The sequence below is a fragment of the Salmo trutta genome, chromosome 2 (assembly GCF_901001165.1).
Source record: "Salmo trutta chromosome 2, fSalTru1.1, whole genome shotgun sequence".
NCBI lineage: Eukaryota > Metazoa > Chordata > Actinopteri > Salmoniformes > Salmonidae > Salmo > Salmo trutta.
This window is the reverse complement of record NC_042958.1, coordinates 14,681,564-14,799,063: the sequence shown is the minus strand read 5'-3', so window position 1 is coordinate 14,799,063 and position 117,500 is coordinate 14,681,564. Positions and strand designations below refer to the sequence as shown.

The window sequence follows — 117,500 nt, the reverse complement described above, 5'->3', positions numbered from 1 at the left end:
TGAACTCTGTGAAGCATTTATTCGGGCTGCAATTTCTGAGGTGCAGTTAACTATAATGAACTTATCCTCTGCAGCAGAAGTAACTCTGGGTCTTCCATTCCTGTGGAGGTCTTCATGAGAGCCAGTTTTATCATAGTTCTTGATGGTTTTTGCGACTGCTCTTGAAGAAACTTTAAAAGTTCTTGAAATGTTCCCCATTGACTGACTTTCATGTCTTAAAGTAATTATGGACTGTCGTTTCTCTTTGCTTATTTGAGCTGTTCTTGCCCTTTTACCAAATAGGGCTATCTTCTGAATACCACCCCTACCTTGTCACGACACAACTGGTTGTCTCAAACGTATTAAGAAGGAAAGAAATTCCACAAATTAACTTTTAACAAGGCACACCTGTTAATTGAAATGCATTCCATGTGACTACCTCACGAAGCTGGTTGAGAGAATGCCAAGAGTATGCAAAGCTGTCATCAAGGCAAAGGGTGGCTACTTTGAAGAACACTTTTTTTGTTTACCACTTGATTCCATATGTGTTATTTCATGGTTTTGATGTCTTCACTATTATTCTACAATGTAGAAAATAGTAAAAAATTATGGAAAACCCTGGAATAATAATGTGACCTAGGGACAATAATAATGTGACCTAGGGACAATAATAATGTGACCTAGGGACAATAATAATGTGACCTAGGGACAATAATAATGTGACCTAGGGACAATAATAATGTGACCTAGGGACAATAATAATGTGACCTAGGGACAATGTATTTAATTAAGGCTGTAAGTCATAGGTAGGTCTAAGTTATTATAGTGATGACCAATCAATGGTTTGCATACTTTGTCATTTCACTGAGTTAGGATTTCTAGTGATAGAAGTCGACCACCGTTCACCGTTTAACTGCTTTATTTCACCACCACACTGCGGAGGTAGGTTTTTTTTTAAGTCTGTGGGTTAGGCTAGTGAAATACTGCACTAGAACCTAATATAATGTAGAACCTAATATAATGATGAAATCACACTCACTTTCAAAGCGATGAGGAGAGATAGGGAAAGAAAATCTTTTCCTCCTTTCATTCTCTCCTCTCATTCTCTCCTCTTCCCTTCTCTCCTCTCCTTTCTTCTCTTCTCATATCCTCTTCTCTCTTCTGTAAGAAGCTGTACAGACTTCTCTTCTTCTCTCCGGGAGAAAAACATTCAAATATAATTGTACAACATATTGCTTCAAGTGATATTATTATTAAATGTTTAACACTGTATCAAATCCTTATATTTTAAAACAGTGCTTCTGTATGAGGCATGGAAACAGGGTCAGCGAACCCATCAATAATCCTTATATTAACAAAATGCACTGAGTATGCAGACTCTTTAGGCAACAAAATATCATTAAAAACCGAATCAAATAATATGTTCTCTGCCAAAAAAACACTGTGTCTCTCTGATATGTTCCTGCATAGCTGAAAGACACAATTAATTTATGAAGCTAATAGCAAATAAAAACACAAGCTTGTGCTGTTTCTGTTGCTTGGTGTAATTACGTTGCTGTGGCATAGCTAATGTGTTTATGAATTAAATCTTATCTTGCATTTTTCTGCTTGTAAGGGGCTAGTGTGCTGATTCCCTATCGCTGACCTGCTAGCAGGCTAATTATTAGTTCAACCACAAAGCAAATGTTATTTGTCTCATTGCTAGCATGCTACTTCTATATTCAAATCTAATACAAACAGGCTAATGCTTGTCTCTTTGCTATCATGCTAATTCTCCATTCAACCCCTACACGAACAGGCTAATACTTCGCTACCATTCAAACACAATACCAACAGGATAATTCTTGTCTCATTGGTGGCATGCTAATTCTCCATTCCAACCCAATAAGAAATCCAGACCTACAGCAGCAACAGTTACTAGGATCTGGAATTAATGACGGATTCTCTTGGTAATTAAAAAAAGAAAGAAAGAAATATGGGGAGGATCCTCTTCAGACAGATAACTCTCCCAATAAATCACGAAGCAAACGCCCAAACGTCGCGATTCAAAACCAAAGTTTGCAGGCAAAACCTTTGCAGTGGTTTTAGGGAAGTGATGCCATTCCAATGCCCTGTGGACATTGTAAATTGGAATATTGGAACATTGTGGAAGGCAACCCGTCTGTCTGAGAGACTGCTTTGATGTTGCTCATAGCCACAGATCTAGTATCAGCTTATGCACAGTTCAGATGCAGAATTTATGGCGAGTTGAACTGAATAGAAATGAAGAGCGGGCTAGTACAGTTGAGAGCTTTGCTTGACGTACGGGTTGGTTTCATACAACCGCTCTCAACGCTGCAGACTTCCTGGTTGGTTTTGGGTCGAATTCAGGCATAACAGCGACATGTTTCATATATATATCGTTCATTTATTCAGACGAGACAAAAATAAATAAATAAGATACACAGCCTAACATCAACATATTATTTAGGCACATAAACACTAACACAACAGGAAACAACTAGGAAGGTGAATTGAGCCAAGAACGATTAAAAGTCATTCTTCTTTTCTAGATTTATATGAAGCATCATAATGCCACCTCGTGTTAAATAAACCGCTTGTTAAATAAACCACAACGTTAAAGAAACCACAATGTTTATTGCACCAAAAAGACAAAGATAGACGATTCACACACCTGTACATCACGGAAGATAATGTTTGAAACAGTGAATATGATCTGTTTAATGTGTCTTCGTTAAAGTAACGTCTCTGAAGATGTAGTAGGCCTAACTCCATTTTACTAAGGAATCGCAAAGTCTTGTTAAGTAGATATTCTGTAATATCTGAAAGGATTGGATAGCCTATGCTGTGATGAATACTGTGTAGCCTTATTGGGAACTGTGTTTCAGATATCTCTATAAACTACTGGAGCTGCTCCCTTCCAGAAATCATCCACCTGCAAATCCGAGGCCATGATTGTTCTTCGGTTGTGGGTGTGGTAGCGAAGCAACCTTTACCTGCATGCAATTAACATATATTAATACACTACCATTTCTCCCGACAGTGGAAGAACTGCTCCAGGAGTGGAAGAACTGGTCCGGCAGTGGAAGAACTGCTCCGGCAGTGGAAGAACCGGTCCGGCAGTGGAAGAACTGCTCCGGCAGTGGAAGAACTGGTCCGGCAGTGGAAGAACTGCTCCGGCAGTGGAAGAACTGGTCCGGCAGTGGAAGAACTGCTCCGGCAGTGGAAGAACTGGTCCGACAGTGGAAGAACCGCTCCGACAGTGGAAGAACTACTCCAGGAGTGGAAGAACTGCTCCGACAGTGGAAGAACTGCTCCGACAGTGGAAGAACTGGTCCGGCAGTGGAAGAACTGGCCTGGCGATTTGCATGAAACAGAGGCACGTGCTTCACCTGCACTGCGCTGAAAGAGCTGCAGAGGCTGAAGAGGACACTCTATGGTTTCAGACGGCACTCTGTTCCTGCTCTTCCAAACAGAAAGTGACGTATTTTTTCATTAGGTGCAGCGATAGAGCGGTGTATGAACTAGGGTTTAGCATCCCCAATGCAACGATCAGCTTACCCAGCAACAATGTTCCTGACCTGAACATCATTGATTGAATCAACAATGAATTTACACGTTTTTCCACTGGTTAATGTGTGTGTGTGTGTGTGTGTGTGTGTGTGTGTGTGTGTGTGTGTGTGTGTGTGTGTGTGTGTGTGTGTGTGTGTGTGTGTGTGTGTGTGTCTCATCCTTAGGTGATAGCACACTCCTCTATGTGAGTGCTTTATCTCTTTGGGATTAGCAGAGCAATGGGATGTGTAAGTGCATGAGGTTGCTTACTGTGTTTGAACCTAGGTTGTCTGTCCATCACAAGACTGTGCTAACTCGCTGAGCTAAAGTATATTAGCTCTGGGAGCTAACACAAGTCTTCCAAATAACAAGTCACTCTGCGTGCATGCGTTAGTGTGTGTGGGTGTGTGGAACGAATTGGCCAGCCCAATAGCATTTATCCCCCAGTGCCCTGACAGTAAATTACATTGGCTGATTTAACCCAATCAGAATCATCGCTGAACCTACTGATTTGCTATCGCTCCGAAATTGTTCTGTTCTACATTTTCTCTCCTATAATAACTAGAGGAACTCGTCAAGTCCTGTCACAAATCACTAATCGAAGATGCCAGGCTGAGTTTCAGAGAAACAAAAATCGGACTTTGATACCAGCCTGTCCCTGCTGACTGGACTGTCCCTGCTGACTGGACTGTCCCTGTTGACTGGACTGTCTCTGTTGACTGGACTGTCCCTGCTGACTGGACTGTCCCTGCTGACTGGACTGTCCCTGTTGACTGGACTGTTGACTGGACTGTCCCTGCTGACTGGACTGTCCCTGCTGACTGGGCTGTCCCTGCTGACTGGACTGTCCCTGCTGACTGGACTGTCCCTGCTGGCTAGACTGTCTCTGTTGACTGGACTGTCCCTGCTGACTGGACTGTCCCTGTTGACTGGACTGTCCCTGCTGACTGGACTGTCTCTGTTGACTGGACTGTCTCTGCTGACTGGACTGTCCCTGCTGACTGGACTGTCCCTGCTGACTGGACTGTCTCTGTTGACTGGACTGTCCCTGCTGACTGGACTGTCCCTGCTGACTGGACTGTCTCTGTTGACTGGACTGTCCCTGCTGACTGGACTGTCCCTGCTGACTGGACTGTCCCTGCTGACTGGACTGTCTCTGTTGACTGGACTGTCCCTGCTGACTGGACTGTCCCTGCTGACTGGACTGTCTCTGTTGACTGGACTGTCCCTGCTGACTGGACTATCCCTGTTGACTGGACTGTCCCTGCTGGCTAGACTGTCCCTGCTGGCTAGACTGTCCCTGCTGGCTAGACTTGTCCTTGCTGTCTAGACACTGTCCCTGCTGTCTAGACACTGTCCCTGCTGTCTAGACTGTCCCTGCTGGCTAGACTGTCCCTGCTGGCTAGACTGTCCCTGCTGTCTAGACTGTCCCTGCTGGCTAGACTGTCCTACTGACAAGGAACAGTAAGTACAAAGAGGAAGTGAGAAATTGAGAGATGAGAGGGAGGTATAGTGAAAGTGAGAGAGAAAGAGAGACAGAGACTGAAGGAGAGAGAAAGACAAAGACAGAGGGAGAGAGCAGGTGTTTGATGAGGACAGAAGAGTTCAGTCGTTATTCTCACTGCTGAATTACTATGCTGCCTGTTACTCATCACTCACTTTGTGTTCCTCAGCCCTGAGTTGCATTTCATGTGTACGTCTGTGTGTCTGTCAGCCCCATTAACTTTTCCTCCCTCTCTCCTTCTTCCCTCTTCCACTCCTCACATCTACCCCTCCTCTTCCCTCCCCCACTCATCACTTCTTCTACTCCCCTACCCCCTCTCTCCTCTCCCCTTCCCCATCTCTTCTCTCTCCTCTCCCCTTCCCCATCTCTTCTCTCCCCTCTCACCTCTCCCCATCTCTTCTCTCACCTCTCCCCTTCCCCCTCTCTTCTCCCCTCTCTTGTCTCACCTCTCCCCTCTCTTCTCTCACCTCTCCCCTCCCTCCCTCCCTCCCTCCCTCCCTCCCTCCCTCCCTCTTCTCTCCCTTTCCCCATCTCTTCTCTAACCACCTGATCCCATTGATTTCTGTCCAGTTCAAGGATGAGTAACAGTCTCATCTTTCTTTTAATCTAGCTCTTTTCTTCTACTGTGTCGCTTCTCATTGTCTCTTTCTCTCTCTCCCTCTTTACCCTCTCTATCTCTCTCCCTCATGATTGTCTCTCTCTCTCTCTTCATCCTCTCTCTTTTTCTCTCTCTCCCTCATTATCTTGCATCTCTTTCTCTCTCCCTCATTATCCTGCCTCTCTTTTTCTCTCCCTCTTTATCCTCTCTCTCTCTCTCCCTCATTATTCTGCCTCTCTTTTTCTCTCTCCCTCATTATCCTGCCTCTCTTTTTCTCTCTCCCTCTTTATCCTCTCTCTCTCTCTCTCCCTCATTATCCTGCCTCTCTTTTTCTCTCTCCCTCTCTCTCCCTCATTATCCTGCCTCTCTTTTTCTCTCTCCCTCTTTATCCTCTCTCTCTCTCCCTCATTATCCTGCCTCTTTTTCTCTCTCCCTCTTTATCCCCTCTCTCTCTCCCTCATTATTCTGCCTCTCTTTTTCTCTCTCCCTCTCTCTCCCTCATTATCCTGCCTCTCTTTTTCTCTCTCCCTCTTTATCCTCTCTCTCTCTCTCTCCCTCATTATCCTGCCTCTCTTTTTCTCTCTCCCTCTTTATCCTCTCTCTCGCTCTCCCTCATTAACCTGCCTCTCTTTTTCTCTCTCCCTCTATCCTCTCTCTCTGTCTATTACGTCTTGTTTCTTTGTTCTGTTACGTGTGTACATGTTCCAAGACAAGAGGGAAACCAGAATAGAATACCGAGTTGATCCAAAAACCTGTTTATTATAAAATATCAGACATGTTGGGTTACAGATCTGTTCTCCTGTAGTCAACATTACCCTACAACCACTTGACTGTCAGTTTATAGCACTACCACGAAGCAAGAGCCAACACACACATGAATTAACACTATCTCTCACTCAATAACTCACACTCAAACACACACACACACACTCCTTGTAGTGTCTGAACCTCTGTGTAGATAGGTAGGTCTGTAATATGGTGTGTGGCTGCTCCAGAATGTTTCATGATTAAAGTCATTATTATCATTATTCACACACACACACACACACACACACACACACACACACACACACACACGGTTATCATCATGTTAAATCTTCTGTATGTCCCACACCATAAAACACTATACTGTATACACAACATTTTACTAAACTTTACACTTAAATACTAAATACGTATTATACCATTTTTACTTTACTTTGTATCTAATATACAACATTATTATCATACTTTACAATGACACATATCTGTGCAGAACACTTCATCTGGACTCATTGTCTGTAGTGTTGTAGTAGTCATGAAATAAAACAGAAAGTATCATTTTATATCCCTGATATACATATCATTAACAGTGACAGCACGAGCATCTACAGTAGCTATCAACACACACACACACACACACACACACACACACACACACACACACACACACGAGCTGAAGTAATTAAAGCAACATAAATAATCCTTAAATATCCAAACAATAAATATTCATACTTCACATTTAATCCTGTGAGCAAATATAACTAACAATGATTAACAGTGCCGTCAGAAAGTGTTCATACCCCTTGATTTATCCCACATGCTGTTACAGCCTGAATTCAACATTTAATAATAAATAAAAAAATCTCACCCATCTACACCATCATGACAAAATTAAAAGATGTTTTGACCATTTTTAGCAAATTTATAGAAAATTAAATATGGAAATATTTAATTTACATAAGTATTCACACCCCTAAGTCAATACATTAGAATCACATTTGGCAGTGATTACAGCTGTGAGTCTTTCTGGGTAATTGTCTAAGAGCTTAGCACACCTGGATTGCACATTATTCCTTAAAAAATTCTTCAAGCTCTGTCAAGTTGGTTGTTGAGAGTGAAAAACACAGCAGCGTTGCAGTTCTTGACACGAACCGGTGCACCTGGCACCTACTACCATAGCCGTACAAAGACACTTAAATCATTTGTCTTGCCCATTGACCCTCTGAATGACACACATACACAATACATGTCTCAATTGTCTCAAGCCTTAAAAATCCTTCTTTATCCTGTCTTCTCCCCTTCATCTACACTGATTGAAGTGGATTTATCAAGTGACATCAATAAGGGATCATAGATTTCACCTGGATTCACCAGGTCAGTGCATGTCATGGAAAGAGCAGGTGCTAATAATGTTTTGTACACTCAGTGTATATTTGGCCTTGTGTTTTAGGTTATTGTCCTGCTGAAAGGTTAATTTGTCTCCCAGTGTCTTTTGGAAAGTAGGCTGAACCAGGTTTTCCTCTAGGATTTTGCCTGTGCTTAGCTTTACTCAAATCAAATCAAATTTGATCTTTTTATCCTAAAAAAACTCTCTAGTCCTTGCCGATGACAAGCATACCCATAACATGATGCAGCCACCACCATGCTTGAAAATATGAAGAGTGGTACTCAGTGATGTGTTGTGTTGGATATGCCCCAAACATAACACTTTGTATTCAGGAAATAAAGTTAATTTCTTTGCCACAGTTTTTCAGTTTTCCTTTAGTGCCTTATTGCAAACAGGATGGATGTTTTGGAATATTTTTATTCTGTACAGGCTTCCTTATTTTCACTCTGTCAATTAGGTTAGTATTGTGGAGTAACTACAATGTTTTTGATCCATCCTCAGTTTTCTCCTATCACAGCCATTCAACTCTGCAACTGTTTTAAAGTCACCATTGGCCTCATGGTGAAATCCCTGAGAGGTTTCCTTCCTCTCCGGCAACTGAGTTAGGGAGGACACCTGTATCTTTGTAGTGACTGGGTGTATTGATACACCATCCAAAGTGTCATTAATAACTTCACCATGCTGCAACGGATATTCAATGTCTGCTTTTTTTTCTCCATCTACCAATAGCTGCCTTTCTTTGCAAGGCATTGGAGAACCTCCCTGGTCTTTGTGGTTGATTCTGTGTTTGAAATTCACTGTTCGACTGAGGGACTTTACAGATAATTGTCTGTGTGGGGTAGAGAGATGATCATGTTAACCACTATTATTGAACACAGAGTGAGTCTATGCAACTTATTATGCGACTTGTTAAGCAAATACATTTTTACTCCTGAACTTATTTAGGCATTCCATAACAAAGGGGTTGAATACTTATTGACTCGACACCTTTCAGCTTTTCATTTTTAATTCATTTGTAAAACGTTCTGAAAACATAATTCCACTTTGACATTATGGGGTATTGTGTGTAGGCCAGTGACACAAAATCTCAGTTTACTCCATGTTAAATTCAGGCTGTAACACAAACAAAACGGGAAAAGGTCAAGGGGTGTGAATAGTTTCTGAAGGCACTGTATCTATACAATATAATAACTTAACTACTGAACATGCAGTATTGTGTTCGTCCAGTGTTTCCCTCCGTAGGACTCAACCAGGTCCTATAGTCTCCAGCAAGGGAACGTCTGTTCTGTGACCCCCCCCCCCCCCCCCCCCTCCTCTCTCAGTGAGCTACTAGTCTCCAGCCTTAAATCTGTTGGCTTCACCTCATTGTCAGAGTTCTCTAGTATATAGGTGGCTGGTCTGTAGATAAAGGTCTGTAGTAATAGGTAAAGGTTTGTTGTTTCAGGTCTGTAGATAAAGGTCTGTAGTAATAGGTAAAGGTTTGTTGTTTCAGGTCTGTAGTTAAAGGTCTGTAGTAATAGGTAAAGGTTTGTTGTTTCAGGTCTGTAGTTAAAGGTCTGTAGTAATAGGTAAAGGTTTGTTGTTTCAGGTCTGTAGTTAAAGGTCTGTAGTAATAGGTAAAGGTTTGTTGTTTCAGGTCTGTAGATAAAGGTCTGTAGTAATAGGTAAAGGTTTGTTGTTTCAGGTCTGTAGTTAAAGGTCTGTAGTAATAGGTAAAGGTTTGTTGTTTCAGGTCTGTAGATAAAGGTCTGTAGTAATAGGTAAAGGTTTGTTGTTTCAGGTCTGTAGTAATAGGTAAAGGTTTGTTGTTTCAGGTCTGTAGATAAAGCTCTGTAGTAATAGGTAAAGGTTTGTTGTTTCAGGTCTGTAGTTTTTAGAACAGTAGGTCTGTAGGGTTAAAGATCAGTAGTTTTAAGTCTGTAGGTCAGTAGTCCTGGAGTCTGTCTCTGCCTACTTTTCCACAAGAGTCCAGTAGCATGGTGCTTGCCTGTTCTAGGTTCCACTGGCAACGCTCTAGAACCTCCTGGCACTCTGTTCTAGAACGCAGACCCAGCTGGAACAACTGTTCTACCTACAACAGAGAGATACAGATGTTAGAGAGAATACAGATGTTAGAGAGAGAGGGAAAGACAGATGTTAGAGAGAATACAGATGTTAGAGAGAGAGAGGGAAAGACAGATGTTAGAGAGAATACAGATGTTAGAGAGAGAGGGAAAGACAGATGTTAGAGAGAATACAGATGTTAGAGAGAGAGGGAAAGACAGATGTTAGAGAGAATACAGATGTTAGAGAGAGAGAGGGAAAGACAGATGTTAGAGAGAATACAGATGTTAGAGAGAGAGGGAAAGACAGATGTTAGAGAGAATACAGATGTTAGAGAGAGAGAGAGGGAAAGACAGATGTTAGAGAGAATACAGATGTTAGAGAGAGGGAACGACAGATGTTAGAGAGAATACAGATGTTAGAGAGAGAGAGGGAACGACAGATGTTAGAGAGAATACAGATGTTAGAGAGAGAGGGAAAGACAGATGTTAGAGAGAATACAGATGTTAGAGAGAGAGAGGGAAAGACAGATGTTAGAGAGAATACAGATGTTAGAGAGAGAGGGAAAGACAGATGTTAGAGAGAATACAGATGTTAGAGAGAGAGGGAAAGACAGAGGTTAGAGAGAATACAGATGTTATAGAGAGAGAGAGAGGGAGGGAAAGACAGCTATTAGAGAGAATACAGATGTTATAGAGAGAGAGGGAGGGAAAGACAGATGTTAGAGAGAATACAGATGTTATAGAGAGAAATAGAGGGAGGGAAAGACAGATGTTAGAGAGAGTATGTGTGTGTTTGTGTGCGTGTAAACACACACACACACACACACACACACACACACACACACACACACACACACACACACACACACACACACACACACACACACACACACGTTTAAGCATCTCATAGGTTCAGAAGTCTTGCACTTGAATGCATTTCTGACACAATAAACAAGTAAACACAAAGAGCACTTGAATGCAGCCTCATTGTTCTGAACATCTCTAACCTGAATGAGGCCGTTCTCCCGTTGCCTGCTGGGAGCTGTAGTTAAATGTTGAGTCCTGTGGTTGTTGTTGTTGTGGGAGGAGTTAGGCCTGGCCCCACTCCCACCTGGCTGCTGCTGCACCATGGGTCGGACGGTGGCCATTTTGGTGGCTCCATACCTCTCTAAGTAGGCGGGGCGTTCAGAACTCTGAGAGTTGTCAATAAGGATTGACAGGCCACGCCCCTCAGAGAGGGGATCCAACGAGGAACTGGGGGGAGGGGCAGCCATAAGCATGGAGGAATAGAGGGAGGAGGAGGGAGGAGAGGAAGAGGGGGAGGAGATTAGAGAGCCGAGAGGACCAACAACCCCGTATAGTCCAGTCCTCTGACGAGGAGAGAAGGAGAGGGGAGGAGGGGGGAGACAAAGGGAGGAGGAGAGAGGGGAGACAGAGAGGGGAAGCACTAAAGGAAGAGGGGAGGAGGAGCGTGAGGAGGGCTGAGAGAAGGCGTGGTCTCTGGGAGGGATCTGAGGGGGCGTGTTTTCCCTCTCACATAGGGAAACGCGTTTGGAGGAGCGGAGCGGTGGGATGGGGGAGCGTGGAGGTAGCATGGGTCTGTCCTCATAGGAGGAAGAGGAGGAGGGGGGAGGAAGGTAGATCTGTCTGTGAGGGGCCAGGGAGAGGGGGAGGGGGGAGGAGGGGAGGGAACGGCCGGCTGTCATGGGAACACGCAGCTTCACCATCACCTGCAGGTCAGCAGGAAGAGAGAAAAACAACGTTAAAACTCCAGTCTCAAATGACTAACATGTGGTGTTTGTGTGTGTGTGTGTGTGTGTGTGTGTGTGTGTGTGTGTGTGTGTGTGTGTGTGTGTGTGTGTGTGTCGTACCTCTCTCTGCAGCTCCTGGAACAGATCAGCTGACTGAGTTAAGCCCCTTCTCTCTGCATCAGTGTTGGGCGGAGCCAACATCCCCTCTGGCAATCCAGTGATAGATCGAACCTCCTGGTCTGCCAATTGACCCTCGGCCTCTGTGGCAACCTCGTCGTAGGCAGGAAGAGGGAGGGGCCAGTCCAGGATGGAAGGAAGGTCCTGGAGGGAGAGAAGAGAGAAGAAGGTTATTTTGCCGTCTGAGTGTGTGTGTGTGTGTGTGTGTGTGTGTGTGTGTGTGTGTGTGTGTACCTGGAGTGTGTCCTGGTCAGGTATGCGTGTCTCAGTGAGAGGGGAGGGCGTGGCCGAGCTGAAGCTGTCATCGGTGAAGTCGATGAGCGAGACTTCGCTTTTGGCCGACCTCACACCTGACCCCTCCCCCGGGCGGAGTTTAAGGCCTATAGCCGCGCCCAGCCTCTTCAGCCCCGACGAAGCACCTTCATATTCATCATCATCATCTAACACAGAGTCATAGAACGGCTCTACACACACACACACACACACACACACACACACACACACACACACACACACACACACACACACACACACACACACACACACACACACACACAAGCGCGCACACACCGTTATCATCAATCAGAGAGTCATAGACAGCTCAACATATACAGGTAAATACACACTCAGCATGGGAGCCGTACTCTTGATCAGGACAGCAGGCTGAGGAGGACGAGGAGGAGGCTTCTCTGAGAGACAAAAACAGAAAGAGGGAGAGACTATGAATGAATAAAAAGGTAGGAAGATATTTGTAAGGAGAGAATAAATGTGTGTTAGTTTGTGTAGCCTACTCACTCCTGGTGCGGCTGGGTAGTTTGGTGGGCCGGGCAGTGGAAGGATCCATTCCCATAACATCAGGGGGGTCCATGGGGTTTCCCAAGTACAGGCTGGGGAGGGGTAAAGAGGAGTTATAGTGGAGTTTAAACACAGTGTTAACACAGTACTTCAGGTGTATTTGGGGACTTTTCCATTGGTTTTATTGTGCCTGACAAGCTAAAGAGCAATAGCACTGCTAACAGGTCTATGCTTTACTCCAGTTGTCAGACACTGTACCTGCAGGTAACAGCCAGGTCTCTGTGTGTGTGTGTGTGTGTGTGTGTGTACCTGTCTATGCGGTCAGCGTGCCCCCAGCTCCTGTGTGGGTCAGTGTCTCCGTGTCCAGTGTGTGTGTGTGTGTGTGTGTGTGTGTGTGTACCTGTCTATGCGGTCAGCGTGACCCCAGCTCCTGTGTGGGTCAGTGTCTCCGTGTCCAGTGTGTGTGTGTGTGTGTGTACCTGTCTATGCGGTCAGCGTGCCCCCAGCTCCTGTGTGGGTCAGTGTGTGTGTGTGTGTGTGTGTGTGTGTGTGTGTGTGTGTGTGTGTGTGTGTGTGTGTGTACCTGTCTATGCGGTCAGCGTGCCCCCAGCTCCTGTGTGGGTCAGTGTCTCCGTGTCCAGTGTGAATGAAGGAGTGTGTGAGTGGTCTGCTGATGTCTTGGGCCGACAGGCCGCTGACCGACGTGACCACGTGGCGAGGAAACTGTCCCACGCGCAGCGTCCTTCTGTTCTGACCTCTCCACCAATAGAGCTCTGCTCTGGAGACACAGAGACACACATGAACACACACGGATATGATTCCCTATTGCACATTACAAATAAGGATATATGTTCTTCATATTAGATATCTATCTGCCTTTCTGAATGATGAATCATTCTTCTTACACACACCCACCCACTCACACACATACCTACAGTGAGGGAAAAAAGTATTTGATCCCCTGCTGATTTTGTACGATTGCCCACTGACAAAGAAATGATCAGTCTATATAAATCTATAATGCATGTCAAAAATGTTATAAATTGATTTGCATTTTAATGAGGGAAATAAGTATTTGACCCCCTCTCAATCAGAAAGATTTCTGGCTCCCAGGTGTCTTTTATACAGGTAATGAGCTGAGATTAGGAGCACACTCTTAAAGGGAGTGCTCCTAATCTCAGCTTGTTACCTGTATAAAAGACACCTGTCCACAGAAGCAATCAATCAATCAGATTCCAAACTCTCCACCATGGCCAAGACCAAAGAGCTCTACAAGGATGTCAGGGACAAGATTGTAGACCTACACAAGGCTGGAATGGGCAACAAGACCATCGCCAAGCAGCTTGGTGACAAGGTGACAACAGTTGGTGCGATTATTCTCAAATGGAAGAAACACAAAAGAACTGTCAATCTCCCTCGGCCTGGGGCTGCATGCAAGATCTCACCTCGTGGAGTTGCAAAGATCATGAGAACGGTGAGGAATCAGCCCAGAACTACACGGGAGGATCGTGTCAATGATCTCAAGGCAGCTGGGACCATAGTCACCAAGAAAACAATTGGAAACACACTACGCCGTGAAGGACTGAAATCCTGCAGCGCCCGCAAGGTCCCCCTGCTCAAGAAAGCACATATACATGCCCGTCTGAAGTTTGCCAATGAACATCTGAATGATTCAGAGGACAACTGGGTGAAAGTGTTGTGGTCAGATGAGACCAAAATGGAGCTCTTTGGCATCAACTCAACTCGCCGTGTTTGGAGGAGGAGGAATGCTGCCTATGACCCCAAGAACACCATCCCCACCGTCAAACGCGGAGGTCGAAACATTATGCTTTGGGGGTGTTTTTCTGCTAAGGGGACAGGACAACTTCACCGCATCAAAGGGACGATGGACGGGGCCATGTACCGTCAAATCTTGGGTGAGAACCTCCTTCCCTCAGCCAGGACATTGAAAATGGGTCGTGGATGGGCATTCCAGCATGACAATGACCCAAAACACACGGCCAAGGCAACAAAGGGGTGGCTCAAGAAGAAGCACATTAAGGTCCTGGAGTGGCCTAGCCAGTCTCCAGACCTTAATCCCATAGAAAATCTGTGGAGGGAGCTGAAGGTTCGAGTTGCCAAACGTCAGCCTCGAAACCTTAATGACTTGGAGAAGATCTGCAAAGAGGAGTGGGACAAAATCCCTCCTGAGATGTGTGCAAACCTGGTGGCCAACTAGAAGAAACGTCTGACCTCTGTGATTGCCAACAAGGGTTTTGCCACCAAGTACTAAGTCATGTTTTGCAGAGGGGTCAAATACTTATTTCCCTCATTAATATAACATTTTTGACATGCGTTTTTCTGGATTTTTTTGTTGTTATTCTGTCTCTCACTGTTCAAATAAACCTTCCATTAAAATTATAGACTGATAATTTCTTTGTCAGTGGGCAAACGTACAAAATCAGCAGGGGATCAAATACTTTTTCCCCCTCACTTGTACACACACACACACACCCACTGACCTGCCCTCGATGACGGTGATGATGTCATTCATGTTGATCTGAAGTTTGTCTGGTTCTTCAAAGTCCTGCAGTGATCTCATGTCTGTAGGCATGGTCTACACACACACACACACACACACACACACACACACACACACACACACACACACACACACACACACACACACACACACACAAAATCATGATTATGACTACTAGGTGGAGAATGTCATGCGCAGTTTTCCCAGACAGAGATTGATCCGAATCCTGGACTAAAAAGCATCATTCTACATGGAAGGATTCTACAGGACTAGGCTTAATCTGTGTCTGGGAAATCTGCCCCAAGATTTATAAAACCAACATACATTTTTCCTTTGCACCTGCAGTCTTGCAATCACTCGTGTACCTACAGCGCTCTCTGCTGGACACTTGGTGAACCATGCATGAATGTGTATTCTAGTGATGCACGGTTCACCTGTTTCTTCACCCGCACCCACAATTGCCCGACTATATGTGATAGTGAAAATCTGAGGCCAGCACCCGACCCGCTAAAATAGAAAATGCTCTGTACAGTCAGAGATGGTGGAGTAATATTTTGACAGGCCTGTCTATAGATAGACCTATGTTTCTGCTTATAATTTCAGACATTTTGGTAGACTGTTTGTTAGTCAACTTGTCTACAATTAGATACATGCGGCTTCACTACTTGTTAGACATAGGAGGTGGTGAGTTTCAAGTTTGGGGAAGCAAATTACCATAAAAATGCACCCTTACATCAACACATTCCATGCATCATCATATTCCATGCATCATCACATTCCATGCATCATCACATTCCATGCATCATCACATTCCATGCATCATCACATTCCATGCATCATCACATTCCATGCATCATCACATTCTATGCATCAACACATTCCATGCATCATCACATTCCATGCATCATCACTTTTGCAGACTTATGCAAGCCTACTATTCCTAATGTGATAAGTAGATTGGATTGTCCTAATTTAGGCTAATAATATAACTCAATCATTGTTTGCCAAAAATGCATGTCTGAGCACGTAGTGGTGAAGAGTGACCTAAGCTATAGGTAATATCAGAGACGTTTCTTCTCCTTTCTTTGCACAGGAGAAATGTGGCCTTTTGTAAACACATTTCATGCAACTCTACTACACTTTATATGACTGGACACATTGTGACTGGACACAATCTTTTTTAATATGACAAAAATTACAGGGTAGTCTTCTCTGCGAACACGGACAAACAAATTAATAAAAGCGATGTTTTCTGATCTATTAAATCGGCTAACGAGAAGGGGAGACACAATTACAATATGATGTCCCTCTAACCTTGTCCAAACAAAAACCGTTTAAGAGGCATTGACCCAACAATGACAAAGAGTGAATATGCGCACCAGGGATACGGCCAGTGCTCTCTGCTGGTGCCAATAAGATAGGCTATACCATTCGCTCAATTAATTTGAGAACTTTGATAGGCCTAACTAAAAGACAGATGAGGGTTTTTTGTCTTCTCTTTACAGCAGTAGCCATTTGCTTTCCAAACTATGTTTCTGTATTTTGAAATAATGCCAGATGCCTGGCTGTGCCTCTCTACTTTTCACTGACAGTCGCAACTCAACAAACATCTATTTGGTATTTGCTGCGCAGCCTACCCAAATTGCAGGCCCTTCCGATCCTTTTTGGCCAAATCATGCTTTTTGGTGTAGTAGCCTATTTTGAATGATTTTATTTATTTTTGTAAGCTATAGACAGGAGTAGGATAATTAGGTTATAGAATGTCTTAAATCGATAGAATGAATACTTCAATCTAGTTTTCTCTCGCACAACAAGGTTTAAGGACCGGGGCAATGTTGCAATAATACTGATTATTGCAACATTTTCACAACATCAGTTTGACCGGTTTAAGGAAATTAAAAGCGGCGAAAACTACCTAACATGTTTCTGATAAGATTTCAGTTTGGTTTGGATGCCTATTTTATGTGGCTGAAATACTATCAGATTTTATGATGCTGATAAAGATAACACCTTTACACACAGTCCCTAACCACGCATTCATTCTCTCAAGATTTCTCCACTCCTGTTTTACATTTGATGTATCATTTTAGTGCAAGAAATGCTTAATTCTACAGGAGTTAATATTATATTAGACTATGTGAGAGGTTATAGACCTACAGTCAGTCCAGATTTCAGGCTACTGTTCCATTTAACCCATCTGAACAGTAATTTCGAAGTCTCCGTCTATGACTGTTGAATTTGTATAGCTCCTCACAATCATCACACGTAACATAGTTAGCACTGCTATCATCCTCTTTTACCACTTCACCAACTCTTTCCCAAACATTAGACTACTGTTCTGGCCCTCCTATTTATTTTCAACTCTCTATTTCGGAGCTTTTCTCTTGAATTAAACTCCAACATTGTCATTTTCACCTCAGTGGATCAATGTTAACCTTTTCTGGCCAAGTTCCCAAAAGCATTTGGCGATTGGCGTGTATTTGGCGCGCTACAGTTAGGCCCTAAAGCTTAGGCTGCACACTTACTCGGGATGAAAATAATGTAGCCTATAGATATGAATTGCACAAGAGTGAAACATTTGTTTTTTTAACGCATTGTTTTCTCTTTATTCAACCCGCCCGCCAACAACCCGCCCTTCATCCACACAATATTTCATGACACTAAACTAGGGTGACCACATTTAAAATACCTAAATGCGGGACAACAGGATGATTTGTGGGACATTCTCAGGACAGTGTAGCCTCCATAAAATTAAATCATTTGTCAGAACCCTCTATTAAAACCTCTCTGGGGTATGTGGGACGCTAGCGTCCCACTCGCCAACAGCCAGTGAAATAGCAGAGCGCCAAATTCAAAACAACAAAAATCTCATAATTCAAATTTCTCACACATACAAGTATTATACACCATTTTAAAGATTAACTTCTCGTTAATCCAACCACAGTGTCCGATTTCAAAAAGGCTTTACGGCGAAAGCATACCATTAAATTATGTTAGGACAGCACATAGACAAGAAAAACCACACAGCCATTTTCCAATCAAGGAGAGGTGTCACAAAAACCAGAAATACAGCTAAAATTAATCACTAACCTTTGATGATCTTCATCAGATGGCACTCATAGGACTTCATGTTACACAATACATGTATGTTTTGCTCGATAATGTTCATATTTATATAAAAAAAAAACATTTTACATTGGCGTGTAATGTTCAGAAATGTTTTGCCTCCAAAACTACCGGTGAATGAGCACATCAATTTACAGAAATACTCATCATAAACGTTGATAAAATATACAACTGTTATGCATTGAATTAAGGATACACTTCTCCTTAATGCAACCGCTTTGTCAGATTTCAAAAAAGCTTTACAGCGAAAGCACACTTTGCAATAATCTGAGTACAGCGCTCAGTCACCAAAACAAGCCATACAGATACCCGCCATGTTGTGGAGTCAACAAAAGTCAGAAATAGCATTTTAAATATTCACTTACCTTTGATGATCTTCATCGGAATGCACTCCCAGGCATCCCAGTTCCACAATAAATGTTTGTTTTGTTTCGATAAAGTCCATATTTATGTCCAAATACCTCCTTTTTGTTCACGCGTTCAGTTCACTATTCCAAATGCAGAAGGCGCATGCACAAGGCCAGACAAAAAGTCAAAAAAGTTGCATTACAGTTTGTAGAAACATGTCAAACGATGTATAGAATCAATCTTTAGGATGTTTTTATCATAAATCTTCAATAATATTCCAACCGGAAAAGGAACTCAGCTCGCTCCCACGGCCGTGCGCATGACTGAGCTCATGCCAATTTTCCAGACACCTGATTCCAATAGCTCTTATTCTCTCCCCATTCACAGTAGAAGCCTGAAACAATGTTCTAAAGACTGTTGACATCTAGTGGAAGCCTTAGGAAGTGCAATATGACCCCACAGACACTGTATATTGGATAGGCAATCACTTGAAAAACTACAAACCTCAGATTTCCCACTTTAGGTTTTCGCCTGCCATATGAGTTCTGTTATACTCACAGACATCATTCAAACAGTTTTAGAAACTTCAGAGTGTTTTCTATCCAAATCTACTAATAATATGCATATCCTAGCTTCTGGGCCTGAGTAGCAGGCAGTTTACTCTGGGCACGCTTTTCATCCAGACATGAAAATACTGCCCCCTACCCCAAACAAGTTAATCCCCTTCAACAACAAGTTAGTAGAGCCCTGCACGGGCATGAATTTTGAGTCCGAGCCCCAGTGGTGTGTATTCATGGATGCCAAGGGAAGACAGGCTTCCCCAAAACATTTACCAATAAAATAAAAACATAAAATAATGTATATTTCATCTCTCTGTTTCATCAGTTTCCTTCAATTCGCAAGAGGCTGAATGTATCTCACCGGAGAAAGCATCCAAGCGAGCGAAACAGCATGTCTCTGTATGTGTCGCCCATCTATCTGATGCTGTCTGGTCAAAAAAAGTATGACATTGTTGCCGTCTGTAGCATTGAATGCAAGGGAACCCAGCGAGCATTTGGCCTCTCTTGATAAAAAAAGTATAAATTAATAGCAAATCAGCGTTGAGCTAAACTGTGAATGGTCCTGGCGCAACAACAGAAAGTGTCAAGGGAAACCTGTTTGGATTTGTCTTCACACCAATCACATTGAGAGCAAAACATAATTTACAGAAAAAACTTGAATTGTTGCATCTTGTTGTGTTGTTGTCCTCCGGTGGCTAGCTAGCTAGCTAAAATGGTCCCTTTCCTAAATGAGCCATGGATGGACATAGGGATTTGAACTTGTGGTTTTACCTAATTCTCCGTACTGGCCAATGATTATAATGGTGATTCTGACTCAACCATAAATTCATACATTGTGCCCCTGACCTGAGAGGATGGAAGCTGGCTAGCTGGCTCATCATTGCCCATGAAAGGAAGTTAGGCTAGTGAACAAGCATTTTAGCCAGGTAGCCTATGACCACAAAAACTAAAAACGTGCTGTATGACTGAGTCATAGACCATTTCCTCAACATGAAAAAGAAGATGATGGAATTGGCTTTTCTCTACAAGTAGGGTGTCAACATCTTTTTTCTACTTGAACACACACACACACACACACACACACACAAATCAGAACCATGGACAGCCAAATCATATTTAGCTTACGTTGATTGGACCAAATTATTTTTAGTATCTTTTAGTTGTCACTGTATTAGACTCAGCAGAGGTGATTTGATGATGTTGAAATTGAAATGGTGCTGGAATAGTGGAGGCAGCTCCTGTTTTCTTTGCGACTTGCGGTAACTCTCCGTAGTTCTAAATCAATAGTTGTTTAGTAGTCCGAAAATGCCAGAAACATTAACTTATTCGACTGTTTGTTACATGCAATGTGGTTTGTGGACTTCACTGGACAGCGCTTACTCTCTGGTTTTGTGATGAAAGAAAGGTATGGTTGAATTTATTCTGCCACTGCGTCTTCTTGTTGTCTCGGCCTTAGGCCTATATATCACGGTCGCACGGCATTTGAACTAACGGGTTACAGAGTAAACATTGCAATTAGGTTGTAATATGGCCATTTTTTTCTGGCTTGGCTTCCCCAGTGATTTCACCCACACACCGCTACTGCCGAGCCCTACCCATGCCCACGATGTTCAGGACCTACCCTACCCAGGCCCGACACTGCTCGAAACTCGAAATAACTTCCTACGCGTTCCCTACTTGCAGCTCGCTCTGCATGCACTCTGCTCGTGGCGTCTGAGAACATTTTGCTACACCAACAATAACATCTGTTAAACTCCTGTATGTGACCAATAACATTTGATTTGAGACTGAGTATCCAACGGCTCCGCTTGGCCTGCTCTGCTCAATGACGAGACATGACAGAGCAGTGAACTTTTAGCTACTTTCGTCACTCTAAACTCAGACAAAACTCAAGGAACATTATTATTTTCTGTGAAATAATCTCTCCTGTTTATATTTGATGAGGTTGAAGGACTTCTGACCATGTTATGATCTTAGTCAGATATAACTGTGCTTCACATCAGAGCACGAACAAATGGCTCAGCTTCAAAATGTCAGTGATCAATTTAGTGAAACCTGAGCCCTGCCTGGACCCTAGTTATTGATCGAGCCCTGTCCATACCCTTTTTATTTTACTTGGCAAGTCAGTTAAGAACAAATTCTTATTTACAATGACGGCCTAGCAACAGTGGGTTAACTCGGGAACTCGATCTAACAACCTTTCGGTTACTGGCCCAACGCTCTAACCGCTAGGCTACCTGCCGCCCTGAGTTACCCTAGTTATTGATGAAAAACAGGCCCTTCCTGCCCTAGCCCAATGTAAAATGTCAGGGTTCGTCGGGCTCGGGTCGGGTAGCAGAGGTCTATAAATTAGGCATACTTACTTAATTTCAAAATAGGCCATCATCACTGTCCATCGTGAATGATAATTACTCACATTTTACCGGTGAAATGTCCAAAATCCATCTGCATGCCAATCATTTAACCACAATCAGTTTCATGTGAATATGCATTTATATTGTCTTCAATGACTTTTCTTGTGAGCAGATTAGAGCAGATGGTGTTAATATACTACCCTGAAGTAAAATATAAAACGCAACATGTAAAGTGTTGGTCCCATGTTTCATGAGTTGAAATAAAAATCACAGATATTTACCATACGCACAAAAAGCTTATTTCTCTCAATTTTTGTGCACAAATTTGTTTACATCTCTGTTGGTGAGCATTTCTCCTTTTCCAAAATAATCCATCCAAACTGATTAAACAGCATGACCATTACACAGGTGCACCTTGTGCTCGGGACAATAAAATACCACTTTAAAATGTGCAGTTTAGTCACACAACACAATGACACAGATTTCTCAAGTTTTGAGGGAGCGTGGAATGCCCACCACAGCTGTTGCCAGAGAACTGAATGTTAATTTATCCACCATAAGCTGCTGCCAACATTGTTTTAAAGAATTCGGCAGTATGTCCAACCGGCCTCACAACCACAAACCACGTGTAACCACGCCAGCCCCGGACCTTCACATCCGGCTTCTTCACCTACGGGATCATCGGAGGGGGGTTGGGGGGTGCTGAGGAGTATTTCTGTCTGTAATAAAGCCACTTCTGATTGGCTGGGCCTGGCTCCCCAGTGGTTCGGCCTGTCTGCCAAGTGGGTGGCCTATGCCCTCCAAGGCCCACCATAGCTGTCCAATCATGTGAAAGCTATAGATTAGGGACTAATGAATGTATTTCAATTGACTGATTTCCTTTTATGAACTGTAACTCAGTTTATATTTTTGTTCAATATACAGTAAATAGCCTTCCTGTATTTTGTTTCATTCCAAGCATATTTCTGCCTAGTGGCGTACGCTGTTGAGTTTCGCCGGCATGATCATTTCTGTTTTACTATAAGCTAACCATTCCTAAAATCTCATAAGAAAAGAAATGACTAATGTGGTGTTCTTGGTATAACAGTAATGGTATAGGCTACTATGCTATTATATTTGGGTCTGTAATGTAATATACTAATTAATCATTATGTGATCTTGCAAGACATTGATTCAGGTTTGATCTAACTTTACTAAATGAGCACCATAGTGTGAACTGGCAGAGCAATGCTCTGGTGCGTTCCGGCAGCATTACACCGCTGCAGTCCACTGCACCCAACAGGAAAATTGAAGCGCACCTAGTCTACTCTTTGGCCTCACGCAAAATGTGGTGATTCAGAAACTAGAGACCACATGTGTGGCTGTTTTATGAAAATTTTGGAATATTTGGCCAAGAAAACATTTCTGGTTGGTCTCAGGGAACGTAAAAGAGTGGTCTGCTACTGCTAAAGGGAGCCTTTTGTTAAAACGGAATTGAGTGAAGTAGCAGAAAGTATGTTGAATGAGCAACTAATAAGCATGGAGAGCCTCACAAGTTTGACGAAATTACCTGATATCTTTTAGTTTAATACTACCTTGTAGCTCCTCGTCTGAAGCAGGATTTTGGTTAGTAGTTAGGCCTAACTGTTCTCTCCAAGTTTAGCTGGAATTTAGCCCAAAAGGATTTGAGAAACGTGACTGGTTGACGATAAGCCAATGATATTGGTCAATGTCTCGTCTTGCGCTGCGCAGAATATCAGATCTCAACAAAGATTTGAGAAGTGTTTAAAATCACCGGTACCACATCCTTATGACATATGCAGTATATGGACATATATAGTACCAGTCAAAACGTTTGGACGCACCTACTCATTCAAGTATTTTTTTGTTGTTGTTGTTTTTACTATTTTCTACATTGTCGAAAATAACACATATGGAATCATGTAGTAACCAAACGTGTTAAACAAATCAAAATATAGTTTATATTTTAGATTCTTCAAACAGCCACCCTTTGCCTTGATGACAGCTTTGCACACTCTTGGCATTCAGTCTTGAAGGAGTTCCCACATATGCTGAGCACTTGTTGGCTGCTTTTCCTTCACTCTGCGGTCCAACTCATCCCAAACCATGTCAGTTGGGTTGAGGTCGGGTGATTGTGGAGGCTAGATCATCTGATGCAGCACTCCATCACTCTCCTTCTTGGTCAAATAGCCCTTACACAGCCTGGAGGTGTGTTGAGTCATTGTCCTGTTCAAAAACAAATTATAGTCCCACTAAGCACAAACCAGATGGGATGTCAAATCGCTGCAGAATGCTGTGGTAGCGATGCTGGTTAAGTGTGCCTTGAATTCTAAATAAATCACTGACAGTTTCACCAGCAAAGCACCCCCACACCAGCACACCTCCTCCTCCATGCTTCACGGTGGGAATCACACATCCAGAGAAAATCCGTTCACCTACTCCCTCGTCTCACAAAGACACAGCAGTTGGAACCAAAAATCTCAAATTTGGACTCATCAGATCAAAAGAACAGATTTCCTCCGGTCTAATACCCATTGCTCGTGTTTTTTGGCCCAAGCAAGTCTCTTCTTCTTATTGGTGTCCTTTAGTAGTGGTTGCTTTGCAGCAATTTGACCATGAAGGTCGGATTGGAGGAGGCGTTGGACTAGTAATCAAAAGGTTGCAAGATCGAATCCCCGAGCTGACCAGGTGAAAATCTGTCGTTCTGCCCCTGAACAAGGCAGTTAACCCACTCTTACTAGGCTGTCATTGAAAATAAGAATTTGTTCTTAACTGATTTGCCTAGTTAAATAAAGTTAAAATAAATTACAATTAAAATTTACGCAGTCTCCTCTGAACAGTTGATGTTGAGATGTGTCTGTTACTTGAACTCTGTGAAGCATTTACTTTCTGAGGCTGGTAACTCTAATGAACTTCTCCTCTGCAGCAGACGTAACTCAGGGGTCTTCCTTTCCTGTGGCGGTCCTCATGAAAAATCTAATACAATTTTATTTGTCACATGCACCTAATACAACAGGTGTAGACCTTACAGTGAAATCCTTACTTACAAGCCCTTAACCGATAATGCTTTAAGAATTAAGAAAACAGATAAAAATATGTGTTAAGTAAAAATAGAAAATAGAAAATAAAAGTAACAAATAATTAAACAGCAACAGTAAAAAAATATATATATATATATTTATTTATTTCACCTTTATTTAACCATGTAGGCCAGTTGAGAACAAGTTGTCATTTACAACTGTGACCTGGCCAAGATAAAGCAAAGCATTGCGACAAAAACAACAACAAAGAGTTACACATAAACAAACGTACAGTCAATAACACAATAGAAAAATCTATGTACAGTGTGTGCAAATGTAGAAGAGTAGGGAGGTAGGCAATAAATAGGCCATAGAGGCGAAAATAATTACAATTTAGCATTATTACTGGAGTGATAGATGTGCAGATGATGATGTGCAAGTAGAGATACTGGGGTGCAAAAGAGCAAGAGGATAAGTAATAATATGGGGATGAGGTAGTTGAGTGTGCTATTTACAGATTGGCTGTGTACAGGTACAGCGATCGGTAAGCCTATGCCGTTCGGCCATCGTTCATTCATATATTTTTATGTACATATTCTTATTCATTCCTTTACACTTGTGTGTATAAGGTAGTTGTTGTGAAATTGTTAGGTTAGATTATTTGTTAGATATTACTGCATGGTCGGAACTAGAAGCACAAGCATTTCGCTACACTCGCATTAACATCTGCTAACCATGTGTATGTGACAAATTTGATTTGATCTGACAGCTGATGCTTAAAGTTAGAGAGGAAGATATGACTCCAGCTTCAGAGATTTTAGCAATTCGTTCCAGTCATTGGCAGCAGAGAACTGGAAGGAAAGGCGGCCAAAGGAAGTGTTGGCTTTGGGGATGACCAGTGCAATATACCTGCTGGAGTGCGTGCTATGGGTGGGTGTTGCTATGGTGACCAGTGAGCTGAGATAAGGCGGAGCTTTACCTAGCAAAGACTTATAGATGACCTGGAGCCAGTGGGTTTGGCGACGGATATGTTGTGAGGGCCAGCCAATGAGAGCATACAGGTCGCAGTGATGGGTAGTATATGGGGTTTGGTGATAAGACGGATGGCACTGTGATAGACTACATCCAGTTTGCTAAGTAGAGTGTTGGGGGTTATTTTGTAAATGACATCGCCGGAGTCAAGGATCGGTAGGATAGTCAGTTTTACAAGGGTATGTTTGTCGGCATGAGTGAAGGATGCTTTGTTGCGAAATAGAAAAGCGATTCTAGATTTAATTTTGGATTGGAGATGCTTAATGTGAGTCTGGAAGGAGAGTTTACAGTCTAACCAGACACCTAGGTATTTGTAGTTGTCCACATATTCTAAGTCAGAACCGTCCAGAGTAGTGATGCTAGTCGGGCGGGAGGGTGGAATTGGTTGAAGAGCATGTACTTAGTTTTACTACATTTAAAAGCAGTTGGAGGCCACGGAAGGAGTGTTGTATGGCGTTGAAGCTCATTTGGATAACAAACGAGACTATATATAACAAGCGAGGCTATATACAGGTGGTACCGGTACAGAGTCAATGTGCAGGTGCACCGGTTAGTCGAGGTAATTGAGGTAATATGTACATGTAGGTAGAGTTAAAGTGACTATGCATAGATAATAAACAGAGAGTAGCAGCAGTGTAAAAGAGGGGTGTGGGTAGCCCTTTGATTAGATATTCAGGAGTCTTATGGCTTGGGGGTAGAAGCTGTTTAGGAGCCTCTTGGACCTAGACTTGGCGCTCCGGTACCGCTTGCCATGCGGTAGCAGAGAGAACAGCCTATGATGAGGATGACTGGAGTTTGACAATTTTTAGGGCCTCCCTCTGACACTGCCCGATATAGAGGTTCAGGATGGCAGGAAGCTTGGCCCCAGTGATGTACTGGGCCATACGCACTACCCTCTGTAGTTGCCAGTCCAGGCAGTGATGCAACCAGTCAGTAGGTTCTCGATGGTGCAGCTGTAGAACCTTTTGAGGATCTGAAGACCCATGCCAAATATTTTCAGTCTCCTGAGGGGGAATAGGCTTTGTCCTGCCCTCTTCACGACTGTCTTAGTGTGTTTGGACCATGATAGTTTGTTGGTGATGTGGACACCAAGGAACTTGAAGCTCTCAACCTGTTCCACTACAGCCCCGTCGATGAGAGTGGGGGCATGCTCGGTCCCCATTTTCCTGTTGTCCACAATCATCTCCTTTGTTTTTATCACGTTGAAAAAACATACACAATAGCACAATTGGTTACGTGATCATAAAACGGCAGCCATCTCCTTCGGCACCATCATTATTGATTATTATTCATGAGAGCTAGTTTCATCATAGCGCTTGATGGTTTTTGCGACTGCACGTTTAAAGTTCTTGAAATGTTCTGCATTGACTGACCTTCATGACTTAAAGTAATGATGGACTGTTGTTTCTCTTTGCTTATTTGAACTGTTCTTGACATAATATGGACTTGGTATTTTACCAGATAGAGCTATCTTCTGTATACCACCCCTACCATGTTACAGCAAAAGTGATTGGCTCAAACGCATTAAAAACGAAAGAAATTCCACAAATGAACTTTTAACAAGGCATATCTGTTAATTGAAATCCATTCCAGGTGACTACCTCATGAAGCTGGTTGAGAGAATGCCAACAGTGTGCAAAGCTGTCATCAAGGCAAAGGGTGGCTACTTTGAAGAATCTCAAATATAAAATATATTTTGATTTTGTTTAACACTTTTTGGTTACTAAATGATTCCATATGTTATTTTATAGTTTTGATGTCTTCACTATTATTCTACAATTTAGATAATAGTGAAAATAAAGAAAAACCCTTGAATGAGTAGGTGTGTCCAAACATTTCACTGGTACTGTATACATACACTACCGTTCAAAAGTTTGGGGTCACTTAGAAATGTCCTTGTTTTTGAAAAAAAAAGCACATTTTTTGTCCATTAAAATAAGATCAAATTGATCAGAAATACAGTGTAGACATTGTTAATGTTGTAAATGACTATTGTAGCTGGAAACGGCTGATTTTTTATGGAATATCTACATAGGCATATAGAGGACCATTATCAGCAACCATCACTCCTGTGTTCCAATGGCACGTTGTGTTAGTTAATCCAAGTTTATCATTTTAAAAAGCTAATTGATCATTAGAAAACCCTTTTGCAATTATGTTCGCATAGCTTAAAACTGTTGTTCTGATTAAAGAAGAAATAAAACGGTCCTTCTTTAGACTAGTTGAGTATCTGGAGCATCAGCATTTCTGGATTCGATTACAGGCTCAAAATGGCCAGAAACAAAGAACTTTCTTCTGAAACTCGTCAGTCTATTCTTGTTCTGAGAAATGAAGGCTATTCCATGCGAGAAATTGCCAAGAAACTGAAGATCTGTAGATATTCCATTAAAAAAAATCTGCCATTTCCAGCTACAATAGTCATTTACAACATTAACAATGTGTACACTGTATTTCTGATCAATTTGATGTTATTTTAATGGTCAAAAATGTGCTTTTCTTTCAAAAACAAGGACATTTCTAAGTGACCCCAAACTTTTGAACGGTAGTGTATATGTATGTATATATATATATATATAATATTTATTTTTTATCATAAGCGCAACGTGACTGCAAGAAACAGGTTGGAATGTGACTGAAATACATTACAAAACAACTGTATTTTCTAAATTAGTGGTGTTTGAATTTGTTGATAAATATACGGGACAAGATTGTTTTGTTGAAGGACAAAGGGCCAAAATATGGGACTGTCCCGCACAATCCGGGAGATGTGGTCACCCAACCCTAAACCTGCCTGCCCGCACTGCGGATATAACTGTGGGTTATAGGTCAACCTGCGCATCTCTAGTCTGGTCCCTACCTCCAATAGAAAGTCTCTGAGGGCGGTGAATGTTGGTCTGTCATCAGGCTGAGGGCTCCAGGTCTGCAGCATCACGTTGTAAACATCCTGGGGACAGTCTTCTGGCTTCACCAGCCTCTCCCCCTCCACATCCACCTTATGGAGAATCTGCACACACACAAACTTATCAAGCACTGCTGACAGACACTCATTGTGTGTGTCTGTGTGTGTCTGTGTGTGTCTGTGTGTGTGTGTGTCTGTGTGTGTGTGTGTGCACCTGGCTGCCGTTGAGTCCTAGCCATGGCTCCTGTCCGTGTGTAAACATCTCCCACAGAGTGACTCCAAACATCCAGGTGTCTGAAGCATGAGAGAAACTTCTGCTCCTCAATGACTCTGGAGCACACCTAGAGAGAGAGAGAGAAAGAGAGAGAAAAAAAGAGAGACAATGAGAGAGACAATGAGAGAGACAATGAGAGAGAGAGAGAGAGAGAGAGAGTTCGACAATGAGAGAGAGAGAGAGAGAGAGAGAGTTAGACAATGAGAGAGTTAGACAATGAGAGAGACAATGAGAGAGAGAGAGAGTTAGACAATGAGAGAGTTAGACAATGAGAGAGAAAGAGAGAGAGAAACAGTTAGACAATGAGAGAGAGAGAATTAGACAATGAGGGAGAGAGAGAGAGACAATGAGAGATAGAGATAATGAGAGAGAGAGAGACAATGAGAGAGAGAAAGTTAGACAATGAGGGAGAGAGAGAGAGACAATGAGAGATAGAGATAATGAGAGAGAGAGAGACAATGAGAGAGTTAGACAATGAGAGAGTTAGACAATGAGAGAGAAAGAGAGAGAGAAACAGTTAGACAATGAGAGAGAGAGAATTAGACAATGAGAGAGACAATGAGAGATAGAGATAATGAGAGAGAGAGAGACAATCAGAGAGTTAGACAATGAGAGAGTTAGACAATGAGAGAGTTAGACAATGAGAGAGAGAAAGAGAGAGAGAGACAGTTAGACAATGAGAGAGAGAGAGTTAGACAATGAGAGAGACAATGAGAGAGAGAAAGTTAGACAATGAGGGAGAGAGAGAGAGACAATGAGAGATAGAGATAATGAGAGAGAGAGAGACAATCAGAGAGTTAGACAATGAGAGAGAGAGACAAAGAGAGAGACAATGAGAGAGAGAAAGAGTTAGACAATGAGAGAGAGAAAGTTAGACAATGAGGGAGAGAGAGAGACAATGAGAGAGAGACAATGAGAGAGAGACAATGAGAGAGAGACAATGAGAGAGAGAGACAATGAGAGAGAGAGATAATGAGAGAGAATCAGAGAGAGAGACAATGAGAGAGAGACAATGAGAGAGAGAGAATGAGAGAGACAATGAGAGAGAGAGAATGAGAGAGAGACAATGAGAGAGAGAGAATGAGAGAGAGAGACAATGAGAGAGAGAGAATGAGAGAGAGACAATGAGAGAGAGAATGAGAGAGAGAGACAATGAGAGAGAGAGAATGAGAGAGAGAGACAATGAGAGAGAGAGACAATGAGAGAGAGAGACAATGAGAGAGAGAGACAATGAGAGAGTTAGACAATGAGAGAAAGAGAGAGACAATGGGAGAGAGACAATGAGAGACGGGGGGTAAGGATAGAAGGAGATCATATTGTTTAGAAAAGGATCATGCAGTGAGAATGCACACACACCCACAGTCACCAACCTACCATGCAAAGGGCACTTTGTGGCTCTCCTCCATGACGTATGTATCCTGGTGTGATGGCAGTGCTCTCATTAGGCCAAAGTCACCAATCTTCACCATCTCATTGGTTGATAGCAGGACATTCCTCGCCGCCAGGTCTCTGTGGAGGAATCGCCTCTGTTCTAGATATGCCATGCCACACGCCACCTACACACACACACACACACACACACGCACGCGCACGCGCACACGCACACACTTAGCAGATGTGAACTAACTAGCTAGTGAGCACTAGCTAATCATGTAGTAGCTTCACACACATACACACACACTGACCTGTACAGCGTAGCCACACAGAGAGGATGAGGATGATGAGGATGTCACACATGAGAGATGAGGATGCCACACAGAGAGATGAGGATGTCCCCCCCCCACACTGACCTGTACAGCGTAGCCACACAGAGAGGAGATGAGGATGTCCCCCCCCACACTGACCTGTACAGCGTAGCCACACAGAGAGGAGATGAGGATGTCCCCCCCCCCACACTGACCTGTACAGCGTAGCCACACAGAGAGGAGATGAGGATGTCCCCCCCCACACTGACCTGTACAGCGTAGCCACACAGAGAGGAGATGAGGATGTCCCCCCCCCCCACACTGACCTGTACAGCGTAGCCACACAGAGAGGAGATGAGGATGTCCCCCCCCCCACACTGACCTGTACAGCGTAGCCACACAGAGAGGAGATGAGGATGTCCCCCCCCCCCACACTGACCTGTACAGCGTAGCCACACAGAGAGGAGATGAGGATGTCCCCCCCCCACACTGACCTGTACAGCGTAGCCACACAGAGAGGAGATGAGGATGTCCCCCCCCCCACACTGACCTGTACAGCGTAGCCACACAGAGAGGAGATGAGGATGTCCCCCCCCCACACTGACCTGTACAGCGTAGCCACACAGAGAGGAGATGAGGATGTCCCCCCCCCCACACTGACCTGTACAGCGTAGCCACACAGAGAGGAGATGAGGATGTCCCCCCCCCCCCCACACTGACCTGTACAGCGTAGCCACACAGAGAGGAGATGAGGATGTCCCCCTCCCCCCCCCACACTGACCTGTACAGCGTAGCCACACAGAGAGGAGATGAGGATGTCCCCCCCCCCCCACTGACCTGTACAGCATAGCCACACAGAGAGGAGATGAGGATGTCCCCCCCCACACTGACCTGTACAGCGTAGCCACACAGAGAGGAGATGAGGATGCCCCCCCCCCCCCACACTGACCTGTACAGCGTAGCCACACAGAGAGGAGATGAGGATGCCCCCCCCCCCCCCCCCCACACTGACCTGTACAGCGTAGCCACACAGAGAGGAGATGAGGATGTGTCCCTGTCGTTTCCTCAGACGATCCAACAGAGAACCAAGAGGAGCCAGCTCCGTCACCTACACACACGTTACAGATACATTAAGTAATACCATGTATGGTAAGTGTGTGTATGTGTGTGTATATGTATGTGAGTGATTATGTGTATCTGTGTATATGTGTGTGTGTATATGTATATCTGTGTGTGTATGTGTATATGTATGTGTGTGTATATGTATCTGTGTGTGTATGCATGTATGTGTGTGTGTATGTGTTTGTGTGTGTCTCACCATCTTAATGGAGTATGTGTATGTTTATCTGTGTGTGTGTGTGTGTGTGTATATCTGTGTGTGTATATGTGTGTGTGTGTGTATATCTATGTATGTGTGTGTGTATTTGTATGTGTTTGTGTGTGTCTCACCATCTTAATGGAGTATGTGTATGTGTATCTGTGTGTGTGTGTGTGTGTGTGTGTATGTCTCACCATCTTCATGGAGTGTGTGAATGTGTATCTGTGTGTGTGTGTGTGTGTATGTCTCACCATCTTCGTGGAGTGTGTGAATGTGTATCTGTGTGTGTGTGTGTGTGTGTGTATGTCTCACCATCTTCATGGGGTGTGTGAGCACCACTCCGTAGAGACGTATGAGGTTCTGGTGGTTGAGGGAGTGCATGGCGTTCACCTCTCTGATGAAATCATCCAACCCCTCAGTGTCCAACACACTGTCTGTCTTCAGACACTTCACTGCTACTGACAGCTGGAGAGAGAGGGACGGAGGGAGGGATGGAGGGAGAGGGACGGAGGGAGGGATGGAGGGAGGGACGGATGGATGGATGGACGGAGCGAGAGATGGAGGAAGGGAGGGACGGAGGGAGGGAGAGGAAGGGAGGGACGGCGGGAGAGGGAGGGAGGGATGGATGGAGCGAGAGACGGAGGGAGGGACGGACGGAGGGAGAAGGAGGGAGGGACGGACGGAGGGAGAGGGAGGGACGGACGGAGGGAGAGGGAGGGACGGACGGAGGGATGGCAGGAGAGGGAGGGCAGGACGGAGGGAGAGGGAGGGACGGCGGGAGAGGGAGGGAGGGATGGACGGCGGGAGAGGGAGGGAGGGAGGGACGGACGGAGGGAGAGGGAGGGACGGAGGGAGAGGGAGGGACGGCGGGAGAGGGAGGGAGGGACGGACGGAGGGATGGCAGGAGAGGGAGGGAGGGACGGAGGGAGAGGGAGGGACGGCGGGAGAGGGAGGGAGGGATGGACGGCGGGAGAGGGAGGGAGGGACGGCGGGAGAGGGAGGGAGGGAGGGACGGACGGAGGGAGAGGGAGGGAGGGACGGAGGGAGAAGGAGGGACGGCGGGAGAGGGAGGGAGGGATGGACGGTGGGAGAGGGAGGGAGGGACGGACGGACGGAGGGAGAGGGAGGGACGGCGGGAGAGGGAGGGACGGAGAGACGGGGGGAGAGGGAGGGACGGAGGGAGAGGGAGGGAGGGGCGGCGGGAGAGGGAGGGAGGGACGGACGGAGGGAGAGGGAGGGACGGACGGACGGAGGGAGAGGGAGGGACGGAGGACAGGGAGGGAGGAACGGAGGGAGAGGGAGGGACGGCGGGAGAGGGAGGGAGGGATGGACGGCGGGAGAGGGAGGGAGGGACGGAGGGAGAGGGAGGGACGGAGGGAGGGACGGCGGGAGAGGGAGGGAGGGACGGAGGGAGAGACGGAGGGAGAGGGAGGGACGGAGGGAGAGACGGAGGGAGAGGGAGGAGGAGAAGAGAAAGACGTTACTTTTTGAACCAACTCTCTGATGAAATCCTTTCCTATTGTTGTTCAAATACTTGTATTTTCCGGTTTCCTGTGCACACACACACACACACACACACACACACACACACACACACACACACACACACACACACACACCATTTGACCAGTGGTTCCAGTCCACTCTCCTCTCCTGACGACTCCGAAGGTTCCGTCTCCCAGTCGTTCACACAGCTGTAGCTCCGCCTCTCGGATCAGACAGGTCAGGGCTGCCCCCATCCCATCGCTGGACGGGGTTAACCCTTCAAACACCAGGCACAATAAGAGTTAATATAATAGAATTATGCGAGTTAGCATACTCCAATTATAACTCCGTACAACAATACTGTTTATACTGTAGTTCACAAATAAGCATGAGTAGGTCAGAATCTTATCAATGATAAAACTAATCTTGAGTAAGTAACATATCAAACACACACACACACACACACACACACCTGGAGTTGTTAAGATGGGCAACGTCCCCCGGAGCTGCTGGGGGTCCGAGTCAGAGTCAGTTCGTTTCCCTGGAAACACCTGCTGGCCCAAACACAGAGACTACTGCTCAGAGTGACTATATATATATATATACACATACATACATACAGTTGAAGTCTGAAGTTTACATACACCTTAGCCAAATACATTTAAACTCAGTTTTTCACAATTCCTGACATTTAATCCAAGTAAAAATTCCCTGTTTTAGGTCAGTTAGGATCACCACTTTATTTTAAGAATGTGAAATATCAGAATAACAGTAGAGATAATTATTTATTTCAGCTTTTATTTCTTTCATCACATTCCCAGTGGGTCAGAAATGTACATACACTCAAATAGTAAATTGGTAGCATTGCCTTTAAATTGTTTAACTTGGGTAAAACGTTTCGGGTAGCCTTCCACAAGCTTCCCACAATAAGCTGGGTGAATTTTGGCCCATTCCTCCTGACAGAGCTGGTGTAACTGAGTCAGGTTTGTAGGCCTCCTTGCTCGCACATGCTTTTTCAGTTCTGCCCACAAATTTTCTATAGGATTGAGGTCAGGGCTTTGTGATGGCCAATCCAATACCTTGACTTTGTTGTCCTTAAGCCATTTTGCCACAACTTTGGAAGTATGCTTGGGGTCATTGTCCATTTGGAAAACCCATTTGTGACCAAGTTTTAACTTCCTGACTGATCTCTTGAGATGTTGTTTCAATATATCCACATAATTTTCCTCCCTCATGATGCCATCTATTTTGTGAAGTGCACCAGTCCCTCCTGCAGCAAAGCACCCCAACAACATGATGCTGCCACCCCTGTGCTTCACGGTTGGGATGGTGTTCTTCGGCTTGCAAGCCTCCCCCTTTTTCCTCCAAACATAACGATGGTCATTATGGCCAAACAGTTCTATTTTTGTTTCATCAGCCCAGAGGACATTTCTCCAAAACGTACGATCTTTGTCCCCATGTGCAGTTGCAAGCCGTAGTCTGGCTTTTTTATGGCTGGTTTTGTGGCTTCTTCCTTGCCGAGTGGCCTTTCAGGTTGTGTCGATATAGGACTAATTTTACTGTGGATATAGATACTTTTGTACCTGTTTCTTCCAGCATCTTCACAAGGTCCTTTGCTGTTGTTCTGGGATTGATTTGCACTTTTCGCAGCAAAGTACGTTCATCTCTAGGAGACAGAACGCGTCTCCTTCCTGAGCGGTATGATGGCTGCGTGGTTCCATGGTGTTTATACTTGCGTACTATTGTTTGTACAGATGAACATGGTACCTTCAGGCGTTTGGAAATTGCTCCCAAGGATGAACCAGACTTGTGGTCTACAATTTCTTTTCTGAGGTCTTGGCTGATTTCTTTTGATTTTCCCATGATGTCAAGTAAAGAGGCACTGAGTTTGATGGTAAGCCTTGAAATACATCCACAGGTACACCTCCAATTGACTCAAATTATGTCAAATAGCCTATCAGAAGCTTCTAAAGCCATGACATCATTTTCTGGAATTTTCCAAGCTGTTTAAAGGCCCAGTCAATTTAGTGTATGTAAACTTCGGACCCACTGGAATTGTGGCACATTGAAATAATCTGTCTGTAAACAATTGTTGGAAAAATGACTTGTGTCATGCACAAAGTAGATGTCCTAACCGACTTGCCAAAACTATAGTTTGTTAACTTGTTATGGATAGGGGGCAGTATTTTCACGGCCGGATAAAAAGCTTTGGATAGAAAACACTCCAAAGTTTCTAAAACTGTTTGAATGGTGTCTGTGAGTATAACAGAACTCAAATGGCATGCCAAAACCTGAGAAGATTCTGTACAGGAAGTACCCTGTCTGACCATTTCTTGGCCTTCTTTGTCATCTCTATCCAAAATAAAGGATCTCTGCTGTAACGTGACACTTTCTAAGGCTCCCATAGGCTCTCAGAAGGCGCCAGAACGTTGAATAATGACTTTGCAGTCTCTGGCTGAAAAACAGTAGCGCATTTGGTAAGTGGTCGATCTGAGAACAATGAGACGGGCGCGCGTGCACGTGAAGAGTCCATTTTACTTTTTCAGTCTTTGAACGGATTCAACGACTCCCGGTCGGAATATTATCGCTTTTTTACGAGAAAATTAGCATAATGATTTTAAACAGTGGTTGACATGCTTCGAAGTACGGTAATGGAATATTTAGAATTTTTTTGTCACGAAATGTGTCGTGCGCATGACCCTTATTTACACTTCAAATAGTGTCTTGAACGCACGAACAAAACGTCGCTGTTTGGATATAACTATGGATTATTTTGGACCAAACCAACATTTGTTATTGAAGTAGAAGTCCTGGAAGTGCATTCTGACGAAGAACACCAAAGGTAATCAAACTTTTCTAATAGTAAATCGGAGTTTGGTGAAGGCTAAACTTGCTGGGTGTCTAAATAGCTAGCCCTGTGATCCCGGGCTATCTACTGAGAATATTGCAAAATGTGCTTTCACCGAAAAGCTATTTTAAAATCGGACATATCGAGTGCATAAAGGAGTTCTGTATCTATAATTCTTAAAATAATTGTTATGTTTTTTGTGAACGTTTATCGGTGGGAATGCTAGTTCTGAACGTCACATGCTAATGTAAAAAGCTGTTTTTTTATATAAATATGTACTTGATTGAACAAAACATGCATGTATTGTATAACAATGTCCTAGGACTGTCATCTGATGAAGATCATCAAAGGTTAGTGCTGCATTTAGCTGTGGTTTTGGTTTTTGTGACATTATATGCTAGCTTGAAAAATGGGTGTCTGATTATTTCTGGCTGGGTACTCTGCTGACATAATCTAATGTTTTGCTTTCGTTGTAAAGCCTTTTTGAAATCGGACAGTGTGGTTAGATTAACGAGTCTTGTCTTTAAAATGCTGTAAAATAGACATATGTTTGAAAAATGGAAGTTTTTCGGATTTTCGAGGAGTTTGTATTTCGCGCCACGCCCATCATTGGATATTGGAGTGGTGTTCCGCTAGCGGAACGTCTAGATTAACAAAGAATTTGTGGAGTGGTTGAAAAACAAGTTTTAATGACTCCAACCTGAGTGTATGTAAACTTACGACTTCAACTGTACATACATACATACATACATACATACATACATACATACATACATACAGTACAGCTAAGAGGGATTCAAACTCACTGTGTGCTGTACCTTGCTCATCCAGGACTTGCGTTTACAGAGAGCTCTCCTCCTCTTGACTGCCTCCCAAAGCCTCCTCTGGCCTGCAACACACAGAGAATACATTACACACTGTTAGCCTCCTCTGTCCTGCAACACACAGAGAATACATTACACACTGTCAGCCTCCTCTGGCCTGCAACACACAGAGAATACATTACACACTGTCAGCCTCTGGCCTGCAACACACAGAGAATACATTACACACTGTCAGCCTCTGGCCTGCAACACACAGAGAATACATTACACACTGTCAGCCTCCTCTGGCCTGCAACACACAGAGAATACATTACACACTGTCAGCCTCCTCTGGCCTGCAACACACAGAGAATACATTACACACTGTCAGCCTCCTCTGTCCTGCAACACACAGAGAATACATTACATACTGTCAGCCTCCTCTGGCCTGCAACACACAGAGAATACATTACATACTGTCAGCCTCCTCTGGCCTGCAACACACAGAGAATACATTACATACTGTCAGCCTCCTCTGTCCTGCAACACACAGAGAATACATTACATACTGCCACCCCATCCCCTGGTTAAAGGACAGAGAACAGAACAGGGTGTAGAGGAGATGCAATAAGGCATATTGACCTCGTTGTGACCGTGTTATGATCTCGTTGTGACCGTATTATGACCACGTTGTGACCGTGTTATGATCTCGTTGTGACCGTGTTATGACCTCGTTGTGACCGTGTTATGACCTCGTTGTGACCGTGTTATGACTATGTTGTGACCGTGTTATGACTATGTTGTGACCGTGTTATGACTATGTTGTGACCGTGTTATGACTATGTTGTGACCGTGTTATGACCTCGTTGTGACCGTGTTATGACCTCGTTGTGACCGTGTTATGACCTCGTTGTGACCGTGTTATGACTATGTTGTGACCGTGTTATGACTATGTTGTGACCGTGTTATGACTATGTTGTGACCGTGTTATGACTATGCTGTGACCGTGTTATGACTATGTTGTGACCGTGTTATGACTGTTGTGACCGTGTTATGACTATGTTGTGACCGTGTTATGACTATTGTGACCGTGTTATGACTATGTTGTGACCGTGTTATGACTATGTTGTGACCGTGTTATGACCTCGTTGTGACCGTGTTATGACCTCGTTGTGACCGTGTTATGACCTCGTTGTGACCGTGTTATGACCTCGTTGTGACCGTGTTATGACCTCGTTGTGACCGTGTTATGACCACGTTGTGACCGTGTTACACACGTTGTGACCGGTTATGACCTCGTTGTGACCGTGTTATGACCTCGTTGTGACCGTGTTATGACCTCGTTGTGACCGTGTTATGACTATGTTGTGACCGTGTTATTATGACTATGTTGTGACCGTGTTATGACTATGTTGTGACCGTGTTATGACTATGTTGTGACCGTGTTATGACCTCGTTGTGACCGTGTTATGACCTCGTTGTGACCGTGTTATGACCTCGTTGTGACCGTGTTAGGACCTCGTTGTGACCGTGTTAGGACCTCGTTGTGACCGTGTTATGACCTCATTGTGACCGTGTTAGGACCTCGTTGTGACCGTGTTAGGACCTCGTTGTGACCGTGTTATGACTATGTTGTGATTGTTATTACCGTTTCTGGAGGAATAGACTTTGAACTTTCCTTGATTTTGAAAATAGGATATATTTGACATACCTGGGCGCCCCATACCGATCTTCTCCAGGTCTTCATTCTTCACGTAGTCGAAGTGTGACAGGCGCGTCACGTTCAGCTCATCACGAATACGCAGGAAGTACTGCTGCAGCTGAACGTCTGTTAACAGATCTACCAACCACTCTGTCCCCTCCTCCGTCATCTACACACACACACACACACACACACACACACACACACACACACACACACACACACACACACACACACACACACACACACACACACACACAGTCAATAAAGTAACAACTAAATCAACCAGTCTCTAACACAGTATATAAAATACTTTACCATCTCTTCTTCCCCTCTCTCCTTCATTAATCCCTCCTTTCTCTCTTCCTTCTTTTCCTCCTCCTCCTCTTCTCTCTCGTAGGACAGACGCTGGTACATAGAGTTCTCTGCCATGGCTGCTGCTCACCCCACACTCGTCCTACAATCTCTCCCTCACCCTCTCTCTTGGTCCTCTATGATTTTGTCCTGGCTTCAGCCGTGTGTGAGTATGTGTCTGTATTAGAGCAGTGTTAAGTCTAAGTTCCTCTCTGCGTCACTCTGCTCCAAGTCTGCCCAGTGTTGATCGCCCCTCACACATACAAGAAGACTCCACTCTCTCCTCTCTATATCTGTTTCTAACAGACAAGCTAAGCTATCTATCTATACACTCTCCCTTTCTCCCTCTATACTGACTCACCCCTGCACAGCACACCTCCCTACTCTCTCTCCTCCTCCCTACCTCCCCACCCTCTCTCCTCCTCCCTCCCTCCTCTCTATTCCTCCCTACCCTCTCTCCTCCTCCCTACCTCCCCACCCTCTCTATTCCTCCCCACCCTCTCTATTCCTCCCTACCCTCTCTATTCCTCCCTACCCTCTCTATTCCTCCCTCCTCTCTACCCTCTCTCTTCCTCCCTACCTCCCCATCCTCTCTATTCCTCCCTCCTCTCTATTCCTCCCTACCCTCTCTCCTCCTCCCTACCCTCTCTATTCCTCCCTACCCTCTCTCCTCCCTACCCTCTCTACTCCTCCCTACCCTCTCTCCTCTCTATTCCTCCCTACCCTCTCTATTCCTCCCTACCCTCCCTCCTCTCTATTCCTCCCTACCCTCTCTATTCCTCCCTACCCTCTCTATTCCTCCCTACCCTCCCTCCTCTCTATTCCTCCCTACCCTCTCTATTCCTCCCTACCCTCTCTATTCCTCCCTACCCTCTCTCCTCTCTATTCCTCCCTACCCTCTCTATTCCTCCCTACCCTCCCTCCTCTCTATTCCTCCCTACCCTCTCTATTCCTCCCTACCCTCCCTCCTCTCTATTCCTCCCTACCCTCTCTCCTCTCTATTCCTCCCTACCCTCTCTATTCCTCCCTACCCTCCCTCCTCTCTATTCCTCCCTACCCTCTCTATTCCTCCCTACCCTCCCTCCTCTCTATTCCTCCCTACCCTCTATCCGTTCTACTCCTCTCCCTGACTCTTAGCATCCTCTGTCTACTGCTGAATAAGACAACATCTCTGGAGAGAGAGGAGAGAGGAGAGAGATGCAGTTGATGCAGAGACCAGGTAACCATGACAACTCAGTGAGCTATTACCATCCTGAGTGATGACAGCTGACAGGACCAGTGAGTGACAAGTGAGTACTGTGCATATCAGAGGTTAAGAGGGAGACTGAGATATGGAAGAAGATGGTGCCAATGACTCTCCCCTGTTGGACTCATTCAGCTCAACACTTGTGAGGTATGAACACACACACAACAAACCACCACAAGCACACACACACTAAATGAGAGGAGAAACAGTGCTTACTCTCTGTCTCTGTTTTATTGAGGGCACTCTGAATATCGAAAGCTAAATATAGCCCGTATTCCTCTTCTCTCTGGATTATCAAACAGCACTGCAGTGCAGACTTCTGTTGCTATAGGGAAAATACAGTACTCTACCTTCTCTCTTGTTAAATACCCATGCATGACCCTAGGCTAAATAACAGACATGCGCATCGAATCTAACACGTACACTTCTGCTTTTCAACTAATCGACTGAAGTGTTAAACATAACATGTCGCATCAGTGGACCATACAGACACTGATTAGCCTACTAAAGGTAACCTAATTAGTGACAAAGATCTGAATCAAGATAACGGTGTAGTTCATGCCGGCACTCAGAGATGGAGAAAGAGAGTCTCCCTATTTTATCAACCTCGCCAAAACTCGCATTAATCGGTTGTTTTCACCTTGGTAACAGAAGCACCCAGTTGATTCCTGTCGGTTTTCTCTTCTCTCCGTTAATTCCTGGTAGCGTACTGCTGGGATTACAGGCGTTGCGTCACCGCGTCAGAGACGGTACGTTCCAGGCCGCAAACATTGCAGCGGCCAGCGCGCTGCACAAATGATCGATTGGGTAGAAATTAGCTGCTTTTAGCAACGCTGTGATTTACATACTAGTGTTGCTAGGAATTAGTTTGAATGTAAACGGAATAGTCCGCCGGAAGCCAGAAATTAAGTAACATTGCATTTTACTCTGCTGATTGTCTGTAAGGTTGGTCCTTTAGCAGGGGGTAAATTGATTTAAAAAAAAAACATTAACAGAATGTAAATTCAACGGCCTTTCCAAATGTGGGTCTGTTGTAGACCCACTTCCTCTCCGTTTACCTCGTCAAAAGAAAAGTCCTGCAGAGATTGCAAAACTACAGACTACAGAGATATCAAAACTACAGACTACAGAGATAGCAAAACTACAGACTACAGAGATAGCAAAACTGTACTTCAAATCTATGATACTCCCCCACTTAACATACTGCTTGACTAGTTGGACCCAAGCTTGCTGTACAACATTAAAACCTATTCAGTCTGTCTACAAACAGGCTCTCAAAGTGCTTGATAGGATCATCACTGTTACATCCTCAGAAAGCATAAGCTCCTGAGTTGGGAAAATCTTGTGCAATACACCAACGCATGTCTTGTATTCAAGATCCTAAATGGCCTGGTTCCCCCTCCACTCAGTATTTTTGTTAAACAGAAAACCCAAACATATGGCAGCAGATCCACAAGGTCTGCCATGAGAGGTGACTGTATAGTTCCCTTAAGGAAAAGCACCTTTAGTAAATCCGCTTTCTCTGTGAGAGCTTCCCATGTCTGGAATACACTGCCATCAGACACACATAACTGCACCACATATCACACTTTCACAAAATGCATGAAGACATGGCTAAAGGTCAATCAGATTTGTAAACATAATCCCTAGCTGTGTATTGCCGCTTTCCATGTTGTCTGTAGCTTGTGAGGTGTGGAAACACTTTGTTGCTTTTATGGATTTTGTCTTGTTGCTCTTTGTTCTATGTTGCTCTGTCTGTATGCTACATCTTGCTTGTCCTATGTTGCTCTGTTTGTATGCTATGTCTTGCTTGTCCTATGTTGCTCTGTTTGTATGCTATGTCTTGCTTGTCCTATGTTGCTCTGTATGCTACGTCTTGCTTGTCCTATGTTGCTCTGTCTGTATGCTACGTCTTGCTTGTCCTATGTTGCTCTGCGTGTGCTCACTGCTCAATGATTGTCTATATTGTAATTGTTTTAAACAACCTGACTGCGGTTGAAAATTAGCCGGCTGGCTAAAACCGGCACTTTTAATGAAACGTTGATTAATGTGCACTGTCCCTGTAAAAATAAAATAAACTCAAACGTGCGCCATATCTGCATAAAAAAAAAAGCAAGAATTTGTGAGGGATTTTTATTTTGACAAGGTAAACAGAAAAGAACTGCGTGGGTTTACAACAGACCCAGGTTTAGAAATTCAGTTTTATGTTCCATTAGATGTTCTCAAATTCCCCACTGCATAAGGACCAAGCCTACACACAATCGACAGATTAAGTTGAAATATAATTTTGTTTGTTGCCAATTCCCAGCAACACTAGTGTGTAAATACTAGCGTTGCTAAAAGCAGCTAGGCTAGTCATGATTTGATAGTTAGCTAACAACCACAATTAATGATCAATAAACACACACACACAGTCCAGTATGCTAAGCCAAAAGGTTTATTGAAGCACAACAGGAAAATATAACTCAATAGTACCAAAACGTCTAAAAGCACCCATACTCTGTCCTCTACAGCATTGTAACACACACCAAGTGAGTGGTAGAAGTCAGACGAACATGTATGAGTTCAGACTAGCACTGACAAGTCTAACACAAAATGTTACTAGTTACCTGATTGACAGTGTGATCAATAATCAAAACAACAATAATATTTAGCAGACGGCTACAACAGGAGTTTGTGTCTGATAATTCACTGCATGGGAAAATACACAGGAATAGAATCCTGTTGGCCTGAATGGGAATCGCTGTCGTAGGGATTGCATTTCTAAGGGAAAATACAGTAACATGCCGTAGGACACACAGGAGGTTGGTGGGACTTTAATTGGGGAGGACGGGCTCGTGGTAATGGCTGAAGCAGAACGGTATCAAACACATGGTTTCTATGCATTTGATGCCATTCCATTCGCTCCATTATTATGAGCCGGCCCCTCAGCAACCTCCACTGGTAGGTGGGACTTATCCATTACAAGTAGTTCAGAGGGGAACAAGAGCAGTAGCAGGTCACACACAGAAAGACTGAACACAAAGAAAAAGAGTTATAAAACTCTGGGAAACACTGTTCCCGATAAGTTACTCCACCCTTCAGTGAAATATGGGAGTCACTGCCCCCGATACATACAAAACACACACTGGTAGGCAAAAACTACCATCAATGCTTGTCATTATGGAAGACACTGCCCCCGATAATGGTTGAGATCAGAAATATAAACTGCTCCAAAATAAGACTGGTTAACAGAAATGGCTCTTTCGCTGTCTGAGTGATATTATTTCAGGATATAAAGCTCTATATAACCGACATAAAGCTCCTTTAACAAGTTCATCTCAGAGGTGAGATTTCAGCCTGTTTTCCTTCATGTTGCATCTCAAATGACACCCTATTCAGTTCACTACTTTCAACCAGTCTTAAGGCTGTATATAAAACAGGGTGAAATCTCAGATGTGGCCCAAGTAGCTAGCTGACATTTTTAAACATGCCAAATTCAACACTCTGAATTTAAGTGCATGCATTTCAGCCAATCAAAATGTGACAGTCATGACAACCGCCGCTGTCGGGTACCCAACGTTTCCGTGGTGATACCCCTGTTACTGCGGGTTTCTGTTTCCATAGTAGCGTGGTAGCAGCAGGTGGTGTATTTCTGTTAACAGAGTTGTGTATACAGAGAAAGTCTGACCATCTGTAGCTGGACAGTTTTTCAGAATGTTTCATCTGTATTAAAGCGGTTCCGTGTCGGTCTCAATATTAAACGGCAAACTGAATATTTAAACCAAGTGTCATGGTGGTCAGACTGTCTGTTTACGTGACTCTGTTGCTTCAGCAGATGCTGCCGTAGTAGGAGACAGTATAACCGTCATAAGTATGGAAGGCACTGCTTCCGATAACTTTATCAAATTAAACGATAAATTCATCAAAAGCCAAACGAACGCCTACCCGTCATAAGTCTGGAAGGCACAGCTCCCGATAACTTTTATAAAAAATGAAACGACATTTAAACATTTATAGTGAGCACTGGCACTGATAAATAAATAAATAAACTCTTAACCCAAACTAACGACATGAAACTGCCATACATCTGGAAGGCACTGCTTCCGATAACGTCATAAATATAAACAATATCTTTATCAAACTGATAACATTTATAGTGGTCTCTGCCACTGATAAATAAAATATAAATAGGCTCCAAGGGGTTAGAGGTCGTCTCTGTGGTAGTGAACAAGGCTTTAGTTTGGGGGAGGGGGGGGGGGGTGAGATGAAGAGGGATCAGACAGTGATGTCACCAATCTCAACATTCTTCAGGAAGTCCAGTGATTGGGTCATCACTCGTTACCACAGTCACATGGCCGTAATTACGGCTAAACCCCACCTATTTCTATAATTTGTCTTCTTAACATCTGATTTTAAACCTAACCACACTGCTAACATTATGCCTAATCATAACCTTAAAATGAAGACTAAAAAGCAAATTTTTCTTTTCATGAATTTTCACAAGACAATTGACTTTGTGGCTGTGATAATAGTGACAACCCAGTGACTGACACTGGAAGGACCAACTTGAAAACAGTACTTCCTGGTCTCCGTTATGACATAATACCCCGACAAATCCCTCGTTATCTAATCCTGGGTTTTAAAGTGAACAAGGATGAGGCTGAACCCCCTGACACACACACACACACACACACAGTTAGACCGCGTTAGATCTGGTTGTCTCTGTCCCAGACGTCTCCAGAGAGAGCGTTGGCACAGCCCTGTAGCGTCCAGGTGGCCAGGGCCAGCTGGGTCCGCAGCGCCTCCCTGTCCTCCCCCTCCAACAGGGCTGCCAGGGTGTGGGAACCACGGCCAAACAGCAGGTGGCGGAACGGAACCTCCTTGGGGGAGACATACGGAGACAGGAGGTTGTGTTCCACCTGGGCAGAGAGAGGAGAATCCAATGTTAGTTTATGAATCAAGACAGAACCACTACTGATTGACTTGTGTTCACTATAAAACGGGAGCCGTATGGCCTTGACCGGTTTAGATGACACGGGTTTGTGTGTCTCACCCTCATGATGCGGTCGTTGATGTTGTGGCAGGCCAGTGTGTCAGTGAGGTCGGTGTTGAGTAGCTCAGTGTTGAGGTCAGTAGCAGCTCTACTGTAGGACCCTAAGGCCATGATGAGCCAACGAGCTGACAGACCCTCGGCAGAACCATCCTGTAACACAACAACATAATTAGGGCTGTGCGCAAAAACAACTACAATGTCAACAAAATCAACCATGAAAACAAACCCGGGTGACTTGTTTGAGGCGCTGATTGATGTTGACCACCGATTGGGTGAGAACCTTCCTGTAGCGTTGCACGTCCAGACGCAGCACGTGATCGTGGACCAGTCGTAACGCCAGCTGACCTGCGACCAATCCCGCCCCAGTGGCTATAGAACTAAGGTGATGGGCGGTGGCGAAACCAAGGTATTCCTTGTTGTCAAAAGAGGTGCCGTAGTGAGGGTAGACCTACAACATAGACACACATGGAGACAGACAATGTTAGATCTATCTAGGTTACCCACCCCTGTATTACAGATGGTTCTGGAACCATCTGTAAACACATCCAAACCTGACAGTGTGTGTCTCACCTCCTGAGAGACGAAGCGGAAGGAGAGAGAGGGGATTCCAGAGAAGGCCAGGAACGGATATGCACAGTCTTCCATCTGCATGGGCTTAAACCTGATATCACACACACACACACATTAGACCTACTGTACACATGTATGGTGTGATATATCATTAGAGTGATATGTGAGTTGTACTCACACTGCCCTCTCAAAGTTGACTCCAGACACCTGATCATACAGAGACTTCCCAGACTCTCCAAAACCAATGGGATTCTTCACCTCCTTCATGGTTCTTTCCAGAAGGCTGTAGAGCAGGGGGCTGGCAGACGCGCTGACAGCATAATTCCCTGAGGATCACATCCACACACGTATATTAAAAATATACTTTATGAAGTATTTTGGTGGTGTGTGTGTGTGTGTACACACTCACCTGTGACTACTCCGTCCAGGCTGATGTAGGTGATAGCTCTTCTGTCCAGAGAGGAGAGGTAACCCTGGAGAAGAACACACATTAAATATCACACACTGCTACTTTAGAGGCTGGTCCAATCAGTGCCGTCCAGCGACATATTTTTCTCATCAAATGCCGTTAGCTGAAACACTGCCTTGTCCTGATGAGGAACTTTCCACCCATAATGCATGTGTGCAGGGCTCACCTCCAGCCACTCTGTAGCTCCAACACTGCCGTACTCTCCTGCACTCCAACTGGCAAACACCAGACTCCTCCTGGGACGGAAACCATCTACACACAGATGTCAGAATGTGTGTGTGTGTTAATGCATTGGTGTGTGTGTGTGTTAATGCATTGGTGTGTGTGTGTGTGTGTGTGTTAATGCATTGGTGTGTGTGTGTGTGTTAATGCATTGGTGTGTGTGTGTGTGTTAATGCATTGGTGTGTGTGTGTGTGTGTGTGTGTTAATTAGAGGTTGACCGATTAATCGGAATGGTCGATTAATTAGGGCCGATTTCAAGTTTTCATAACAAATCGGTAATCGGTATTTTTGGACACTGATTTGCCGTTTTTTTTTTTAATACCTATTAAGTTAAAATAAGTGTTGTTGTAATTGTCATTATTACAAATGTAAATGTCTTTTTTTGGTCCTCCAATAATCGATATCGACATTGAAAAATCCTAATCGGTCGACCTAGTGTTAATGCATTGGTGTGTGTGTGTGTTATGTGGGACGCTAGCATAACATAATTCAAACATACAACTATTATATCCCATTTTAAAGATACACTTCTCGTTAATCCAACCACATTGTCCGATTTCAAAAGGCTTTACGGTGAAAGCATAACATTAGATTATGTTAGGACAGCACCTAAACAAGAAAAACCACAGCCATTTTCCAAGCAAGGAGTGTCATCTGATGAAGATCAAAGGTTAGTGATTCATTTTAGCTGTATTTCTGTTTTTTGTGACGCCTTTCCTTGCTTGGAAAATGGCTGTGTGGTTTTTCTTGTTTAGGCGCTGTCCTAACATAATCTAATGTTATGCTTTCGCCGTAAAGCCTTTTGAAATCGGACAATGTGGTTGGATTAACGAGAAGTGTATCTTTAAAATGGGATATAATAGTTGTGTGTTTGAGAAATTTGAATTATGAGATTTTTGTTGTTTTGAATTTGCCGCCCTGCTATTTCACTGGCTGTTGAATAGTGTGTACCGCGGGTGGGATGCCACATGTGCCAGAGAGGTTAATGCATTGGTGTGTGTGTGTGTTAACGTATTAATGTGTGTTACCTATGTGCACCATCTCAGACACTGCTCTAGCCAGCTCCAGCAGCAGTGTGGTCCCGACAGTGGCTTTAGCGTAGCCTGGACCCCACGCATCCCTCTGAGCCCCCAGTACCACGTACCGATCTACACACAAGAAAATAAACACAAAACCCTGTCACTAGTACAAACACTGTGCATAGAGATGAAACATTGCTCCTAAAACTGTAGCATTCATAGATAGACCACTCAAAAAGACTGTGTGCCTCAGTTGGAAAGAGCATGGTGTTAGCCACGCCAGGGTCCTAGGCTCCATTCCTGCTGGGGTCACACACGTACCTGGCTCAATGAAGCCCTTGATGACTCCAAAGACGTTGTGTATCTCGGTGTCCTGCAGCACGTTGTTCACCTCCACTGTGACATCCTCACTACCGGCCCCTCCCAGGGTGTACTTCACATCGTCCAGTTTTCCTTTAAAACTGGGAGGAGAATCAGGCCCACCTATACGTCTGGGGAGAGACAGACACACAGTTAGGCATAAGTGTGCGCGTGCGTGTGTGTGTGTGTGTGAGTGAGAGATCTTACTTTAGTATCTTGACAGCAGCCTGAGCAGTAATGCTTTGGGCCAGTACATTGGGCAGACCAGAGGACTGGGTGGGAGGGAACTGGGTGTGGTTGAAGGAGGGGAACCCTGGAGTATAGGGGTCTCCAGAACCTAGATGGACCTACAGGAGAAAGTCACACAATCAGAGCTACGACATCAGAACTAAAGGGCTGCAGTTGAAGCAGCACCTCTGGATCAGGCTCAGTAATCATCACTAAATAAGATTCACCCTGGAGTGGTGTGTGTGTGTGTGTGTGTGCTCACATGTCCATATAGTTCAGTAGTTTGATTCTTGTGTTCAGGGTAAATCAACACAGCAGATACTCCCAATGCAGCTACATTAGCCACCTGAAACACAAACGCAGGTAAGAACACCAAAATCCACTGTTACATATTGTATCGCTCGCACACACACACACACACACACACACACACACACACACACACACACACACACACACCTGCTGTGCCAGGCTGATCTGTCCTGAAGCTCTCAGTAGAATCACGGTGCCGTTCAGCTCAACCTTCAGAGTCTGTAGCAGTGCCAAGTCCTCCTGACTCCCATAGTTACCATACACTGCCTTGCCCTGCAGACACACAAAACAATTCCCCCTTGTGAGATTCAGGCAACAACTGTGATTGCAAACATTAAGTGGCAGAAAATATGTTACAACTAGAGGTCGACCGATTAATTAGGGCCGATTTCAAGTTTTCATAACAACCGATAATCTGTATTTTTGGACACCGATTTGCCTTTTTTTATTTGTATTTAACTAGGCAAGTCAGTTAAAGACACATTCTTATTTTCAATGACGGCCTAGGAACGGTGGGTTAACTGCCTTGTTCAGGGGCAGAACGACAGATTTTTACCTTGTCAGCTCGGGGATTCGTTTTTGCACCTTCCGGTTACTAGTCCAACGCTCTAACCACCTGCCTTACATTGCACTCCACGAGGAGCCTGCGTGGCAGGCTGACTACCTGTTACCTTGGTTTCTTGCTGCCCTCGCGTAAGTTGCTAGCTAGCATTAAACTTATCTTATAAAAAACAATCAATCTTAACATAATCACTAGTTAACTACACATGGTTGATGATATTACTAGTTTATCTAGTGTGTCCTGCGTTGCATATAATCGATGCGGTGCTTGTTAATTTATCATTGAATCATAGCCTACTTCGCCAAACGGGTGTACCTAACCATAAACATCAATGCATTTCTTTAAAATCAATATACAAGTATATATTTTTAAACCCGCATATTTAGTTAATATTGCCTGCTAACATGAATTTCTTATAACTAGGAAAATTGTGTCACTTCTCTTGCGTTCCGTGCAAGCAGTCAGGGTATATGCAGCAGTTTGGGCCGCCTGGCTCATTGTGAATTGTGTGAAGTCCATTTATTCCTAACAAAGGCCGTAATTAATTATGACATAACATTGAAGGTTATACAATGTAACAGCAATATTTGGACTTAGGGATGCCATCCGTTAGATAAAATACGGAACGATTCCGTATTTCACTGAAAGAATAAACGTTTTGTTTTCGAAATGATAGTTTCCGGATTCTACCATTTTAATGACCAGAGGCTCGTATTTCTGTGTGTTATTACGTTATAATTAAGTCTATGATTTGATAGAGCAGTCTGACTGAGCGGTGGTAGGCACCAGCAGGCTCATAAGCATTCATTGAAACAGCACTTTCGTGCGTTTGCTAGCAGCCCTTCGCAATGCTTCAAGCACTGTGCTGTTTATGACTTCAAGCCTATCAACTCCCGAGATTAGGCTGGTGTAACCGATGTGAAATGGCTAGCTTGTTAGCGAGGTGCGCGCTAATAGCGTTTCAAACGTCACTCGCTCTGAGACTTGGAGTAGTTGTTCCCCTTGCTCTGCATGGGTAACGCTGCTTCGAGGGTGGCTGTTGTCGATGTGTTCCTGGTTCGAGCCCAGGTAGGGGCGAGGAGAGGGACGGAAGCTATACTGTTACACTGGCAATACTAAAGTGCCTATAAGAACATCCAATAGTCAAAGGTATATGAAATACAAATGGTATAGAGAGAAATAGTCCTATAATTCCTATAATAACTACAACCTAAAACTTCTTACCTGGGAATATTGAAGACTCATGTTAAAAGGAACCACCAGCTTTCATATGTTCTCATGTTCTGAGCAAGGAACTTAAACGTTAGCTTTTTTACATGGCACATATTGCACTTTTACTTTCTTCTCCAACACTTTGTTTTTGCATTATTTAAATCAAATTGAACATGTTGTTTCATTATTTATTTGAGGCTAAATTGATTTTATTGATGTATTATATTAATTTAAAATAAGTGTTCATTCAGTATGGTTGTAATTGCCATTATTACAAATAAATTATAATAATAAAAAAATATATAAATATATATATATTTTTAAATATCAAAAAACAACAAACAAAAAAATGGCCAATTAATCGGTATCGGCTTTTTTGGTCCTCCAATAATCGGTACTGGCGTTGAAAAAACATAATCGGTCGACCTTTAGTTACAACATGTCCCTTTCCAAGCATTTAACCTTAGATTATATTGGGCCAAAATATCAAAAGATCATCAGTCAATGTGGACATTGATTGGCTGACCTTAGCTTTTCCTGTGGCGCTATAGGCCAGGTAGCCCTTAGGCCGGCACACCTCATCTTGGCCAATCAGTACACGGTTTGGCTTCTCACTGTGGGGAAAGGGGATTGGAGGTGAGACCGTTAGAAGCAAAGTGGAATTTTGCGTGTGTGTGTACGAGACAGAGTATGTGTGTGTACGAGACAGAGTATGTGTGTACAAGTACCTGTTGGGCGTCTGTAGTTGGACATAGTGCATGTCAGTCCAGGGCTCCATCTCCAGACTCTTAAAGCTTTCCAACACATGATTTCCCAGAATGTTGTCTCCAGTGCTCCCTGCTGTGTGATCTGTCTGTTCAACACCACTGCACAGAGACAGAAAGAGACAGACAGAGAAAGTCAGAGAGAGACAGAGAAACCGACAGAAAGAAATACAGACAAAGAGAGAGACAGACAGGACAGTTTAGTCAGTCTTTTCAGGTGTGTGTGTGTACCTCAGTCTGCTGTTGAAGGCATCAGGAGTCAGTCTCTGTGCCAGCATGCTGATGATGTTGGTCCAGGATAGAGAGTATTCTACTACAGCCTCCTTAGCCACGCCCTCTTCCTGCTCAGGATCACAAGGGATTGGCTCTTGGAGAGGAGAACGGTGGCTCACATAGCCAATCAGATAACCTGAAACAGAGACAAGGCAGGGATTGGTTAAAGAGAGAGAAAAGGTTTGTTTTGCGTCACCCAGTTCCCTGGGTGGGTGTAGATTTTACTTTAGGACCAATGGAATGGTCTAAAACACGCAAACTCCGCCCACCCTGGGCACCGGGCAATGCAAGACGAATTCACCCAGGGAGCGAGGGCAAGTGTGACAAAGACATGAGAGAGTGAAGAAGACTATGCACCGATGATGAAGATAAAGAGGATTCCAAGGGCCAGGTAACACACGTTGTGGTAGTTCCGCTTGGGGCGGGGCCTGTAGGAGGGCGAGCCCCCTGGTTGGCCTGCCTGCTCAGAGGGGGCGTGGACATCTATGTCATCAGACAGCTTCACCTCCACGTGGCTCTCTCCGTCTGACTGCAGAGTGAAGGGACTGTACCGCTCACTCTTAAACTACACACACAAAAGAAAGTGGGGGAGAGAAAATTGAGAAATGATGTGTTTGTTGGGGTCTGAGGCAAATATTGTGTGCGCGTATTTGAGAGATGCTCACCATTTTGGAAAGCGACGACCTCACTTGATTAATAGTTGTTGCCATGGTAAATCTGGAGGAGAGAGAAGCAATGAGAGGGAGGTAGAAGACAGAGGGTGAGAAGGGAGTTGAAAGAAACAGGGAAGGTTAGTCTAAAGTCATTTTTGAGCTTATATCCTCATTCCGTTCCTCCCTGAAGTTTGCATTAGAGGTGTCCACGGGTCCAAAAAGAAAGTTGGAGCCGTTCCAATAAGAACCCGGGGCTTTCTCACCCGGACCCAATATGCATAAATAAAAATCAGAAAATATAAAAAGACCCAAAGGAACCCGAGGACCACGAGGCCCGGTTGGATCCAGACCCGATCAGAGGGAGGGAAGCTGCAGAAAAGTAATTTTATAAACTACTTTGTTAACCGGAGCTGATAAAGCGTAAGAGACGTGCCATACAAGCGAGAGACAAAAGACAGCAACCAACAAGCCAACTCGTGCTATTGTAAACTAATAGCTGCAATAGTAGATTAACAGCTGCCATAGCTAGGTTATTTATCATCAAATATGATTACGTAGTACCCATCTTGACTGCATCAAACCGGGAGAAGTTAGTTACGGTAGCTAACGTAGGCAAGCTAGGCTAGCTGAGGCTGCAGTGCCTGCGCTTTCTGATCCATACGGTTACAAATAACAAGAACTCCATTCTGAATATTAAGTAGCCTGCCAGTTGGCTCTTGGTCATTGTAGCCTATTCTTTTCCTTTTGATTCCATCTTCCATTGATTAGATATCTCCTTACTTTTGCCACACATGGAGCAAGGCTCTATGCCGCCTATTACCAATCTGATAACTCATGATTGGCCAACAACAAGCTACTATGCTCCACTCTCGTGAAAAGCAATTGCATAAATCTCTCTCTGATCTGTAAAGGCCCTTCCGGACAAGTCAGCTAAAACGACATATACCCGAGATGTGTGACAATCATATCAGATCCAACCCAGAACCACAACATTCTTTAGAATTCTGGATCCAGACCCGCTTGAGTCCCGGATTGGGTCTGGGTATTCGAGTACAGGTGGATCCATGAAGACTTCTAGTCTGCACCTCTTCACTCCCCCTCATGGTTTAAAATCATTGGATTGGTGTAAGCAATAGGCAATATAGAATTTCCATCATGTTTAACACTTTAAGGTGGAGGGAATGAATAAACCCTTCATGGAGAATGGGGCTGTACTGTAGACACAAAACAGATCAGTAATTCACTGAACCAGTGATGCGTATCAGGCCAAGGAATATTTGTTGTGTAAATACAGTTTAGGTGTGTCAAGCACAGGTTGCTTCAGGCAGGAAGTTACAATCAAAGCCACAAACTGACACAGAAATACTTCTGCTACCAACCAACACAAGAAATGATCACACACAGACATGCAGGCAGACCTCCCTATCCCTTCTCCTCTCTCCCTCAACACTAGACCTCTCACACTGGACACAACACACACACAAATAACTAAACTTGAGAAACTGATAGTCACAGCATCAAAGTCCATACAGCACAAACAGATCTGGGGCAAGGCTAAGAAACTCACGGCATCAACTGAAAATTATGTTTCTTTAATCTGCCTCTGAGGGGGGGCGTAGCCAAGTCAGAACCAGGAAACTATACATACATTTCTCCCGCCGTTTCCTTGTGGTTGGCAAGAGAGAACACACACACCCATCAGAAACAGTTCTACACCCCAACACACACATCCACCATGAGTGTCACAAGTATAGCACACGTAAGAAATGTTTACATTTGAGTCATTTAGCAGACATTCTTATGCAAAGCGACTTACAAGTAAAAAAAAAAAATGTTTTACCTTTATTTAAGTGCCTTGCTCAAGGGCACATCTACACATTTTTCACCTAGTCGGCTCAGGGATTAGAGGCTTTAGAGAACCAGGACCCCTATACCAAATATACAGACGCACTTTTTTGAAACATGAGGAGTTAAAACACAGTAATCCCCATCTTCATCATGTCCAGCTAAACCAGTTTATGTTAGCTAATAATAATTAAATTGAGATGTCTCTCTCATGGCTACATTATGTATGATATTTCCTATGGTTGCTAACAAGCTAACACTTACACGTCAGCTGAGAATCTATGGTATGGCTTTGACACACCTTAACTATACCATCAAGGTCAGAGCTGTCACTTCCTGATCGTCAATGACTGTGCACATAGAGAAAGCCATTGCTATAAAATTAATCTGCCAGATGTCCATAGAAAGACTTCTACACCAATCTACATTTTAACAGTGCAGATTGAAATACTGTAGTAGGAGCTAGCTAAAAGACGTACCTAGTTTGATTAGATACTGAGGCAGTTTAAAATGGCAAGGACATTGACTGGCAGGCCTGCCTAAGCGAACATATTGCTTATATGGCTAACTTACCCTGGCTAATAATAACCATAGCATAGACAGCTAGCTACATTATTATTTTCATGCCTGTCATTATGACAACTTGAAATGCACTTATCGATAAAATGCTAGCTAGCTATAGTTAACTTTAACTAGCTAACGTTGTAGACAGACACAGTAGCTAACCTCGATGCAACCAATAGTTTTTACAGTTCAGCACAATGTAAAAACCCTCACAGTTGCATCGAAGCTAATTTATAGCTAAGTCAGCTCAGCTATCTACAGCTTATCAGTAGATAAAAACAAAGCAATAAAAGTGACTGTTGAATAAAACGATATGTAGTTAGCTAGCTTGCTATAGTCATATTCTCACCTCTCTCCTCCTATCCACGTGCTCTGCCCTCTTCACTCGAACTGGCAACCTTCACTGGATGAGTGCCTAGCGGTACTTCCGCTATGTCGTACTTCCGGTATGTACTTCCGGTACCGCTACCGCCAAAAAATTATGGGACAAAATGGATTTTGGTTGACATTCTGCAAATTCTCTCATCGATCAAACATTTGATGTCAATAGTTTTCTGTTCCCAAAAATAAAATATGTTATGTACAGAGTGGACTAAAGTTTGTAGACTTTCCCTTTTGCAAGTTTAAAAAAATTGCGTTGTTCAGCAGTGCAAAGGTGAATTGAGTTATTGCGCACATTTCACAGAGTAGGCGTTCCCTAACGGATATATGCAGATGAGCCCAGTTATAAATAGTCTTTTAGTTATAAAAATCTTTGGTACCACCACAGATAGAACAATGAGGTTAGTGGAAAAAAATATGTTTTATAATTATCTGAAGATAGAGCACAGCGGAGCAAATAAATCATAGTGGGCAGAACAAGCAAGGAAGTGGGCAGAGCCATGCACGAGTTAGCAAGATCCTATTGGCGCGTTCGTGTATTTGCTTTTTTCCGTTAAGGAATGCCTACTATGTGCACATGTGCAATAACGAAATTCAAATGTTCCATGATGATAAAATGTGCAGAATGTCGGGCAAAAGCCATCTCGCTCCATCTTCTCACACTGCTTGGCACTGAGCTTTCTCTCATCACCATATCTGGGGGTGAATGGAAATGCCAACAGGGTGCTTTAGATTTATACATCCAGGGAAACATCTGTCTCATTGTTCTATCTATGGTGCCATCCTCCTCCCAGGCTACCCTTCCCCTCCCCACACACCACCCTGATAATGTGCTTTTAGGATCTTTAGCTACTAGAGTGACATTAGAGGGCTTGCAGTTGACGTACGACGCCTCCTGGCAGCCATGTTGGAAGACACCCGCATTAATTCTTCTGACAATAACAGCCAAGTGGCTACCCCAAACTGCATGATAACAGTGCCTAAAACGAGTTGATTCGTCACCACGGTAACTTTCTGTAAAGTATTTGGCTGCTCTAACAAGGCAGGACAGACAACGGGGAAAAAATATGTTTACAGATTCCCCGCAATCATGAAACACCGTTGGTGAAACCAAGATAAGACTCAAGAATTGTCAGAAAAGCAAAGAAACCTATTTGCCCATCAAGACCTGAACCCAGACAGCTGTCAATAACGGGTCTGCTACGATCATTTCATCACTGGTAAGTCAAGTCTGATCGATTTCGAGTTTAGTTAAGCTGTTATGCTAACCAGGTGTAAGTGAGGACTTGATGTACTGTATATTCTTTAGGTTAGGTTTTACTTCATGTGTTCGCTCCCATGTGCTGGTAAGGGCACAGATGACAGACAGGTAGGATTCCAGTTGAGGTGGTTTAATAACGCTGAAGATGCACAGGCACGGAACAGCACTGCACAGTGTATGTAGTATGGATGGGCGAAGGCACTTAGTGGTCTGGCAACATGCTTCAACCAAAGTGTGTGTGTGGTCTGCAAGAGAGAAATAAAGATAAATAGTGAATGACAGAATATAATCTCCAATTCACATCTCTTATAAACAATATGCATGGCTAGAACATGACTATGATGACAATGTTATACAGGACCATACAGCGCAATACAACATGACTCTAATTTTAGATCTAAGGGGTGCTGCCGCACATGTACTACAAAGCATAGCACCATCATCTTCAGTTCAGGGCTACAAATGCACAATGAACTTGAATACCTCTAAACAGTGAAATACAAAGTTAAATCTAGAATTGGCTATCTATTTCGCAACAAAGCATCCTTCACTCATGCTGCCAAACATACCCTCGTAAAACTGACCATCCTACCGATCCTCGACTTCGGTGATGTCATTTACAAAATAGCCTCCAACACCCTACTCAACAAATTGGATGCAGTCTATCACAGTGCCATCCGTTTTGTCACCAAAGCCCCATACACTACCCACCACTGCAACCTGTACGCTCTCGTTGGCTGGCCCTCGCTTCATACTCGTCGCCAAACCCACTGGTTCCAGGTCATCTACAAGACCCTGCTAGGTAAAGTCTCGCCTTATCTCAGCTCGCTGGTCACCATAGCAGCACCCACCCGTAGCACCGCTCCAGCAGGTGTATTTCACTGGTCACCCCCAGGGCCAACTCCTCCTTTGGCCGCCTCTCCTTGCAGTTCTCTGCTGCCAATGACTGGAACGAACTACAAAAATCTCAAACTGGAAACACTTATCTCCCTCACCAGCTTTAAGCACCAGCTGTCAGAGCAGCTCACAGATCACTGCACCTGTACATAGCCCATCTATAAATAGCCCAAACAATTACCTGTCACGAGAATTTTCATCCCAATGTTATTAACTTAAAACTCACTATATGCTTTGACCAATTCCCCGGGGGTTGTAAGGCCCTGGTTAATAGACGAATTTGACAAAATCCCAGAAGTCTGCAAAAGGTTAGTTCTTTTTTCAGAGAGCTCTCCATATCATACAATGTACACAGCCTTTTATACCTAACATTTGGTCATACCATATGTCATACCCCTTACAAATGCCGCTCCTCTTCTTTAACACTGTCAATGCTTATTTACAAGTCTTCTCCATCACATACATTGCTAATCATATCCTGCCCCATGTTACATAATCTACTCCCTGGGTGGGGAGACCTTCCTGTTTATCAGTTTCACAGTAGTCACAAGTTGTCTGCTGTCTGTTAACAGTTCCCCTTTTCCTTGAATGTCTTGCTTACATTGCTAAATCATTAAGCTTAAACTTTTCCTACACACACACACACATTAGTACATTCATCTTATAATCACTGGGTTATACATTTTCAGGGTGAAATCATTTAGTCAAGCCTTTAATCATAGAATTTCCATTACAATCCACCCTATTGGCTAAATATTTCACATACACTATAACACATCTATTTTTATTGGATTCAGAAATGTCACACAAAATCAAACTAGATAAAAGAAAACGAATACATGTACTTTCATCACATACTTATCAATGACTGTTCTAGGCCTATATCCAGTCATAACTCTTCGGATTAGGATTTTCGCTATGACTTTCATTTAGAGAAACAGTCTTCCTAAACACTAAAGAAGGTCTCATCTAACATGGGTTCCTCATAATTGAATGAATCCTCCACTAGGCTCGGCGGTAGGTATTTGTCGTCCAATTGGTCTGAACTTGGAATCGGTCCGTATCTCATCATCTGCTCCGTTATCGATCTCTCCAGAACCCTAGAAATGAGACCTCTCGCACAAGGGACTAAACAACAACCACACAATACGAACACACTCATACAGGTGAAAGCAGCCCACACCACAGTGATTACAACATTTTTCAATTTTTCAAAGGTACTCTCGAACCACCCCGTGAGTGCAGTGTCCACCCCGGAGTTTTCTGCTGACTCTTGAGCTAAATTATTTAGACCGGCCAGGGCCTTGGTCACTGATCCATCTGGAGCTGTGTTATCGGGGATGAAAGTACAGCACTCAGGCCCGAATATCACACACACACCACCCTTCTCAGCCAGAAGCATATCCAAAGCTATTCTATTCTGTAATACCATCAAAGTAGTCACAGCTGTGTGTTCCGCTAACCCTTGAATCGCATCTCTGGTATAGTTGATGAAACGCTGCTGGTTATAATAGATGTAATTTATCCAGTCCACATTCTTATTGATAGTTGACCACCAAAAAATACTTGATTCCAATCCAGCCCATATCTGATTCCTAGCTTTGAACTCATCAGGCACCCCCCTTGGAACCCCAATGCTATCAATGTAAATTCTATCGTTGAAGGACCCTGACGGAGCACTTCTCCTCTCTTTTACCTGGCACTAGGTCTTTGTGTTGTATAAGGGTGAAGGGCATGCCTAACTGTACCAATGCACAAATACCGCTCCAATTTGCAGGCAGGTTTGGCCACAGCTTCATACCTCCACACAACCACCAGACATCCGCTCTCAGCCTTTTTATCTTACTAAAGTCCTCGGAACTCAACCACCCAGTCAGGTCCCTCATTGTCTCGTCAGTTGTAACATTCTCTGTCCTATTGCATGTTCTTACTTCCCCTACGTCCCGTCCGTGTGTCTTGTGTCGAGTCATACAATAATAGTCTCCTCCTGCGACAGTGAAAGGGGGAAGTCTGGATCTAATGGGCACATGGGGATACAGATAATGCAGATCAGTTACTGTTATTGTCTGGCTTCCCTGCTTTCATGAACAGCTTTACCATACAGGCCATTCACCTGGATAAATTAATTCCATCGAGTGGAAAGTGGATGGTTGTCAACTGAGGTTTGGCTGTGGCACAGGCATAACATTCTTCTTTGGCTACTGATCTAGCTGTATACTGAATCCATTCCAACCATAGGTTGGAATCCCCAAACCCAGTTTCCACCTCAATCACTTCCTTATGATTTTTCGTCTGAATTATCCTTACCGGTCCTTGACTCTGGACAGCACCATGGGGGACGTCAATGTCCTCAGGGGTTGTGCTTGTATTCTGGCTAGTCATGGAACCATCTCCTACCTCGAGCTTTGCTACTCTGAATGGTACCATAGTGTCAACCGAAGTCTGGTCAAATCCAACATACCATAACCCTAAATCCTCTTTCTTTATGCTTGTAATGGCTATTCGTACCTTTATGCAATACTTCCCTCGTTCCGGATTACAGTCAAAAACCCTGACCTTTACGATGCTCCATCTGTTTCTATATTGGGTGTGTGGATTGACATAGCCCTCTCTTTCTGTGTGAGCTATGACCTGATTCCATGAGTTACACTGGGATTTACACAGATATCTTCCCCATGAAGTTAGAGTCCTAGACTGCCAGGAGGTTAGGGACCCCATTTGATCTACATAGAATTCTATTGAGACATCCTTCCCTAACTCTACTCTCACTTCCTTTTTATCCAGATCGAGTGACCTTTTGAACTTAGGTAATACAAAATCCTCCTTTTCTACACTATGGGTTAAGTTACCACCTTCTTACTTCTCGAGTGGTGCATGGTGTATTTGGAATATGGCTCCCACAATCAGATAGCTCAGACTGACCAGTACTCCTGTAAAGCCCCACCCCTTCCCGGAGAACATATAATTGGCTAGAGGCCAACCCATACTTTCACTTCTATGAACGCACACAGTGAGGATCGGGCGGGTTAGGGAATCTTCATTAGAGAGGTAACCCCCGAACCTTATTGGTATTCGGTTCTTCTCCTAACTCTGTGATTGTTCGACAGTGTCAGTGTGTCTTACCCTCTTACAATGTGTGATATGCACCCAGGTAGCTCTTTCAGCTATTCTCACCGCGAAGGCTGTCACCAGAAGTACTTGGTATGGCCCCTCCCATCGTGGCTGCTTCCAGTCCTTTTTCTTTAGGGACTGGACCCAGACCCAGTCTCCTGGCCGAATCTTGTGTGTTACCTCCTTCCGTAGTTCTCCTGTTGGGCATAAAATCTTTGACATACGGGTGTGGTTACTAAACAACTTTCTCATGTGTTCTGTTATAGTATTTTCTGCTTCTACAACACCTTGTTCCGGTCCTCCTAGTTCTGGCATTCTATAAGGCCTTCCAAACACCTTCTCAAATGGGGATAATCCATCTTTATCAGGGGTTATCCTTATGGTCATTAACACTATGGGTAAGCATTGTACCCAATTTCTACCTGTGCTTATGTGAGTCTTTCTTAAAACGTGTTAGGGACAGATGTTCCGCTAGCGGAACGCCTCACCAATATCCAATGGTAGAGCGTGGCGCAAAATACAAATACCTAAAAAATGCAAAAACTTCAATTTCTCAAACATGACTATTTTACACCATTTTAAAGACAAGACTCTCCTTTATCTAACCACACTGTCCGATTTCAAAAAGGCTTTACAACGAAAGCAAAACATTAGATTATGTCAGGAGAGTACCCTCCCAAAAATAATCACACAGCTATTTTCAAAGCAAGCATATATGTCACAAAAACCAAAACCACAGCTAAATGCAGCACTAACCTTTGATGATCTTCATCAGATGACACTCCTAGGACATTATGTTATACAATACATGCATGTTTTGTTCAATCAAGTTCATATTTATATCAAAAAACAGCTTTTTACATTAGCATGTGATGTTCAGAACTAGCATACCCACCGCAAACTTCCGGTGAATTTACTAAATTACTCACAATAAACGTTGACAAAAAACATAACAATTATTTTAAGAATTATAGATACAGAACTCCTTTATGCAATCGCGGTGTCAGATTTTAAAATAGCTTTTCGGTGAAAGCACATTTTGCAATATTCTGAGTACATAGCCCGGCCATCATGGCTAGCTAATTTGACACCCACCAAGTTTGGCCCTCACCAAACTCAGATTTACTATAAGAAAAATTGGATTACCTTTGCTGTTCTTCGTCAGAATGCACTCCCAGGACTTCTACTTCAACAACAAATGTTGTTTTGGTTCGAAATAATCCATAGTTATATCCAAATAGCTCCGTTTTGTTCGTGCATTCAAGTCACTATACGAAGGGTGATGCGCCGGCACATTTCGTGACAAAAAAATTCTAAATATTCCATTACCGTACTTCGAAGCATGTCAAACGCTGTTTAAAATACATTTTTATGCAATTTTTCTCGTAAAATAGCGATAATATTCCAACCGGGCGACGTTGTATTCGTTCAAACACTGAAAGAAAAAAATGTAGTCGTCTCGTGCACGTGCGCTCCAGTGTCATTGTTCTCAGCAGGACCACTCACAAAAACTCCTCCTGTTTTTCGCCCAGAGACTGGAGAGCTCTCATTCCACTTTCTGGCGCCTTCTGAGAGCCAATAGAAAATGTCACGTTACAGCAGAGATGCTGTATTTTTGATAGAGATGCCCTTGAAGGAGAACAAATTGTCAGACAGGGCACTTCCTGTATAGAATCTTCTCAGGTTTTGGCCTGCCATATGAGTTCTGTTATACTCACAGACACCATTCAAACAGTTTTAGAAACTTTAGAGTGTTTTCTATCCAAATCTGCTAATTATATGCATATTCTAGTTTCTAGGCAGGAGTAGTAACCAGATTAAATTGGGTACGTTTTTTATCCGGCCGTGAAAATACTGCCCCCTATCCCAAACAGGTTAACCTGCATTTAATGGTACCGTTCATGCGCTCAATCAGGCCCGCGGATTGTGGACTATAGGAACAATGTTTCTTCATATTTATACCTAATTTCTGTCCAATGTTATCTATAATTTGATTAGAGAAATGGGACCCATTGTCAGAATAAATGGTTTCTGCTAGGCCAAATCTAGGAATGATATCTTGGCATAATGCCTTAGCCACTGTTAGTGCATCTGCAGAGGTGGGAAATGCTTCCACCCATTTAGTATATTTATCTATGATGGTCAGACACCACTTCTTTCCTTCACTTCTAGTGATTTCTATAAAATCCATTTCTAGTTGTTGGAAAGGATATTTTGCCCGGGGATATTCTCCCTGTGGTGCTCTCTGTCTACCCTGGTGATTACTTTGTGCACAAATAACACATCTGGAACCATTTTTTAAGTAGTTTGTAATCCCGTATGCTACGAAGTGCTTTCTTATTATTTCTACCATCCCTCCTGTTGATATATGGCTCTGCCCATGTATCAATATTGCTGCATATCTAAACAATGACTTAGGCAGTATTGGCAATCTATCCTTATACCAAATCCCATCTGTATAGACCGCTCCTAACCTTTCCCATTTCGAAATCTCCTTAACTGGTGCTCTAGATTGACTGTCCTGTAATATTGTTCTGTCTATGCTCACTTCCTCTTTTAACAAATGCTGTGTCGGCAGCTGTGGCTTGAGGCCTGCCCGTTTTGCTTCCTGATCCGCCTTCCTGTTGCCGTTACTGATACTATCCTTCCCAGTAGTGTGAGCCTCGCATTTACAAATGGCTAACTTTTCTGGTAAAAGTACAGCATCTAATAGATTCAAAATTAACTGAGCATGTGTAATAGGTTTACCAGAAGTGGTTACCATTCCCCTGTTTCTCCATTGGGCTGCAAATATGTGTACTGTATTAAATGCGTAGGCACTGTCGGTGTAAATAGTAATACGTTTTCCTGTCCCTAACTGACACGCCCGGGTGAGTGCCACCATCTCTGCTTGTTATGCTGAATAGTTTCTCGGTAACGGTTCTGCTTCCAAGACCTCTGTGTCTGTAACTACAGCATATCCTGTCGCATTAGAACCGTCAGGGTTTTTTTCTGGATGAACCATCTACAAACATTGTCAGTTCCCCATCAGATAAGGCTAGGTCAGTCAAATCGGGCCGTGGTAAGACAACTTTCTCAGTTTCGGTTACACAATCATGTGGGCTGCCATCTGTTGCAATCGGAACTAATGTTGAGGGATTATGAGTCGTACAACGTTCTATTGTCAAATTAGGCATATTCAGAAGAATTCTCATACAAGACAAATGTCTAGCTGGTGACATGTACGCCAGCTTATGTTCTAACAACAGTATGGATATGGCATGAGGAACTTTTAAAGTCAAATCATGATAGAGCACCACAGAAGCCGAGTCCTCCACTGCCTGAGCTGCTGCTACCACAGACTGCAAACACGGTGGCATGGCTTGGGCTACTTCATCTAATCGGGAGGAATAGTAAGCAATAGGCCTATTTTTTCCCCCGAGTCTCTGGGTTGGTACTGACGTTATGAACCCCTCCCTACAGTCTACTGTCTGTGTAAAGGGGCGATCATATCTGGGAAACGCCAGTACAGAGCTAGATGTTAATAACTTTTTAATGTTTACAAACTGGTTTTCAGCCTCATCTGTCCACTTGATCTTATCTTTTGCTGCCATAGCTTTACCATATATCAACTCACTGAGCTTCCCTGTATGTAATGCAAAGTGGGGTATCCACGCACAACAATAGTTAATCATTCCAAGAAAACTCATCTGTTTCTTATTGAGTGGTTTAGGTGCTTCTAGAATGTCTTTCTGGTGGAATTAAGTGTTCTCCCTTCCTGTCTTATGGTGTGTCTTAAATAAATGACCTGTTCCTGCCAGAGCTGTAACTTCCTCTTATTAACTTTATGACCTTGTTCTGCTAAGAACACTAACAGAGCTAGAGTGTCCGCTTTACAGCCCCCATGGGAGGGATTCGTCACCAATATGTCATCTTCATATATTAAAATGTGGCTCTCCTCTGGAGGGTCAAATCTTCCTAAATTACTCCTAATTACTTTTAAAAAAATCATATAATACCCTAGAATATATCCATTCCCTCCCTTAAAAGGTAAAGCCAAACCAACCTTGGCTATCAGGATATACTACTTGTACTAAAATAAAAATACATTAACCAAAATCTGGTAACATAACGATCCAGGTATTACACTCTAAATCACCTCTTATAGTAACCGAGTAGATATAACATCCTCCAGTCATTACTCGGCGCTGCTTTCTTTACCAAAAAATTTGGAGAATTGCACTATGCTTCATCTCCTTCTCTGAATACTCCCCCTTCTACCAATTCCTCAAATATGGGAGTAATACCTTTTATAACCTCGGGCTTCATTAAATTTTACTTCTGGTATGGTCCATGATTAGATTTTGGCACTACCTGTATTGGAATTACCCCTTTAATTAATCCTACATCTGCTGGACCTTGTGACTATAAGTGCTCAGGGACTATTTGTAATTCTAATTCCTGTTCTTCTGTTAAAACTTCTTGGGGCTATGTGGGACGTTAGCGTGCCACCCGTGGCGCACCCTATCAACAGCAGGTGCATTTCAAGTTTCTCAAACATACAACTAACTTACAGCCTTTGAAAGATAAACATCTCCTTAATCTAACCACGTTGTCCGATTTCAAAAAGGTTTTACGGGGAAAGCATAAAGTTAGGTTATGTTAGGAGAGTACATTGACAATAGCTGTGTGTAATGTATTGTCGATTCAAAGACAGGCGTCACCAAAACCATAAAATCAGCTAAAATTATGCACTAACCTTTTACAATCTCCATCAGATGACACTCCTAGGACATTATGTTAGACAATGCATGCATTTTTAGTTCTATCAAGTTCATATTTATATCTAAAAACAGCGTTTTACTATGGCGTTGATGTTCAGGAAATCGTTTCCCTCCAATACCGGCAGTCAAGTCATGACAACAAAATAATTAATTAATATTAGAAAACATTGGTAAAATATTATATTGTCATTCAAAGAATTATAGATTTACATCTCTTGAACGCAATGGACTTGCCAGATTTAAAATTAACCTTACTGGGAAATCACACTTTGCAATAATCTGAGCACTGCGCCCAGAAAAATACGCATTGCGATACAGACTAACCGCCATGTTGGAGAGATCTAAAATCGAAAATACTACGTAAATAATCCATTACCTTTGATTCTCTTCATCAGATGTCACTTCCAAAGAATCCCAGGTCCATAACGAATGTAGTTTTGTTCAAAAAAGCTCATCATTTATGTCCAAAAACCTCCGTGTTGTTAGCACATGATCTAAGCCAGCCGGACTTCACTTCACTTCACGAACGGAAAAAATATATTTACGTTCGTTCAAACATGTCAAACGTTGTATCGCATAAATCATTAGGGCCTTTTTTAACCAGAACATGAATAAAATTCAAGGCGGACCATTGGGTTCTCTTTTAAAACGTTTCGGAATGAGAGTACCCACCATCAACTCGCGCGCAAGGTGTCTAATAGGCCATCACAGTTCCAAGGCTCTTATTCGGTCAGATCTCACTGTAGAAGACTCAAAACACTTTGTAAAGGCTGGGTACATCTTGTGGAAGCAATAGGAAGTGCCAAAACATTCCTCACCCCCTTTGTTTTTCAATGGTATAGGCTTAAAGTCAATTCAACACATCAGGTATCCACTTCCTGTCAGAATCTGTCTCAGGGTTTTGCCTGCCAAATGAGTTCTGTTATACTCACAGACACCATTCAAACAGTTTTTGAAACTTTAGGGTGTTTTCTATCCATATATAATAAGTATATGCATATTGTAGTTACTGGGTAGGATTAGTAACCAGATTAAATCGGGTACATTTTTTTATCCAGCCGTGAAAATACTGCCCCTTATACCCTAACAGGTTAACAGGTATGCCTCTCCTTAGTACTTCCCACATTCACTCAGATGTACCCCAGGAACACTATTTGCTCTCCAATTTAGCTTCCTACGATATCTATCGGTTGATGGACTATGCTGATCTCCACTCATCATGTCTACCCAGTCTGTGATTCTCTTTCCCTTAGATATCCACTGACCCATGTCCTCCCACCCTTCTGAAGGTTCTTTCGCAAGAGAGACATGGGGGCCACACCTTTCCCTGAACAGTCTTTGTGTCTGAGGCTGTAGCTCTACTTCCACTGCGGCGTGTGTACTGTCATAGTGAAACCACTTTAGTCCTATAATTCTCTCTGTGGTTTTAAGTAATGCTTCCTCATAGACTGGATCGGGGCCTGGGTGTCTATTATACCAGAGAGTACAGTGTAAGTCATCGGGGGGCATCTTAGTGAGGCCTGGTACTACATCATCCGCAAGTTCCATCAAGGTTTTAGGAATATCCGTTACTCCCCCCTTAACAGATCTTGACTATACCAATAGCACGGTTTCCCATCCCCACAAACTACCATGTTATCTTGAACAATGTATGCCATCATTCCCCGTTCAATGGGAGTGACGGCTACATTTAATTTGGTCATTACATCACGTCCCAGCAGGTTCACAGAGCACAATTTGGATATCAAGACAGGGACGGTTGCCTCCCCTCCAGACTGCTCATGTTTTAAATTGATTGGTGAGGAGAACCTTTCCATGAATTGATGTCCTGAAGCTGAGCGAACTATAATCTTTTCCCCATCTATTCTTACTCCCTCAGGTTTATCAGCAGCACAGATCGCTGTATGGCATGCTCCTGTGTCACAAAGACATTTTATTTTCTTTCCCATTACCGTCAATATCAAATGTGGTTTCTGTTCCTGTTGTCATGCCAAATCAATGGTTGCCAATTCAAACACTTCACAATTTGGTTCTGTTACCCCCAAAATCCATGAATAAAGACTACTGACCTTGTTCTTGCAGCTGAGAATTCAATGTAGGTTGGATCTCGTCACCACCTCTGTACCAGTTCACCACTGGCCTGAAATAAACCCTCAATTCAGAGGTCAGGTCTTTGTCTTACGGATCCTGGATCCGCCCGTGCATGGTTTTCAGCAGTTCCTTGGGACGACAGAGGCAGGTATTGAGATCCGGCTCGAAGGACCAAGTTGTCACGAGAATTTTCATTCCAATGTTATTAACTCAAAACTCACTATATGCTTTGACCAATTCCCCGGGGGTTGTAAGGCCCTGGTTAATAGAAGAATTTGACAAAGTCCAAGAAGTCTGCAAAAGGTTAGTTCTTTATTCGGAGAGCTCTCCATATCATACAATGTACACAGCCTTTTATACCTAACATTTGGTCATACCATATGTCATACCCCTTCTCTTCTTTAACACTGTCAATGCTTATTTACAAGTCTTCTCCATCACATACATTGCTTATCATATCCTGCCCCATGTTACATAATCTACTGCAAGCCTAAAGGTTTCTCCCCTCCCTGGGTAGGGAGACCTTCCGGTTTATCAGTTTCACAGTAGTCACAAGTTGTCTGCTGTCTGTTAACAGTTCCCCTTTTCCTTGAATGTCTTGCTTACATTGCTAAATCATTAAGCTTAAACTTTTCCTATACACACACATTAGTACATTCATCTTATAATCACTCGGTTATACATTTTCAGGGTGAAATCATTTAGTCAAACCTTTAATCATAGAATTTCCATTACATTACCTCATCCCCTACTGTATTTATTTATTTTGCTCCCTTGCACCCCAGTATTTCTACTTTCTACTTTGCACATTCACCTACTGCAAATCTACAATTCCAGTGTTTTTATTTGCTATATTGTATTTACTTCGCCACCATGGCCTTTTTATTGCCTTTACCTCCCTTATCTCACCTCATTTGCTCACATTGTATATAGACTTGTTTTTGTACTGTATTATTGACTGTATGTTTGTTTTACTCCATGTGTAACTCTGTTGTTGTATGTGTCAAACTGCTTTACTTTATCTTGGCCAGGTCGCAGTTGTAAATTAGAACTTGGTTTCAACTTGCCTACCTGGTTAAACAAAGGTAAAATAAAATAAAAACAATTATGATGTAGCATACACATATACAATTACAGGGCATATAAACGACGCACCGGGGGACATTATCCTAAACAAATACTGAATTAACCTGTTTGGGCTACGGGGCAGTATTGAGAATTTTGGAAAAAATATGTGCCCATTTTTAACTGCCTCCTACACCAACTCAGAAGCTAGAATATGCATATTATTGTTCAGGTTTGGATAGAAAACACTCTGAATTTTCTAAAACAGTTTGAATGGTGTCTGTAAGTATAACAAAACTCATATTGCAGGCAAAAACCTGTGAAAAATAGATTTAAAAGAAATGTGCATTTTGTGACTGTACTATTTAGTGTCATTGTTTTATAGATACCATAGTGAGAAAGGATTCAGTTCGCAACTCCTACGGCTTCCACTAGATGTCAACGATCTTTATAAAGTTGTTTGAAGCATCTGTGATGAATACAGACCGAATTAGAATGCTTGGAAGTTGACACGTCATCACTTCATTTTTTGCGCCTGCGCATAAATCTGAGAAGAGTGTGTTTGTCATAATCGTTTATCTAAGACACTTGATAGGTTGTGTGAAAATATTACTGATGTTTACTGATGTTTCACGTAAAAAATGGACCAAAAGATTAATGCTAAACAACGTTTGACATGTTTGAACGAACATAAATAGATTATTTACTAGGTTTTTTTTAGCTTTTCGGCGTGACTTTACACCCCCCACCCAGCCTACTGAACGCTAACTACTTGGTGTTATTTGGACATAAATTATGAACTTTGTCAAAAGAAACCACATTTGTTCTGGACCTGGGATTCCTAGCAGCGCCTTCTGATGGAGATAATCAAAGGTAAGGGGATATTTACGATGTTATTATCGATATTAGATGATGCTAACTGTATAGCTTAGCTTAGCTTAGCTTATTGTTCTTAGCATAGTACCCCATTTATTGCAAAATGTGATTTCCCAGTAAAGTTATTTTGAGATCTGGCCATTCGGTAGCAATTACGAGATGATAATATATTATTCTTTGAATGACAATATTATAATTTACCAATGTTTTCGAATAGTAATTCCGTGATTTGTAATGCTGGATTCACTGGGAGCATTCGAGCCGAAAAAAATTCTGAATTTCACCGCGACTGTAAATGCTGTTTTTGGATATAAATATGAACTTGATGGAACTAAGAATGCATGTATTGTATAACATAATGTCCTATGAGTGTCATCTGATGCAGATTGTCAAAGGTAAGTGCATAATTCTAGCTAGTTTTATGTCTGTTGATGCCCTTCTTTGAATTGGCTAAACATTACACACAGCTATTGTCAATGTACTCTCCTAACATAACCTAACTTTATGCATTCTCCGTAAAGCCTCTTTGAAAATCGGACAGCGTGGTTAGATTTAGGAGATGTGTATCTTTCAAATGGAGGAAAATAGTTCATTATTTGAGTATTTGAAATGATTACTCTTGCAGTTTTGAATTCCCCGCCATGGTCACATGACAATGAATCCCAATACCGGGATAAGATCCTGCCCCCTGGCCTCAACAGGTTTTAAATGTCCGAAATGATAAGACAAGCATTACAGAGCTAGCCAGCTCACAATAGCTAGCAGTAGAAACTACAATAATCATACATTTGACAATGTCACAGTGCATTTTCAGACATAAACACCTGAAAGATATGAAATTTGTACTTAAATATCAACAAGGATGCACACTGGCCTTGGCTAACACAATGAAAGATAACTGGTGGGAAAACACAAGGATGGCTAGAACGTTGTCTCACTTGACTTCTGTCGTGTCTTTGGCTATGCCGGATTAAGTGATATGACATGCTAACTTATAAAATTATTTCTCTGTAATTGATATTACCTGATTAAGCTAATCATGTAAATGTAATTAACTAGAAAGTCGGGGCACCACAGAAGAACGTTTATAGAGCTGTTATCCTCTGAATAAACTCTTAAAATACTTAGTAATATTTTACATCGATAGCAGTCAATCTTAACCCGTATGTTGTTTCAGTCTCATCATGAAAGTTGTAATTCTTGGTTATCTGCACGAACCCAGTCTTTACTAAAATCATCCATACATCAATTGTCTTAAAATCATTTATTTACTACACTAAGTAATTAACAGAAAACATACAAACAGTAATTATCGTCACACAGGATTGGTAGGGGAATGTGCCCTACTGGCTAACAAGCATGGCTGGTCTGTTAGACAATGGGTCATAAAACGGTAAGCTGAGAAGTTACACAGAGTTCATTAATATTAACAATTGACAATTGAAGGCTCACTCATTCGGGAACAATTGCAATATCAATATATATTTACGCTCATGTGTCGTCGGGATTCTTGTTGGAGAGTTTTGTTCTGATGGAGAGTTTGTCAGCGTTCTCTCTCTCTCTCGGTTAGAATGGATCTGTCAGAGCGACATTCATGAATGTCGTCATAGAATGGATGTGGTTGGTCTTCGCGTTCGATGATATAATTTACTTAGCTGCAGACTAATAATTAATATCAAAGACTTGTTCTTATTCTGTCGGTCTCGATAGTAAAAGTTAACCACGTGGTATAGTTCACTTTCAGTAGAGTACTTGGATGGTCAAACCTATGAGCCAACTCGCAATGGAGTGTAGGCCTGGTCTGTAGAAATGTAAATCAGGGGGTCTTTTATAGTACCCAGAGAACAGGCTTGTCAAATGACGCCTGGTCCTGTATGTGTCCCTGGGGGCGTGCCTATGACTGAGCTAGACTTGGTTACAGAAATATAATTCTATCACATTAACATCAGTACATAGCATCTCAATGTATTACAAATAGCTTTATCCTTAATAATACATTGTATACACCCATGTGGATTCAGTCTCATCGCTGAGGCTATCCTGTAGACCGTTTTAGGGTAATATGGCTATATTGTCTCTTCTGAGTATCACAAAATTGTACCAAGCGGATCAGTTCGTAGCTGGAGTCTTCATCAATCTTCCATATCTTCTCCAGAACACACATGTCGCTAGGTTCTCCAATTCTATGAGTTGGAAGAATTTCCTTTGTCTCTCTATGAAACATGTTGTAGTAGATTCTCCTCTTGGAATTTTTACAACCCTGGGTTGGGGGGGAAGGTAGGTTGGGTGATGGTACAAAGGGGAGGGGGTCAACTGTCCTTCCTGTACCCAAAGAGGCCAACGTCATGACATACCCCCCCTGGTGGTTTGGATCTTGTTTATCCTGCAAGTTACAAATCAACATAAAATCATGACCACGTGATGTCCCATTGGTAGATCATCGTTGCAGTCCTCTCTGGTGGTTGAACTTGGTAGGCTCTCTGAAAGCGGAGCCGTCCACCACAAGGATGGGCAGTTGAGGTCCGGTTGGTGATCGCCGATGCGGTCTCCTCTAGTGGCGTACCTTGGTAGGTTCCCTGGAAGCTGTAAAGTACCCCAGGGAGGGCCAGGGGATGTCCTGGTTGTTGATCGCCGTTGCGGTCCCCCCCTCTGGTGGTTTACCTTGGTAGTCTCTCTGACAGCGGGCATGCCGCCACAAGGATAGGTTGTGGGTGTCCGGATTTGGGGTCGCCGTTCCGGACCCGTCGTCCAGACTGGAAGATCTGGGCAGTAACTTAGGCAGATGTTAACAACGCACACACACTCATGAAATATATATGATTACATTCATTCCCCAATGAGCGGCGTTGTGGCACTAAGTGATGGTTGTATGGGGACTTTGTTTATGGCTCTATCACTTCCTATGTGTCAAAGGAACTGAACCGAAAAGGAATGAAAGCATAAACAAAACAAAAATATACAAAATATAGTTCTCACACAAAAAAAAAAAATCATCTAATTGGACTGTATTCTATATACGTCCAATGTTCTGGCAAAATGATTATCATGGCATTGTCTCTAATGCCATATCTAGGGTTTTCCTACTTGGTGTGTTGATTAGGCGCTATCCTAAGTTGATAACTATATGATAAGTCTACAGCTATAATGCACTAGTTTTGGGCAGTCTACAGGTATGACCTACGGACTTCTGGGAAGAAAACTGGTGAGTGCTGTAGAGTCAAAGGCCTAGAAGTAAATGTTCAACTTTACTAAGGCTGGTATATTGCTTGGGCCCTTAAGTGGTCCTAGCATAAATCCTAATTGGATGTTCCGTTGTGCATGTGCGCTTCTGCTTACACAAGCGCGCATGTCAAGGGAAGAAAACCAAGTATCCGGGCAGATTACAACTTGTTCAGAATGAGTCTGACGTAGTCAGGTAATTTTCAGGTCAATGCCTGGAGGTCAGAATTGGTGTCAAGGGAGTCTGTAGTAGTTTTCTACAAGTCACGGTGTCTTCCACTATTGTAGTGGCGTTAGGTATGAAGTCTATTTCATAGCTATGTTATCCACGGAGGAGCTAACCTCACGACGGAAGTACTCTTTAAGTATTGGACCAGTCATACGTGGTGTGATCATGGTTCATGACTTCTAATAATTTTCCTCCTGAATGGAGGGTCCTATTTATTAGTGACATGTGTGTTAACCATTGGAAGAGTGCACTGGAGATTCCCCTCCACGTGTTGCACTCTGAGTGACTCCTATGTCGCTGTTGTCAATGGTAATTTGATTGGTTAAATCTCTAACCTTCTTACTGATTGTAGCTGGACTGACTGTTGCTAGTATTGGTACTGGTACTCAAGGGGACCAGTTATCCTACCGATTTATTCTGAAATATTATCTACCGGAACACATGATTGGAGCATTTTACTAGTTGTATTGTAGTTGAACCTACACATGGCAAAGAATGATTATTGATGCCATTTGTTTTGGAGGTGGACAAGTCCACTGGACTTCCTTTACGACCAGTGTGGTACACCTCATTACTATCTTAGATGTGTTCTAAGATAATCCCCGTCTAGGGGTCTGTCTGCTCCTCACTGTTCTCATAGGAGAGTTTACAACTAGATTTGATTTATGCTCTGGCGGCCTCGTACGGTGTTGGTCGTAGTCTTGACCCCCCCACCGGCCTCGATGAGGCTCATCATGGGTCTGGGCTACTATTCCCCCCCTTTGTGCCTCGGGACCCCCCCACCAGCGGGTGGTGTTGGTGTCCGATGCGCAAACAAGAAGATCGGACCCTACGTACGAGTTTTCAGCGGCCGCGTTGTTATGAGAATGGCTGTAACCTTTCAACCAAATCTCCTGGTGTTTGTGCTTCAAAACGCTCAGTGGCTGTCGAGGCATGTCAGTCCCCACCGCGTCCGCGTGTGGCAACCTCTTCATTACCTGCGAACTGAGACGAGGATATCGGTCTGTGATATCGCAAAGTGTTTCACCAGTGGGGGTCATCGGGTCAGTTGCTGGACTGACGCCATTAGTGTCATTGTAAGGGGTGACAGTCCCGAACAAAGCGGAAGGTGTATCATCGGAAGCAGAGTATACTCTGTGCATCAATGTTTTACTTGCTGAGACGGCCGCAGTGCTTGCGGAAGTGTCCAAAGGGCAAGAGAAGTTCATATCAACTATCGTATTGCACGACTGCAAGGAGGAGGGAAGTTGCTTATACACAGAGGCAGCTGGCTCGAAATCATGAAAAGAATGGTCAATCAGGTTGGCTGATGGAATGTGTCGAGATATCGTAATATCTCCTTGGATCGGATTCTGCACCAAGAGGTTTCTAAACGTCTTTTTCCCAAGGGGTGCTTTCGACAGATACCCCTCGTGAAGGACTGCGTTGCAGCTAGCGTTAGGGGAAGACAGTGTGGTCAGTGGAGAAGGCACTGTGGCCTGTGACCATACCTGGTTGGTTTTCCAATCCATCAATGGGAGTAACCGATCCATCAAGTCTGCTCCAAGTAGGAGGGTTACAGTTTCGAGGCTGGTAACATACACAGGGTGAACGAGCGATACGTCCTGGAAGTGTAGTTTCAGCATGACTCTCAATGTGAGAGGCGAGGTAGTCTGAGTAACCCCTCGAAGTTTAGTGTCGCATCGTTCCACTTTTAACCAACGTTTAGTTGGCTTCAAAGCCCTTTTGAGATCATCAAACAATGTTTGAGAGATGAGTGATATTGTCGCACCCGAATCAATTAGCGCATGACAAGCTAAGCAGTCCTCCAGGACTGTTTCCAGGTATGGCCGTTTAGATTCGTGGTTAGTGGACATATTCCCCACAAAGTGGAGTGGTCGTTCGCAACGACGTGATGTGCCATGTCTGTTCAAGATGGAAGCAGATTGACTTTTCCGATTTTGAGTGGGCTTGGCTTTAACGAAGCGTTTGACCTTTATCTTCGCAACTTTTGTATCAGAGTCTATAGACAAAGCCCGGGGGCTTGTTTCTTGATCAAGCGGGCCCTGGATAGGGTCTTGAATGAGAGCGGGAGAAATTTGAACTTTAACGTCCTTGCTATGGGTGTTAATTCCTGCGGACCTGGTGTCCGGTAATTCCCCGTCTAGTCCTTGTGACTTATCTTTTACCCTTTTCTCAAATTGTTCTCGCTTAAGTTCTTCCCGTAGTGGGACTTCTGGAGAACATTGGTCTATGTTTCGATCGTCCTTCAACCCTTTGTTACCCTTGTGCTCTGACACTTTTTGTGGGTTGGGTGCAGGAACGTAGCGAACGGGTCGATTGTAGCGGTAGTCATGTTGATGGCTACGTACTTTACAGTTATTTCGACCGCGGAGGTTATTGGAATCGTGGTTTCGTGGTAGAAACTGTTGTTGTGCGTCATCTGTCGACGCTCCAATACCTGATAATGCACCCTCTAACTGGAGTGAGTGCTCCTGGTTAAACTTCAAAACCGAGTGGTCAGGGCTCTTAGCGTTGTGAACTTTTGATGCCTCAAAAGCTGTGCTTGCAAGCTCTCTGAGTTGTAAGATAGGCAAGCCAACGTGGGCGGCAGGGCCCAAGTAGGTAATGAAGGTGGGATACATGTTCGACAGAAACATTTGTTTGAATGGTAAAAGCTCTTCCATTCCTGTTTCTGTGAGTAGGCCAAAGTAAGCTGAACGAAGCCTATGATAGTAAGCTTGTGGGTGTTCGTTCCGAGCTTGTTTGACGGTGTTAGCCAGTGAGCTATCGTGTTTGCGAGTCGCAGAACCACTGAATTCTAATTTCAAAGCTGTGGCAAGTTTAGTGTAGTCGTTTAGCACGTGTTGCTGTTGTAGACGAATGAACCTTGTCACGTGTCTATTTGACGTTCGCTTCAACAGGTAAACCCTGTCAGAACCCGTAGCGTTCGGGTAGCCATCCAACGCGTCCTCTATGTCAGCTAGGAACGTCTCAGTATCGTTTGGCTGACCTGGAACGGGGTCAAAGGTGGGGAAATTCTTGACGAGTTTGTCAAGGTATTCCGCGCCAAGCGGGCGGAGAGGGTTGGCTTCATCCTGTGGAGAGATTGGGGCCGAAAGGTCAAGAGAGGAAGCCAAGCCTTGTTGTTGTTGGCCAAGAGGCGCCATATTACTCAGTACCGAAGGGCAAAGAGGAGAAGACTGAGGGACACATGAGGGAGGCAAGGTCTGAAACCTATTGTCTTCACTCCTGTGAGTACAGGGCTCCGGTTGCTTGGATGGGAAGTCGCGCTGTAGAGCGTGACCATTCTGGATTTCCTCCAGATGGTACCTAAGGGTGGAATTCTGCTGCATTGCAGAGTCCACTTGAGCGCTTAGAGTACTGATTTTGGACACGTGAGTGTCACACCTGCTCCTTTCGGTCTCAAACTTATCTGTCATGGTTTGCAGATAGAGGTCTTGAGTACGGAGCGAGAGATTCAGTGATGAGATTTCCTCTGCTTGCTTAGAAATCAATATTTCCAACCTCATCACCTGAGCTCTCATCATTCATTTGGTCAGCGACTTCAATAAGTTCTGCTGATTTATCATCCAACTTTGTCATTGTGTTCATTAACTGATCGTCTTTGGTCTGCAGCGCTTTGAGGAGCACCGTGTTATTTTGAGTAACATTCAACAAAACAGCATGCATGTTGTCAAGTTGAGCGCTCCTGTTTGTAGATAACTCTTCAGATTTATCTAGTTTGGCGTGGACATCATCGTATTTAGTTTTGGCTAAATCGAGTTGTTCCTGTAGCCTATGATTTTGTTCCTGTAGAAAACGATTTTGTTGAAGAGCTTGTGCTTGTTCATCGTCATACGTTTTTGCAATTACATTTAATTGTTCAGTTTTCAAACGCAGTTCCATAGCTAGCAGAATTTTTCCCTTGTCTGCCTTGGTCATTGGTTTCCCGGTTCTCTCCACCTGTCCCTTTATGTCTACCATTACCTGCTCGTGCTTCAGCTGTGCACTGCGGTATTGGACAGATGGCAATCTCGGATGGCAAGACATCAGAGCTAGACTGGAGAGAACCTTTACGAGGCCTGCGCCCGATGGTTGATTTTGGAAAACATTGTTGTCTGCTTTTCCACTAATGGCATAATTAGGGTTGTTATCGCTGCTGAGGTCAGAGATCAATCCATTTACGGGTGGAGGTTCACTAATTAGCGGGCGAGTGGGGACCACCCCCTCTGATAGCCTGCACATTATTAGAACATTTGAAAGGAAAAATGTTTTTCCTAATTTTCCAAAATTTGGTTTTGGAATGTGGGGAGCTGCAAAGACGATTTTAATCTATTTATAGACGTTAATGAACCATCAGAACTGTACAGTACTGTGGACGTTGGGCGTGAATGAATTTGCAAAAGCAAATTGAATTAATCAATGCCAATGATTAGTCCTACCTGGGTAGGCTGTCTGGGTATTAAACTTGAATTACCTGAGAGTTTGCTTCATCCAGATTAATATGCAAAGTTTAAGTTGTCTCATTTAATTGGAAGAACCTAGAAAGGTATGTTCGACAATTTAACTTATTAAATTGAATGAGACGATTGGTTCCTACAATCTCCATTGATTGGATATCATAAGTGTAAACCGTAGGTCAAATGTTGGGACCCTTCACCACTAGGGTACGCTCCTACCTGGGCTGAGCGTCAGTAAAGGGGTTTTACTGACTGTGCCTTGCTAAAGCAGATTTTACTGATTAATCTATTTAGGATATATCAAACCTGTATAGGCTATCTGGGAATTAACTTTGAATTACCTGAGAGGTTGCTTCATCAAGGTTAATATGCAAAGTTTAAGTTGTCTCATTTAGTTGGAAGAACCTAGAAAGGTATGTTCGACAATTTAACTAAATAAATTGAATGAGGCAATGATACCCAAGCAATTCAGATTGCGGAGTTATCCTAACAGTAATGTAGTTTAAATGTTTAGGGTACATTCACCACTATACTTTCCCTTAAGGCCGAAGCCACATGGGATTCACTCCCGTCAGTAATGGGTTTTACTGAAGGTGCCTTGCTAAAGCAGATTTTACTGATTAATCTATTTATGATATATCAAACCTGTATAGGCTATCTGGGAATTAACTTTCAATTAACCTGAGAGCCTTGCTTCATCTAAGTTAAGTTTGGAAAAAGTTAATCATGTCTCATTATGGACGCCCAATCAATTTTGGATATTTTTTAAAAAGATCCACTTGAAAAGGTAAATCTGGCAATTTCACTTGTTAGTTAAATTGAATGAGACGTCATATCCCGTGCTCCACGTTTGAATTTCCCCTAGAGATGTGCTGGCAATTCTTCACCACCAGGGTGCAGAATGATGAAATTTAAACGGAAGTACAAAGGTCGGACTTCCGTCGCGCTACGGAGGAATTTTAAACGTGGTACGGAGAGAGGAAATGTTCCCTCTCTGTTAGCTTGCCCGTAATGCTAAGCTATTGCTACTTGGTTCAGAAGTATCCTTCCAAGCACCAAAATAGGATCCTTTCACTTATGGAAAGGGTGGGTTTTCTAGTGACGTCTCACCTTAACCCCATTCAGCATATTGTGCTAGCGTTTATGCTGACCGGAGCGACACGGTACTTAAATACAGATACGCATACGGTCTGCCCACTGTCTTAGTGTGGTAGGCAAATTATTCGGCTCGGTTACCGGACAGTTAACTTCTAAATTCTAACCTTACTCTAGAAGTTAATAATTACCGACAGAAATAGTACCGTTTGGCCTAACGGACTAAAACTGGAATTTATTCCTCACTGCTATCGATATAAGACCGGGGCTATTTTAAATAGCTTCTCTCAATGGAAAATGCACAATCACTTTGTTTAGATAGCAGGCTGTTTGTACAATTCTGTTTGCACAATTGATATATAGAATTTCACAGCAAAGTCCAATTCTATCTTAGATTCCTCGCACGGGGGCACCATAAATGTCGTGTCTTTGGCTATGCCGGATTAAGTGATATGACATGCTAACTTATAAAATTATTTCTCTGTAATTGATATTACCTGATTAAGCTAATCATGTAAATGTAATTAACTAGAAAGTCGGGGCACCACAGAAGAACGTTTATAGAGCTGTTATCCTCTGAATAAACTCTTAAAATACTTAGTAATATTTTACATCGATAGCAGTCAATCTTAACCCGTATGTTGTTTCAGTCTCATCATGAAAGTTGTAATTCTTGGTTATCTGCACGAACCCAGTCTTTACTAAAATCATCCATACATCAATTGTCTTAAAATCATTTATTTACTACACTAAGTAATTAACAGAAAACATACAAACAGTAATTATCGTCACACAGGATTGGTAGGGGAATGTGCCCTACTGGCTAACAAGCATGGCTGGTCTGTTAGACAATGGGTCATAAAACGGTAAGCTGAGAAGTTACACAGAGTTCATTAATATTAACAATTGACAATTGAAGGCTCACTCATTCGGGAACAATTGCAATATCAATATATATTTACGCTCATGTGTCGTCGGGATTCTTGTTGGAGAGTTTTGTTCTGATGGAGAGTTTGTCAGCGTTCTCTCTCTCTCTCGGTTAGAATGGATCTGTCAGAGCGACATTCATGAATGTCGTCATAGAATGGATGTGGTTGGTCTTCGCGTTCGATGATATAATTTACTTAGCTGCAGACTAATAATTAATATCAAAGACTTGTTCTTATTCTGTCGGTCTCGATAGTAAAAGTTAACCACGTGGTATAGTTCACTTTCAGTAGAGTACTTGGATGGTCAAACCTATGAGCCAACTCGCAATGGAGTGTAGGCCTGGTCTGTAGAAATGTAAATCAGGGGGTCTTTTATAGTACCCAGAGAACAGGCTTGTCAAATGACGCCTGGTCCTGTATGTGTCCCTGGGGGCGTGCCTATGACTGAGCTAGACTTGGTTACAGAAATATAATTCTATCACATTAACATCAGTACATAGCATCTCAATGTATTACAAATAGCTTTATCCTTAATAATACATTGTATACACCCATGTGGATTCAGTCTCATCGCTGAGGCTATCCTGTAGACCGTTTTAGGGTAATATGGCTATATTGTCTCTTCTGAGTATCACAAAATTGTACCAAGCGGATCAGTTCGTAGCTGGAGTCTTCATCAATCTTCCATATCTTCTCCAGAACACACATGTCGCTAGGTTCTCCAATTCTATGAGTTGGAAGAATTTCCTTTGTCTCTCTATGAAACATGTTGTAGTAGATTCTCCTCTTGGAATTTTTACAACCCTGGGTTGGGGGGGAAGGTAGGTTGGGTGATGGTACAAAGGGGAGGGGGTCAACTGTCCTTCCTGTACCCAAAGAGGCCAACGTCATGACACTTCTCTCGAGCTAATCTTCTTCTCTGATCTGGAGATCGCCCAGCATGCTCTGCTCCACTTCACCGGTGGGCGGAGCTACAACTCTCATATGATGAATTAATATTACTGATATGATTACCTACAAATACTTCACAGCCTTTTGTACACTAGGTTAGCCAAAATTAGCTAGATAGCTTGTAGTCTAGCAATTAGCATGTGTCGCGTGAGTTTAAAGTTTTGGGGAAGCTATTTTTCACCATTAAAATGCACCTTTATAAGAACGGATTGCATGCCTCTATCATTGCATTTGCAGACAAATGTAAGCCTACTATTCTTAATGTTATGAATAGATTAGATATTAATAGCCTAAATTATCACTAAGCGCTTAATTTAGTGGCATAGGCTACCATCGTATTAAAAGAGATTCAGCTAATTTCTCCAGTCATATAATGTGTAGTAGAATTCCATGAAATGTTATCGAAGGCCACATTTGTCCTGTGCAAAGGAAACGTCTCTGAAAAAGGGGTCCTGGCTAAAAGGGATCCAGCTTTGGTCAAATTGTCAAAAGTAATTTTTGTTCATTTTAACTAACCCTAACCCTTTCATAACCTTAACCTAATTCTCCTAACCTGCTGCTTAAATTCTCCTAATCTGCTACGAAAATGTAAAATAAGACGTGTCGTGGAATATCTAATCAAAAGGGAAGAGAGACTGCAGATTCTTTCAAACAACACTTTATTACACGATTTGCAAAAATGAAGCATATCAACCATCACCAAGAATGGCTCGGAGTTGAAAGCTTAACAAACATAGCCGAGTCTCTGCTTTTATAGAGAAAATACAACCCCTTTCTGTATACGTGGCAGTCAGCAGATAGTGTGTAAAAGGTAATTCGTTGTCTGTGTAGACTTAAGATAGCACAAGGTTGACAGCCTGAGGGCTCAACCGTCTAACTGCATTTACAACAAACACTATAGCTGCATTACAAACACTGAGAAGACACACCCTTTCCCCTCAGCCTTCAAATTAAGTGGAGAATTCTGATGACGTATCATGGGGGCAAGGGGGGAGAGAGGAAGGAATTAATTTTAAATGGACCGCCATTGCCTGGAAATTCATCATCCGTTCGTGTGTTTTCAGCCACCGGTAGCTTGTGGGTGCTTTATATGCGCTACAGTCAATTATGATTGCATGTCTACTTATATTAACTATATAATTATTATTATAAACTGGGTGGTTCGAGCCCTGAATGCTGATTGGCTGAAAGCTGTGGTATATCCGACCATAAACCAGGAAAATGTTTTATTTATACAATTTCCAAAAGATAACCAAACAAAAACATAATTACTTTTACGAACTGTGTTTGTGCCGTCATGTGCATTAGTAGCACAATTTCTAACTTATTTACATTCGTTTTTACTTACACTTGTATGTTGACTTCTCCATATTGATGTTTAGGTTTTAAGTTTTGGCTCACTTTTCTTAGTGGATGTACAATCATCACGAATTGAATTATGGGGCGTTTCAGAACCCCGAAGTGAACATAACTGTACACTCTCAAACTCGATCAAAAACAAGGGTTGAGGAACTTACGTTGCGAACTTCCCTTGTTTGGCTAATCGTTTGGACTGATGGTGACTGTCACATCCTGATCTGTACCACCTGTCCTTGTTATTGTCTCCACCCCCTCCAGGTGCCGCTTGTTTTCCCCAGTGTATTTATCCCTGTGTTTCCTGTCTCTCTGTGCCAGTTGGTCTTGTATGTTTCCAAGTCAACCAGCGTTTTTCCCGTTGTCGTGTCTTTGGCATCATTAAAACAGAAGATATGTTTATCAAATAACTCTCTGTAATTATTATTACGCGATTAAACTGATTAATCGTGTAACTGTAATTAACTAGGAGGTCGGGGCACCAAGGAAAATATTCAGATTACAAAGTTATAATTTTCCTAATATAACTTTCAGATATCATAATATCTGATCTCTGAGTTTTCTGATTTAATGACGTATTCTTTACCTCGTCAGTCTCATTCCAAACGTCGTAAATTGTTGGTTATCTGCACGAACCCAGTCTTCACTATGAGTCATCCATACATCAATTATCTTAAAATCATTTATTTACTAACTAAATAATTCACAGAAATGCATAACACAGATATGGTTACAAGGAAATGATAGGAGAATGTTCCCTAGTGGGGTAAACCAGCATGGCGGCTTGTTAGACAAAAGGGCAGTGTGGGTCAGCTGAGAAGGCACTACAGAGTTGATAAATATTAACAATTGAAATGCTAATCCTTTGCACATGAACGCTCACTCATTCGGGAACAATTGCAATCAATATTTATATTTACACTCAGTGTGTCATCGGGATCTTTGTTGAAAAGTTCTGTTCTGTTGGAGAGTTTTGTCCTCGCGTTCTCTTTCTCTCTCTCGGTTAGAATGGATATTTCAAAGTGACATTCATTAATGTCGTTATAGGACGGGTGTTTCGTCGGTCTTCGCGTTCAATGATACCGAATTCCTAGCTGCAGACTAGTAATTCATATCAAAGACTTGTTATTATTCTGTCGGTATCAATATCTAAGAGTTTAACCACGTGGTATGGTTAAAGTTCAGAACGAGGAATGCATGGTCAAATCTTGGCCCTCTCTTCTCGAGGTAAGCTGGTCTGGTGATAGAAACCCTGGGTGGGGGTTTTATTCGGAATGACAGAAAAAGGCTGTCTCATGACGCCAGGTCTCGTCTGTTCATGGGGGCGTGCCGATGACTTGGTAAAACTTTAAACAGAAAATACAATTCTCTCACATTAACATTAACATCTTACAAGCATCCCAACATATTCCAAATAGCTTTATCCTTATTCATAAATTTTATACAACCATTAGATGTAAGTCTCACAACTGAGGCTATGATATAAACAGAGCCATGGTAATGTGGCCGTATTGTCTCTCATGAGTTTCACAAAATTGTACCAAACGGACCAGTTCGTAGCTGGATTCTTCACCGATCTTTTATACCTTCTCCAGAACATAAATGTCGTTCGGTTCTCCAGTCCTGTGAGGTGGAAGAATTCCTGGGTTCTTTCTATGAAGCCCACTCTCTCTGTATACTGTGGCCACGAGGACCATGAGGGCCATGAGGACATTTTCTTAGGAATTTACGACCTCTCTCACAGGGCCTGAGTAGGGGGATGGTACATAGAAAACCCAAAGAGGGCAACGTCATGACACCGTTCTCCTGCTTTTTGCATTTCTCGTTTTTGTAGTCCTCCCGGTTTTGACCCTTGCCTGTTTCTGGACTTTGTACACGCCTGCCTTACCATTCTGCCTGCCTTGACCACAAGCCTGTCTGCCACTCTGTACCTCCTGGACTCTGATCTGGTTTTGACCTTTTGCCTGTCCACGACCATTCTCTTGCCTACTCCTTTTGAATTAATAAACATTATAAGACTCCAACCATCTGCCTCCTGTGTCTGCATCTGGGTCTCGCCTTGTGTCATGATAGTGACGAGGATTCCCCCAAGGACATAAGGCGAGGGTAAGTGGAGGTCTTTTATGAGTTTGAAACGCAGCCTAAGTCCCAGAAAGACAAGTTTGTATCAGGTTAGAAAAAACACTAGCATATAACGAGACAATTCTTTAAACAGTAAAACATGGGATAGCATGACTAATTATGTAATTTTCCACGATAGACGTTCATTTAACAAAAGCTGGATCCCTTCTAACCATGACAATAAAATGGGGAGAAGCAAATTGTACAATATGACGTCCATATAGCCTGGAGGACATTCATTCCAGTGGTTATCATATATATTCATATGATCACCAATGATCATTTGTTGAGAACTTCATTCATAAGAGGAGGGACAATGCATGGACATTACAGCATAGGCCAAAGGCCTCAATGGGATAGGACAACCTGCTGTGTTGACTATTGGTTGTTCAAGCCTAACAATAGATGTAATCTTTATATGACACTAAAACACCTGAATGAATTCAACACAACCAAACAATTAAGAGCCCTGATTGTATAGGTGACCTGAAGAAGTGATATTCAAACAAATGAAAAGCACACCTGATGTTAATGTACTACTGTAGGTTCACCAGCTGACCTCTATCAAGACAGCCATGTCGACTGGATTCCCACTGTGAAGATGAGCAATGCTGCAGCAGCATCAGTTTCTACTACTTTGTCATTTTCCAGATATGAAAAGGAGACATCCCTCAATTATAGGAGATGGGTGTCATATGCAGTGCTTTGGTAAATCTGAACGATTCTGTTGTGCCATTTGAGTAGAGCACCTTCACCTTGTTGTCATGACAACAGTGCCCCCTTAAACCATATGAAAATATAAAATGTAATTTGGAACGTATAAAAGACTGTTTATGATATTATAAACATAATGTACTTTAACAGGGCTATATTGTTGTACAGGTAAAATGAAAAGTATTTTGTTATCTCTGCTTTGCCTATCCCCTTTGAACAAAACGTATTTCTTATAGCCCAACTCTTATCTTTTTTTACTATTTAAACACATTTAGCATAGACAAAGTAATTGTTGTGGTAGTCTTAGGCAAACCATCTTCATTATCACAGTGGCATCTCCAAGTGCCACAGACCTTCTGTCACACCCTGTCACGCCCTGACCATAGAGAGCCATTGTTTCTCTATGGTGTAGTAGGTCAGGGTGTGACTAGGGGGTGATATAGTATATCTATGTCTATGTTGTGTTCTAGTTTCTTTTTCTATGTTGGTGTTTTGTATGATTCCCAATTAGAGGCAGCTGGTAATCGTTGTCTCTAATTGGGGATCATATTTAAGTAGTTATTTTTCCCACCTGTGTTTGTGGGATCTTGTTTGTGTGTAGTTGCCTGTGAGCACTGCATTTGCCTCACGTTTCATTTGCTGTTTATTGTTTTGTGCGTTTCACAAATTAATATGTGGAACCCAGATCACTCTGCGCTTTGGTCCGTCTCTCCACACGATCGTGACATGGAGAAAAGTATCTGACAGTGAACTCAGTAGTTGTGTTTGTTTTAAGCTATGGATCCCATCTCCTGCTTTCAGACATTTCACCACATAGATTACAAGGGATGGATTTGCACCAACAAAATGTAATGTCAGCACAAGGCATGTACAAAATCGAGTATAATGATTAGGCTCATATACATTGTCTACTGGTATGGTTTTTAAATTGAGAACATATAGCTGAACAAGATATTAACAGTGTGTGAGTTAAGCTATTCTCTGTTTCAGATGCACAATGTCAAGGCTAATGTCATCATACTGTAGGCCTGTGGTTCCCATCTCCGGTCCTCGAGTACCCCCCAACAGTACAGTTTTATTGTAGCCGTGGACAAACACACCTGATTCTACTTGTCAACTAATCATCAGGCCCTCTGAGTTGAATCAAGTATGTTTGTCCAGGGATACAACAAAAGTATGCTGTTGGGGGTACTCAAGGACTGGAGTTGGGAACCACTGCTGTAGGCCTATAGCTGCATTGGCATTGCATGCCATTATCAGTTGCAAAATGGGTTCACATGGCTGATATCCCGAAAAATTATGACAACCAAATAAAACTAATTGAGAGTTTATGACTGAACAAAAAGGTAATATTAATTTGAGAATACAACACAGAAACACAGACAAATTAGAGACAGATTCCCTTCCCTTCTTATTGTAGGATTGTGATCTGTGATTAATCAACATCAACACTAGTCAATCTTGAATAATAGTTAAGTTAACAATTAAAACAAGTTTAAACACTTAACTTCAAAGAATCAACACTTTCATATTTCAAAGTCTACAAGTAAACTAACTCATATGTAAAGGTTAGACATTTTAGTAACAAGTAGGCTATTATTACTAAAACATCATTTTAGGTTAAAAAAAAACGAAACAACTGTCAATACCAGACGTGGTTAACCTCGCTCCATTGATCTCTGATTTACTGGGTGAGCAGACTTCTGTTCCAGCACAACAATAGCACACTTGATTATTAACTAATTAAGTTTGATACATTGAACCAGGTGTGTTAGTACTGGGCTGGAACAGAAGCCTGCACACCCAGTTGTAATAGGTTTATACATTGTGTGACTTTTAAACTGTATTTTTATTCACAGAATTTGCTAACATAATCCATGGTATACAAGGATGTACCTTTAATCTCGAGACATTCATTGGGACCTCTTCATTTGCAGACAGGATTCGACGTCTCTCTGTATCTGAGGAGAGAAAACAGGCTGCATTATAGTCAAGTTTGACAGCCCAGAATATTATAATGCTACAGTGCATTCTGAAATTATTCAGACCCCTTCCCTCTTCCACATTTTGTTAAGTTACAGCCTTAGGCCAGACAAAATTGATTCACTGTTTAACGGATTCCCCCCCCCCCCCCCCCCCCCCCAGAAAAGTGAGGCGAGCGAGTGAAAAAATAAATAAATAATAATAATCATCAGGTGGATAAGGAATAACTTTACCACATTGTCCTGCTATATGAACATGAACAATAGGATAAATATTCAATTACAGACTGATTTTCAGATTATTATTATTAATACAAAAATGAACATCAATGAACATTATTCACATAGGATGTATAATAGAATGCAATATTCTACCATATTCCAAAATTATACAAAAATAAAAAAGTTATGTATGAATGTATTATCAGTTCATTGATCTACTTAATTGTATAGCCTAACAAATTCAAGAATGATTGACAATAAATAATTGTAATCAAATTAAAATGTTGATGCATAATAATGAGTTAATTACCTGAATGCATCTCTGTAGCCTAGGCGTTAACAATATATTCATACAAATATGATTAGGCCTCTCATAGACTTGGCCTTGTAGAAAGAGGGTCAATCACGTCTGCCAAATGAATGAAGCATTGGAAAAAAATCCAGCAATACAGTATAACTTTTAATCATACCCATAAAATGTTTTGTTTATAACATGCACAATTAGAAGCATCAATCTATATAAATCAAGCGTGACTAAATTTGAGCCCAGTAACTTTGCTCATTGCATCCTCCTTCGATTGTCTCGTCTGGCTGCCACGAAAAGCACCCACCTGCTGATCTGCACGAAGTGTGTGCATGCCACTGGCGATGTACTTTGCTGGACATGCTAGCTGTTCTTGGCAGCGCATCATCACGTCGAACGCATTCCGTTGTGGTGTTATCGCTTGGCCTACTACTACTGGTAGTACCAGTAAAATGTAAGTTATGAATCGCAAATCACCATACAGCTGACACACGTCAATCATTTTGAGTTCAATTTGGTTGTCCAAAATACTATCAGCTTGCACTGTGTCTTTGCTGATGAATGCCCTGATCTCTGGCCAGTCAATTGATTAAATTACATTGTTGTTTTGTCTATTAAATCGCTTCAAATAGATCTGAAAATGATGCAATAACCATGAATTTAACCGACTGTTTGTTTATAATGAGAGATGTCCCAACTTTTAACCTGGACACATAGTAGGAATTTGTGCTGGCTTCAATCATGACTGCATGAGAGAGAAATTAAACATCTGCACGTCGTCTGCAGGGGTGAGCGTGTGTGTTTCATTGTCCAATCCGAGGCTTGAACATGATCTGAGCGTGTGAATTGAGGCTGTTTGGACTCTTGGGCATCAACATGGGAAAGCCTCAAGGGAGAGAGGACAGTGCATTATAAAAAAAAGGCGCGTGTATTGGCCAAAAAATAACACATCTGATTATTTAGATGTGGAGAAAAGTGAGGCGGGGCATCCGTTAAACAGTAATTGAACTTTGTCTGGCCTTATTCTAAAATGTCTATATATTTTTTTCTCACATCAATCTACACACAATATCCCTTAATGAAGAAGATGGCGCCAACAGACATGGCAGCTCTGCTTCTAGATCCTAAGCAACTTTGCAGTATTTCAGTTTTTTGTGTGTTATTTTTTACATGATTAGCTCAGAAAGTTTTTTGTGTTAATACATACAGCCGAAAATAACTTTTGGATATCAGAGTGGCTGTCACAACGTCCACAGAAGGTGGCGCCCCTCCCCGGTCGGGCGGTGCTCGGCGGTCGTTGTCGCCGGCCTACTAGCTGCCACCGATCTATGTTTCAGTGTCTGTTAGTCATGTCTGTTTTTTGGTTGCTCCTGTGTCTTGTTTGTCATTAGTGGGGGGGTATTTAGTTTGTCTGTGTTTAGTTAGGATTCGTGCGGGATTGTTCTTTGTTACCTGTGGTAGGGGTTGTATTGATTTAACATAGTTGCTTTTGCTACGTATTCGTTTAGGCATTAGGGTTGCCGGGCTGCGCCCCATCTGACTTTTAAAGTGGAGCTGTCACTCGTCATTTGACTTTTGTGCACCCTGCCTTATATGTGGATTTTGCCCCTTGACAGTATTAAATACGTTTTGCTCGAAACGGAACTCAGTCTCCTGTGCCTGACTCATCCTCCAGTGATTTATCTGCCGTGACAGTGGCGGTAACTCACCAGAATGACGACCAGAAATATGACTTTCCCGAATTGGATCCTTTGTTCGTACCCCCCAGGGCAACTGAACTTATCCCAGAGGCTGCTCCAAGACGCCGCCGGCGGAGAAGAGTTATTTGGAGTGGACTTCTAGTCGGACTCAGGAGGCGTGCACACTATCCACCGCTTCCGAGTATTTTACTCGCTAATGTTCAGTCCTTGGATAATAAAGTAGATGAGCTCAGGGTGAGGATCTCCTTCCAGAGAGACATCAGGGACTGTAAAATACTCACAGAATCATGGCTCTCACCAGATATACTGTCCCCGTCTATACAGCCAGCTGGGTTCTCAGTACATCAGGCAGACAGGAATAAAGAACTCTCCGGAAAGAAGAAATGTGGTGGTGTATGTTTCATGATTAATATGATTGTGATAACGTACAGGAACGCAAGTCCTTTTGTTAACCCGACCTAGAATATCTCACCATCAAATGTCGACTGTATTACCTCCCAAGAGAATTCTCTTCAGTTATAGTCACAGTAATGTATATTCCCCCTCAAGCCGACACCACGACGGCCCTCAAGAAACTACACTGGACTTTGTGCAAACTGGAAACCACATATCCTGAGGCAGCATTTATTGTAGCTGGGGATTTAACAAAGCAAATTTTAGGAAAACGCTACCAAAGTTCTATCAACACATTGCCTGTAGTACTCGCACTACAAAAACTCTCGACCATTGTTACTCTCCTTTCTGGGATAGCTACAAGGCCCTCCCCCGCCCTCCTTCAGAAAATTAGATCACGATTCCATTCTGCTCCTCCCTTTGTATAGGCAGAAATTCAAACAGGAAGTAGCCGTGCTAAGATCTATTCAATGCTGGTCTGATCAATCAGAATCCATGTTTCAAGATTGTTTTGGTCACACAGACTGGGATATGTTCCCGGGTTGTCTCCGAGCATAACATTGACGTATACACGGACACGGTGACTGAGTTCATCAGGAATCGTTTAGGGGATGTTGTTCCCACTGTGACTATTAAAATCTACCCAAACCAAAAACCGTGGATAGATGTCAGCATTCGCTCAAAACTCAAAGCGCTAACCACCACATTTAACCACGGCAAGGTGACTGGGAATATGGTTGAATACAAACAGTGTAATTATTCCCTCCATAAGGCAATCAAACAGGCAAAAGGACAGTACAGAGAAAGTGGAGTCGCAATTCAACTGCTCAGACACAAGACGTATAGGCCAGGGTCTACAGGCAATCATGGATTAGAAAGGGAAAACCAGCCATGTCGCAGACACCAACGTCTTGATCCCGGACAAGCTAAACACCTTCTTCACCTGCTTTGAGGATAACACAGTGCCACTGACGCCGTCTGCTCGCAAGGACTATGGGCTCTCGTTCTCCGTGGCCAACGTGAGTAAGACATTTAAGCGTGTTAACCCACGCAAGGCTGCTGGGTCAGACGGTATCCCTAGCTGCATCCTCCGAGCATGCGCAGACCAGCTGGCTGGAGTGTTTATGGACATATTCAATCTCTTCCTATCCCGGTCTGCTGTCACCACTTGCTTCAAGATGTCCGCCATTGTTCCAGTACCCAAGAAAGCAAAGGTAACTGAACTAAATGACTATCGCCCCGTAGCACTCACTTCTGTCATCATGAAGTGCTTTGAGAGGCTAGTTAAGGATCATATCACCTCCGCCTTACCTGACACCCTAGACCCACTTCAATTTGCATATCGCCCCAATAGATCCACAGACGATGCAATCGCAATTGCACTGCCCACTGCCCTATCCCTTCTGGACAAGAGGAATACCTATGTAAGAATGCTGTTCACTGACTATAGCTCAGCCTTCAACACCATAGTACCCTCCAAGCTTATCATTAAGCTCGGGGTCCTGGGTCTGAACCCCGCCCTGTGCAACTGAGTCCTGGACTTCATGACGGGCCACCCCCCCAGGTGGTGAAGGTAGGAAACAACACCTCCACTACGCTGATCCTCAACACAGGGGCCCCACAAGGGAGTATGCTCAGCTCCCTCCTGTACTCCCTGTTCACCCTTGACTGCGTGGCCACACACGCCTCCAACTCAATCATCAAGTTTGCAGATGACACAACAGTAGTAGGCCTGATTACCAACAATGCCGAGACAGCCTACTGGGAGGAGGTGAGGGCTCTGGCGGAGTGGTGCCAGGAAAATAACCTTTCCCTCAATGTCAACAAAATGAAGGAGTTGATCGTGGACTTCAGGAGACAACAGAGAGAGCACACCTCTATTTACATCGATGGGACTACAGTGTAGAAGGTGAAATCTTCAAGTTCCTCAGCGTACATATCACTGCCAATCTGAAATGGTCCACCCACACAGGCAGTGTGGTGAAGAAAGCCAACAGCGCCTTTTCAACTTCAGGAGGCTGAAGAAATTTCGGCTTGGCCCCTGAAACCCTCACAAAATTTTACAGATGTACAATTGAGAGCATCCTGTCGGGCTGTATCGCCGCCTGGTATGGCAACTGCACCGTCCACAACCGCAGGGCTATCCAGAGGGTGGTGCGGTCTGCCCAACGCATCACCGGGGGCACAATGCCTACCCTCCAGGACACCTACTGCACCCGATGTCACAGGAAGGCCAAAAATATAATCAAGGACATCAACAGCCCGAGCCACGGCCTGTTCATATGTATATACTGTACTCTACAGTATTTTAGTCAATGCCCCTCAGACATTGCTCGCCTTAATATATTTCTTATTTCCATTCTTTTACTTTTAGATTTGTGTGTATTGTTGTGAATTGTTAGATTCTACTGCACTGTTGGAGCTAGGAACACAAGCATTTCACTACACCTGCAATAACATCTGCTAAATATGTGTATGTGACCAATAAAACTTGATTTGATTTTGACAAAGGGAAAACAGGTTTAGGATTTTTTTTGTAAATGTATAAAACAAATAAAACAGAAATACCTTATTTAGATAAATAACTTGATTGGTGTCCACCTGTGGCAAATTCAGTTGATTTGACATGATTTGGAAAGGCACACACCTGTCTACATAAGGTCCCACAGTTGACAATGCATGTCAGAGCAAAAACCAAGTCATGAAGTCGAAGGAATTGTCAGTAGAGCTCAAAGACAGAATTGTGCCGAGGCACAGATCTGGGGAAGGGTACCAAAAAATGTCTGTAGCATTGATGTTCCCCCAAGAACACAGTGGCCTCCATCATTCTTAAATGGAAGAAATATGGAACCACCAAGACTCTTCCTAGAGCTGGCCGCTCGGCCAAACTGAGCAATCGGGGGAGAAGGGCCTTGGTCAGGGAGGTGACCAAGAACCTGATGGTCACTCTGACAGAGCTCCAGAGTTCCTCTGTGGAGATGGGAGAACATTCCAAAGAACAACCATCTCTGCAGCACTCTACCAATCAGGACTTTATGGTAGAGTGGCCAGACGGAAGCCACTCCTCAGTAAAAGGCACATGACAGCCCGCTTGGAGTTTGCCAAAAGGCACATATAGGACTCTCAGACCATGAGAAACAAGATTCTCTGCTCTGATGAAACCAAGATTGAACACTTTGGCCTGAATGCCAAGGAGGAAACCTGGCATCATCCCTACGGTGAAGCATGGTAGTTTTATGCTGTGGGGATGTTTTTCAGCAGCAGGGACTGGGAGACTAGTCAGGCTCGAGGGAAAGATGAACGGAGCAAAGTACTGAGAGATCCTTGATGAAAACCTGCTCTAGATCACTCAGGACCTCAGACTGGAGTAAATGTTCACCTTCCAACAGGAAAACGACCCTAAGCACACAGCCAAGACAGCGCAGGAGTGGCTTCAGGACAATTCTCTGATTGTCCTTGAGTGGCTCAGCCAGAGCCCGGACTTGAACCCGATCAAACATCTCTGGAGAGACGCTCCCCATCCAACCTGACAGAGCTTGAGAGGATCTGCAGAGAAGAATGGGAGAAACTCCCCAAATACAGGTGTGCCACGCTTGTAGCATCATACCCAAGAAGACTCTAGGATGTAAATGCTGCCAAAAATACAGTGAGGGAAAAAAGTATTTGATCCCCTGCTGATTTTGTACGTTTGCCCACTGACAAAGAAATGATCAGTCTATAATTTTAATGGTAGGTTTATTTGAACAGTGAAAGACAGAATAACAACAACAAAAAATCCAGAAAAACGCATGTCAAAAATGTTATAAATTGATTTGCATTTTAATGAGGGAAATAAGTATTTGACCCCCTCTCAATCAGAAAGATTTCTGGCTCCCAGGTGTCTTTTATACAGGTAACGAGCTGAGATTAGGAGCACACTCTTAAAGGGAGTGCTCCTAATCTGTTTGATACCTGTATAAAAGACACCTGTCCACAGAAGCAATCAATCAATCAGATTCTAAACTCTCCACCATGGCCAAGACCAAAGAGCTCTCCAAGGATGTCAGGGACAAGATTGTAGACCTACACAAGGCTGGAATGGGCATCAAGACCATCGCCAAGCAGCTTGGTGACAAGGTGACAACAGTTGGTGCGATTATTCTCAAATGGAAGAAACACAAAATAACTGTCAATCTCCCTCGGCCTGGGGCTCCATGCAAGATCTCACCTCGTGGAGTTGAAATGATCATGAGAACGGTGAGGAATCAGCCCAGAACTACATGGGACGATCTTGTCAATGATCTCAAGGCAGCTGGGACCATAGTCACCAAGAAAACAATTGGTAACACACTACGCCGTGAAGGACTGAAATCCTGCAGCGCCCGCAAGGTCCCCCTGCTCAAGAAAGCATATACATGCCCGTCTGAAGTTTGCCAATGAACATCTGAATGATTCAGAGGACAACTGGGTGAAAGTGTTGTTGTCAGATGAGACCAAAATGGAGCTCTTTGGCATCAACTCAACTCGCCGTTTGGAGGAGGAGGAATGCTGCCTATGACCCCAAGAACCCCATCCCCACCATCAAACATGGTGGTGGAAACATTATGCTTTGGGGGTGTTTTTCTGCTAACGGGACAGGACAACTTCACCGCATCAAAGGGACGATGGACGGGGCCACGTACCGTCAAATGTTGGGTGAGAACCTCCTTCCCTCAGCCAGGGCATTGAAAATGGGTCGTGGATGGGTATTCCAGCATGACAATGACCCAAAACACACGGCCAAGGCAACAAAGGAGTTGCTCAAGAAGAAGCACATTAAGGTCCTGGAGTGGCCTAGCCAGTCTCCAGACCTTAATCCCATAGACAATCTGTGGAGGGAGCTGAAGGTTCGAGTTGCCAAACATCAGCCTCGAAACCTTAATGACTTGGAGAAGATCTGCAAAGAGGAGTGGGACAAAATCCCTCCTGAGATGTGTGCAAACCTGGTGGCCAACTACAAGAAACGTCTGACCTCTGTGATTGCCAACAAGGGTTTTGCCACCAAGTACTAAGTAATGTTTTGCAGAGGGGGTCAAATACTTATTTCCCTCATTAAAATGCAAATCAATTTATAACATTTTTGACATGCGTTTTTGTGGATTTTTTTGTTGTTATTCTGTCTCTCACTGTTCAAATAAACCTACCATTAAAATTATAGGCTGATCATTTCTTTATCAGTGGGCAAACGTACAAAATCAGCAGGGGATCAAATACTTTTTTCCCTCACTGTAGGTTGGACAATAGAACGAGTCAAAATTCACCCAAGACTGAAAAATGCCAAAAGAACGTTGGCTAAGCTGGAACACTAGCGCGAGCCCATAGCAATGGAATCAATACGTTCGCAAGCATGTTTTGACTGGAGTGACGCTTGGAATTCCATTTCGCCTAAATGGCACAATTTTTTTTTGCCCTTTTTATTTTACCACTACGATCTCTTCTAAGGACGAAACTGAAAAATAACAACTTGTGTAGAAAGTAAACATCCGCACCTCGATCGTGCCAAGTGTACTTGGAAAAAATTGCAACTTTTGACTATTTCTGGTCTGGCGATCGATGACAGCAGAGTACGCTGCCCAATCGTATGTAATTAGAAAGAGGAGAATACCCTGATTAAAATGGTGTCCAACTTGAAAAATTTGAAATATACACATTGCAAGATATTTGGCGAAATATACCAGCATGCCTCTCCATAGGAAAACAATGGGGGAAGCTCAGTGCTCCAAGGGCAAAAGGTATTTCTGGGTTAGCGCTTGATGACAACGGAGTACGCTGCCCAGCCTTACATAATTAGAAAGAGGAGATTATCATGTTTAAAATGTTGTCCAAGTCGAAAAAATCTAAATATACACATTGCGAGATGGGATGTCTCATGGTCTGACAAACACTCCTGTAGCTCGGCCACCTTCCACCGCAGACAGACAAAACTGTATTTCCCTATAGTAAACAATGGGACAACCTCAGAGTTCCATGAGTCATTTTTTGTTGATTACATTTTAACTGCAAACAATGTGGACAGGTCTCATTGCCAACAATAGCAAAGCAGGCATTGTGAAGTACAACAATAAACTGTGAATAGAACGTTTGGAACGAGTTGGTGCCACTGTGCTCAATAGAACTAATAGGAGCTGGCAGGGTGAAAAATGCCCTAATATAAGGCCTGCTTTTTCGTGATTACTTAAAAACTATGGCAAACAGATGGGACATATGCTAATATTATGAAACTGGACTCCACTGCGGATGCAATGAGCTAGTTTGTATCAGAAAAAAAGTATTGTTAAAAATGTCATGTGTCCAGAGGCGCTTCAACAAAGTACTGAGTAAAGGGTCTGAATACTTAGGTAAATGTGATATTTCAGTTTTAAATGTTTAATACATTTGCACAATTTTTGAAAAGTCAAAGGGTCTGAATACTTTCTGAAACCACTGTATATCTCTGTCCTCAGTTTTTATCGCTAGGGACTGGAACTGGAGAATTGTTTTATAATGTCTTCCCACAAAGTTACCTGCCCTATCCAGAGTAGCCTACTCTCCCGTCTCTGACAGCTGGAAGTGCAAACTAATAATTTCACCCTCTTCCATAGCTGTTTGCGAGCTATAAATGCATTTGGAGTTACAACGATAAATATATCAAGATAGCAAAATAGCTAATAATGAAGTTAGCAAGCTGGTTATATTTAATTCACCTAGCTAGTTATACAGTATGTACAGTTAGCTAACTAGAGAACATTACGTTAGCAGCTCATTTGAGTTAGCCTGCAGACTAATTTTCTGTAGCAAGCTAGTTAATAATATTTATTTTATTTTTTATTTTATTTAACCAGGTAGGCAAGTTGAGAACAAGTTCTCATTTACAACTGCGACCTGGCCAAGATAAAGCTAAGCAGTTCGACACATAACACCACAGAGTTACACATGGACTAAAACAAGCATACAGTCAATAATACAGTAGAAAAATAAGTCTATATACAATACATCGTTTTTGATCAACATATATTTACTTAGTTGAATAGGTTCTTCCACTTCTTCCGTTTTCTGGATCTTTAGAAAAACTAAATAATGGGCAATCTTCCCTAAGTTTCCGGTGGTAGCAAGACGCATCCAGCCAGGTGGGCGATTGGAGGACTTTGGTCTTCCGACATGGCGCTTGGTGCGGTTGCTAGGTGATTTGTGACGTAACTACAAGCCCTCTATAGTGACTGCTGTAGACAGTAGGTATGTGAACAAGGACACAAGGAAGCAAAAAAAATATATATATATATATAAAATAAAATACTTTTTTTTAAAAGGACACAAGGAAGCAAAAATAAGCATACCATTGATAGGCCTTTTCATGCGTGTGTGCATGCGTCTGTGTTCGATTTCCCTTCCAACACTCTTAAATGTTTTGTGTGGATGATAATGGCATTTTTAGTTTTATATTGTTGTCATGTACCGGTAGCCTAGTACACATACAATAAGAGTAGGACACACAGTATTTCAAATACCCATTTTATTATCTATTTCATAGCTCTGAGCTTAAAGTAAGTACACTTCAGTAAAACTCATATAGAGATTTGGACACTTTGGAAATACAAAGTTAAAAAGGTTTTCTCTGGCTTCAGTTGGAGAGAGGATATGAAACATCAACACAAAAATATTTTGTGGTACTCTATGTTTCAATGTTTCGCCATGCGTATCACTTTCTGTTTATAAAACATCTACATGCGTATCACAAATACTACACTTGCTGTTTATAAAACAGACCAACAACGATGATAAATACAGTTATTATACACAAACTGAGATGAAACTCATACTACCTCAGAATCACAGATATGCTGAAAAATAATCACTTATATTAAATGATTTAAACATCTTAACCTTCATGAATCTCTCTGTATATTGAGATATATTGCTGCTTGTCTCAATAAAATATAGCACTATATCAATAATATATTACATGGTGTTCTGTAATGAAAGCCCTCTCCACGGCAACATGAGTTCAGACCCTTTTCTTCAGTTGGGATTTCTTCTCCTGACGCTTGCTATGAACAAAACACACACACACACACACACACACACACACACACACACACACACACACACACACACACACACACACACACACACACACACACACACACACACACACACACACACACAAAGAGTTAGACAAAGATACACACAACTTTTTTCAACGCTTACATGCCTACACATGCACAAGTGTACTCACCGCAGACAGCGCAGTACCCTCTTGGTCCAGTCTTGAGAGGGGTCGGCACACACAAACTTGTTCCTTCGATTCTGGAAGCTGCAACAACACAGTACAATGTCAACACACATTACACACACACAGTGACTGAATGTCAATTGTCTTTCCTCGGATCCTCTCTCCTTGCTTCCGATTGGAGAAGGAGAAGATAAGAGGAATCAAGGAAATACCAGCCACTATTCTACACACAATGTGCTAGGATGTGATTGGAGGAAGACTCACATGACAGCATTGAGGTCACACGAGGAAGTAATGTCCTGGAAGGTGTAGCCTTTCAGCCATCGGCAGTGCACCGGACGTGGAGTGAACTTCAGACAGCAGTCCGCTACACACAAACACATACGTTTTTTTTTCTGTGTCAGCAAGAGACATTGCGTGCATGTATTTGTACTAAGGTTCATGTACATATATAGCATGTGTGTGTTGGCACTCACCCGATTGTGTGGTGGGAATGAGGGTGATGATGAGGAGAGAGAACAGCACAGCCAGGACACACACTCTACAGCTTATCATCCTAATCTTCAGATGGGTCCCACAGAGATGCTGAGAAAGGGGTGAGAGAGAAAGTGTTTTTCAATAGAGTTGAGAGAGAGTGAGAGAGAGTGTGTTTCTGACTGGGAGTTGGAGCTCCTTAAGTAGGGCACTGGCTGGAGTTTCCCAACAGGTGATAGCAATGCCATGGAAAGTATTGGCTGGGGGTGGGGAGAACTGTGGGTATACAAGTGGGGTTATTAGGTTTTTGAAGCACTGTTGGTATGCTCATGTGTGTGCTCTGCCAGAGAAAGTGACTTTTGTTCTCCACTTCCTCCTTGGCTGCAGGTTAATGATCTTATTTCCCTCCACTGAAAGATAGGACTGGAATGTGAGCAGAGTGTAGGAGTAGAGCGGCACAATCTTAACTGAGGAGTGTGAAAACAGTTCAATGAATGGGAGTTGATGTCATGGCTATTCTGTCCAGCGTGATAATGACATCATCTTCTGGTAGTAAAATGGTGTTCTGGTTGAGAAGACATCATATCACCCGATTACAACCAGGTTACTTTCTAGACCAGGGCTGCCCAATTCTGGTCTTGGAAGGCCAAAACACTTCTGTTTTTTGTTTCTACATTTCACTCACCTGGTATCCCAGGTCTGAATTAGTCCCTTATTAGAAGGAGAGGATGAAAACCAGAAGTGTTTGGTCCCTCCAGGACCAGGATTGGGAAGCCCTGTTCTACACATCCAATTAGATGTCAGTTCAGACTAAAGGCTAAGCTTCTGACAGAGGTTGCGTGATCTTCATCCGGTTTAGGTTTGATCAGTTTAACCTCGAAAAGTCCAGGGGGAAACACATTGAATAATGCATTCAGAAATGGCAAAAAATACAATAAAAAAATAAATCATAAGGAATAAGGTTTGGAAGTGTCTGTCCTATATCTAGGAGATATAACATTTTTACATTTACATTTTAGTCATTTAGCAGACGCTCTTCTCCAGAGCGACTTACAGTAGTGAGTGCATACATTTCATAAATGTATTTTTTCCGTATAAGAAAGCTCAGGAAATATATATATATATATATATATATATATATTTACACATATTTGACACATATTCAACCCCTTATTTTTATTGGCACAAAACTACCTCCATTTGTTTGCATGGGTTACCTTCAGACGAGTCCATTGACACTTGTGGAGGCCAAACCTTACAGACGTTTTCAATAGAAGACCGATTTTTGGGATGTCTCATGGTCTGACAAGCACTCCTGTAGCTCGGCCACATTCCACGGCAGATGCTGAAGGCCTCCATAGTCGGATGCGGTGGATTAAGAGGCAGCCCATGAAAAAAGCCTAATACACAATATATACAAAAGTATGTGGACACCCCTTCAAATTAGTGGATTCGGCAATTTCAGCCATACCTGTTGCTGACAGGTGTATAAATTGAGCACACAGCCATGCAAACTCTATAGACAAACATTGTCAGTAGAATGGCCTTACTGAAGAGCTCAGTGACTTTCAACGTGGCACCGTCATAGGATGCCACCTTACCAACAAGTCAGTTCATCAAATTTCTGCCCTGCTAGAGCTGCCCGGGTCAACTGTAAGTGCTGTTATTATGAAAAGGAAACGTCTAGGAGCAACAACGGCTCAGCCGCGAAGTGGTAGGCCACACAAGTTCACAGAACGGGACCGCTGTGCACTGAAGCACGTAGCACGTAAAAATCATCTGTCCTCGGTTGCAACACTCACTACCGAGTTCCAAGCTGCCTCTGGAAGCAAAGTCAACACAAGAACTGTTCGTCGGGAGCATCATGAAAGGGGTTTCCATAGCTGAGCAGCCGCACACAAGCCTAAGAACGCCATGCGCAAAGCCAAGTGTTGGATGGAGTGGTGTACAGCTCGCCGCCATTTGACTCGGAAGCACTGGAAACGTATTCTCTGGTGATGAATCATGCTTCACCATCTGGCAGTCGGACAGACCAATCTGGGTTTGGAGGACGCCAGGAGAAGGCTACCTACCCCAATGCATAGTGCCTACTATAAAGTTTGGTGGAGGAATAATGGTCTGGGGCTGTTTTTCATGGTTAAGGCTCAGTTCCAGTGAAGGAAAATCTTAACGCTACAGCATACAATGACATTCTAGATGATTCTGTGCTTCCAACAGTTTGGGGAAGGCCCTTTCCTGTTTCAGCATAGCAATGCCCCCGTACACAAAGCGATGTCCATACAAAAATGGCTTGTCGAGATTGGTATGAAGAAATTGACTGGCCTGCACAGAGCCCTGACCTCAACCCCATCGAACACCTTTGGGATGAATTGGATCGCCGACTGCGAGCCAGGACTAATCGCCCAACATCAGTGCCCCTCTTCACTAATGCTCTTGTGGCTGAATGGAATCAAGTCTCGACATAAATGTTCCAACATCTAGTGGAAAGCCTTCCCAGAAGAGTGGAGGCTGTTATAGCAGCAAAGGGGGACCTACTCCATATTAATGTCCATAATTTTGGAATGAGATGTTCGATGAGCAGGTGTCCACATGCTTTTGGTCATGTAGTGTATTTCTATCTTAAATTGGCAGATTTTGATGGGGATTTCTCTATTATGTCACTTAGATTGACCCACCGGTGCATCAATGGACTCTTAAGGATTAAGGTCATGTTCAGTTTCATGTCATGGGGTCATGTGACAATGGCTGATTTAACATGCTGTAGATGTGTTTATAGCCTACAACATCTTCTTGCATCATTCTTCCTCCACACAGGGAGTGTATATGGGTGTGTGTGTGTGTGAGTGAGAGAGAGAGTGCGTGCGTGCGTGTGAAATAGTAGTTTGAACACTGGTTTTACCTGTGTAGGTGGACTCACCTGAATTCTAACCTGTGTAGGCGTGATAAAGTGTGTATGTACACGTTTTTTTGTGTGTGATGAAATCCAACCTGCGTAGGGAACCAACATTGGAAACTTTAGACAGAGGCCCTGCATTTCCGTGCAGAGAGAGGCTATAAAAGCTGAGCTATCTATGAATCGCTGAACTGCTGTCTCTATTCTCAACAGATATGGTGACACTAAATGAAGACATTCATAGGCCTTTATTTTTTATTTTAGGAGAGTGGAGATTCGCCTTACATAAATTATATGTTTTAGTTAAGATACAGTGCATTTCAAAAAGTATTCAGACCCCTTGACTTTTTCCACATTTTGTTATGTTACAGCCTTATTCTAAAATGTATTAAATAAATTATTTACCTCATCAATCTACACACAATAACCCATAATGACAAAGCAAAAACAGGTTTTTAGATTTTTTTTCAAATTTATTTACAAATAAAAAACAGAAATACCTTATTTACATAAGAATTCAGAGCCTTTGCTATGAGAATCGAAATTGAGCTCAGGTGCGTCCTGTTTCCATTGATCATCCTTGAGATGTTTCTACAACTTGATTGGAATTCACCTGTTGTCAATTCAATTGATTGGACATGATTTGGAAAGGCATATCTATATATATAAAGGTCCCACATAGCAAAAACCAAGCCATGAGGTCGAAGGAATTGTCCGTAGAGCTCTGAGACAAGGATTGTGTTGAGGCACAGATCTGGGGAAGGGTACCAAAAAATGTCTGCAGTATTGAAGGTCCCCAAGAACACAGTGGTCTCCATCATTCTTAAGTGGAAGAAGTTTGGAACCACCAAGACACTTCCTAGAGCAATCGGGGGCGAAGGGCCTTTGTCAGGGAGGTGACCAAGAACCTGATGGTCACTCTGACAGAGCTCCAGAGTTTCTCTTTGGAGATGGGAGAACCTTCCTGAAGGACAACCATCTCTGCAGCACTCCACCAATCAGGCCTTTATGGTAGAGTGGCCAGACGGAAGCCACTCCTCAGTAAAAGGCACATGACAGCCCGCTTGGAGTTTGCCAAAAGGCACATATAGGACTCTCAGACCATGAAACCAAGATCGAACTCTTTGGCCTGAATGCCAAGCCTCACGTCTAGAGGAAACCTGGCACCATCCCTACGGTGAAGCATGGTGCTGGCAGCATCATGCTGTGGGGATGTTTTTCAGCGGCGGGGACTCCTGTGTTGTCTTGGCTGTATGCACTGGAGCAGGTTTTCATCAAGGATCTCTCTGTACTTTGCTCTGTTCCTCTTACCCTCAATCCTGACTAGTCACCCAAAACGTGTACATACACACTTTATCACGCCTACACAGGTTAGAATTCAGGTGAGTCCACCTACACAGGTAATTTCACACGCACGCACGCACTCTCTCTCACTCACACACACACACCCATATACACTCCCTGTGTGGAGGAAGAATGATGCAAGAAGATGTTGTAGGCTATAAACACATATACAGCATGTTAAATCAGCCATTGTCACATGACCCCATGACATGAAACTGAACATGACCTTAATCCTTAAGAGTCCATTGATGCACCGGTGGGTCAATCTAAGTGACATAATAGAGAAATCCCCATCAAATCTGCCAATTTAAGATAGAAATACACTACATGACCATTTTATAGATCTTATCTTACTTGATCTATTTTATCAACTAAGTGTTGTCTCCGTTAATGAGTGCATCTGAACTGAGGGTTATAGATGTGTGTTTACAGAATGTTGTGGGGATGCTTTCCACAGGAGTTCCCCTTTCGGAGTGCGTGTGTTTGCTCTTCAAAACTCTGGTCAATGTTTATCTCAGGGTTAATCTCTCGTTAACCCTCAGGACAAAAACGTACCGGAAAGTAGTCATGGTTACCGCATAGTTTCTTAATATTATGCAAGTACAGGCTTATTTTGGGTTGTGATGGGGTAAGTAAGGTAGCTCATGCAGCATTAAGTTATACTCATCAAGAACCAATGAGTATATATCATTTATTGAAATGACCTTGGAACAGCTGTAAATCTTGCATATTACACTTTTAAAGTAACACATTGAAATCACATGAAGACATCTGAAACATGAACACAGCTGGACTAAAACATGAAAAGCCACAGACCTGCGCTAACTACAAACGCAGTTCTACACTATAGACCTCTATACTATACACCTCACTATACAGAATTAGAGAGACCAAAAAATAAACACTACATCACAGACTGGTTGTCTGGTTGTGTGTGTAACTAAATGCCTACTGCCTGTCTTGGCTAGGGCCACAAACTTCCTGGTGCAATACAGGACCAATGAGCAGGCAGAATTTGGCATGGGACGAAACCTAAGAAGCACGTGTGGTGTACATAACACACACACACACTCAATCACACACTCATTCAAACACATACACACAACAGTTTGGTCTGTGTGTATGTGTGTGTATGCATAGAAATAGAATGAATAGAATGGGTTTGCAACCTCTAACCCTGGCAATTTGTCTGGTAATAATGGGTACACTCGCAATGGCTACCTGGTATTGTGATGCAATCATGTCCATGGTAATATAGAATGTTCATTCAAATGATGCTAACTGATGTGGCTCATGGAATGTATTTTTTTGTAATGTCAGTTGAGTTGATTCAACGAATCACAACACAGATTGATGGGTACACTTCCAGCTTTCACTTCCTGCTTTGCCCCTATGGGTACACTTGCAATGGCTGCCTGCCAAACCATTATGCCATCATTGACTTGAATGGGGACGCTCGTTCTATTCATTCTATTTCTGTGTGTGTGTGTGTTAAGGCAGTCGTAGTTCATGTATCCCATCATCCGTCATCTTTGGAGTCATCCCTTGTCAGCCTCTCTCGCTCTCTGTGCCTCTGGATACCCCGCCATATACGACACAGCACCCCACCCCTTCTCACACACACACACACACACACACACACACACACACACACACACACACACACACACACACACACACACACACACACACACACACACACACGGAGAGAGAGAAAAACAAAAATGCAGTATTACTTAAAGCGTGTTCCCACAGGCTCTACTACGTGATGATACACACACACACACACACACACACACACACACACACACACACACACACACACACACACACACACACACACACACACACATGCAATGACACACACACAGACACACACACAATGACACACAGACACACAGACACACACACACACACGCAATGACACACACACAAACACACAGTAGTTACCGTAGGCGTAGGTAGCGCAGGTCCTCCTTTGTGACATCATTAAGGACATCGCTCAGCGTGTACTCCTCCATTACAAACTGAGACAGAAACATCAACTACATAGAACCATACTATCACCAGTATACAACCATACCAGAGGAGGCTGGTGGGGGGAGCTATAGGAGGATGGGCTCATTGTAATTGCTGGAATGGGGCGGCAGTGTAGCCTAGAGTTTAGAGCGTTGGACTATTAACCCGAAAGGTTGCAAGTTCAAATCCCCAAGCTGACAAGGTACAAATCTGTCGTTCTGCCCCTGAACAAGGCATTTAACCCACTGTTCCTAGGCCGTCATTGAAAATAACAATTTGTTCTTAACTGACTTGCCTAGTTTAATAAAGGTTAAATAAAAATACATGGAAAGGAGTCAAAGATGTGGTTTCCATATGTTTGATACAATTCATTTTTCTTTCTGCTTGCATTTTGTATTGATGTGTGTATTTTCTGTAATGAATTTAATTCAGGGCTCATCTGTAAAAGAGACCTACTCCCTGATAAAATAAAGGTTAAATAAAATGTATCCCATTCCAGCCATTACAATGAGCCCATCCTCCTATAGCTCCTCTCACCAGCCTCCTCTGAACTATACTACAACTCAACTACATAACTGATATATGAACATACAACAGCGGACATGGGATGCAATAAACTAAACAATCAATGGCAAACTCAACTCAATAACCAATAAAAACACGACCTACACAAACACTGACACACGCAAGGATGGAATTGTGGTGTAGATATTGGGGGGACAAACAGTAGACTGGGGTCCTCCCCCAGAATTTGCATTTCCTGCAATCCTACACAGTTTGACATTACTTATTATGCCTGTCTTGAAGGTTATTTTGAAGGGTATACGAAGGGGTATTTTGAAAACCAAGTATAAGTGGAAACAGCTAACTTCCTGCATTTCAACACATTTTGCCATGGGGCAGATTCTTTTTGTTGCACTTTAATAATGCTATTCTAAACATTTTGTCATGAGTCTGAGAGAAAATGTTGCAGTTTTAAAGCAAATTTCCTGCAATTCTAAACATTTTGTCATGGGGCAGAGAGAAATATGTGCTGTTTTATAACTCATCTCATGCTATTCTTCACATTTACCATGAGGATGAGAGAACATTTTGCAGTTTTAAAGCCAATTTCCTGATACTCTACACATTTTGCCATAAAGCTGAGAGAAACTGTTGCAGTTTTAAATGAACTGTCCATCAAAAAATGTATATTCTGTTAACTCATACCCAAATAATGTTGTTGGCTCATTCTATACTGGTATTTGTGGCCAATGCATAAATTGGTGAATTAAAAAAATATAAAAACACCTCAAACTTATATCTCAAACAGACCATTTCCAAAATTATTGCTATTTCCTCATAGAGGAGCTGGCCAATCAGTGGTCTACTCGCATGAATATTTTTATTGACCAGTATACGCCAACACCATTCTCTTGTTTGGGTACGCCCACACCAATCCAACACAGAAAATATGCTTTTAACATACTTAATTACCCTTTTTGGGAAGAAAATCTATTGTAATTAGTTATAGGTAATATTTCATAGAAATCTGTAAACACTGGACAGTTACTTTAAAGGTTTACTTTGTGCAAAAATGTAAAAATAACATATTTAAACTGTATAACTGATCAATACAACATCATACCAGGTAATTTAATGCTATTGAACGAATAAGACACTTGGCTACAGAAGTGACATTTCTTACCGATCTCTACAACTTCCTTCCAAAAACATATCCTGTGAAATGACATCAATAGCTTATCTAACGAACAAGCTACATCTGTCGCGGCACGCATTACCAGAATGACCCAGTGCCAAAAGTCGACCGTTAAGGCTAATTTCCTCAAATTCTACACATTTTCCCATCGCTTATGACGTGTTCATATGCTATCTGGAGGGCCCCCAACCCATTTATTTATTTTAAAGAAATGAATGGGGGGGACAAATCGACCTGTTCTGAATATTGGGGGGGACATCCCTGGTGGCAATTTCACCCATGGACCCACAACACAAACACAATGTAGATGGATCAACCTTGTCTATGGTGTCTGCATCCGCACTCTGGTCTTTCAGCCAATCAGTGAGCTGCTTATCAGGCTCGTGGTCAACTGGGACTTGGAAGATAGAGGGAGGAGGAATGTCTGAAAAAGAAAACGAGAGATGGGAAGAGACAAGTTACCAGGGATACCAGTGTGTGTGTCAGTGTGTGTGTGTGTGTGTGTGTACCTGGGGGTCTGTATCTGACCCTGACCAGCTCTAGGTCATGTTGTCTTTGCTGTAGTGTTGTCTTCAGGACCTGCTGGTACTCTCTCTCCCTGTGCAGTAGTTCCTCCAACAACCTGCAGGGGGCAGAACAGGATAGCCATTCCACATATTTCTTCTATTCCATTACTGGGGCTCGAGGCGCTACAAGGCCACTTCATTCATAATCCGCTATTCATCAAGCCCTCTTATCTTGAAGCACTTAGGTTCATTCATTTTAAGTAGGTAAGACAACCCTTGATCAACATGAAATAGAAACCTCATCCTCTCTTCATTGGTATGTGTGTATGTGTATACACTATTTATCTGTGTGTGGAAGTGTATATATCATAATACAGTATTTATGTGTGTGTGTGAGTGTGTGTGTGTGATACAACTGATTATGTTAGGATTCCAGCACTCAGTGAGAACCCACACACAAACACAAACACACCGGTTGGTCTCCTGTTTGAGCCGGCCCAACTGGGCTCCGAGAGGCTGTGAGCGCTGAGGCGGAGGTGGAGAGGAGAGGGCGGAGCTGAGCGTGCTGACTGCTGAGGTCACCACGGGGTCGGGGGTCACAGCAGGGTCGTCTGGAGGCGTGACCAATACAGGGCCAAACTCTGCCTCCTCCTCCTCTTCCTCCTCCTCCTTATCTGGTCCCTCACTCTCTGAGGCCGGGCCGAAGTGGGTCTGGAGCTCTACAGGGAGAGTTAAAGGTCAGGGATGAAGGGTTAGGTTGCTACAATTCAGCAAGTTTTTTTATTGAGCGCTTTAGCAGTGACCACACACCTGGTATGAGGATGGTGACTGCAGCCTGTACTGCTCGTCTGATGATGTTGTCCATAGCAAACATCCAGTGAGGTTTAATATGATGGTTCCTCAGGACCTTGTTCACCTTGAACACACACACACACACACACACACACACACACACACACACACACACACACACACACACACACACACACAGACACACAGGCACACACACACAAAATGAGCTCCAAAAGTATTGGGACAGTGACACGCTGTTGTCTTGGCTCTGTACTCCAGCACATTGGATTTGATTATGGGGTTAAAGTGCAGACTGTCAGCATTCATTTGAAGGTATTTTCAATTATACCACTTTTTGTACCTAGACCCCCCATTTTAGGGCACCAAAAGTATTGGGAAAGCATACAGACCTGCTTTAACTCATCAACATTTGTGGGTTTTCAAGCATGAACTGCTCGTTTCAAGTCCTGCCACAACATATAAATTTGGATTAGGTCTGGACTTTGACTAGGCTATTCCAAAACTTCACATTTGTTGCTTTTTAACCATTTTCATGTAGACTTGTGTTGGATCATTGTCTTGCTTCAGCTCACAGACGGATGGCCTGCCATTCTCCTGTAGAATTCTCTGATACAGAGCAGTATTCATGGTTCCTTCTATTAAGGCAAGTCTTGAGGCAGCAAAGCATCCCCAAACCATCACAGTACCACCACCACGCTTGACCATTGGTATGAGGTTCTTACTGTGGAATGCACTGTTTGGTTTTCACCAGACATAATGGGACTCATCTCATCCAAGAAGTTGACTCAAGTGTGCCAAAAAGCACCAGCAAGCACCTGGATGATCATCAAGACTCTTGGAAGAATGTTTTTTGGACAGATGAGTAAAAAGTGTAACTTTTTGGACGACATGGGCCCCATTATGCCTGGCGAAAACCAAACACTGCATTCCACAGTAAGAACTGTCAAGCATGGTGGTGGTAGTGTAAAAGGGCAGTTCATGCTTGAAAACCCACAAATGTCGCAGAGTTAAAGCGGTTCTGCATGCAAGAGTGGGCCGAAATTCCTCCACAGCGATGTGAGAGACTGATCAACAACTACAGAAAACATTTGGTTGCAGTCATTGCAGCTAAAGGTGGCACAACCCATTATTGAGTAACGGGGCAATTACTGTTTCACACAGGGGAATTGGGGTGTTACATTTGTTAATTAAATAAATAAAATGAATATATTTTTGTTGTTGTTATATGTAAACTCAGGTTCCCTTGATCTAATATTAGGTTTTTTTGTGAAGATCTGATAACATTCAGTATAAAAAATATCTAAAATAGAGAAAATCAGAGGGGTAAATACTTTTTCACAGCACTGTGTATGTGTATTACAGTACAGTGATTACATCAAGCTTGGGACTCTACAAACTTTTTGGATGCATTTGCTGTTTGTTTTGGTTGTTTCAGATTATTTTGTGCCCAAAATAAATTAAATGGTAAATAACGTATTGTGTCATTTTGGAGTCACTTTTATTGTAAATAAGAATATAAAATGTTTCTAAACACTTCTACATTAATCTGGATGTGACCATTATTCAGAGTAGTCCTGCGTACAGTGCATTTGGAAAATATTCAGACCATTTAACATTTTCCACATTTTGTTACTTTACAGCCTTATTCTAAAATGGATTAAATATATATATTTTCTCATCAATCTACACACAATACCCCATAATGACAAAGCAAAAAACAATTTTTAGAAATGTTTGCAAATGTATTAAAAATAAAAGTAAAGTATTCAGACCCTTTGCTTTGAGATTAGAAATTGAGCTCAGGTGCATCCTGTTTCCATTGATCATCCTTGAGATGTTTCTACAACTTGATTGGAGTCCACCTGTGTTCAATTCAATTGATTGGACATGATTTGGAAAGGCACACACCTGTCTATATAAGGTCCCAGAGTTGACAGTGCATGTCAGAGCAAAAACCAAGCTGTGAGGTCGAACGATTTGTCCGTAGAGCTCCAAGCAGGATCGTGTCGAGGCACAGATCTGGGGAAGGGTACCAAAACATTTCTGCAGAATTGAAGGTCCCCAAGAACACAGTGGCCTCCAACATTCTTAAATGGAAGAAGTTTGGAATCACCAAGACTCTTCCTAGAGCTGGCAAACTGGCCAAACTGAGCAATTGGGGGAGAAGGGCCTTGGTCAGGGAGGGGACCAAGAACCCGATGGTCACTCTGACAGAGCTCTAGAGTTCCTCTGTGGAGATGGGAGAACCTTCCTGAAGGACAACCATCTCTACAGCACTCCACCAATAAGACCGTTATGGTAGAGTAGCCAGACGGAAGCCACTCCTCAGTAAAAAGGCACATGACAGCCTGCTTGGAGTTTGCCAAAAAAAGCACCTAAAGGACTCTCAGACCATGAGAAACAAGATTCTCTGTTCTGAAGAAACCCAGACTGAATTCTTTGGCTGAATGCCAAGTGTCACATCTAGAGGAAACCTGGCACCATCCCTACGGTGAAGCATGGTGGCAGCATCATGCTGTGGGGATGTTTTTCAGCAGCAGGGACTGGAAGACTAGTCAGGATCGAGGGAAAGAAGAACAGAGCAAAGTACAGAGATCCTTGATGAAAACCTGCTCCTCAGTCTGAGGCAAAGGTTCACCTTCCAACAGGACAACAACCCTAAGCACACAGTCAAGTCAATGCAGGGGTGGCTTCGGGACAATCTTTTGAATGTCCTTGAGTAGCCCAGCCAGAACCCGGACTTCAACCCGATCGAACATCTCTAGAGAGACCTGAAAATAGCTGTGCAGCAACGCTCCCCATCCAACCTGACAGAGCTTGAAAGTATCTGCAGAGAAGAATAGGAGAAACTCCCCAAATACAGGTGTGCCAAGCTTGTAGCATCATACCCAAGAAGAATCGAGGCTGTAATCACTGACAAAGGTGCTTTAACAAAGTACTGAGTAAAGGGTCTGAAAACTTATGTAAATGTTATACTTATTTTTTTTTTTAAGAAAACTCTTTTTGCTTTGCCATTATGGGGTATTGTGTGTAGATTGATGAGGTGGAACAATGATTTAATCCATTTTAGAATAGGGCTGTAACGTAACAAAATGTGGAAAAAGTCAAGGGATCTGAATACTTTCCGAATGGACTGTATGTGTGCACGTGTGTGTGTTCTCACTGAGTCCTGGAAGCCGAAAAGAACCAGTTGTATCTGGTTGATGGATGTGGAATCGAAGTCTAGGTCCAGTTTGAGTTTGGAGATGGTTGTTGCCATGACGCGTCGCTCCGGGGAGTGGATGAAATCTCTCAGGATACAGATGATCTGTTTAATGTGGTCCACAGAGAGCTGCAGCTCCTCACTGCCCTACAAACACACACACCAAACACACATGCACACAGAGGGAGAAAGAAGTAGAAGATTGTAGCAATATCTGGTTTCTCTTCTTTAATCAATTCACAATTGCATTTATTTTCTCTCTCTCACATACAAACACGCACACACACACACACCCACACACACACCTGTATGTGGTTCTCCAGGAGGTTGGATATTACTTTGTCCTGGTCCTCATTTAGGACCTTGTAGAGGAGAGAGATGTTAATGAATTGGTGAGGAGAGAGATGTTAATGAATATTAGAGATAGATGTTAATGAATATTAGAGATAGAGGTTAATGAATTGTAGAGGAGAGAGATGTTAATGAATTAACCCTCTTTGAATATTTTATTGCACACACACACACACACACACACACACACACACACACACACACACACACACACACACACACACACACACACACACACACACACACACACACACACACACACACCTTGTAGAGGATGGCTCTCCTCTCGCTGTCCTTCTTCAGCAGGAAGAGCCCTCCATCTCTGTCTTCTAGAGACGCAGGAGAGCTACGGTCCTCTGACACTGACCCCTCATCCGGTACACTGACCAATACAACGACATTCATATAGAATAATGACACCCTATTCTACTGTTGTGTGTGTGTGTGGGGGGGTATTTGTCACATCTTCGTAAGCAACACGTGTAGACTAACAATGCAGAGATAAACAATTCTAATAATAATAACTTGGCTGTATATACGGTGTGCAGGGGTATGAGGTAATGGAGGTGTGTGTGTGTTGGTATTGGTGTGTGTGTAACCCCGGTGTGACTTCAGTTATGTTTACACATACAAAGGTTTCCTGGCTGCATGGCCCACTGAGTGTGTGTGTTCTGGAGGTTGTAAAAGTCACCACAAGGCATTAGACGGATGCTGTAAAAGCCATTAGAGCAGGATCAGCTATGACCACCTGGCTGGCACACACACACACACACACACACACACACACACACACACACACACACACACACACACACACACACACACACACACACACACACACCTCTACACCTGAAGTGTGTGTATGTGTACCTTAGGTAGTTGTTGCTAGGTGGTTTGAGCAGGTTCTCTGACCCTGATCGTTTGTTCTTCTGAAAGAAGACGTCCTGTTTGGAGTCGCAGTCTGGACTCACTGAGCCAGGCTCGCTACTGCTGCTCCCGGTGGCCTCACACTGTAACTGCACCGGCAGCGACACACTGCGGATGTAGTCTGGCCAACACATACACACACACACACAGACACACAGTGTAAGAGAACCCCCTTAATCAAGAGAACTGGTTAGCTAGCGTTTTTAGTTAACTAGCTACTTATATTGTTTAGCTATCAGCTAGTTTTAGCTATCTAGCCATACTGCTTCTGGGCATATTTCCATGGTAACAGTTGCGATAGAGATATGTTTCAGACCTATTGGCAATGATAAGGACCTACTAGCAGGGATTTTCAAGTCTTTCCGAGCCGACACATTTTTGTACCATACCAACACTATCACACCGGGTTTAACTACTCAGGTGTGATATTGTTGGGCTGGAACAAAAATGTGCTGCCGGGACTCTGCTTTAGCAGAAACCGATAGATAGCAACATGATCACAGACACTCAGATACATGTAGACACGACCACAGACAGACATAGTCACACATGCTACACACACACTGAACAAAAATATAAAACAACAATTTCAAAGATTTTACTGAGTTACAGTTGGGTCAATTGAAATAAATTCATTAGGCCCTAATCTATAGATTTCACATGACTGAGAATACAGATATGCATCTGTTGGTGGGGCGTGGATCAGAAAACCAGTCAGTATTTGGTGTAACCACCATTTGCCTCATGCAGCGTGACACATTTAAACTGATGATGACCTGAGGCCCAAACGTTTGTGTATTGTTTTCACCTTTCACTTATGTGCTTTCTTGTACAATGATGTTTCAATACACATCTTTATTTTGCATTCAAGCCTCAGTTTTGGGTCTATTAATTTTTTCGACAGTGTGCAGGCCATGGAAGAACTGGGACATTTTCAGCTTCCAGGAATTGTGTACAGATCCTTGCGACATGGGGCCGTGCATTATCATGCTGAAACATGAGGTAATGGCGGTGGATGAATTTCACGACAATGGGCATCAGGATCTCGTCACGGTATCTCTGTGCATTCAAATTGCCATCGATAAAATGCAATTGTGTTCGTTGTCCATAGCTTATGCCTGCCCATACCATAACCCCACCATCGCCATGGGACACTCCGTTCACAACATTGACATCAGCAAACCGCTTGCCCACACAACGCCATACACCGCTGTCTGACATCTGCCCCGTACAGTTGAAACTCTTATGGAAGAGAAATTAACATTAAATTATCTGGCAACAGCTCTGCCAATTGTACGCTCCCTCAAAACCTGAGACATCTGTGGCATTGTGTTGTGTGACAAAATTGCACCTTTTAAAGTGGCTTTTTATTGTCCCCAGCACAAGGTGCACCTGCGTAAGGATTATGGTGTTTAATCAGCTTCTTGATGTGCCACACCTGTCAGGTGGATTTATCTTGGCAAAGGAGAAATGCTCACTGACAGGGATGTAAACAAATTTGTGCAATTTGTTTTTATTTCCACTCATGAAACATGGGACCAACACTTTACATGTTGCGTTTCTATTTCTGTACAAACAACAAAAATGTTAACTGGGAACAAACCTTGCCACACTGGCATAAAGATCCCAGGAGTAGACAGGAGAGAAAGAGACCGTTAACAGGAGAGAAAGAGACCGTTAACACAACCTCAATTACATCACCATGTCTGCCAGTGTGTGTGTGTGTGTGAGTGTGTACAGTATGTCTGTGTGTGTTGTGATTTGTATGAGCTGCAGCATTTCAGTGACGTCATGGAAACAATCTGAGTGGATTAAACGGTTAAATCACCCATTAATTTATTAGCGCACACACACACACACACACACACACACACACACACACACACACACACACACACACACACACACACACACACACACACACCACAGACACACACACACACACACACCACAGACACCACAGACACACCCAATGCTGAACAGCCCTACCTGATGGCTTGAAGGCGATCTTGCTCTTCTTTCCCTTGACATTGTGTCGTACAAAGATATCTTTGAGCAGGTCTGAGGCGGTAGCCCTCTTATTAGGGTCAGGCTCAAAACAACGCAGGATAAACGACTTGGCCTCCAACGACAACGACTCTGGGATCTCTGGGTGGATCTTAAACATCCCCACCTACACACACACGCACGCACACAAACACTGAGCTGGATGTAAAGTGTAACAGGTGGTCTGATGAATCATGTTCACTTGATGCCTTCACTTCAGGCTTTAGCTCAGCTGGCTAACAAAGTCTTCTAACATGCAGGAGACACAGGTTTGAACCAGTCACATAATGAGTCTTGGAGCACATCAAACCAAACACACACACCCACCTTAAACATGGCAGCCTGAGGCTCTCCCAGCTCGTGGAAGGGGGGTTTCCCAGTAGCCATCTCTATGATGGTGCAGCCCAGAGACCAGATGTCAGCTGGAGCCCCGTAACCCCGAGGACCCTTGTCTATGATCTCTGGAGCCATGTACTGCAGGGTGCCTAGGTAGGACACAACACACACACACATTCATAACAACATTCCATGTTGATAACAAACTCATGTGTAGGGAGAGAGAGGTGTTGATCAGAGAGGGAGAGAGAGAAAGAGGGAGAGAGAGAAAGAGGGAGAGAGAGGTGTTGGTCAGAGACGGAGAGAGAGAAAGAGGGAGAGAGAGAAAGAGGGAGAGAGGTGTTGATCAGAGACGGAGAGAGAGAAAGAGGGAGAGAGAGAAAGAGGGAGAGAGAGAAAGAGGGAGAGAGGTGTTGATCAGAGAGGGAGAGAGAGAAAGAGGGAGAGAGAGAAAGAGGGAGAGAGGTGTTGGTCAGAGAGGGAGAGAGAGAAAGAGGGAGAGAGGTGTTGATCAGAGGGAGAGAGAGAAAGAGGGAGAGCGAGAAAGAGGGAGAGAGGTGTTGATCAGAGAGGGAGAGAGAGAAAGAGGGAGAGAGAGAAAGAGGGAGAGAGGTGTTGATCAGAGAGGGAGTGAGAGAAAGAGGGAGAGAGAGAAAGAGGGAGAGAGAGAAAGAGGGAGAGAGAGAAAGAGGGAGAAAGAGGGAGAGAGAGGTGTTGATCAGAGAGAGAGAGAGAGAGAGAAAGAGGGAGAGAGGTGTTGATCAGAGAGGGAGAGAGAGAAAGAGGGAGAGAGAGAAAGAGGGAGAGAGGTGTTGATCAGAGGGAGAGAGAGAAAGAGGGAGAGAGAGAAAGAGGGAGAAAGAGGGAGAGAGAGGTGTTGATCAGAGAGGGAGAGAGAGAAAGAGGGAGAGAGAGAAAGAGGGAGAGAGAGAAAGAGGGAGAGAGAGAAAGAGGGAGAAAGAGGTGTTGATCAGAGAGAGAGAGAGAGAAAGAGGGAGAGAGGTGTTGATCAGAGAGGGAGAGAGAGAAAGAGGGAGAGAGAGAAAGAGGGAGAGAGGTGTTGATCAGAGAGGGAGAGAGAGAAAGAGGGAGAGAGAGAAAGAGGGAGAAAGAGGGAGAGAGAGGTGTTGATCAGAGAGAGAGAGAGAGAAAGACGCGATAAGAGAGTGGAAAGTAAAGGACAAATAATTAGGGATAGATGACGAGAGAGTAATGAAAGAGAAACACACTCGTAGTCCCTAACCCCCTCTGGCTAATTAACTAACATCTCTCTCTCTGTGTGTGTGTGTGTGTGTGTGTGTGTGTGTGTGTGTGTGTGTGTGTGTGTGTGTGTGTGTGTGTGTGTCTAGGACAGATCATCTGTATCCTGAGAGATTTCATCCACTCCCCGGAGCGACGCGTCATGGCAACAACCAAACTAAAACTTGGGTGTGTGTGTGTGTTGTTTGTGCGTGGGCGCATGCATGTGAGATAGAGAGAATGAGGAGCAGCCAGCTGTCAATGTGTGTATGAGTGTGTTTCTATAGAGGCTGATAGTGGCTCTTGACATTTCGAGGGTCATTTGACATTTTGAGATCCAGGCAAGACTAGACAGCCGTGGACTGACTGAACTGAACGTTAGATGTTGGATACTTTCAAGTTGCTACTACTGACAACGTTTAGGATATTTTGAGTTTTAAAGAAACAGTTTATTTGTAAGAGATATTCAACAACAGTTCAGAAAATATTCCAGGTTGCAGAGGAGTTGCCACAGAAAACAATATTGTGTGTGTGTCATACCAGTGAAGGTCTCGGTACAGGGGTTGACCCCCGCAAGCCTTTTGGACGTCCCAAAGTCTGATATCTTCAGAACTCCACTGTAGGTATTAACTAATACATTATCCCCCTGAGAGAGAGAGAGAGAGAGAGAGAGAGAGAGAGAGAGAGAGAGAGACAGCGAGAGAGAGAAAGAGAGAGAGAGGCAGCGAGAGAGAGAAAGAGGGAGAGAGATATGCTCAATCATGAGGCATCAAAGCCAAAGGAACTGAATAATATTTAGAAATGCTATAGAAGGAAGGAAAGTAGTGTGGAAATCTACCAAAAAACTATTAGGCAACAACAAATGTAATCCCTTCTAGACAATCTCCTGGACAAAATGTTTCATTGTAATAGTGAAAACCTAAACAGTATATTTGACCTCTCAGCTTCCCAATCAAATCTAAAAATGTCAAGCAGACAACCTAAGAAAATTAACAACAATGACAAATGGTTTGATGAAGAATGCAAAAACCTAAAAAAGACATTGAGAAACCTATCCAACCAAAAACAGAGATCCAGAAAACCTTAGCCTAAATTATTGCACCCACACTGCTTGCGCGCGCCAACGAGCGTCTGCGTTGCCAAGGGCTAAAATAGAAGTCAGTTCCATTTGTCACGCAGATCGCGCTGCAAGTCCTGCCTCTCCCATCTCCTCATTGGCTTATAGAAGCAGATACCCACGTGCCATCTCCTCATTGGTTATACCCACGTGGGTGACTGAAAGACGAACGAGGTCAGTGGCGGTAATGCACCTAATTTATGAAAGTTGCCAATCGCAATATAAAGTCAAGAGAAGAAAAAGCCTGGAAGGAAGAGAGATGACTAGAAATGATTCGGTTGAACGTTTTATGTGTGGATTAATTGGCGGAGTAGAGGACCTTGTGCATTTCAGGTAAAATAACAACTCAATCCCAGGACAAATTAGCTAGCAACAGCAAGCTAGCTAAATAGGACAAATTAGCTAGAAAGTGCAAGCTAGCTGGCTAAATTGCCATAAATGTTTAATGCTTTTCGACCTGTCCCCAAATTAATATAATTGGTTCAGAGTTTGTTTTGATATTTTAACCTGCGTGTCGTGATTGTGTTTGGTGTGGTGGGACAAAATACATTTATGCACGATGGCGCACGATGGTGCACGCGCGCAGACGGTTTGGGTTCCGTGTAAGGTTACCTTGATGTCACGGTGTACTATCTGGTTCTCGTGGAGATAGCGGAGTCCCTCCAGGATCTGCCGTGTGTAGAAGATGATGGTTGCCTCCTTCAACGGACCCCACTTTGACCGCAGCAACGCTGACAGACTGCCTGTTATACACATACACTTAGACAGCAGCAACTCATAAAAACTGCCTGCACATACCGGTTAGGTGACAGACAGACAGACAGACAGACAGACAGACAGACAGACAGACAGACAGACAGACAGACAGACAGACACCTCCAGGGACTTGCTCCATGAAGATCTTGATGTATCCGTCCTCTGAGACTGAGCCCAGGTACTGAACAATGTTCCTGTGTTTCAGGTACTTATGCAGCGCTATCTCCTCATGAAGGGGTTGGGAGTACCTAACACACACAGAGAAGAGGGTTACGTACATGTACACACAGACACACACACAGACACACACACAGACACACACACAGACGCACACACAGACGCACACACAGACGCACGGTATCACGGTGACCTGGCTGAACACACCCACTGACCTGCTGTCTCTCTCTGGTATCTCTTTAATGGCGATGCGGACCTGGTTGCTCATGTCTCTCCCAGCGTACACCACTCCATAGGTCCCCCGGCCCAGCACCACACGGTCCGCCTTCTCGTTAATGTCATACTCGTACTGCAACACACACGTGCAAAAACACATACATAAACACACACCTATGCCCTCACTCGTACTGAACCATAAGCACAGATCCTTGTGGAACACATATTCCTGAATATAAACACTGACCTCCAGGGTGTCTCCGTCTCCATCTCCCTCCAGCTCCACTGCATTTCCTGTTCCATCAGAAATCATCTCCTTCACCATGGAACAGAACCTACACGCAGACCACAGAAAGTGTCAATACAACAGACATAGAAACAAGACGTACCGGAGCTGAATGAACGATGTCTGTCAGTGAGAATGGGACTGGGGTGTGATCCTGACCGGCCACACTGGTCTTCAGTAGAGAAGTAGATCTGGAAGTCGTCTGAGTTGTCGTGAACATACAGGAAACAACAGCGCTCATCAAACTTAGAGATACTGAGGAGAGAGGAATGGGGAGACAGGAAGGGGAGGGTTGTTTTTAAAGCATGCCACATACAAACACTAATGTTAACATGAGCAAGAACATGAAAACCATAAACACACATACCTGATTCCTTTGATGGATGTTGCAGTGAAGTTCCACTCATGGATCCCTTTCTAGACATGGACAGAGAGGTCAGAGGTCGAGGTGGGTTAACACACGGGATAGAGGAGGAGTGTAGAGGAGGATCAGGAGAGGGAGAAGAGGGAGAGGGTAGGAGGAGAGGAGAGGAGGATCAGGAGAGGAGAAGAGGGAGAG

General features: G+C 43.2%; 4 protein-coding genes and 2 long non-coding RNA genes across 16 annotated transcripts; all 6 read right to left on the bottom strand.

Moving 5' to 3' along the window:
- Positions 1-9,177: 9,177 nt before the first annotated feature.
- tnk2a (tyrosine kinase, non-receptor, 2a) lies at positions 9,178-39,276 on the bottom strand. 4 transcript variants are annotated; one of them, XM_029695574.1, is made up of 18 exons: positions 38,844-39,276; positions 38,535-38,694; positions 36,827-36,909; positions 33,645-33,726; positions 33,307-33,449; positions 32,000-32,152; positions 31,382-31,477; positions 30,059-30,240; positions 28,625-28,751; positions 28,369-28,515; positions 15,052-15,146; positions 13,134-13,328; positions 12,551-12,642; positions 12,382-12,444; positions 11,990-12,219; positions 11,699-11,899; positions 10,835-11,557; positions 9,178-9,853 (listed from the first exon to the last, which is right to left on the bottom strand). In XM_029695574.1, exons 1-18 carry the CDS (start codon positions 38,955-38,957, stop codon positions 9,707-9,709), a joined length of 3,033 nt encoding a protein of 1,010 aa, XP_029551434.1. In that variant the 5' UTR covers positions 38,958-39,276; the 3' UTR covers positions 9,178-9,706. The 4 variants fall into 4 exon arrangements, with proteins under 4 accessions (XP_029551434.1, XP_029551409.1, XP_029551418.1 ...); XM_029695549.1 differs by having other exon boundaries at positions 11,699-12,219; positions 12,400-12,444; XM_029695558.1 differs by having other exon boundaries at positions 11,699-12,219; positions 12,400-12,444; positions 33,645-33,723.
- Positions 39,277-40,006: 730 nt separating this feature from the next.
- On the bottom strand, positions 40,007-40,841 carry LOC115148153 (uncharacterized). The gene is made up of 2 exons (XR_003866588.1): positions 40,766-40,841; positions 40,007-40,050 (listed from the first exon to the last, which is right to left on the bottom strand). It is a non-coding gene; the product is annotated as an uncharacterized LOC115148153 (long non-coding RNA).
- Positions 40,842-42,544: 1,703 nt separating this feature from the next.
- tfr1b (transferrin receptor 1b) lies at positions 42,545-57,175 on the bottom strand. 7 transcript variants are annotated; one of them, XM_029695495.1, is made up of 22 exons: positions 56,980-57,175; positions 55,865-56,101; positions 54,564-54,679; positions 53,646-53,733; positions 53,373-53,470; positions 51,818-51,869; positions 51,510-51,717; positions 51,111-51,288; positions 50,844-50,981; positions 50,642-50,729; positions 48,489-48,614; positions 48,292-48,375; positions 48,009-48,148; positions 47,763-47,932; positions 47,451-47,570; positions 46,366-46,451; positions 46,140-46,203; positions 45,909-46,056; positions 45,731-45,821; positions 45,387-45,608; positions 45,161-45,310; positions 42,545-45,026 (listed from the first exon to the last, which is right to left on the bottom strand). In XM_029695495.1, the coding sequence occupies exons 5-22, from the start codon at positions 53,375-53,377 to the stop codon at positions 44,814-44,816; spliced, it is 2,283 nt and encodes a 760-aa protein (XP_029551355.1). In that variant the 5' UTR covers positions 53,378-53,470; positions 53,646-53,733; positions 54,564-54,679; positions 55,865-56,101; positions 56,980-57,175; the 3' UTR covers positions 42,545-44,813. The 7 variants fall into 7 exon arrangements, with proteins under 7 accessions (XP_029551355.1, XP_029551346.1, XP_029551370.1 ...); XM_029695486.1 differs by having other exon boundaries at positions 55,917-56,101; XM_029695510.1 differs by lacking the exon at positions 53,373-53,470 and having other exon boundaries at positions 55,917-56,101; positions 56,980-57,174.
- Positions 57,176-66,568: 9,393 nt separating this feature from the next.
- On the bottom strand, positions 66,569-95,477 carry LOC115151528 (uncharacterized). The gene is made up of 3 exons (XR_003867318.1): positions 95,330-95,477; positions 85,609-85,673; positions 66,569-66,847 (listed from the first exon to the last, which is right to left on the bottom strand). It is a non-coding gene; the product is annotated as an uncharacterized LOC115151528 (long non-coding RNA).
- Positions 95,478-95,805: 328 nt separating this feature from the next.
- On the bottom strand, positions 95,806-97,671 carry ccl20b (chemokine (C-C motif) ligand 20b). The gene is made up of 4 exons (XM_029695466.1): positions 97,017-97,671; positions 96,805-96,907; positions 96,544-96,621; positions 95,806-96,355 (listed from the first exon to the last, which is right to left on the bottom strand). Exons 1-4 carry the CDS (start codon positions 97,093-97,095, stop codon positions 96,313-96,315), a joined length of 303 nt encoding a protein of 100 aa, XP_029551326.1. The 5' UTR covers positions 97,096-97,671; the 3' UTR covers positions 95,806-96,312.
- A 5,051-nt stretch (positions 97,672-102,722) lies between these two features.
- Positions 102,723-117,358, bottom strand: map3k15 (mitogen-activated protein kinase kinase kinase 15; the record flags this gene model as incomplete). Of its 2 annotated transcripts, XM_029695450.1 has the most annotated exon segments (20): positions 102,723-102,861; positions 103,202-103,278; positions 105,287-105,393; positions 105,479-105,591; positions 105,948-106,194; positions 106,286-106,391; positions 109,452-109,637; positions 109,796-109,852; positions 110,106-110,223; positions 110,712-110,889; positions 112,372-112,380; positions 112,758-112,941; positions 113,142-113,299; positions 114,930-115,035; positions 116,119-116,249; positions 116,383-116,510; positions 116,655-116,788; positions 116,903-116,990; positions 117,101-117,196; positions 117,309-117,358. In XM_029695450.1, coding segments are annotated over 20 exon segments (2,364 nt in total), but the record flags the coding sequence as incomplete, so codon positions are not given.
- Positions 117,359-117,500: the final 142 nt, after the last annotated feature.

Coding starts and splice junctions, on each gene's coding strand:
- tnk2a (XM_029695549.1), bottom strand. CDS start 38,957: ATGGCAGAGAACTCTATGTACCAGCGTCTGTCCTACGAGAGAGAAGAG. Junction 32,153..33,306: donor CTGGAACCACTGGTCAAATG/GTGTGTGTGTGT, acceptor CTCTCTCTCCAG/CTGTCAGTAGCAGTGAAGTG. Junction 30,241..31,381: donor TGTGTGGCTACGCTGTACAG/GTCAGTGTGGGG, acceptor GTGTGTGTGTAG/GTGGCGTGTGGCATGGCATA.
- tfr1b (XM_029695479.1), bottom strand. CDS start 57,090: ATGGAGAGCTCTCTGAAAAAAGAACTAACCTTTTGCAGACTTCTGGGA. Junction 51,870..55,916: donor CATGGGAGCGAACACATGAA/GTAAAACCTAAC, acceptor TCTCTCCTCCAG/ATTTACCATGGCAACAACTA. Junction 45,311..45,386: donor GCCTCAAACAAGTCACCCGG/GTTTGTTTTCAT, acceptor GTTGTGTTACAG/GATGGTTCTGCCGAGGGTCT.
- ccl20b (XM_029695466.1), bottom strand. CDS start 97,095: ATGATAAGCTGTAGAGTGTGTGTCCTGGCTGTGCTGTTCTCTCTCCTC. Junction 96,622..96,804: donor TGTGACCTCAATGCTGTCAT/GTGAGTCTTCCT, acceptor GTGTTGTTGCAG/CTTCCAGAATCGAAGGAACA. Junction 96,356..96,543: donor AGGGTACTGCGCTGTCTGCG/GTGAGTACACTT, acceptor TTTTGTTCATAG/CAAGCGTCAGGAGAAGAAAT.